This window comes from Athene noctua, chromosome 5 (assembly GCF_965140245.1).
Source record: "Athene noctua chromosome 5, bAthNoc1.hap1.1, whole genome shotgun sequence".
NCBI lineage: Eukaryota > Metazoa > Chordata > Aves > Strigiformes > Strigidae > Athene > Athene noctua.
The window spans coordinates 52,278,835-52,423,013 of record NC_134041.1 but is presented as its reverse complement, the minus strand read 5'-3'; the positions used below and the strand labels follow the sequence as shown (position 1 = coordinate 52,423,013).

Sequence of the window (144,179 nt, the reverse complement as noted above, 5' to 3'; positions counted from 1 at the left end):
ATGACACCAAAATATTTAGCACCCGATTTAATTCCCAGTGGGAGCTGGACAGAGCCCATGGGAACGCTGACCTGGAGTTTGAAATAGCAGATGAAGGTCAGCTTGGGAAAACACAGCTGATCTGCAAAGGGGAAAGTAACAGATGGGCCCTGTCAGCTTCATTCCAGCTCCCAACCCAAAATACCCAGCAGCAGCTTGGCTCATCATAGGGGGAAAGAATCCTGATCCATTTTCACCTGTTTCACTTTTCATGTAAGTTACCACCTCTTTCCTTGTGAGCTTAAAGGAACACAGGCTGGCTTTTTTCAAAGGGAATAAACAGAATGGAATTTTATCATGTTTTATTCAGTCCATGTTGGGTCAGATGGTGTTGGAGTGGCAGAACATCACACTTGGGCTCAGTCAGGAGTAGCCAGTAGAGAGGACATTGCCATGGGAAAGATGCTAATGCGATTTGGGACTGAGCACAGACACGCAGAGGAAAGGATCAGCCTGGAAACACCCTGAGCAGCTCTGCCTATGGTCCAAGTAGAGTTACAAAGGTCATTTCCAGGCCTATGACCCGAAAGCCACTGGCATGATTGGAAGACGTTCAGGAAAAGCTATGAAAACAAGCAGAGGTGCAAAGGGAAAGATTTACAAGGAAAGATTAAAGGAGCTAACTGCTAGAGCTTAGCCTAATGATGACTCACTGAGGACACGATGATAGCTTGCAAATATCTGAGGGGTATTAGCACTAGGAGCTAGTCCTGGGGTAATGAAAGGGTATAATTTAGAGGGACAGGCGGCAGGGAAGGAAGACAAAATAGAGAAGGAGCTTCAAGAAAGCTTCCAGAGAACCAGGAGCATTAGGAAATGGGATGTGCTTGTCCAGACAATGGTGGGACGCAGCCTGGGACCCATGGACAGCCTGAATGGAGCTGGGATGTGTGCTGAGATGCACACCTGGTCTGAGGGGCAAGAGTGGGGCAAGCTCACAGGTGCATTGCTGGCCCATGTGATCCCTGATGTGACGGGCTGGCACACTGCTAGGGAGCAATAGAACACTGGGCACAAGAGGCAAGCATATGTGGAAGTGCTGGGGGCCCGTGCCAGCTGGGCATGGCTGGAAGCTGGATAAATCTGTGCCTTAGCCACACTTGCACATCAGTTGGAGTGCACAGTCCAAGCCTTTGATGACCAGCCCTGTCCCTTTTTGTTTGTCTTCTGCATCTCTTCCAGAGCTCCCCAGTGCCAGATCTGCCATTACTGCTCAGGCTCAGGCACCCTTTGCTCTTGCTGTACCCCTGGGCCCTCCCTGAACACCGCCTGTCCTCCCAGGCCCTGCTAGGGGAGCTGTGCACACCCTCCACACCATGGTGGGCCTGACCTTTCCCACCTCTGCTATTCCAGCCCTGTCTTTCCAAGACAAGGATTCTCAGCCATTTGCAGTGGCGCACAGAGGGATCTTTCCATTTTTTGTGATACTGAATATCCACTGGCACCAGGCTCTGGGAAGAGCGAGCACCCTCCAACCACCTCTCTGCATGTTTCCATGCATCCTAGCAGTGCCAGATACAAGGTCACCTTCAGAGACTGGGTGCCACGTGGCGCAGAGATATGCCAGCCCTGTCAGCTGATGCAAACACCGCTCCTGCTCCCAGGGAGCAGTGCCAGGCACAGAAAAGAGAGGGGATGGGAGAACAGCGGAAGGCTGATTGCAGGGCCTGACCTTACATTTGGACCTCCCAGAAGCTCTGCCAAGTTTGACCACCATATGGTTTCCCAAGGAGGGAGGCCATCTCTCCCCTCTGCACCCCTCCCAGGGAAGGATGAGGCCCCAGAGACAGGAGCCCCTCAATCACCTCTTTCTCCCATCCACATACAGCTAGGCTAGCAGATTCTCCCCTCAGACCCTCAGCATCTCTTCAGAGAGAGACCCTTCCAGCCCTGCTGGGGCAGTAACCCCTCAGAGGTGGGGATGGGGCAGGCACAGCCTGGGGAGCAGAGCTGCGAGTGTCATGTTGCAGAGGTGGCAGGGGGAGTGTGAGGAATCACCCGGTGTCTCTGCTGCTGGACAATCAAAGAATTCCTCCAACTGGTTGGGTTTATCCAAAAGTGATGTGCATCTGGACTGGGGGTGGGGAGAGGGTGCTGGCAAAGGACTCTCCTTGTGGTAACAGCTGGGACCAGGCCTAAACATGATTAATTAACATTGTAAAAAAAAAAAAAAAGAGCAAGACAGAAAAAGAGCGAGAGAGAGAAAAAACAAAACCCCAAGTCTCAGACACAAGTAAGATTTATGGGCCCAGAAGGATGAGGAGACTGGGGATGGAGGAGAAGAAGAAGGAGGGAAGGAGAAAGAGTGCCAAGGAGGTGGATTACAATTTAATGCTTCTTCATGCTCAGAAATTACAAGAAGGGGCTGAGTGTCGGTCCCCAGGGTGGGGCCTGCTGGAGCGTGGCTGGGCAGGAGTGGGGAGGCAGTGGGGGGGTGCAGGCTAGCTGTACTTTTTTAGGGGGGAATGCATCCTGAGCGAGATGCCACTGGAGGAATGTGCAGCATGATTTACAGCCCACAGGACAGTCTGCCTGGCTGCACTGTGCCAGTGCTTGTTTGGTTTGTGAAGCCTCAACATTGTGGGACCCTGAGTGGTGTGAGGCAAGGGGGTGGCAGGCAGGCACCATCCCCCTGGCTCTGCCCACCCCATAAATGTCTTCTGGGAAGCAAGGACTCAGAAAGGCAAGGGGTCGAGATCAAAATTGGTTTTGTGCAGAACCAAAGTATTGTGGCAAGGTGCCCACCACTGCCCAAAGACTTACGCTAGAAGAAGCCAAATTTGAAAGTGAGAAGGAACAGGAGCTGGGACAGGTTTGGATGAAATAGGAACCGGCTGGGACCTCCTTCCAAAACCGCTGACCAGCTCAGCTTTGCTCTACCCCCCTCAACTCACTCGTAATTTATGGAACAGAGGGTACATGATCCCAAACAGCCCTTTCACATCTCTGTTTAAGAGCTGTCTTATACCAGCTAGAGCTGTGACATGGCATTGACATTTTCCTTCTGCCTCTCTGAGTTTGTGTGCAACTGCCAATGGCTTCACTTTTTCTCTTTTTTTCTTACAGATGAGCGGCTGGAAGCAACCCGTCCTCCCTCTCTCTCAAAATCAGCTTTCAAAGCCAGATTTTGTTAAATGTGCTGGGCTTTCCAAAAATCAGAACAAACCCCTGGTTGTCATTTTTTGTTTATTTTGCCTTGCTAAGTCCCAAATTGGACACAAGGGCTTTGCAGAATTATAAATAACAAGGGGGTTTCTACTGAAGTGAAAAGTTTCTGCAAAGGGCTTGGTTTACTTTTAGAAGTCCAAAATGTCACCCAGCTCCATCAGCATTTGCTGCAGATGTGCAGAGCTCATGAGCAGGGTTATCCTTTGCCCTTCCCTGCTAAGTCGTAAGTGTCACCAGCTCTGTGGTCTCTCATTTTACGAGGAAAATAAGGCTATGACTCCAGTGACTCCATACAAATAACACCTTGTCGTTTGCCCCAAAACCATTCATGGCATGCAAAGCACCACCCTTCCAGGATCTCTGCATGCCCTCTCACCAGCTTGGCTCTCACAGTGGGCAGCAGATGCAAGACATGGAGAGTCAAGGGGTTGAAACCTAGTAAAGTGGGGGATTGCTGTTGCCTTGTGCCCAATGATCTGTATCCCTGGGTAACTCCAGCCACACTGCAGACTAGCAAAGGAAAATTAGCTTTACACCCCAGAGCTCTGCAGACTTTTCTGATGGTGTGCAAATCACACAGTGTTTGGGGGAGATGGGGACTAGCAACCTCCTCTGTTTCCCCAAGTGTTTATATGTTCATGCCCATTTCAAGGTGCAGAAGATCAATGCAGAGGTCTTGGTGGCTGATCAGAATACACAGTGTCATAGATGGGATGGGGGAAAATACAGACTCAGAAATACCCTGTATCTGCCCTTGAGGGGACAATGTACTTGCAGGAAGGATGTTAATCCTGGCTACCTTGCTACAGCACTTCATGCCATACAGAAAGATATTGGCAAACAAGGCACCAACAGAATGGCATCAAATTGTTGTCAGAAAGTGGGAAAACTGTGGAATAAAGAAAAGTTTGGGGTGTTTGGTTTCACTACAGCAGATGGGAAAGGAAATTAATATGAGGAATTTGGGAATTTACACCGGAACCTTGACTGGACCCACCATCCATCTGGGTTGCCCTTCATCCATTCCTCCATCCATGGATCTTCCATGAACCACCCATTCATCTGTTTATCTTCCTTTTCCTGTCTGCAGTAATTGTTGGCACAAGGCATTGCACAGAGGAAACCAGCTGCAGAGCACAATGTCAATTTGTACCGGTACTAATTCCTCAGGAATGATGCTTCATGGTCTTACAGGCTTTCTAGTTGCCCTTTACATGTTAACTGTTTGCACGCAGCAGAACAACCACCTCAATATTTCCACGGTGCAGGACCTGCTCAGAGAGGAGCATTGCACCCAGGACACGGGGAAACAAGGAGGCTGATGGTGAGGTCAGCAAGACCTGGAGCAAAAGAGCAGAGAGGGAAGCAGAGATGCATGGGTTGGATGTAGGCTGATTGGAGATACCTGGTGGGGAGAGGTGAGGACGGTAGAAATAAGGGGTGTTTGTAAGGAGATGGGCAAGAGGGAGAGGAGCAAAGAGTTGGCAGCTGCATTGCTGGGAGCAGATGGGATCATGCTGTGCATGGGTGTCTTGAAGGGGTCCTCCAGGGAAAGAAGGAGCTGGGAGAGGTAATAAGAAAGGCAGCAAGACTTGGCCTCTGCATCCCATGAGGGGCACTGCTGGCTCCTCAGCCTGACAGACTGCTCTGTTCCACACTGGTCCTCAGCCCTGTCAGCATTTTTCCAGCTGTCTCTTCTCTTCAGGGCAAACCCTAGGGTTTCAGCAAGAAAACAGCAAGAGATCATGCTCCAAAGTGATGTGTCCATAGTAATTCCCCATTGCACCCCTGGAGCCACAGTGGGTGACAGTGGCTGGCATGCTGAAGGTGAGACACATGTCACTCTCATCAGGAATGAGACAGCATCCGGGCCCAGGTGTTTATCCTATCCCTGTGGCACTGGGAGGCTGCTCCTATGCCATGTCCAGTGTGGGAGGGTGGTGGAGGAGCTATGTAGGGTCTGGTGGCAGGGACCATGGCAGAGGCCAGTGAGGAGAAAGCAGATCACTCCTGTGCTGCAAGGGAAGGTTTTTATTGCATTACCCAAGTGTGTTCCTGTGTTTCTTCAGCTCCGACCAGCCTTGCAAGAAACCTGAGAGTTATGATTTATTTGAGGGAAATGTGAAACATCTCTGCCCCTTTACTGGCATCTAGCTTCAAATACCTCTTGATGCCTCTTAAATCTGATTCAAAACTCTCCACAAGCCTGGAAAAGGGACCCAGGTGCCCTGCTCTGAGCGCATGATTTGCTCTGTTTGGGCAAGTCACTCATAGACTTCTTCTAGTGCTTTGGATCAAGGTACCTTTCCCTTTGCCTCCTTCTTTCCCCTGCAACACAGGCACCATTGGAGACAGTCTGGCTGCTCCTGGCAACAGGCTACATAAGCCATAGGAGTCCTCTGCATCCCAACCACCCCAGGATCCAGGGAACACATGCTGAGATGACCTAGAGCATGGTCTACATGCTGGAGCTCACAAGCTTTTCATCCCCTTTGGGAATGTATAGGCTGGTATGTTCTTGTCTGGCATCAGCATCATCGCATGGCAGTGAGGTAGGGTCAAGATCCTTGTGTCACACCCATGTGCTCTGCTGTTCCATTCCCCTGGAGGTCCTTTGAATCCTGTGTTGCAGTGCTGGGAGAATACATGTCAGATCCCTCTGCTATTCACAGAATCACAGAATCATCTAGGTTGGAAAAGACCTTGAAAATCATCCAGTTCAACCATTAACCTAACACTGACAGTTCTCAACCACACCATATCCCTCAGCGCTATTGTCAACTCTACTCTTAAACACCTCCAGGGTTTGGGACTCTCCCACCTCCCTCGGCAGCCTATTCCAACACCCAACAACCCGTTCTGGAAAGAAATGCTTCCTAATATCCAGTCTAAACCTTCCCTGGCGCAACTTGAGGCCATTACCTCTTGTCCTATCGCTTATTACTTGGTTAAAGAGGCTCATCCCCAGCTCTCTGCAACCTCCTCTCAGGTAGCTGTAGAGGGCGATGAGGTCTCCCCTCAGCCTCCTCTTCTCCAGACTAAACACCCCCAGTTCCCTCAGCCGCTCCTCCTATGACCTGTGCTCCAGACCCTGCACCAGCTCCGTTGCCCTTCTCTGGACACGCTCGAGTCATTCAATGTCCTTTTTGTAGTGAGGGGCCCAAAACGGAACACGGGAATCGAGGAGCAGCCTCACCAGTGCCCAGTACAGGGGTAAGATCACTTCCCTGTCCCTGCTGGCCACGCTATTGCTGACACAAGCCAGGATGCCATTGGCCTTCTTGGCCACCTGGGCACACTGCTGGCTCCTGTTCAGCCGGCTGTCAATCAACCCCCCCAGGTCCCTCTCTGACTGGCAGCTCTCCAGCCACTCCTCCCCAAGCCTCTATTCTGTAGAGTTTTCTCCTCTCCCTTCACATTCGCCCCTTCTCTGTCCTCTCCTGCCCTCCTACAAAGGAAAGTTTTTCCAGTTCCCCCATCAGCGGCTCAGCCAGACAGATCCAGGCAGGAAAAGCTTCAGTTTCAGGGTCCTTGTAGGGAAAAGAAATGGTTTAATGCTTAAATACCCTCCCTGCCATGTCGACACCTTCCTCCCCCCGACCTGGCGCGTGTTGAGCGAGCAGCAGGGTACCCCAGGGAGCTCTGCTCCAGCTGCACGCTCATCAGCCATACGGGGAGCGCGCAGCAGTGCTTTGCCACTAACGCTCACCGTGTTTAATCACACATCTGTGGGTTCAAACAGATTTAGCCAGTGCGGGAAGGGATGCACCAGGTAGCAGCAGGTGACAGAAGCTGCTGATTCTGGTTAAACTGTGAAAAACGGATAAGTTAGGGAGAGGAGAAAGGCAGTATCATGGAAAGAGGGGAGCCACGGGCATCCTGGCCCAGGCATCTGTGGTAAGAAAAAGTCTGTGTATCTGTGTGTGTGTGCTAACACCCATGTGAATATGGGAATATCCAGACCTTTATATCTCTTTGATCACCGTAGGGTGCACAGCCTGGGTCTGCCATGCTCCCACTACCCAGTTCACACATGGGTCGGCAGTGTCTGGGTATGTGGGTGCTGTCTCCGTACACAGAGCGAGCCCCGCGTAGGTTTGGGCTGAAATGTTTGTGTAGCAGTCAGCACAGACTGTAGTGATCCCACGTGGGTGTGTTTGGACGACAGTGTGTTCCTGTGTGTGTCAGAGGCCTGTGCGGGTGTTTGGAAGGAGGAAACCTCGAGTTTCATGTAGGTGTTTGCTGAGGTCTGTGTGAGATGTTTTTATTATTTGTTTGCATGCATCAGCAACAGAGATGAGCAGGGATGCTGTGTCTTAAGCACTGGGTGAAGTAGAGGCTGGGAAATGAGGTTTCTGGAGCTTGGGCTCCTTCCTCTTGCATGCACGTGTGCATGCTTGTTCACCCCACTGACAGGCGCATGTGTGCAAGTAGTGTGTGTGTGTCCCACAATCCATACGTGCTCTCAGCCAAATGTCTGCACAAAGGCTCCTGAGGAAGGAGGTGGGTGGGCTGTGGTCTCTGGCTGCTGGCCATGGCACAGCCTGCATGGCACAATGGCAGCTCAGAGCAGCTCCTCTCCCCTTGTGCCCCTGGCACAGCCCCCCCTATGGTTGGGGAGGGGGAGAGGGGTCAGCCTGGAGCTAGCTTCAGGCACAGCCAGCTCTCAACGGCCAGCAGGACTGCCATGCCCAGAGATGGGCAGCCGGAGCATGGGGGCCTCATGCTGCAGCTCATTTTTAGGCAGTTCCCACTAGCTGTCAGCATGGGCAGTCACAAGGTCCCTCAGGCTGCATTTTCCCCTGGGCATGCTCCTCTGCTGAGCGTGCCCATGGCCTGACCTTCACTCTGCCTCTGCTGTCCCTGTCCCCAGCTCCACAGTGTCCCGCTGCTACCTATTCTCCTGCCTTCAAGCCCAGCCAGCAGCCCTCACACTCTCCCATTTCTGAACGTATCCAAGCAGCCCCTTGCTGCCTCCTGCCCATCCCAGCTAATTGTCCTTCAGTCCCAATCTACCCCATGTCTGAAACACGGGGCATCCTGGCTGGGAGCTGTGCTATGCCGGCTGGTGGAGGGGACAGGTGGGGTCGGAGGCATTTTTTGCTCTGCAGCATGGCACAGTTTGGAGCCACATTTGACTTCCTCAGCGGGAGGGAGGCAGGTGAGGTAATGGCTGCTCTTTTGGGAACATAAGCATCCATCTGGTGCGCTGAGGGCACAGGGGGTTTGGCACCCAGGAGCTGGCTCTGCCACTACGTGTCCTTGGAAGGGCCAAGGCTGAGCTCTGCCTGGAAAGGGAAACTTGTCCTTCCCTCTGACCTTGGAACTGAGCAGTCCCTGTGGATCACACTGCATCCCTCTGTCCCTCTGCTCTGCAGCAGCTCTCCACACAGGCTGGGCACAGTCTGGCCTCTGCCTGTCTCTTCCCAGGCTGTGTCTTGCCCCCAGCTGTGAGAGTAAATTTGGGGGACTCTGGTCTGGGCCCTGCACCTTGTGTCATTACTTGTATCAGTGCAAAATGTGGGTGTCACAGCATCACCTCAGAAGAGCATTTCATACACCTGAGGTATGTTTGCAAATGACTGTACATCACACTGAAGGGTGAGGAGTCTGGAGATGCACAAGAAATTCCCACCACAGCGCTGCAGGGCCTCATGGGGGCTTGAAAGGGAAATGCAACAGCAAGATGGGAGACACGTGGCCAAACAAACTAAGGAGAATCCTCCCCAGTGGGAGTGGAGCACATTTAGTGGCTTACTATGAACCCTATTGAAACTCAGCAAAGAAAGGAGAGGTTTTAGCTTATTCATCTGCTCTTTCCATTTCTCCAATATCTGCCTCCCTTTCCTTCTGCAGCACTGGTTATTTTTATTTCCCTCTTCTGTGGTTTAATAACTAGCCCTCTGTTTCCCTCAAACTTGGATTTCTGTTATTCTCTCAGCTGAACCCCAGAAACAGAAGGTAAATGCACCCCTTGGATGACAACACATCTCTGCAGACACAGGAGCCTGCTGGAAGGTGTGTCCTTGGGAGGAGATGGCAGGGATGCCCGGATGCCGGTATAACCTCAGCGTTACTGCTGACAGATGCACAGTTAATGGTCTGTCTTTTTAATGTGTGTCACTTTGGGATCTAAAAACCCAGTCTGGTGAATGGAAGTCCCCTTGTGCTGCAGCATCAGATCACTTGCTTGAGTCCCAAGCAGATCAGTGACTTTCTACCCCTGAATCTCCTCTGTTCAAGTGCCTGGGGGAGCTGATGGCCATGGTATGTCCTCATCCCACAGGACAGCATTTTCCAAGTGCTGCTGTGTGAGGGATAGCATCTCCAGGACTGCAGTGAGCTCCTGGGTTTACAGGCTCTCTGGGGTGCCGAGGCAGGGTGGGAGACAGGGTCTACAGCAGCCAGACATGGGTGCCAGGGCTGGCAAAGGATGAGTGTGTCAAGGAGATTTAAGAGCTCCTTGAACATCGTCCTTTTCTGTGGGTGGATTTATGCTGTAAGGATTTACCTGTGTCTCTACTACCTTCTGCTGCACAGAAACCCAGCACCCCCCCAGGTGCAGCAGCAGAGGGTGAATTTTGAAGCTGGAGGGTCTAAGGCTGCTCTTCCCCAAAAAAAGTCTTTGGGGGCAGAGGGGGAAAGTTGGATGACAGACAGGACATGCAGGATCCACAGGTTGTCACACTGACTCTCCATCTCACAGAAAATACCAGCAGGCATCATTAACTCATGTCCCCAAAGCCCTGTGCAGCCCACTGCAGCCTGCAAACAGCACTGTGACATTCACAATGCTCCTCTCCTCTTGCTGCTCTGCACCCGCCATCATGCTGTACCCCCAAAACTGGAACCGTGGCTCAGTTTCCACCAAAATCACCAGCAACCAGGGCTGTGAGACTGACTCATACACAGACACACCCGGGTGCTCACACCCACTGCCCCTGACCCCGCTCACGCCCATTGCCCCCCACGCCGCTCACAGCACAGTGGCAGCCCTGTGCCACAGCCCAGTGGGCAGCATGAACCATCTCTGCCTGTGGCCCTGCGCTCCAGGAGCCCCCACGCCTGCTCAACCGCCCCGGCTGCTCTTAGTTTCTCCCTACTGAAGAATTATGTAGCATGAAGAAGCAGGCTCCACCATCTTGAACTGGCAGTGAACTTTGCTTTCTACATATAAATACAGATAGCAATCACACCCCAATCAGCACACAAGCTTCAGGGCATCATCACGGCAACTCTAACTTTCCCATTACGATAATGTGATTTTCACTCAGTCTATAATATCACCAGCCATGAATAAAACAACTGGCTTTTTCTCTCTTTCTCTCTCTCTTCCCTGTCTCCCCCCTCCCTCCCTCTCTCTTTCTCTCTCCCCCTTCTCTCGGATCACAGTCTTTGCATACTAATGATGGCTGAATATGGCTTCCAGGGTGCAATCTCTGATGGAGGGGGGAGGTCAGGCTCTGGGTGGATCCTCGGTGGTCTGTGGTCCTCACATGCATGCCTTCATCTCTCTGTTACCCTCCTGGATATGTGGAACATGGCTGGACAGAGAGACCTGGCTGGACAGACAGGCAGTTGCTGGCTTCTCGCCCTGTCTGCGTCAGGCACCTGGAGCAGGGCAAGGGACACACTGTGGCTTGTGTGGCCAGGTGAAGGGAGCTTTAGGTCCCCCAAGCCCCTGCCTGGCTCCCTGGAGCATCCCCATCTCTGCTCAGAGGCTCTGGTGTGTGGGAGATGTGTCAAACCGGGATTAATCTTGCCCCGGGGCACCCTTGGCAGCTCACCCCTGCCACTTAACCAAGCTGTTTGTCTAACCCCATTCAGGTTTGCTGTCCCGGAGGACACACGGAGGCCAGATCAGGGAAGCAATCCGGCTAAAAACAACCTTACCACAAAAAGAAATTAATAATTCCCAGGGTGAATCAGGTCCATGATCCAACCCGCTACTCAGAGCAGGGCTGTCCCAGGGAATTGCTCAGATTTTCCCTCTCAAAAGCAACTTACGGATCAGACCCATCCTCTTCTGGATCTCAGCACTGCCAATGTCATTAAGGGCTACTGCAGAGGAGAAACCCCTTTTGCAGCTTTTTAGGGTATAACCCTGACCAGGGATTTCTGCTCGTTTCAGTAGCTCCAGAACTGCATCCTGATGAGCTTAAACCAGCCAGAAAGGGCTCCTGACTGATTTTGGTGATTTTCAGCAGACTGAGCATTACCAGGCATGTTCTGGTGTAATCAAGGCACCACTGTGCCCAGTACTACATGTCCCACTCTGCGTCCAGCCACAGCAAATGTCCCCTGCCTGCTCTGCACACCTCTGGCTGGAGCTGGTACCCAGCTGGCATGGCAATGGCACAGAGGGGAGCACTCCTATATGCAGGAATTTTACAAGATGTATCAGTTAGATTTTGTTTCCCATTCTTCCTCCAGAAATTGCCATGCTAAGGCACAATGAACAGGAGCAGCTTTGCCCTTTTCAGGCCATGCTGATCCAACACGAAAAGCCACATCTCAATTCATTCACATCCTCTTCTCTTTTGTTCTCTGCCACCAAAGTTTTCAGTAGAAATCTTTTGTTTGGGGACAGCAGTAGCTTGAAGCACTGTGAGGCTCTCTAACCCCAAACTCTATACCAGAACCTCCTCCCCACCTAGAGCTTTGCTTAGGGGTATTACCTCAGGGTGGGTAATTAATTCTCTTGAACATAAGCAACTGGCCCTGAGTGGGAGCTGTGCTAGGGAGGGTGATGCAAAGTCACCTGTTTGTACCTCATTTTCTCTTTAAAATCTGTAAAGTGGGAGAGGGAAGGAGGTAGCATTCTTGCCTGCTCTGCTCCAAAAAAGTCCCTGTGGGCAAGCTGCAATGTGGAAGGGACTGGCTCTCCTTTTTGCAAGGTAAAGGGATGCATCAAGCACTAATTGCTCAAGCAGCTGTTGAGATGTTGTGCTCCTGACCAGTGCTCCTTGCTGTGTCAGGAGAGCTGCAAGGTGAGTGTTGAGTTACTGGGGTACTCCAAAGGGTGTCTGAAGTAGCAATAAAAGGAATTAGAAGAAGAAATGGGGCAGGATGGCATCTAGACTTTGCAGAGAGCAGATGTGGATGTTGTGAATGAAATTATGGGCATCAGGTGAGTTGTCTTGCTCACAAGTTTTGAGTGCCCTAGGGGAAAAAAAAAAACAGACAGGAAAACAGAAAGAAGCAGCAACATCCTAATTTGTGCTACAGGTCTCTTGCCGTGAGTGAGGAGTAACAGACTGCAGCGGGAAGACTCTGCTGTGTGCTAGTGCTTTACTGCCATGGGCTGGGGTCATGGCTGACCTGGCAGGATGGGTGCATGCAAAGCCAGCCCTGAGCACCCTCAGCCTGAAAGCTAGGGGTTACCACATTCACAGAGCCACTGTGCAGAGTTGCCACAGCTCTTCACTGCTTTGCTGGAGAGCCACACAGGGAGATGGGGGACTCTGTCCATGTGGTCTTTCTTTGGGACAGGATGAGCTGGGAAGCTGCATATTACAGACACTTGCGACAAAAGCTGGCACTGAACACCCCTGGTTAGGATATACTATGGGATGGCACACAGGACATCTCTCAAAATGAAAGATTGGGATAGGCTGCCTGCTCACTCTCATCTGCAAGCATTCATGGCTTGTTAGTGTCCTCATATAAATCAAGCTTCTTCCCCAGCTGGTGGCTGTCCTTGCAGTCTGGGTGACTTTGGGGGTGGCTCTATCTTCATGGTCTCTCAGGTGTGAGATGGGTTTATCCAGAAACTACAAGGGGCTCTGCTACAAGCAGCCTAGAAAATGCTCTCCACAGATGAGTGAAGTGTGCTGGGCTGGTGTACTTCAGAAATCTGTGCTGGGTACGGACCATTGCTTGTCCTTTTCCCATCTTGGTCCTGGGATGTTGAATGCTGTGGGGTTTCAGAACCAGGCAGGGCTGAGTCCTGAGCATTGCAGTTGCTTCTGCTTCCTCTTGAGCTGGCAATGGCTCCCTCACCTTTCCTTGCCATAAAGAGATGAACAGAAGTGCTTCAAAAACTGGCAGGCACCTCTGCCCACTGATCTCCTCATGGGGCTCAACCCCACACAGCAGGGGACGTGTCCCCTGGTGGGTGACAGAGCTGACTGAAATGGATGGGGCTGTAATGGAGGCACCTGCCGGCAGGGCTACCTGGGAGACGCTCTTATCTGTCATCTGATTTATCCAGGTTAAAAGGCTGCAATCAGTCACCAAGGTAGATTCATTCCCCAGTAAATAGTGCCCGAGGGCTTCCAGGACCTATTTTACTGCTAAGCACTCTCTTTCCAATGCTTGAATACCTTTGTTCCCGATGGAGCCGTTGCTGGCTGATATATATATGATATGGGGAGTCCCAGTGACTTTTTTATTTTTGCTCTGCACAGCTCCTGGCCTTGTCTTGGCTGCATTGGGCCGCGTGATGATCTGTCCAAGGCTTCCTCGTGTCTGGGGGCAAATCCAACCAAGACTGCTCTTGGCTGCTGGGACACCTGCCTCTGTGGAACAGGCTCTACCCAAAGCCCAGGCAACTGGGACAGCAAAAGAGGGGTTTGGAGGAAGTGATGCTCGGTGTGTTGGTGGGGCTGGCTCAGGTCTTAGGCTGGGAGCTGGGTGTGAAGCAGCTCTACTGCCCTCGATGCTGTTGCACTTTGGGAGGAGGGGGTGACAGAACTGGGATGAGGGAGAGACATGTGTTGTGGGTGTCCAGTTTCTTTCTCCAGTGACTCATTCCTGCTGGACACATCTAGAGCCTGTCCCCTGTTATAGGTGAGTCCCTTCCAGGTTTGGGTAACTCCAGGTTCAGGGAGGACTCCCAAGCTAGGAAGAGCAGTGACTGACATTGCTTTGGCAGTGGTGCTTGGACCCCAGTGATCCTCAGAAAAAGCGCCAGCTCTTTGTGGGAGTGTTTGTGTTTGACTTGGTGGTGGAAAGGAGGAAATCTCTGGCAAGAAAGCTATGGACACATGGATACAGTATCAGTTTTGAGCCTCACTTTATTTTATTTTCTTTTCATGCCAGTTGAAACCAACAAAGCACACCCCTAGAACTGCCAGTGGGCAGCTGACCTCATCCAAACTCTGGGTGCTGCCTGCCTCCCCACCCCAAAGGTCAAGGGAAAAGCTGCATCTTACCCCCTCCTTGGGGGAGAACTCAGGAGCCCTTTTCTTCTACACTCTGTTCCTATGTATCTTTCAGGTACTTGACCTGCAAACATCTGAGATTTAACTGCTTTTATTGTTTTTCCTGTCTTTGTCAAATCTCTTATGTAGTTCATCATCCCAAATCAGTTTGTTAACTTACTCCCCCTCTTCCCCATCCCCTCCCACTCCTCCTCCCCCTAATTAGATTTAGAGTGAAGGACTAATGAAGTATTACTGAGGGACCAGGCAAGCTTCTCAAAGTGCTTACCTAAGGGGAGAGCACTTTGACTAATAGATGTGCATTAAGCCTATGCATCCTTGTTGTCCTGAGAGCAGGAGAAGGGTGCTAAGAGCCCAGAGCAGAGCTCCATCTATCAGTATCACCAGCTCTCTCCAGGTTTCCAGACAGCTGTATAGTTGGACTCCTACCGCTCTCAGATGCACCCTTAGGGATAGGTTTCAAATCTAACTTGCCCTTCGGTAACACTCCAGGCAGGTGGATTTGACTCCCAGTAGGTGCAGCATGGACCGTTGCCAGCTAAAGATATGAGCTTTCCTGCTTGGGGGAAGAAGGGCTTTTTCCCCATGCTATGTTTGTACAGCACCTGTTGCAGGATGGCTCCTTTAGTCCCCTGGGGGATGTTCTGAAGTGAAGAGCCTGCACTGGTGCTGTGAGCATTGAATCACCCAGAACTGCCCTGGCACAAAACACTGGGACAGCTAGAAGGAGAGCAGGGGGGTCTGTCTTGTGGTACAGAGCACTTCAGCAGCTGCGGTATAACTAGACCTTCCTCCTAGGAATATCATGAGAGGTTGTTGTTTTTTTTTTTTCTGCTGGTGCTTTGGCTTTAAAGTCTGGTTATTTTCCACCCAGCACTGGAGGGTTGGAGGCTGGAGCCATGCAGAACCACACAGCCTGAGCTCTGGGGACACACTGAGATATTAGGCAGTGATGATCAATTTGTCTCTATCCCTGCTCCTGCAGTTTTGTTTCTGAATCTGTGCTAGATTACAGAACTGGTTGGATCAGCCTAGCAGCCATCACCAACGTCATCTGCCACCTTCAAGTGTTTTGCAGCTCAGTCCTCTGGACCCCTGGAGGGCATCACACTGACATTTTAAACCCTGTAAATGGCAGCAGGGTGGGGAGGCATCAGGGGAGAAGTCAAGTGCTTTAGTAATACATGGGCAGGTGTGGGTTTGCATGTGTGTGTTTGCTGGTTAAGTGGATTGGGACAACTAAATTTGGGAGAGAGATAGCAGAGGAAGCTTGGTGGGGGTGGGCAGAGGGGATGGGAGAGGACATAAAAATGGAGAGGAGTGAACAGGGGCTGTTGTGACCACAGCACAAAGCCCGAGGGAGAAAGTCTTTCCAGAAGCTAGGTTTGGAGAAGCAAAGTCATGGTGTCTGTGAAATGAGGTGGCCAGGTTCACGGGACCCCTGATGGCTGGGTCTGGAGGTGGCATCAGGTGACAGCTTATGGCATGTTTCGGAGACCCCTTGTTTTAACAGGGACAGAGCAACTTGCTAAGTGAACACAACTTGTGCATGTAGCCAGCCCCACATTTGTGTTTCACTTGGGCTCTCCAGGTGTTCCTGGATTTCTCTCTGCCACTTCTAGTTTGGAGTCACCCTTTTGGTGTCTAACCTTTCAGCAATCTCACTTTAAGTAAGTTCTGGCTGTGAGGTTTTTTTGTGTGTTCCTGGCTTTGCTCCCTGATTAGCAGTAGCTCTATAACAGGACAGATGTAGGGATAGGCACAGGATGGGTTCAACTCATCCAGCTTCACTCACTAAAGTCAACACCTGCTCTGAGTCACTCAAACTCCTGGTATTCCCCATGATGATGATTCAGGGGGCAGCTCAGCCAAACCGAGCCTAAGAGCAGTGATGGAAACATGGCTCTGTGCATCTCCTTCATCTTCTCTTGCACTTGCCAAGGGCATGAAACACCCCAAGTGCAGACAGTGATGTAAAGACTGAATTTGGTCCACCTTGGCCAGCATGGCTCACAGCCTGTGTCCCTTGCTCTCAGGTTCCAGGCTTCAGGCTTCTGAGTGCTGGTACCTGCTGTGGTGTGTGCTGGGGGAAGGGAGGAATCCACTGTAGCAAGAAGAGCATCCCCAGGATAACTGTCCATGTGTGTGTAAAGTTGAGGCACAGGGGTGTAACACCCTCCTGTTACAGGAAGGGGGACTACCACCATCCTGGACACCCATCCGTGCAAGGGGCTCCTTCAGTCTTATTTATTATTCTAGCACTGGGAAGGAAGAATATCAGAGATCCCCACAAGCTGGACACTGCTCTCTCCTTGCCTTGGCAAAGCTGTGATGTGCAGCCATGGAGCGGGGTCACTCTGTAGTGCTCCCATCAGGGAGGAAGTCTTCCCGCACCCCAGCAAACCCCTAGTGAAAGACAATCAGGCTCGCTGTCACCAAGCTAATTCCAACGGCATAAAAGCAGTAATGAAATTCACGGCAGGATTAGCCTCTCCATCCAATGGGCCGGCGCCACAGTGACATATCGTGCTTCTTGCCCGAATGTAACACACCATCTAATTTACGTCGTGTAGCGAGTGGGAATGAAATGTTCATAAAGAATTGCTGAATCTTGTCACCTTAACTGCGGCCCCGGGCTCTGAGGCATCTGTCAGGGAGAGGAGAGAGAAGAAGGAGGCTCCTGTGTTGCAAAGCTGCGACCAGGGCTTTGGGAAAGGGGAGATGGCTGCATTAATCTTCTGGGTCTGTGCAGTGGAGATGCAGTGCGTGGGGATGAGGACTCCAGGCTGGAGGAGGGGGGCTGTACAGCTCCCTTGCATGTGCAGACTGTATTGAGCAGTGCCCGTGTTAGGGAAGGGGCTGTTAGATCTTCCCCACCCCCAGAACTGCATGCCTGGAATGCCATGAGAAGGGACCTGTGGTGGTGTGAAAATAAGGGGCAGCATCCCTGAAGATCCACATGCTCACAGCAGACCACAAGTTCCCAATTTCCATGTTGCGTCCCATGTGCAGCTGCACACTGGTCAGCAACTGTGGGTGTTTGCCTGTCAGGAAGTGCGTGCATGTATGCATAACCCTTCTGCTGTGGCTCGGCAGCCCCGTTCCCCCCCTCCCTTCCCCTCCCCAAATGTTTATTTGCAGTTAATTTTCATGGATCCTAATGGCTCTGATCCTGCTAGGGGGGATCATGCTTGCCTCTTCAGTCAGAAAGTTTGCAGGAAAAAATAGCCCTTTCCTGTTGTGTTTGGAGTAATAGCGTCTTGGTGTCCGGAGGGGAGTTGGCAAGGAAACAGGGAAGTTTATTAAGAGCAAGAGATTGAATTCCACCGGGTTTAATTGGAAGTGCTTGAGCAAGCAGGGGAGGGAGCCGTCCGGTCCAGCCCCCTGAAAACCACAGTGCTCTCCCCAGGGTCCATGCCCATGGGGCTGGCTACTCCCTAGGCACCCTCATCCCCTTGTCTGTTGGGGAAGCTGCAGGGTCTGGCTTGTTTGCTTCCTTGGGGTCATCCATCCACCTCAACCTTGGTTTCCTACTACATTATTAGGTAGGATCCCATGTGGGCTCTGGAAATGCTGGGTCAGGAGGGATGCAACTCTGAAGTGGCTGGGAAAAGGCAGTATTTGGGTTCATGTTTTACTTTGGAAGTTGGTTCAGGGCACAAAGTGCTCAAGTGAGACAAGGGTCCTGTCCCTCCTGTGCTGACCCAGTCCCCTCCCATGAAAATCTGCAGGGTTTTCTCTCTGAGCAGGGACAACACAGCTCCAGGCTGGGGCTCCACAGTGGCTGGATGGGGTTCAGGTATCAGGTATATAATTTGCAACTTGGATATATTTTGGGAGAGCAACCTAAACTTGAGATTCCTGCTCTACTTTCCCATTTTAAAGCAAACAGGGAATGAATCCACGTTTGGGTCCCAGTCCCCACACTGTCCTTCAGGGCACAGAAAAGTCTCAAGGTTGGATTCCCATGGATGAAACCATCTGCCCACCTTGGGCTGGGCACTGTCTGTAGAATGAGCTGCAGAACCTTTTGCCTTCACAGCACCGATACTGTATGCAAAGCAATATGGAAATGTGCCTTCCTGGCTGCAAAAGAAACTGAGTGCCAAAAGCCTGATGCCCTCTTAGAAAAGCTTCTCCTGTCCCACACTGAGTTTAAAGAGGCATCAAATACTTTCTTTGCTGGTGAAAGTAAATGGGGGCTCAGACATTTGTTTCACCTTGAATTCAGCTGCTCACTCTGTTGAATAATTCCAAATTAAAGAACAATAAATAATTTATTACTTTATTTACTTTAATTCAAAAAATTGCTTCCCCACAAATTAAGATATATTGCTTCAAATTAAATGTTTCATTAAATCTGAGATTAAACTTTTGGGGGCTGGGGAAAGGAAGACTTTTTAATTTGGCTGAAAACCTGAAAACTGCTGCTTCCCATTGCTTTAATTGCAAACTCTGGAACAAAAGTGACAGAATTTTTACAAAGAGCAGTTGTGCTGGTTTGGTGTCTGCTCCCACCCCTCTAGGAGACCAGTGGGTTTCTCTTTCAGACTCTCCCAGGGTGGCACATGGCTGCAGACTTTCAGCTGCAAACCCAAAGGGAGCACATCTCTAATCCCAACCAAACCTCCCAGGAACGTGCTTTAATTGAAGCACTTTGTGGCTCTTAGGCTTTGTAAAGCCTTGTTTCTCCACAGCCTTACTTCATGGGTGAAATTGCCATAGTGGCTGGCTGTGCTCCAGCTTTCACCTCTGAGATGAAAACTGGGAGTTTCCAAGGCACGACTCTTCCCAACCTTGTCCTACTTTGTCTATAACACACTGTATGCTCTTTGGTTTATATATATATCTTTAACTGCCTCTTGGTTGATGCCCTGTTGTGGCACTCTTGAAGGTGGGATTTCAGCCATATGCTATGCCCCAGTCTCCAGATGTGAGCTTCACTTCTGATGAACATGAGGTGTACCCTCATGTCTCTGCTTTCTTGTGGTCTTTTCTGTTTGGGGCTTTTCTGCAGGTTTTTACTAGTATGGCCAAGTCACAGAGGTGAATGGGATGGACAGCCTCGCACAGGTAGAAATCTATGTAGACTGAAATGAATGAGTTTGCTAGTTCTCTGGGCAGTGATCTGTTTTGCATTGCATCTTGTATGATTGAATCTGCTGCAGGGTGGGATCTCTGGGGCATGTCTGCCTGCTGCATGTAAATACCAGTTTTTGTAATTTATCAGGGATTGCTGGAGTGGCTTCCAGTTCAGCACATGCCTCCCTAGGTACTTATGCACCAATGTAGTCACTGCAGAGCACCTTAGAGCCTTGTGTCCTTAAGAAGCAGTGAAAAAGTCTGTGCTGCTCTATTTAGGAACAACCTACACAGACACAACTGCAGGACCAAATAATTACTAAGGGATCCTATTCTTTCCCCTTGGACTCTGCAGAAAAATTCAAGCTCTAGGCTGAGGACAAGCAGAACTGTAGGACCTATGAAATGGTGCTGGAGGAATACTCTCTCCCTTGTCAGAAGCAGCCCTGGCCAGCAGGCTTTGAATGGCAGAAGTGCACAAACTAGTTGGTCATGACTGCACCCTTCCTGGTGCCCTCTTCTGTGCCTGTAGGCTCACTCCTATTAGTATGTCCTTCACTTGTGATGGTATTTGCCCCAGGTTTGCAAAGCTGGGACCATACTTGCCTTTCACAGAAGTGTTAGAGCAGCAAGAGGAGTGTGTTTGGGACATTGCATGGTATCTGAGGGAGGAAGAAGGCCTTGTGATGCCTACCCTGGGCTGCTCTGAACTGGGCTGGTAGGAGCCTGGGCAGAGGAAAGGCTGTGTGCTCCATTTCCCTATGGATTTAAAATTTCCCTAGAGGGAAACCTCTCCTGTGAGAGTCTTTTTGCTTTCAGAAGAGGTTTCCCTCTAGGGAACCTTTTAAAGGGCTCAGAAAATTTTCTTTTCTGAGTTGTTCTTTAGGCACCAAATGGCAGGGCCATGCCCCATGCGGAAGAGAGCACACAGGGTATGAGGGTTGGAGCTGTAGGTGGGATTTCAACCTCCTTCCCTGAGCAGGTGAATGATGCTGGAGAAGCGACTGTTGAACTGCATGTGTGTCAGCACCTGGAACTCAGATTGCTCTTGGATTCACTGGGTCCATGGCAGAGAGCAATTTTTTTGGACATATGAATTGTAATATCCCTCCAAGACATGGGGAAAGCTGTAATCGCTGCAGCAAGTGGGCTTTCACCAGGCAAACTCTCTTATGTACTTACTATGTAAGTCAAGAGTATTTACAGGAGATCTTGCTGCCTGTAACTTAAAGCTTTAGCGAAACAAATTGGAATTGCCTTCTGGAGGCCATTGTTATAAATTACAGCCCCAACATCTGTCCACATCTGCAATGTCTAGACAACCCGTCTCAGCTAGGAGAGTGAGTGTGGGGGAGGCTGTGATCGCAGCAGGGAGGGGAAGCAAAGGGCTTATGCTGGGGCTGTGCTGAGCACCCCAGCTTGTGCTACCCTTTTGCTTTTGAGCATGATGTTCAAAGTGGGGTCCACCTCAGCCCAGCCATGAGGGATTTCCAGGGGCATCCAAGCCAGAAGGAGCCACATCTGCCTTCCCCCATTGCAGCCTGCAGATTGACACCAGCAACAAATTTGGCCCTTGGAAGCCTTGACTGCCGTTGCCTTATTTATTGCATGTTGGAAGATGTGAGGGAAGGCAGCGCCTTCAGGCAGGCTTGTTCTCGTCTTTCCCTGGCCCCTGTGCAGCGCTTGCGATAAAGAGGCCGGGCCCGTCAGCTGAACGATTGTATTTTTTTTACAGTTCCTAGCGCAAACCTTCTCATTTATATGTAAAGTAGCCATTAGTCATAGCTCTGTTCCCTCACACTGCCTGATGTACAATCACATTTTGCAGTGGATGAATCTTTCCACACAGCTGCTCTGCTATGAATAATCCGTTGCTGGGCCCATAAATCAGAAAAAAATCATGCACCTCCTTTCCCTGATCCTTACACAAAGTCATATATTTTACATGAGGACAAGCTAAATATTCATGAGGCTTTAAAAGGCTGTTCTGACTACGAGGTACTTGTTGGGGCTGTTTTTGTTCTGTCGGGTCAGGTTTGGTGGTTTGGGTTTGTTTTTCATCCTCATAAGAAGGAATCTTTCTTCCCCCTTTGCTACCCTCCAGGCAGCAAAGCTGAGCTTCCAGTGATGCTCCTCTGGGCTCTTGCATTTGTTGAAGGACCGATGGATTCGTCATCGCTGCCATCTCAAGGACAGGCTGACAGAAAGGGCTGCAAACACCAGAGGACACATCACAGAATTGTAGGGGGTGTTGGGAGGTGGCCAGGCCTCAAATTGTGAAAGAGCTGCTTTTGGGAGTAAAGAAGCGCTTCCAGATCTGTACTGGGGGCACATGGTTGGCTGTGAGGTGGAGTGCATGTTTCTGTATGTGCACAGCCTTGCAGAGCAGCCCAGTGCTTGAGACCAGGGTCTACGGCAAATTTGTGGGGGAAACTGGGAAGGCTGCTGAAAATGGATATAGCCCCTGTTGAAGAATGTTGCTTTCACCCTGACTTTTTTTAATCCATATTTTAAACAAAGTACCTACAGAATCTATGGAGAGGACTGGGACCAGGGCTTCAGCTTCAGCATCTCCTCCTTCCCAGTGGTCAAGCGAATCTGGGGACACCAGCGCCATGCAGTTCCAGTGGTAAGATGGGAAACTGGGAAATGAGCTCAGAATCCCTGTGAGGATCCCAGACTCCCAGGATTGGGCCTTTCTGAGACATTTCCTCCCTCTCTGCCTTGGCCATCCAGAGCCTCCATTGGCCGTGATGATGCTGTGTGAGCCAGGAGGGCTCTCAACTCCCAGGAGGGTCAAGAGATCCTGACAGTGTAAAGATGAGGTTTTTCACCTGGTATCTGCTAAATTAGCAGCTCCCCATCACTGAGAGGGACCAGTCTCATCATTCCCTCTGCTGCCCTGGAGTTCAGTCCCACCTGCCCTCACAGTAGCTGTCATTTGTCTGAACACAAAAAAAGCCAGTTTGTCTCACCAACAAAGTGTTTAGTTTGTATTTCCTGATTATAATTTTTCTGTCACTAAAGCAAATTAACACAGTTCACTGTGCCAGCACCAGAGCTGGTACAAGGTGAGAGGAGAAAGCATGTGACTGGCAGAGACAGGACAGGGAATGAAGCTCCCCTTTCCAGCAGCACAGGGGACACATTCAGCTCAACCTGTAATGTCAATCCATAGCCTGACTGTTCTTGTTTCTCTGCAAAAAAGCCTTTCTGGTCATCCCCTCCACATGTGCAGCCTTGCACATCTCCTTTGTACCAGGTAATGGGTACTGTCCTGCACCAGCCATACAGTGAACATAATTCCTACTATGTGGTCTTGGACTCTCTTCTTTTGCTCTTGCAGGACTGAGTGTCAATGTCCCTTTGTCCTAAAAAAGCCCCTTTGCCTACAGGCTGCAAGGAGCCATCCTGCCCCAGATCCCCCAGGTCACTGCACACCAAGCACTTTAGTGGAGATGCCCGTGCCCTGTGCGAAACACACCGCTGTCACGGATGAGCTGCAATGGGGAATTGAACCACTGGGACATTTCTGGGTGCAGGGGTCCCTGTCTCCCTCTCATGAGCTTTTATGCTATCAGATGCTGTCTGTGTGCTCAGCACTGTGAAACACACCCGCAGTAAAGGCTCATGCTGCTGCTGCCAGGATCTTGCAGGACAAAGGCAATAACAAAAGGTTCCTCCACTGGTGCTTTCCCCTCTTTTTCTCTTTCCTTCCTTTTTGCTGCAACTTGGAAAGAACGAAGTCAAGGGACTGCCAAAGCAGAGGAAAACAAGGCCAAGCACACACAGATGGTGAGCCCACAAATTTAATTTAAAATCATCCTTTATTATTCAAAATATTAAAATTCAGGCAATAATGCCCAAAGGAACTGCACTGATTAAAGCTCCCTAATGTTTCATGGCCAAATCTTGCTGCTTCCTCCAAGGGTCACTGGGACAAGAAGTGAAACCCCTCTGGAGTTTCCCCCTGCAGAGAGAGGTAGGGCTGTACCTGCTGTAGATCGCCTAACCAAACAGTTACTTACTGACCCAATCAGCTTCACTTAAAGCAAAGCACCAGCTGTTCCTTACCCAATTAATGATTGCCACAGCAAATTAACATGGCGTTACACCAGGCGTGGATGTGGTCCGCAGAGTCCAGAATGCACAGAGCAATATGCTATTGCAAAAATAATCACGGTAATATCTTTACTGTTAGGTAGCATCCTTCATCTGGAAGGATGGTGAGCTCCCTGTGCGCTCTGTGGCTTGCTTCATGCAACATGCTCTGCAGTGACAGTGTGGAGGGCGGGAAGGGGGGTATATGACTGCTGTTTCAAGTGGAAAGTAAAGAGGAGCTGGTCAGGGCACCTCCACTGTGGCAGAGACAGCACTGACCATACGTCTGGTTCCTGCAATTCAAACAAATCATTATTTAATTGGTTGTAAATCTGCTGAACTCAAAGGGTGCCTTCCCCCTGTCTTATAGATCACAGACCTCTCCAGTGCCTCTCCTCCTGCTGTATGATGTGACATCTCAATGGCATAGGGCTGTAGCAGGGGTCTGGTGGGGGTCACAGCTCAGCGTGCTGGCCATTCTCCTCCTCTGGGCCACAGGGAACACAGCAAGCTGGTGGGTGCAGAGCTGGCCATCCAGCTGCAGCGAGCATCCTGCAGTGGGAAGAGGCCACAAGGCTAGGCTGCAGATGCAGGAATCCAGATGAGGTTCATGTGCCTGGCAAGGCATTACCTCCATGCTCAGTGCTGACAGGCCAAGTGCTGCCTCTGAGTCCTTCCTTGGTCCCTCTGTGCTGTGGTGGAGACTCCTGCTTTGTCCTTCTGCAGTTGTCCTGCATCGTGTAGTCCAGATGGCAGTATAGCAGAAAAACTGAGCCACTCTCTTCTTCCACCAAGCACCTAAACACTCATTAGATTTGGCTCCACTTTATTCATGCTTGTTATGACCTAGAGATGTTAATCCCCTATAAATTACCGTCCAGACAGATCAATCAGCCTAGAGGGCTTTGGGACAGTGGTGTCTCATGCTGAAGCATTACACTTTTCAATTTTCCTACAGTTAGGCCGGTATCAGATATTATTGACAAATAAACTATGCAATCAAAGCCTTGAGCCTGTCACTCTGCTGTGAAGAGGATCCATTTACATCTCAGCCAACTGCAGGATGCCCCGAGGAAGGAGACAGAGGAGAACCATGCCTCAAGTGCCGGTGGCCCGCAGTTGCCTGCAGTACTGCTACAGGAGCCATCCCTTTGTAATTATAAGACTCCCTCATTATAATTACTGTTATTTATATAATTGTGGTAAGTGTTTTCAGTGCTGTCAGCAGACTAGAAAATTCCCAGCCCCATTGCAGCCAAGCATTTCAGGCGTTTCACTAAGAGTCTGGGCTTAAAGTATGATGACCAAGAGCACGGCTGGGCCAGTCCAAGAATATCAGCCCATATCCCAGTGACCTGAAAGCCTTCTTTGGAAGATTTCTATGCCTTGGGATTGTAGAGGGAGGACATAAGGTTATCCATCCCTGCCTCCTTCTCTCAAGCTACTGCTCTGGGATTGTGGCTCATCCCAACATCACACCCTGCATGGGCTGACATTCCCTGTCACCTCTGCTGGGTCATTGGCTGGAGGAGACTCTCCTGGCACTGGGTCATGAGGCACCACCTAGATCATATGTCCCTGCAAGGAATCCAGTAATGGGCATATTCTCTGCATTGTTTTATCTCTGATTATCTTGTTTTAAAATGAGGGAAGGGGCTGGTGCACAGGAAATGCTCGTTTCATACCTGTGTCTGGAAGCTTCACTTTATAGGTCAAACACAGGAACAAAAAGAAGGGGTTTAAGCTGCATGTTGGCAAGCAAGTGATGATGTATGTGTCTGGCTCCTTTGCATTTAAATAGGAAGAAATTCAGAGTATCTCACTTAATATAGAGTGTCAAATATATAAATGCAGCAAGGAAAAGTATGAGTGTTTTACTGGATGACAAACTGTACAGCAATCAGTGTCATGTTTACTACAGAGAAAGGAAAAACTTACCAAGGTCTTATAATTATCACTAAAGACACAGGAGGTAATTCCTCTCTGCTGCTCTATGTGAGGTGACTTCAACTTTTGGGCACACTGTGTAAAATGTAGGAACACTGGAAAGAGATTAGACAAATTCAGCAAACCTGAGAGGATTAGAAGCAATGGCTGCCAAAGAGTGAGCTGGTCTTTTTTCACAAGCAACAGAGGGATGGGGAGAATATAGTAAATACCCTTGAGTCTATGTGCTGTTGCTATTAAAGGGTTGCTGATGAATTTTTTTTTTTTTTTTTTTTTTTGGTACAGCAAAGAGAACTTGGTGCAATTTTCAGGGAAAGTTGATTTAGAAACATGATTAGGAAAAAAGCTAAGGGCAGGAACACCAAAGCATCATGGGAAGCTGTTTACATGAGGTGTTTTCTTTACGGGATGGATTTGAACAAACATCTCTCAAAAATGATGTAAGCTTGCTTGATCCATTCCAGTGATGCAAGTTTCTACATTTCATATCCCTTGCCAAGGAGCAGCAATGGCCCCTTTGGACTGACTTTCTCTCTGGATGAAAGTCACCAGATTCTTTTTGGTACTCCTACGCATGCAGGGCTACGACATGCATGAGATTAATTTTACATAGTGTACTGGTAACAGTTGACTTGAAAATCGACAGTGCACAAGCACGGAGTGCAATTGGAGAAAAACAAGGGAGCTGCTAAACTCTCGCGGGTGCCGTGGGCTGCGGGTGAGGCGCCCTGCGTGGGGAACCCGCTGCCGGCTGCCCCGGCGCCCCGCCATTAGCCACACGTGCGATGCTAACGGAGGAGAGCGCAGGGCTGTGACCTAGGAGCCGGCCTTACACCTCACCGGGGTAGATGTGGGGCTGCAAGTGGCCCACACGGCCCCTGCGGAGAGGAGCTTCCCTCCCTCCCCAGCCCCTGACCTCAACTTACACCGTCACAGCCGCACACTACTACAGCTCCCGTCGGCCCCCTCTCCCGCGGACAGCGCATGCGCCAGCCGGCTCCCGGCGTGCCCCCAGACCCGCGGCCTTTCGGGATTTGTAGTTCTCAGGCGCCGCTCAGGCCCTGGCCCGTGGGGCGGCCGGGGACTCCATTTCCCGTGGGCCTGCGCGCGGCGCATGCGCCGTGCGGGCAGCAGGGCGAGGGGGGGGGCGGGCCGCGGGGCAGCGCAGGTTCCTGTCTGCGCTGGCTGCGGCCTGGCACTGAGAGGAGGGGCGGCCCCGGCCCTGGCCCCAGCCCTGGCGGCGGCGCAGGACTATGGACCCGGCCGAAGCCGTGCTGCAGGAGAAGGCTCTCAAGTTCATGGTGAGGGGGCGCGGCTGGGATGGGCACGGGCACCTGTGTGTATGTGGAGGGGCAGGCGGGGGGAGGGGCGACGGATGAGATGGGCTGTGGAGAAGGGGAGGGAGATGGGGCTGGGGGCAACGGGGAAGGAGGGAGGCCGACCCTCAGAGGTCTGCTGGGCCGGGGGGCGCCGGGTTGGCGGGGGGCCGGGCATCCTACGGGCGGGGGAGGGCGATGAGTGGGGCCCTAGAGCTGCCGTGGGGTGTGGGGAGGGGGCTGCCGGCCAGGGAGGGCTGCGTGTCAGAAGCGGGGCCCCCAAAACCGTGGAAAAATACAGCTGTGTCGGAGAGGGGCTAGAGGGCTGCAGGTGTCACCTGGGAGCGGGAGAAGTTAAACTCAAGTGAGACAGGAGCTGGCAGAGGGGCCCACAGGCACCGGGAGGGGCTGTGCATGTAATTCTTGGGTTTTTCTCTTTACTTAGATATCTTAGACTAATCTTCTGTACTGCACACCATCTCTCTGCAATTTTATTTTGCTTTTCCTTCCCTTCTGATATGAGAGCTGTAAATACTTCGATAGTTAAATCTTTCACCTTCTGCAGCAGTGTATCATTGATAGTGAATGAAGAGTACTTATACTGTGTAGGCTTGCAGGTTGGCCTTTGACATGGGTTGGCCTTGGGGGTACTTGCATTCAAAATGCTCTTCATATGTGGCTGGTTTACTTAGATTTGAGGCATTGATGCACAACTGTAGTTTCATTCTCTCTTCATTTGTTGATATTTCTAAGTGTTTTGGACAGAGTATAAGATGTAGAAATGAAAACAAAGTGTTGCCAACTGAATTGAATGTAAATTCCGGGTGCCCGAAACTGTTCTTTCCCTAAGGGTATCATTTAAATGACTGGCAACACTTGCTGAAAGTTTGTTTTGGATTAGTGCTTCCAGTGGTACAGAATTAAGTTTAAGCTCATCAAGAAGAAGCAGTTCTATTAAACCTTCAGAACATATGCCCAAAATGAAATTGAGGAAATGCTAGTTGCAAATTTCAATTTTTAATTGAGCTTCAAAACACTTGTTGGGCTTCTTGTTTTTTTTAATCTTATAGAACTTGTTTCTCTTGAGACTTTTTGACCCTTTTGCTAGTAGTCTCCAAGTTTGTCAGATGTGTAGAGTCTCAGCTCAGTGAAGTGAGAAAATGCTATGGATACCTAAATAGGCAAGGTAGCAATTAGTAATAATAAACTACTCTCTTTGGTGTGTGATTGGCCAAAGGAGTGTCCCAGATCCTGTTGCACTTGTGTTTGGCCAAGCTTGGTAATTATAACCTGCCTCTAGATAGTGAGTTTCATATCCTGAAAAGTTTCTGCTGAAACATTTTTGTTTTCTGCCAGGTAGCACTGTGAACATGCTATGCTGAATTCTCATATGCTGCTTTTTTCACCCACTGTGCTAAGATTCCCATCCAAGGGCTTAGTCCAGGCGTTTGAGATCTTCAGTAAGATTGAGTCTGGAACTTGAGGGAATCCCTGTCCATCTTGCAGCTGGCTGTTTCACTTGAACAATAAAGCTCCCTGACACTAGACTGGAGCGTGAGAGAGCTGCTCTTACAGGAGATGCATCTGTTAAGAGCACCAGATAAAGGGAGGATTTATCAAGATCAGGCTGTGCTGAGAACTAAAAGCTAAACCAAGTTCCTCAATGTTTTATTAAAATGCCTCTTGTGTACAAAATGGTTGTGAAAACCATCATGAAAGATGTGGCTTCTCTCTGTCCACTCTAAATTTTTTAGGGTATTTTTGCTTACAGGTTGAGAGTGAGAACAACTTTTGTCTAACACATCTCAAGCATTTACTTTAGCACATGCCTGTCTAGAACATGACTCTTACTTTAAAAAAACTTCACCAGCATAATTAGACTTGGTGGGGCCTTTTGGTGTTTGTGGAGGTGTGGCAACATTGTTTTGATACATGAGGGATCATTTGCAAATATCAGCTTGGCCCTCCTAGCTCCTTGTTTCTGCCTTTGTAGCACTCAGAAGGTGTACTGCAGTAATGGCATTGGTACAGTTATCTACCTAGAGGTAGTAGATGAGCTCGTGCATCCTCTCAGCTAATGCTGAATCATTCACAATGAATTATCTTGTTCATCCAAGCATGTGATACACTTCAGGTACATCTTCCTTATTAGGTGGCTCACAGTTTGGGTTGAGGTGGGCTTTGCTATTAATTATTGATTTTCCCTGAGAGTTTCCCAAGTGCATTGTAGGTAAATACCCAAATTATTTGTTGGAAGCATGAGACCTATTATCTCTCCAGCTTTTGATAGTTTTGTTTTTGATATGGATTTGTGGTAGGTTTCATTTCATGTTGAAAAGCAGCCCTATAGGTGGTAGTATTCTTGTGTTTCTCTAGAAAATAATACTTTTTCCACTTAAAAATGTCAGTACCTAATTTTTGGCATTGACTTTAGCATCTCTCTTGAGTCACAACGTACCAAGCAAGATAGACCTGGCGATTTGTTTTTTATTTTAATGTCCAACTCTAATAGCAAAATGTCAGGTGGAGGCTTTATCCAATGCTAATATGAACAGAATTATCTTGCTTTAAAGTATCTATATTCGATTCTTTGAAAGGCATACTGGACTCTGTTTTTTAATGTGTGCTTATGTCTGTGCAACGTTTTGATGTGAGTAAAATAAGGTCGCCTTCTTACTGACTGGTATTGGCTTGATGCCTTGCCAATGAAACAGTATTATGTTTAGCTGATATCTGCTACCAGTTTACTAATTATCTGTGGTCAGCTACAATATGTATAATCTAATGCTTTAAGGTTTAAGTAATTTATTTAACTTAATTTGCCTACTCAATTTACATCTACATTTTAAGAAGGCCTAATTTATTTCTGATATTAAATTGCTGTGTATTAGCATTATGCAATACTAAGCAACTGCTTACCAGGGAAGACTCTTTTTGCAGGTGAATGAGTGTTTTCTATCATGTATTCTACATGTCATCTTTCAAAGTTTTTTTTTGAATGAAATCCAGTTCATAGATTTAAAATATGATCCTGTAAATTATATAGTCCAGTGTTCTGCAGCTACATCAAGGTTTTTAGCAGAGTGGAACCTGTCTCAATTCATCTCAGCCCTTTTTCATGTTTCTACAATACTACAGATAAAACGACACTCTTCATAAAGTACAATGTGTAAGAGACTGATGCACAAACTAAAAGGACAGGCAAATGTGTACATTAGCTTAAAAAAAAAATCCACAGAAAAATCTCTCCCAAAAGCCCTTGCCTTACTGAGCTCTGGTTTTATGCCTTCAAGAATATGGGATTTCTGTTGTCAATAACCATTTACAAAAGTACTAGAAATGAGGTGCTCAATAAGTAACTTCCATATTTGTATAAAGTGTTTAAAACTGTAGATACAATATTTAAAGTAGGAGTGCAATAGGCTCGACTGAGACTTTGATTAAATGTCATATAAAGTAAACTACATATGCCTGCATAGAATAGTAGGTATTTTTTCAAAGTAGCTTCAAATGGTTCTGTTAAGTATACGAATGTTCTGATGATTATCTTTTTAATTAAAATGAGAAATCTTTGTTTAAAGTGGCATTCTTTTTTACGGCCTGTTACAGTCTCTGTAACAATCATTTCTTAAGTCTGAACGTTTTTAATTCCAGGAATCCATTTATATAAAACTATGTTTAGACTTAATTAAGGAATGATTCTTACAAAGCTTGTAAATAGCCAGGAAAAAAGGGACAGAAAATAAAACTGACATTCACACTTAACAGAATGATTGTTACAAGGTATGTAATATGCTATAAAAATACAATAAAGCCCTTTTTATAAGAGTTCATATTTTTTGTTCCTCATTTTGAAAGGTATTTAAGAAAAATATCAAAGCTCTCTGAAGCAACATCTGTTTTCTTGAATGGACTAGTGACAACTTCAGTTGTGTTTAATTAACAGTGCTTGGGGCTGTACCTGACCAGTTTGGGATCCTATCTAGGATGGCTTGGGAGGCAAGAGCTTGATATTTAGTAAAGTTTCTCAGTTTTTCTGAGTGAATAAGTTTGCAGAACTTAATTTCATTTCTTGGCTTGTGAATAGGAAAATGTTGAGACTAGCATTCTTCATGAGTGTCTTTTTTCTGTTTCACCCCTGAATTAATGTTTTAATGATTCTTGGAGGTCCTGATGGCCTTTCAGTTTCACAGGAGAACCAAAACCTTTTGGTTGCTTTTAAGATGCATCTGTAGGGTTTTTTATTTGGTGTTTTTTTTGTTTCTTTGTTTGTTGTACTGAGAGGAAACACTGAAGTTCCTTAATTTTTATGTTCTCATGTTTGTAGGAGCTTCCACATAACTGACAGGTAATATAGTAAAGAATAGTCAGTGTAATTGGAGGCAAGATGGTAGTAGACTTGGAATGTATCTTCCCCCCCCCCCCCCCCTCTATTTGTGTGTGTGTTTATATGGAACAGATGGACAAAGGCTTATACTTTATAAGAGGTTCTGTTTACACTGAACCTCTGTGATTTATGGTGTCAGTAGGACTGGGATTTTTAAGATGTAGGACTGGTTAGCTATTGTTTTAAAACTCTGCTTTGAGAACCTTAGAGTCTTCCTAATAACATAGTTATGAGTTGTGGTCATTGTGGCAGAGAATCCTGGATATCCAAAGCAAGGGTGGCATGAAAGCAATGAGAATAATTTTGTAAAACAGCTAGGATAGAGAGTTGCCTCCTAAATGTGGGGTTGAAAATTGTGCTCGAATATTAAACATATGTTTAGTATTTTTTTTCCAGTAGAACTAAAATAATGTCCCCTTAGTTTGAGGATTTGTTGGGACTAGTATATTGTAAAGAAAATGATGATTTATTCTGCTACAAACTTTTCTGCACTTGATGCAGGCCTTTGGTACTTCAGTAGCTTCACCCTTGCTTCTTTGGTAATGTTTCATTTCAGCCACTTTGCTCCATTAAATGTATGCAATTAGAAAAGCAAATGGCAAATTTGCTATCGCATCATTGAAGTATTTAGTTTCATAGACTTAAAAAGCAGAATTTGTTGCACCATGCTCTCCACACTGTAATATATACTATAAACATCAGAGAGAATAGGCTGACCTTAATATTTGCTTCCCAGACTAAATCGCCGCCTTGCAGCAGTTATTTCCCACTGAATAAAAAGTTTAATTTCACGCCCTGATTAGTGCTAGTATGTGCAGGTGGATATTTATTTTATGCAGCTAAACTAATCTGCCTTGGCAAATTATTTGCCAGTCAGCAGAGCTATAATTCCTCATGAGTATTTGGTACTAAATTATCATTCTCATTAGTAAGATAAAGCAGACTGCTCTAACCACAAAGTTTGGTTAGGTGAAGGGCTTCCTAAATAATCCTTGGATACAAGACATGGAGAGCAGCCTCAACATGACCAGTACTCTAGTGGTTTGTGATATGGAAAGAGGTAGTGAAGGTTTCATAGGAAGAAAACAAAATTCCGTAGCTGTTTATTATCTACAGAGGTAAGGTAGGAATGTACAGTGTTTGGAGATTTCCTGTTTGAGATGTGCCTAATGAAGAAGAAATGAAATGGTTATCTTTGGAGTATTTCCAGTGGCCAACCAAGCTCTGATCTCTAGGCCATAAATGAGATGGAAATATAAAAATACAGTTTTATTGTTTATTTTCAGTGTTAGCAGCAGAAAGAATGACTTGAGACTGGAAATTAAGTAGCAGAGGAAACTTCATGGTCTGGTCTCATTTAAAATTCACTTCATGCTCTAAAACATTTGAAGTTGGGATCAGGAAGTATTTCCTGACATACGAATGTTGACTGCTTATACTTGTCAAGTGAATATGTTCATCTGCTGTGTTGACCTCTTTGGATTTTACTGCACTGTTAGTTTGTATCCTAGAACTTGTCAATGCAAAGTACTTATTTTCTATTAAAAGTAGAGTCATTTATACGTGGAAATGATGAGCTCTCATTAAGAGTTGAGTGAAGGCATTCCACTGACTTTTTTCCATCTGTATAGATGCATTTCTTGTCATATTAATTTTCTCAGCGATTGCTGCAACAGTATTTGCAGTATAAATTATTGCATCACATGTAAGACCAGCAAAACCAGCAAGCTGAGCAACTTCAAAATCAAGTATTAAAATTTTCATGCTAAATTCAACAAAGCAGACGGAATAAGCTGTTTTCTCACTTCCTTGTCTGCTTGCATTGTGTTATCTCTAACCTCCACATGTGCTGGTGAGATTTGTGTAATATTTAATCATTCTCAGTGGCAAACTTAACTAGTGTTTCTCATACTCAATATTTTCTTCAGTTTTCCTCATTTCCTCCTTTCTACAATTCAGGAGATGCTCAGCAAGGTGTATTTCTTATGTATTTTAAGTGATTTTGCACAGAAGGGCTGAATGCAGTGTGTGTATAACTGTGGAAACTGAAAATGAGTTGCAGCATAGCAGAGTCCAGTGGCTACAGCTAATAGTAAGTGCTCAAAGTACAATAAGCAATCAGACATGAAGCTATTTTCTTGACAGGATGCTAATTAGTGCTGGGAAAAACTTAACTTCTTGATACCACAGAAACTGTTGAAAATAAATGTCCTAGGAGTTGCATTAAATATGTTCTCTTTATTAAACAATGATGCTTTCTAATGTCTCTGTATCTGAGGTCTCGAGGAACTCTGGTGTTGGACAAGTACTACCCCTGCTTTGCAGAAAGAGAAAGCTGAAGCTCAGAAATTTGCCTGGGGTCATGGATGTGAGGAATCTGTGTTAGGGTCTATGGTACACTGATAACAGAAGACAGAATAAAAAGAAACCAGTTCTTCCAATAGCTAGCCTTGTGCTTCTGACCACGTTTTGGTTAATTTTACAATTGGTTAGCCACCTGTTAAGATAACACATTTTATCATTAAACAAAATTAATTTTAAAAATGGCTTGAAACTGTCTGATTTTAATGGGATCTGAATATTCTTAGTTTTAATCTGCCTCATGAGGCTTGTCTTTCTTCTGGAAAGTACATTGTTACATCATTAAAATATCATCCCCTACTGAGAGAGAAATCGGTCCCATTCACTAAATGGCAATGCTGAAACAATGACAAGTATTTCTAAAAACTGCATTAAAATTCATTTTTTCTCTTTCATCTGTAAGTTCATGGTTCTATTAACCAATGGGTGCTCAGCCTGCTTGTAGCTGTGTGTGCACAGCCAAATTTGTTAGCTGGGATGGCAGAATGTTTGAGAAGCAGCAATGAAGGCTTTCAGTTTTAAATTATTTCACTTTTCCACAGTGATTTAGCTTGGAAACAAATGATTGATCATAATTTTGTGCTCTCTAGCTGCTTCTAGTCCTCCTCTGTACTAAGAATTGAGAAACATCCGATTTGATTTTCCCTTCCCCCCTTCACTGCTGAAACCACATCTGCAAGTTCATCTTGATGAGAGCAGCAGGAAGGAGAGAATGAGGAAGAATGGGAAAGCTCGGCAAGGGGTCTTTCCAGTCTTCTTGAGGGAAGGACAGAAGTGTTTACTGTCTGTGAGCAGGAGCCATGCAACCTCTTGGCAGAATCCACTGGAGCAACCAGTTTGGACTAGCAGAAGCAAAGAGCCTTAGTGCTGGTTTATTTTCCTTAATCCCATTTTAAGAAGGGAAAAGTTGCTGGGACATGCTATGAAGAAATGAATTAGTAGTTCTTAAGTGCAGTTGTATGTTATCAGGACAATAATAAGTGTACTTCTAACTGTAGTCTAGATGGCCCATCTTCTTCAGAAGTGCCTGGAGCAAAACAGATCAGAAGATTGTAGAAAGGAAGTTTGGGAGATACCAGCCAGTACAGAACTCTGGTGTGGTTTTTCCATCAGTTGGCTTTGTGCCTATATGTAGATTCTCTCAGATTGTTTGTAGGAGTCCTCTCTCTTGATGCTTCTGGCTAAGGACATAGTTATTCTTACAGATTATGAGGGTTTTTTTCAAATGTAGGAGGATGGATTAAATACTCAGGAGAAAGGTGATGGCTGTTTTTGCTTGGATACAAAGCAGGGCTATACTGTATTCCGACTAGACAAAAAAAATCTTAATTTTTCTAGGTTTGTCCATATAGCAACCAAAACAGTCTCAAGTTGTTTCAGAGAAAAATAGTCTAGTGTGAAAGTCCATCATATGATATAGTCACTCTCCATCTCTACACAATTTATTGTGAGAGCAATGCAGAATGGAGCAGTGTTTATGTGGGAGTTGCTTTTAGTTTATGGATAGTTGGCCTCGCATTCTGTCTGTTAAGAAGGTGCTGGCGGTTCTCCAGGAGGGTGGTTCATTGGGTCTGTTCAATGCCCTTCTTATATGCCAAAACTCAACCAGCATGGAGAAATGCAGCCAGCTATCATTCATTTCCTGCAAATTAGAACAATGAGAAGTGGGTGTAGTATTAAACAATGGATCAATCTTGTTTTAGAAGATGAGTCTTGGAAGTGTCTCAGCAGTTTTCTGAAGAAATCCAAACAATCTTATCACCCTCTTCAAATATGACAGAAGGTGTTTTCTGTTGCTAATAGGTTCAAAAAACCAAAAACCTACATTCCCTGTTAATTTTCTTTTTGTAACTTTTTTTTTGTTTTTTTCTCCTTTTGACTGGGATGTCTCTAGCGAAGTGTGTGGCTTTTGTACTTTGTCTCAGCTGTTGTTTATAAACAAGCATAAATAACCTGAAAATTTTTTAACTGACAAAGATACTCTTATATATCCGTATCTCACTGACTTTAAAATAAGACTTTATGCAAAGACTAAAGAGTTTGGAGCCCATCATGAGAAGAAACATTTCTGCATGGGATTGGAACAGGTCTTGTGGAGCATGTGTTTGAGTCTCTTTTGCAAGCTACTCAAAACAGTTCTTAAGTGAATGGACTTTGCTATGCCATTGTTGAGCTATTCTAAATTTTAGTACTTTGGAAGCTAGAATTCTTGTTCTTATTTTCCAGTTTAACTTAATTTGTGGCTAATACATTCTCATTTGTTCTTGTGCCAATGTTGTCCTTGAGTTTAAACAGCTCTTCTTGCTCCCCTGTGTTCATCTGCTTATTTTTGGAGAGCAATGGTATTCTCCTCTGAGCTGGATCTGGTCAGGCTAAACCAGCATGTTTTTTTTTTTTTTCCATAAGATGTTTCCTATAACTCTTGGTAATCTTAGCAGACCTTCTTAAACAGCTGCAGAATTTTATTAGTCTCTCTGGAACATGAGTGACTAGAGCTATACAGAATATTCCAGGAAAAATTTTATTGATTTCTCGTATAAAGGCAGTAATCCTAATTTCTCTCTTCTGGGAATTTTTCACTTTATACAATATCCTACAGTAGCATTTGCCATCTTCATGGCTACATCTTATTGCTGAACCAACATTACCTGATGAGTAACATGTCATAGGGCCTCTTCCCCTCTTTTCAGTTACTGAGTCCCTAGTTTATAAGGGGAATAATGTTACTTTTTAATTTATGTACACCTTGTGTTGGTTCTGTTACCCAGATCTTCAAAATGCTGTGTCCTATGTATTTATGATGTGTCTTAACTTTGTCTTCAGACAATTTCACTAGCACACTGGTAATTCTTGGGTTTTTTAGCCATTGGTGAGAATGTTTTGACATTAATTTCAAGATTAATAATGGATTTCAAAAGGGATCAATCTCTGTACAGCCTGATGGTTCCTTTTTCAAAATAACCTGTGATCCTCTACCCTTTTTAGTTTCTTATCCTCCTTACAACTCTGGTATTAATCCTAATCCTCTCCATTTTAACTGGTAACTTCCTACATGTTGTCTATCAAATGCTTAACTACTTCTAATTTGTCTGGACTTCAGTGATCTTCTTAAAGAAGAAGATTGGGTTAGTCTAGCACTAATTCTAATTTGTTCTAAATTGGGAGCAGATTTACTTACGCCTCCCATGGTGACTGCTTCATTCTGGCAATAGTTATCAGTACTCAGTAGATTTCCTTTCTTGGGAGACAGGACATATTGTTTTTGTTGTTTGTTTTGTTTTTCTGCTTTAAGGGTTGGCCAGTCTTTTCTGCAACATTTTAGACTCATTCTGGTTAATCTTCTTACAGATACTTATTTTGCATGGGGATGCTACCAGAGGCTGCTCGTTAGGTATCTTCAGCTGTTTCTGTTTCCCCTGCTTTATTCTTTCATCATAGTCCTCTAAGACAGCAGGCTTCTTTGGTACTTCTTGTTTTAATGATGAGTTTCTTCTAGTTAAGCCAAGCAGACAAGTATTTACACCGTATGTCAGTCTAAAGGTGTTGAGAACTGTCATAGAGCTGAGCTCAGTACAGGGCATTTAGATCAGGAAAGGAAATTTAATATATCTTGGTAACTACTTGGGACAGTTAGTTTTGGATTCAAATTTACTTGTGATTGGTGAATAGGTTCTCCACTGTAATTTGTGCTTTGTGAGGGAAATGGGATAGAGTGGCCATTCTTGCAAAAAGGAAGTTTTTTGGTTAGTTTATTGAATAGGAAAATGTTCGGCTTGAGTGCTGGAGTCTGCTCAGAAGATGAGAGTTTATTAGCTAAGCAGAAAATGTGGTTGAGTGCTGGAGTCTGCTCTTGAAAGCATTGCCATTTCTTTAGAAAAAAGAACCTCAGCGATATTCCTCTTACAAATTTGTCTGCTTAATGTGTGAACTGCACATTTCCTTACAGGGTATTTGGTACAGACCTGCAACCCATCTCTTCTGCATACTTTTTTGTCTGCTACCTAAAATTCAGCAGGAGGTCAGGAAGGTGAAAGTTAGCACTGTAGGTCTTTTGCTGATTATGGAGACTGTAATTTTCTAGATTTCTTAATTTTGTTCACCTTGGCTGTATTTTTTTCTCAAGTACAGAATTTTTTATTCCTGATGCTCTGAATCTCACTGAAAAATCAGAATCCAGGTGAGCTTTCTGACTTTTCTACAGACATAAGAAAAAGAGACAAGATACTTAAAAGGTATCAGCTTAATTTTATTGATCTCTAGACAAGCTTCCAGCTTCTCCTATACATAATGCTTGCACTGTTAATGCCACTGTTCTTGCTGGATACTTACGTGGCACAAGTTCAGACAGTATCATGAGAAATGTAGCTTCTCTTCACCATAGATCTTGCAGTCTTGAAGGAGGCTGAATATAGGACTTGAATTTCAGATGTAAAATGTCAAGTAAAAACTTGCTTGATTTCACCACCACTTATGGGCAGAAAGAGGATCTCTTTACACCGCTATAGTAAGCGTGTTTCCAGAGCTTGATGTTACGTTGTCCAGAGATTAATAGAGTGCTCTCACAGGTCTCCATTTTGTTTTGAATACTGTAGCTTGGTATTCTTGTGAGCCCTTAAGAAGCTAACCAGGTGTTTCATGTTACAAAAGTAGTTTTCCTGGTAGCTACTGCTCTTGCAGGAATTAAAAACTTGTGTCTTTTTATCTGTCAAGGAATATAAATAGACATTCTCCAGTGGGATTTGGTTTTGAGCAGGTCTTGGTCAACATACTCCAAACAGATTCACTGAAGAACTAGTGTAGCCATGTTCACCATGTGCGGTGAATTCATTAAGTTTGCGGGCAGGCAGAGCTTACTGCTTGGGAGTGCTGTGTCCTTCTGAAGGAGTTTGTATCAAACTGAGATCTGACAGTCAACTGGCTCAGTGTTTCTCATAAAGGGAACACTTAAATATTGGCAGCTTATGGTTTTAGAATCAGAGCGCTCATGGTTTCCTCTCCTAACAATAATGAAAGACTTTGAACTCCTTCGTTTTTGTTGAATTAGAGGCCACAGATCTAACTGTGCCTTTTTTTGAGTACTGCTTTGGGCAGTAGACTAAGGTATCTGTTTGGGCCATGAAGCTGTATATTGTGTAGTGGGAATTTAATTTATTGCTGTAATGCATACAAACTCATTAACAGGTTCTAAGCCACAGGGGATATTTTCCTTTGCTGTGGAAGTCATCTCAACTGGACAATCTTCAGTGCAACTGGCCATGCCCTCCCGTGTCAGTGACTGACAGATCTAATTCTTTGTAGCCAAGAGCCTGTTAGTTAATGGAATTGTGAATATTGTAACTCAGAGGCAACCTTTGGAGTATTAAAATGCATTATTCCTGTTCTTCACTTTTCATTAGATATAACACCTTGTTTGATAAATATATACAATGTTATCATCAAATAAATACTGTGTGTAGATCATAACTTAAAAGGAATGAAAATATAAGTAGCTTCACTATTGTTTTGCAGTGACAGAGATGGGTTTAGCTTGCCTCTTTAAATCGTACGTGATAGAAACCCAGAGTGAATGTCCTCTCTCAAGGAAAAGGAGGTGTTATGGGTTATATGATCAGATTAATAAGATCCTTAGTACATATATATTTCATACAGGTCTCAGCTCCCCCCCCCCCCCCCCCCCCCCATTTCTTCTTATATGGAAGCAGATGAAATGGAGAAGCAGCGGTACTGCCTTGCAAGTACCATAGTAGGTTTCCTTTTATAATTATCATTCTTGACATATCCTTTCTTATGGAAGTGAAGATGCAGATATTTAAGAACCCTTCTTGCACAAAAAAGCCCAATTTCCGCTCAGTACTTAATTAGCACTTGTTTATGACACGGCATCTGATTTGATTTTCAAAACAAATTGCACAGTAAAGAGGCTGATATTTAAACTGTATAGTAACCACAGCTCCAGCTGTGACTCAAATATTGTAAGCCTTCAGGGGTTGTGTTTAGGCTTAGAAAATAGGAACTCAGGCCTGTAATTAAATGTCCTCTAAAAATCAGCCTTTGTATAGAAGGGAAGAGGGTACCACTGAATTTTAAATTACTGACTTGTTCTCAGAAATCATTCTGTTTTTCTGGGTCTTGCTAGGGACTGCAAAAATCAAATGGATTAAAAATGGAAGAGAGATTACTAAAGGAAAAAAGTCAGGGGATGAGCAAAGTAAGGTATTCTGGCTCACGGGTTTATAGACAATTGCAATATATATAATAATTTTAATGTATGAGTAATATATAGATGACAAGTTCTGTGGCCACCAAGAAGACTAAAGAGAAAGTAGGCACTTCATATAGAGTAAAATTGCATTTCAGAACTGTGAATAAGTTGCTGATGGTTGTGAAATAAGCCATCTGTGATGATGGAAGGCTCATTTTTAAAGCAAGTCCTTAATAATAAACGTGAATGTCTTGGAAAAGGAAGTAGACAGGGTTATATTACAAATTAGTCACTCACCTAGATACAAATGTTGAAATAATCACAAAATAGCATGATAGAAATTAGCAGTTGGAGTGCTTTCAGAGTAACTTTTTGACAGTTGTGGCTATTGAAAAAGAGACAAAAATTACCCTAGCAGGCAGACTGCTCGTCATGGAAAAGGCTAAGAGATGCTAAGAGAAAATACTGTGCTTATGAATGATATTGAACCATAAGCATAAATGGTGCGTGCTCATGAAATACGAAAGTAAGTAGGTCTTGCTGGGCAATCAATTGTATGGCCGATAGAATTGCCTTGAATGGATCATATTTGTGGAAGATTTTAGTGTTGATTGATAAAATAGCACAGCTTTCAAATAAGGCAGTTGTCTGTCTCCCACATCTTTGAAAGGCCGGGGGAAGAGGGGCAATTTTGTTTTATTTTTTAGATTGTCAAGCATATATGGGTTCCTCTTCTATCATTTTGTAGTTGTGTCTGCTGTCATTTGGATACTGAAATTCAGACCATTTTAACCAGATGTACTTATTTAATTGCCTGTCTGTGCTGAAGAATGCATTCCTAGAGGTCATTCTCAACGTGCCTAGGAGAACCACAGAAGTTCAGAATTTAGGAGATTGGTTGTAAAAGTTTAGCCAGTGGTGAATCTATGAGATTTTAATTAAGTTACACTTTTCTATCAGTGCTTGTGTTTGATGTGAATGGGGGCTTATTTGTGCAAATATCCCTCTTTAATGGCACAAGCTGCAGTATGTGGGAAGTGATACAGCTCATGCTGGTAAAATTTACTTCTATATAGTTTATTTTTTTCTTAGGTGAGCATAGATTTATCAAATGTAGAGGTGACATATCTCACTGAGAGGATTTTGCACATACCGTGTTAAGGGATGAATGATGGGTCTTATTTTCTCCTATTTGTATATTTGTCAGCATTGAAAAATTGAGTTTACAGTAGCTGCTAGTCCGCTGATTACTTTTATTGGTAATAATCAAGCAACTTTTATGTTGAAGTCACAAAGAACTGGTGTTTGTAAGAGTCTAAATAGAAATACAGTGTTATCTTTGATATTGGAGACACGCATGAGAGTAATCTTGTTGATTGCAGTAGATCTGTTGTAACACTATATTTGCAGGACCAGGGTCTTCAAATTAAATGGTTTAAATCAATGTCTTATATCAGTTACTCAAACTACTCTGGACTAATGGGCTTTACAAATGTTAAGTAGCCTCCCGATTCTAAGAGAAAACTTGCTGTTATCCTTTAATTTGTAGGTTAGGTGACAGAAACAGAAAAAAATGATGTAATTTTTCATAATTTATGTGAACCTGGACAGATCTGAGACTGGTATTCAGGTCAGTTTACTCTTGACACTGTGATTTCAAAAGATCATTATTTCTGCTTGTTTGTGAAGGCTTTTTTTTTTCCTTGATAGGTTTACTGTGCTGTGCTACTTTGAAAAAGCAAATGAAGCACTTGAGCCAGAAGTAAAATGTGGGTTTTCTGTAGTGTTCTTGCTAGATATGTAGCACTTCATATTTTCAAAGCATGTAGAAATGTCAGCATTTCCTCTCAGCAAACCTGTGAGGTGGGTTAAATGCGTGTTGTCCTCATTTTACAGTAGTAGAGAGACTAACCACCCATGAAGTTAGTGCTGAAGTAAGGATTAGGTCTCAGAGCATGATGCTTCTAGCTGTGTGTGCAAGTCCCCTTAAACATAGTTTGTTAATGTGTTAAGCATTGCAAGTCCAAGTTCAGCAGGTGAATGCAGTAACCAGATATACTTGACTTTATCAGCATAATGATGGTTATTACAATTAATGTTTAACTGAGATTACTGGCTAGGACACCAGGACGTAATCTTACTACTGCTTTGAAAGATTTACGAGGATTTAAATTCAAACTGGAGAGAAGCAAATATAACTAATGTTCAAAGTATATTATAAAATCCTGTATGTGTACTTTTCTTTAGAGGCAAGATTTTAGTCTGTCCTAGTAGTTATTTTAATTTCACATTCTAAGGCTGGACTGCCTCCCCACCATGGCTGTGAAGGTTTGTCATTCAGTGGTCACACATTTTTCTTCTCCAATCAGTTGTATTTTTTAGTGTTACAAGTACTGGGGTGGACACAGTTTGTACAGACTAAATATTGTGTTGACACAAGAACAAATACTGTGTTGACACAAGAACAAACCTTGAATAGAGCTATTCTGAAAATGAGAAGGTTTTTTTTTTTCCAGCCTTCCAGAAGGAGTGGTAAGGGCACAAGTCTGCTGGTTTGGAAGAGAAGTACAGTGAATTAAGAAATGGACTGTGAAGTAGTTTCCGGGAGTATGATAGATCTCTAGACTTGGTGTCTGTGGATGTCCTGTCTGGTCCTGTTGCTTACATGTGATTTTAATTTCTAAGCATCTCCTTTTGTGGGAGGGGAGGGGAAACAGCTTGAATCCACTTGATTGTGAGAGTATCTTCAAACTGCAAGTGAATGTCATGACAAGCAGTGTTTCTTTTTTCTTTTTTCTTTTTTTTTTTTTGTTGCATACTTCTTTCTGGCTGTGAGTTGTGCTGTATACGTTCTGTGCTTCCAGAGCTATTGGATGTCTTGCCTTTTCCTCAACTTGATAAAGCATTAAAATGATAAATGGGGAGGAGGTTATATTTGTCTATCAGTTTGAGGCATAATTTATGGCTGTGTGTGAGTATAGTTTCCTATTACCCCAATATTAAGGCTGCATCTCTTCAGGAATTTTCCTTAATCTTACCTTGTCCAATGTCTGGTTGGACCGTGTTGAGGATGGTAACTGTAAAAACACTCTCATAGCTTGACTACTGCTGTTTTGACACCCTTTAGCTTTATGTAGTGGCAAAAGCATTAATGACCACTAGACTCTGCTACTGCACTCACCACAGAGGCTGTGCTTTTTCAAGCATTTGTGTGAAAATTTTAAAGAAATACCTATATATACTGAGTTGAAATGTAAAATGATGGAAATCATAAAAATGGTGCTAACTTTATTAAAAAAGCAGCTGATATCAGAGGAGTAAACAAGAACTAATCTGGGGACTAAACCTTCATACGTGGCTTTAAAAAATCTGCATTGTTTAAAGTGCTCCAGAATTTAGACTTAGGTTAGCTAGGTCCCAGTGTAAAAGGAGGTCTCTCTTTATGTCTATTCTCTCCTAGCCCCGAATACACATGCCAAAAGATGGATTCCAACTTATATCTTCTGGATACCAAGCATGGCTAAAGCAGGTTGGACTGTATTATTGTTATTCATCTCATGTGAGGGACCGTGTTGGACACCTGTGCTTGTCTCATTAGTGAAGTACATAAATGAGGGTGTAATGAAGTTACAGTGCCATGTTAGCTGATACCCCTCATAGCCATCATTGTTCTGTGTTTATGCATGCTGTGTTTGTATAACATTTTCTCACCAGTCTTATGAATGTGCACTTCCTGTAAATAAAAGTTCAAAATGCAGTCACCTGGAAGCAAAAAGGGTCAGAGTCTGAAAAGAAATCTGCAACGACAGCTCGAATTACAGAATTAAAATGGGCCTTCAAACACAAAGCTGCATGGTAGTGGTGCTGGTAATAATGGGGAGGCCACTGGGTTAAAACTCAAGAGAATTGCATCTAGCGTCTAATTCAGATCTGCTTGGGTGAAACAAGTATGGACACTTACTCACATCACATAACAATTGTGCAGTTTGACACAATCTGACACTGTGGGGAGTCCCCACTCGGAAGTGGCCTAGCGCTATATTACTCTGGCTATTATTAAAGGCCAGGCTTTAGATGTCTCAGCAGTCTGCCTCTAGCAATTGCTGTCAGCTTTTCACTTTTGTGAGTGAAAAATCCCCCTTTGGAAAAAAATAGCTTAATTTACAAATTGCCTGTACAAACCTCTTCTTTCATGAAGATACATTTATGATGGATCTTGCGTCCTTGAGAATATGTGGCTTAAAGTTGCTGTTTTTATAGAAAGCCAGAATGATTATGTTGTTATGGCAACAAAAACTGGAAATATGAAAACAGCACAGATAAGCTGCATCCTGTTGTCGTGGCAACTGGAGTTGTGAAATGATGAAACATGGTGGTGAAGGGATCTGTGGTACCGTGAGCCCAACACAAAGAGCCGAGTGGAGTGGGAGAGAATGAAAAACTATAGCAAACACCTTAAACACGAGAGTTTCATTGCAGGTACTAACAGGATGGCTTTGATTTTCTCTAGTCTTGTCTCAATAGTACAAGTAGTAAGGAGTAACTTGTTTGTGCAAGTTGCTTACAGCTGTCAACTTACATTGACTTCTGTGAAGAGCTTGAACACCTGTAAGAAGATGGGCATCAAGTCCTGTATTATCCAAAGAAATGGTTTGCAAATATGAGTGATGTGTTGCAAAGGTTTAAGCATGCTTTGGAGCTTCTTTCCGAGAGACCATTCTTCTCTCTCTCTCTCCAAGTCCACACTAGTGAAGGTCAGCTGGGACATTGAAGTTGATGTTTTCATGTTTTCTTGATTTAAACTTTGCTAGGCTGGAGGCAAGGTGTCTCGGAGGAATCTCAACTCTGCAATTATCGTCTTGCAGAGCTCAAGTTTGTTGACCTCTGGGGCATGGCATCAGTTTCTGTTTCTCATGTGGTAGATTGGGGAAACAATAGGAAGAGGGTTGTGTGGCTCTTCTGTTTTTTATGTCTGAGATAAACAGAGCTGCATCTGTTCTGGCTATGGTATATTGTCAGTGTTCTGATGCAGGTGGGATATATGCTTTTTTGACTCTGAGAAATACTGAGGGGAGGGAAAAACCCCAAAACGTGCAGTTAATGAATTTTCCAAGGAGACTTTCACATATAGGCAACCCCAAATAATAGAAGAACTTACACTGTTTAAAAAATATTTTTCCATGTGGCTGCTTTCCTTTTGGTTTTTACTGTTATTGGTTCTAAAGTCTTTATCTTAAATCTTCTTATGCCTCCTTGATCCAAGAAAGAGTTACAAACCTGAACTTGTGTCATTAGCAGATGCTGTCATGAAAATAGCTTTGCTATTCCAATTTCAGTGCTGGGATTTCACCCCAGGAAGTATATGGGTAAGGGAGTTGATAGAAAGGGTGGAAACTTTTGATCAAAAGGAAGAGCTCTCATGAGAAGCAGAGAGGTTAGGTTTTTTGTGGTGAGACTGATTTGGTGTAGAATATATACCAAAGGTTCTACCCGTAGTATTCTTTAAAACCTCACATTGACAAGAAAGCCACGTCTGATGTATTTAAAAACAGTAATCTACATATGCGTCCAGATGGAATGGTGTCTATGCATCAGGTTTATCCTCCTGGTGTCTGTGTTTTTAACAGGATCCTAATGTAATGATTTTTTTTTTTTCCCCCTCAGCACAGCTGAGTATTGATCTGCTGCCTGGTTTATACAGAATGTGAGAAGTATCCCAGTAACACATTGTATTAATGTGGGCTAAAAGCAGTTTATATTACAGATGAGGTGGAGGAAGATGGAGTTCTGCAAGACTGGACACATACTATAAATATCCATAAAACTGACAATTTTATCTAAAATCAGTGCTGGCTGGATTTGCGTATTTTCAGCCTACTTAAACTGGAGATAATCGTTGAACACTACCTGAGCATGGGTCGCCCACACTGATGCCATTACCCTCTGCCCTTTAATGGCAGGTTTTTATATTTAATGTTGCTGTGCTGTAGTGGAGAGCTGCATTGTGTTCCTATGTGGGCTAGAGGAAATACAATACCAATGGCCATAAATACATGTTGCTTTAAGAATAGCATTTTAAGTAACCTGCAAAGCTCTTTTTACTCAGTTTCCTGTGAGATTATCTTTTACAAAAAGGCAAACACCTACAAATTTATTCAGCCTTGATCTTTGTTTAAGCCTTTCTTTGAATGGCAGCCTTGTGCTGCTAGCAGTCTGTAACATCCCATTGCCTAGATGCTGACCCTTTGAAGACAAGCTGCAATTGACTTCTGAGGAGAAGGGGGGGGAATGTTTGTGTATAAATACGATCAATAGAGATGACTTGCCAATTCCTTTATTATATTGACACCTGCTATGATTTAAGCCAAACTGTGAAATTGGGCAAATTATGCTCTTAATTAGCTGAAACACTTACAAAACATTATTTTGATTACATAAATGGGGAAGTTAAAAGTGTCATTTTAGGTGGCTTGTGAAACATGGTAATTCAGAGTTAAAGCTAATCCCTCCCCTTCACATACAGTTGTGTAAGTATGCATCACATAGGATATGTAATATAATGCACTCATCTGAGCCTTTCTGCCTCCCACTGTCTTTTGGAGTAGAATTTTTAGAGCCAAGTTATAAACCTGTAAATGTGTTTTATGCTGGAAATTCTTGGTGCTACCTTAACTAGATTGGTACCAGCAAAGGCCAGTATAATCAAAACAAGACACTTCAGATATTAATGGTCTGCACTTCAGTCAAGTCAGCTGGAAAAGAGAGTGTAAAAACCAGGAATGTTGTGAAAACACGATTCTTCCACTAGAATTACACCTTCCTAGGAGAAAAATGCAATGATTCTGGAAATATCTTGGGTTTGTAATTTTGTCATTTAACTTCTAAAATATATATTCTATTTTCAGTGGATCCATATGCTTTTTAAAATTCAGATACTAATTCTTTGAGTGGGAAGTAGAAATAAGCTTTCTTTCTGCAGTTCATTATTAATACTTGGCACTCAGATAGTACTTGGAGAGTGCAAAGTGCTATGCAGACCTATCAGTTATCCTTGAAACACTTTTGTGTGGTAGGTGCATAACATAACAATAATCTTGAGAGATTTTTATGGAATTAAATAAAACTAGAGATGAGGGAAAACCTAATGAAACCTCCATTTCATCTCTCCACCAGTGTAGGTTTGTTCTGTGCAGTTTTTGTGATAGAAATCTGGACCAAAGATGCAGAAGTTCCCAAGCTGAAGAGGCTTCAACCCATTTCTTAGAGTAGGGTTGGGTATTTTTTTTTAAGCCTCCTGGTTGTTCAGGTTCAGTGATGGTTAGGCAGTCGGTACATTGCTCTTTCTGATTTTTATTGTAAAGGTGATGATTCACTGTTCTCTTCTTGGCTCCCTATCGTTTCAGTTTTTGGTGTTTATATGTCACAGCTTCATAATTAAGGATACACTCAATCTCCGATACCTCTTTCAGGCAGGGTAGTTCTATTGTCCTTGCTGTGCAGGTGCAGAACTGAGATGCGGTGTTATTCTGCCCAAACTCATGCAGAATGCCTGTGTCAAAGAATTAGTTTTATCTCTTATGGCATAATAAGATTTGAAATTGTTCGAAATTGCTGCAAAATCAGGCTTTGGACGTGATGGAGATTAATAGCAACTATTTTTTTTTTTTTTTAATATGGAAGAGCCTAATGCTTTTGGTCTTGTAAGATCTCTATTTTAATCCTTCAGGTAGTTTAATGCTTTAGACCTTAGCGACATTGCTTTTAGTGAGTTTGGGTAGGTCTTGCTTTTAACACCACCATCATTGGTGTTGCTTAAAGAAGTGCACACAAGTCTCTGCATGTTGTACTCTTTAAAGAAGGTATGACATCTGAATCTTAAAGCTCTGCAGGTGTACTGGTTTAGATATATCAGCTTCATGGATTAAAGAGCTATAATTATGAAAACATTAGTATTGTCTAGTTCAGATAAGATCTACACTAGTTCCCTCAAGCACTTGGCAACTGAGGATCTTGTACACCTTATAGATGAGAAGTTGGCTCCTTTTTGGGGTGTATAATTTCTATTGATCTGGAGGTTGAACTCCAATAACCACTCTTTGGGGAAAACATTTCTTCACAAACATTTACGTAAAAGCTGTGATTTGATCCTCCTGGATCCCACTCAGGTAGGAAATTATTTGGATAATCTGAATATGTAAACCCTATGTCCCTTATCTTTGATATTTAAGGGTAGCTAGTGAACTGGAATGTCGTGTAAAAAGTTACTGTAAGCTAGGGAGTTACCAGAAAATTAGAGAAGAATTTGCATAATATGTATGTTAAAGAAAATTTACTGAGCAATTACATGAAAAGTGGGAGGCTGAAGGAAAAGGAATCATTTATAGCAGTTTGAGCTCTGTGTGCACAGTAAAGCTTGCCTGCTGAATGTAGTAGCCAGAGGGTGAAGGGGACAACCACTGCACTGAAGTCAGTGATCAGTACTGGGGTAAGAAGTCCAGTATTTCCTATGTTTGGAATCTAGGAAGAGTGCTATAATTTGAACCCTGGTAGCATGTTTCAGCCTCTGATTTGTGAGACTTAATTGTTTTGAAGACAGATCCTACAGTTGTCACAGGAACATATTCTCAGCTTTCTTGAAGTGAAGTGAGGTATTGGGTTGCTTGATTTGCAGTTCTTGAAAATGCTTCAAGGGTCTTTAATACGATAGCTCAATTACTTTTATTATAGCAAAACAGGAGTGCAAACCACGTTTAATTGTCCTCATACATGCTTGTGGAAATGTGACCAAAATGTCTGAGCATAATAGAAGTTGAGAAATTCTGAAGAGCACTGATTATGACAGCAACTGTGTTGCCCTTCACAATTCTGGTGCACTATGTGCCAGCCAGAAGAGCTGATGGTTTGTGGGCTAGTTCAACCCTGAGAGATTCTTCTCGTGGTCATACTCCAAGGAGTGCTGTAGTTGCCTCTTTATTTTATAAATTAATTTTCTTACAATGGAAGGACTTTCAAGAAAAATTGCCAGTGACAACAAAGGTCAGAATTACCTTAAGTGCAGGGAACTGTGGTCTGGGGTGTAAGGATGCGTAAATTTTTTCTGTATGGGTTTTGGCCATTGTTTTTGGCTTAATTAAGACTTACAGCTTTTAACATTTTTCTTACTTTCAAATGAAAACAGACAAAAAACTTTTGGAGAAAGTTATAAAAGTATTAATTTGCTCTGAGCCGTGCTAGTCTCTTTGGTAAGTTCATAATTATGCAGGATTTTTTTTTTTAAATGGGTATTCTTGTCTCCCAGGTATATAACTGCACCATAACTGGTAAATCTGTATTCATGTGTTAGGGTTTTTAAAGGCATATTATTTACACAATTCACTGGAACGGCTCCTTTGGAAGCTGGGTGGCTCTCTCGTGTAATTACATATTTAGTATGCTTCGTATCCACTGTTGGGATAGGGGGGAAGAGGAAAAAAAAAAAAAAAAAGGCTCCACAAAAAATACTAAACCCCCCAGAATATTCTCATTCCATTCTTTCAGGTTTTTTAATGAAGTTACCATGTATCTTTTTCTCCGATAAGAACCTTATATGATCAAGCGCTACCCAAGCTAAAAAATGAAATATGTATGGCAGGCTTTTTAATTGTGAAAGTACACAAGGTGCACTGGGAATTTATTTTCTGTTTTTATACCTATATCATGTATATTTAATCAAAGAGAACACCTCTCTGAACAGTAGAGGGAAAAGTAGGAGATACCTTTTCATTTTTATGTATGTGAGAGGTTGAAAGGATGAAAAGCGGACCAAAGAAAGGAACCAAAATCACTTTCTAGCCAGAAGTAAATTTCTGGAATTGTTATTAAGTTTCATGAGAGGAGCTTTTGTAATGTAAATAGCAGCTGCTTTATCTGATATATTTCATACAATGTATTGTATTCTGTGGTGACAGGAACAGTGCACATTGGGTGCAGTGTGAAAGTGATGTGTGTTATATTTTTGGCATTGGCTTAGTTAAATATGTGGCCAAAGAAAGAGGAACTGAGTGGGACTGAAAAGGATTTGGGTTTGTTCTCCCATTTGTTGTGTTATACTATGAAAATAATTGTGAATATTGGAAATCCTCGTAACACCTGAGCACGTGTTTGATGAAGCATTGTAAAGGATCAAAATTCCTAAGGCATATTTCCTTACTGCAAAAGAGACTTTCAGGGAGAATTGTACTTTCCAGCAATCCCGTATTTGCTTTCTAAAGCGATGGGAAAAAAAAAAAGAGGTGGGAAGAGATCTGTCTCCTCATATCAAGCTCAGGTCTGGTGTATATAGTTTATAGAGCATCCCTTACATTTTATTTGCTCCAGTTTGGGTGATGGGATTTCTAGAATTTCTTTGCCTCTCTTGTCCTGGTTTTTGTAATAGTTACAACTTGTGTTTCTGTTTTTCTTTGTACAACCTTATCCAGTTCCCTGGCTTATGATCAGCTGGACCAACCAGAAAAAGCCCCGTTTCTCTCAGTCTTCAAATTCTTCAGCTCTTGTCAACATGTGTCATGTTCTATTTATGATCTTTAATGAAAATATTGGGTGAAGAGGATCTTAATTCCCATCTCCCAAGAGAACTAGAAATTGTTATTGGCTTATCTTTAGAGTTCAGCTGCATAAAGCACTGGACACTACTAGAAGGGAAGTCATTCTGAACTAGTAAAGGACTGAAATAGATGTGGTTGGCAGCTGAAATTAGTATTATGTACAACTGACCAAAAGCAATCCCTTGGAAAAAAATCGGGTTTCCTTTTTGGCTTTGCCACTAGCTTGTGAACATGTGCAAATATATGTTAGGCTGCCTGTAAATCAAAGGTGTTTTAGGCACACAGGTTGTCATAAAGTTGACTGCAGTGTTCAGACAGGGATAATAGATTATTACAATTTATTATGTTAAAAGCACCACAATTAAAGACAGTCATTCTGTAGTACTGTCTTAATTATTTTCTCCAAAATGTTTATAAAGACAATATCCATAAACTATTGTTTGACTTTTTTTTTGTTCTTGTTGTTTTACAGTGAGTTTGTGTTTTCACACCTGTGCTCTATAGTTGTAAACTGTAGTAGTCCAAGAACTTTTGTTTTTTCCCCATGTAGACCCACTTAGTTTTACAGGACAAGGTGATATATTTCTGACCTGTAACACAATTTACTAAAACTGTGTTAGTTACCCCTAGTATATTCTATTTGCTGAAGGACTAGAAGAGAACAAATTTGATAAAAAAAACAAAAAACAAAACAAAACAAAACAAAAAAAAAACCCCAACAGTCTGAAATGGTAATGTATAATCTTGTAATGCAATAGCAAGTAAAGTAAATAACCAATTTTTAGCACTGGCAAAAACTTAGCCATTGAGTAGGTATTGAGATTTGTATTTAGGACATCAAATAATTGGAAGAGAGGGTAGGCTATTAGAGGCAGAACATCTGATGTAGTCAAAAATGTTCTTGCAAAATAGTTACAAGAATAATTGAATAGGTTAAAATACAGCTTCCCTTCAGCTCATGGTTACTGCCCACTCAGCTCACCCAGTGCCTGTGAATGCTTCTAGCCTATTTTAATTCAAAATAAAGCAAGCCCATTTTAATCACCGGGGGAGCAGCTGATATCAGCCTCTGTCAGAAGGAGGATGCTGGTCTTGTTTGAAACTGTATTCCCTGTATTTCTTTAGTGGGGAAAACATGCTTCAGGGTTCAAGGAATGGGACTTAAGAATCAGCTGGAAAAAGAAATTGTGTTTTTTTGTCAAATAATCCCCTGTCTTATGCCACTCAATGTATTAAAGATGCTTAGCTTTTATAAATAAAAAGCTTTGTGTCTCTGGGTCTGAAGTTTGTGCAGAAGTCCAAAGTATTAATGCAGTTGGTAGTCAGGAAGGTAGGCAGACTGCTGCATCCTGGCCCAGCACTTAGCAAGCAATATCAGCATCCCCATTTGGCTGTATTCCAAACGCTGTGCCTCTGTATCTTTGTTTTGAAGAATCAATGTAGATTGACTTGAGTTCAGGAGAGGATTTCGTCAGTCAGCTTTCAAGTAGTGAATGTTGGGGCCAGTCCCTTGTTTGTGGAGCTGACAGTACAAAAGTGAGTGTTTGACACGTGGCTTGCTCAGTGGATGGGGATAGAAGCTGTTGAGATTTTTTCAGAGATCAAGCTGTAAATGAAGTTGTTCTGTTGGGTCACTCATCTGATTTACACACAAGCTGTTTCTATTGAAGCACCTGGGGCCTTTTGTTCATGCTTGTGAATAAGCCTCTTTCAGTCACCAGCAGTAATTTAGCGTCTCTGCTTCCTTCAATAGGTGAAAGGCAAGTACAGGAATGACATTTTCTCCCACACTGTGTGCAACTACACACTTATTTTTTAAGATAGATAAAAGAACTGTACCAGTAATATAAATTTTACTATATGCTGGAGCAGATTCAGAAGTCATCTAAGGTGTTGGTAATTATTACCGTATACTTCCTAATTCTGGAATAATAGTAAGCAGCAGGAGTGCATGGATGAGTAATGATGTCCTCTGTAGGTAGAGGGTTCTGCAGAATAGACTCCAATGTTTTCCATTGTTACTGTGGCAATTTTAGAGGAAGACATTTCATTATCTTGTCAGTGCCCTGGCACAATGGAGTACCCTACCTGCAGCTTGTTGTGACTGATTTGAGCCATAATCTTCCATAAACTTTGAGGCAACATAAACTTGCCTTTCTACTGACAGAGTGGTCTGCATGCCTCTGTGTCTTTTCATGCTCCAGTCAATATAAATACTTAAAGTAACTTATTTTAACTTGTCAATTTTAATGGCAGTCAGCTCTTTGAGTTCATTATCACAGCATGAATACTTGAACCAGCACAAGATATAGGAAAGTTTGAGAAGAGGGAATAAATTACTGGGGCAAGACTTTGATAAGTCTGAATGAAAAAAAAACAAAACCAAAACCCAACAAAAAACCAACCAAACAACCCGTATTTATTTTGTGTTATGTTATGAATCCTAGGATGGGTATTGGTGAGCAGCTGATGCTTACCTATTGCATTTGGTGTGCATCATCAGAGGTACCATGTTGTAGTATCTTCTGTTTTACTGTGACATTCTTGGAGAGTAATATTAAACAACTTTAAATGTATTATTAAATTGGTGAAATGCTTAACCATAGAGGTCCACTTTATCTGTCGGTTTTTGTTTTGTTTTTTTTTAAGGCTGATTGTCACAACAGCTTTTAATAGCTGTCATGACACATTACAAACAAAAGATGCTGGCATTTGGAAATTTTTTGTATGTGGAAGTATTTTGGGGGGGAGGTTAGGATGGCAGACAAGGAAGTATGACTCAGATTTTAATACTGTGGCTGTAATTTTTTTGTCTTCAGGAGGGGCATTATCTACAAATTCATGTGATGTGTAATACTATGAAGTTTGCAAGTTCTCGAGTTTCAGTAACTGTAAAGTGAAGAGGTTTTTTTAAAACAAAAATAAAGTGAATTTATTTTAAGCTATCATAAACTTCTAATAAGCACATTCATATAGATTATGTTCCCCAGCAGTCTTTTAATACTATTTCTGGAACAGCAGTGTAAATTGCAACAAAGTACAGCAAAGAACATGGTGATAGACAGGGTTAATCTCTCTGGCTGTCAGCACAGTACCGGATTATTAATGCTGGTGATCACCTTTCTGCTCTTTCAAGGATGGGTTACGTTGCTCTTACGTACTAATTTAGTGCAAGATTGTGCAAGGTTTTCTAGCCCTCAAGAGCAGCGAGAAACGGTGGCTCAAAAGGCAGCTGTCATTTCATACCCATTCCAGCTGCCCTTTCCACTCAGATTTCCTCCCAACCCCCCTTTAAAAAAAAACAAAAACGGGGGTGGGGTGGGTGGGGGGAAGGATTTCAAAAAAGAAGAGTATGAGGGTTTGAAATCTCTAGCATCGACTCTATCACATCCTACAGTTTTCATAGCTATCTGCCAATTTAAAATATACTTGTTTTTTCCTGCCTTGCCAGTAATTAGACAAATGCAGCAGTGTTTATGGCATCAAAAACTCTGTGGCTGGTAAAAGCAATTGCTATCATAATGCATCCCTAAATTTAATAGTAGTGGTGTAAAATGAACAAGCAGCTCTCTATATTTCAGGGGGTAATGGCTTTAACTATCAAAATGGCTAGTATTTTCCTTGATTGGCTGCTTTGGTTCCTTTTTTGTATTTGTGTTTGGAGGAACAGAATCAATTTATTATAATAATTGTATTTAACGAATAACAAGGCAAGCAGAAACATGAAACTCTTATAAAAGTGTCACCAAGTTCCTATTAACCTTGGATTGCAGGTTTTTACTTTTATTCCCTTCACAGACAAAACACAAACCTTTTCTTTCCCTGCCAGTATTACACTTAAAGTTGTCATTTCCTTTTCTGCTTCCCTTGCAAAATTGCTTGCTTTGTGTTGTGCCTGGAGCATAGCTGTGCATGGAGAAGAGGTCTGATTAATTGGAAAGAAACTTTTTGTACTGGGAAAGCTCACACACTGGTGTAGAAAATTGATCAAAAATTTACTTTCTTGATCCATAGTGCCTTTTTCTTGCTACTTACTATGACATCTGTAAAGCTTCTCTCAAGGGAGACTCATCAGCAGTTTGTGTTCTGTTTAAGATGTCTCGGTCTTTAAGGCCAGGTGCAGTTGTGTTGATGCCATTTGGCTAAACCTTGAAAGTTCCTATAATGTGTCATCCTGTTTCATACAGTCCCATCTCATAGTTGTCCTTTCTCTGCAGTGCTCTATGCCCAGATCTCTGTGGCTGGGCTGCTCCAGCCTGGCGGACAGCATGCCCTCGCTGCGATGCCTGTATAACCCAGGGACTGGCGCACTCCCAGCTTTCCAGGTACTTTCTGTCTCTCCCCACTCCTTTTCTCTCCATCTGTGTATGTGTGCATCTCCTTCTTTACTTGCTTGCTTTATCTCCATTTATTCTGCTTCGTACTGTATGCCTCTCCTGTGTCATTCAGATCTCCGGTATTTAAACCCACATTGTGTAGACTCAGGGCAGCTCAGTGCTGGGGCGTTTCCATACTTCAATATAATATAATCTAATTATTTTCTCTAAATTGGCTTGGTACCATCATCTCTTCCATTGGCTTTCAATTGTGTCAAAAATATACCACTTAATTATATTTGGCAAACAGTATCTATCACACAGTCTCCAATCTGGCTATTCATGCAGTGATTCCTCTCCTATCTAAATTTTCTGTATGCCACTTAGAGGGCTGAGGGGGTGGGTTCATTGCCATAGTGATAATTGATGCCAGTATTTGTTTATTTTAGGTTTGTTAGTGGTAGTCTGGACATCTTGACTACAGAAAATTATTGTACAATAAGTAAGCTGTCAATCAAAAGGCAAATAAAGGAAACCTGTTTTTTTTAATGTGGTCTCTGAATTTGTTAGATTCAAGCTTTTCTCTGTCATGAGACAGCTTTCTGCCAAAGAGGTTCGTTCAGACACTTTGGGTGACCAGCGAATCTTACAAAATGCAGACACTCTCCTGTAGGTAGAGAGTGAGACAGCTATTGGGTGAGCATATAGAAACCTAGACAAGGCCATTAGGATCATTGCAAGCATTTTATGATGACATGGATATATACAGCAGAGACTGGGCAGCAGAGATGTTATGTTAATGTTGGATACTCTGTCTCTGAGATGTGTGAACTGCAGTGACTGAGGGACCTTAGGAGTATCTCTGTAGAGAGTCTGTTTATTGGAGCTCGTGGTAGCATGAACATTTACTTCGAGGTTTATGCTGCTAGATTATGCTACTGCTGACCTAACCTGTGGCAGGGAGTTTTATTCATCAGCATCTTGCAAAACTAGACATAATGAATAAGCTAGAATCTTCCTGAAATTTTCAGTTATTTTGGTGAAAGTTTATTATCTGCCTCTAAAGGACAGCATGCGAAGATTATTTTGAATTTGACTTCTTGCTCCCAGGGCTAGGAGAGTACTGTGGAAATAATCCTCTCGGTCTCTGGGGAGGTTTAAGTATCTTGCATCATTTTGCTGCAACTCTTTTTGCTGACCCAGCAGTAGCACTGATGGACTCTGAAAGGTGTCCTGCTAGGCCTCCTTTGCTGAAGCAAGCTTTTAGCAGAGCTTTTCATGGGGGAGGGGAAAGATGACTTTTTATTAGTTTAAGATGACTCTGGAGACAACAGGCAGAGTTTAGACTCCTACTTCTAATCCTGATTTGCATAATTTGACTAAATTGGATGGGCCTCATTTTTAGGATTTCTGCTGCTGAATAAATCTCAGATCTCTTTAAGATCAGGTTTTGGAGAACCTTAGCAGTATTTTTATAAACTCAAATTGGGACTCCTTTCTACTTTTAAATTATTTTTGATTACTTGGAATAAGTGTATATTATGAAGGGGAATGGAAATTAGCCTCTTTTAGCTCAAGATATTCTTGCTAATGATAGATATGAATAATAACTTTCCTGCTAATGCAGCGCATTGATATTTGGGGTCAAATGAGTCAGCTGCACAACTGTTCACTGTGTTACTGCCTTCTTGAGAGAGTAGTAGGACTTTGACATTTTCATTCTTGCAGATTTTGAGAGACATTTCCATGTGTACTTAGTGACTGTGGGAACTGAAGAAGTCTGCCCCACTTGCCATCTAAAATGGTATACTGATACTCTTCACAGCACTCCAACTGCTATGTTGAGGAGCACATTTAGTGCCAATTGAGAGAAACTACATTTCCAGCAACAGCTTCTGCAGCAACGAGTCATCCATATTTCAGTCCATTTTTTTTCAGTGGGCTTTCATCCCCATTAACTTGCATGGTTTGAAGAAAACTCCCCTCTATGAGGCATGGCTTCTGCATTTTCTAGTGCAGAAGTCTATCTACATGGGAGTGTTTCGGAGCGTGCTTGAAGCTGTGATGTTGCAATATTTCATCGTTCTTTAATGCTTTTTTGGGTATTGAATCTTTAGGAAAGCATTGCTTGTAGCCCAGCAAATTTTCTCATATTAAGTTATTTTCTTTTTTCTGTAGCAAGCTTGAAGTAACTGGAGAAGCATATCAATGTTCTTTGCTTGTGGCAAAAGAGAAGATGCCATCTGGAAGGCTACTTAGTCACTGCTGAATTTGTCTAGTTATTTACATGCTTACCTTCAGATGCTCAGACAGAAATGTGGAAAGAGGCTCTTTTTGAGTAGCTCAGTTAAAGCCCTGCTGACTCCTCTTGGTCTCATTGGCATTGGCAGATAGTCGATTTACAGATGATTCTGTTAATATGTCAGATAACTTCATTTTTCTTCTTTCTGTGTTTTTATTATTGGAGACACTTGTGTGAAAACAGGTTCTTGTGGTTCCTTAGATCTGTTTGGCAATTCTCTCACAGTGGAAAAGGCTAAACCCATGAGTGGGAGAATAGGGAACAGTTCTTTTTAACATCTTTTATCTCAAAGGGCTTTGCAACTGATATTTTATTGTGTAACTAAATTTCATAGAGATCATAGTGGAAGATGGCAGCAAATTGGAACATGAACTTCTGAAAGACACTGTGGGAAGGGGTCAAAGAGGATATTTTAACAAGAGAAAAAGGCCAGACATTCCATTTTCAGTGTCTTGGATGTGAAATTTTACTGTACTGTTATTCTGCAAAGCAACTGAAAACTAGGTTGTATGTAGATTCTCTTAATAATAATAAAAAATAAATTTATGCAAAGTATATTCTTTTTCAGAGAAATCCATGCTTTGGAAGTTTCCAGATGTGCCAACAGGTGTCTGTTTCAATGACATTTTTCATTTGAAGATAATTACTTTCCCTTTTAAAATATTTTCCATGTATGCTCACAAGGCTACATTGCTCTTGATAGTCGCAGTTCTTTGAAAATTTTAATATACAGTTACACCCATCAAGTATGCCAAGGAAATGATTGTATTAATCCTTCCAGGTCTGCAGAAGACCATAGTATTTCCTTGAACTTACTTCTGTAAGCTATTGTATAAATGAGGAGACTTAAGGAGCAATTTAAAACTCTTGACAAAGGTTATATATCAGGGTAGTCACAGAGAACAGTTCAGCTCTTCCTTTTTACCTAATTGACACCCATCACAAATATCAGCTCCATTTCAGATTGTAAACTTTTTGGGACAAGAGTCAGGCTTTTATTTTTCTGTCTGGACCATAGGCACAGGTGAAAAAACAAAGAGTTGTCTTGTCAGCTTTATTTTGCCAGATCTGAAATTCTATTTCTGTAACAGGCTCTAGTAGTCAAAGAGGAGGATTAACTTCTGTGGCAGAGGTAGCAGCATCTTGTTGAATGCAGAAGTGTCTCTGGAATGCCAGAAATTCACATTTTGCTTTACCCGAAGTGAAGGTCTTGATCATAAAGAACTGCATATCAGGGTTTGTCAGATGAACAGGACTACCTTCTGCTTGTTTTTGCAGAAGCAAGGTGTGTCTTCCTTGGTCTTGGCAGAAATCTGTCCTGGTTGATGAAAGCATGGATGTACTGTGCTGGGCAAATTGAAGTAAATAGGATCGCGTATGAGGTTGTGCAGCATGGACATGGTGTACGCTGCGCCTTTCTTTGGGCTGAGATCACTTTTGGAGAAAGGTGAGAGATGTAAACAGTCTGTAGTGATGGAAGCCTGTTGCACCCGTGAGGAAGAGATGAACTCATTTCTCAAATGATTTTTACATCTATTTTTTCCTAATATTTATATTTTTGTGTTAGGAAGTGGAGTATTTGTTAAAGAAGCATTGTCAGTAAATTGTTAGAAACAGTTGTCTGTAAACTTCCTTCAGCCTGTTCGTACATTTTTGCTTTAAAAGTTGACATTTTATTGCTGGGAAATACAGAGTGAACGTGAGTAGTACATTGTTTATGATTATACAGGAGGTTAAAGCTAAAGCATCAGCGTGGGCAAACTGTGCATGCTTAGAAACATGTTTGTGAGAAAAATGCATTTGAAGGAAACTTGCTTTGGAGCCAGTGTTTGCTGGTATGTGTAGTTCTGTCTCTAATTGGGAGGGAGATGGGGTGTCCAGTCAATAGACTCCATCAGCGTGGAGATGTGGCCGCCCTCGACCAAGCCTGTTTTGTATTCCCTCCTTGCGCTCTCCCAGTGGCCGTGTGAAATCCGCCCGCGGGCTGTTTATGGTGTGCCTCTAAAACAGAATCATAATTTTGGTGACTAATAGCCAGAGCATGCGGCTCCAGCACCCCCCGGCTGGCGGCAGCCTCTCCCCTGGTTATGAATGTAGTTAGGTGGCCCCCAACTGTTTACAAGACAGCAGAGGTGAGATCTTTGATTGACAAGTCAGAAATGCATTAGATCATTCCCTCTGCCAGTCTCTGGTTCATGCTGTTAAAAATGTCAGCCTCTCCAAGTTTGAATGGCAGCCTGAGGGCCTCAGAAGCTTTTTGTTTTCTGAGATGGAAACACAAATTGGATGTGTGCCTGAGCGCTTCATCCTGGGCTGTAATTTCATCTTTTAGCTAAGAACCACAAGGTACATGAGCAAAGCACCCTGTAAACAATAATACTGGGAAAAAAAATAAACAAGGTCGTGTTTCTGGTACGTTGATCCACTGGTGTCCTGACCTCTATCACGTTGAACATCTCCACTCTGATTGCTGTTCCCTTTGGCATTACAATGAGAGGAGAGAGACTGACACAGGAGGCAAAGATTTAAAGTTGCAGTGTTGTTGCACATTCCTTGTATTGGCTATGAAATATTGAACTGCCACAATGTGACACCTCGTTTTTTAAGCAAAGTTTCTTGTTGGAGGTGTTCAGCAGCAGTTTCTCCTGTTTCTCCTCATCACCTGGCAAGAGCAGCTATAAAGGCATGATAGGGATATGAGAAGGAGCAGAAATGAAGCCAAATTAAGTAATTTTTGCACTTGCCTCAGCCCCCATCTGCTGTTCAGACTTTTGGGAGCTTCACTGTAGGAGGATCAAGAGGATTATCCTAGATGGGAATTTTTTTTCATAAAGTAAATGCCCGGTGACTACAGAACAGCTTTGTTAAAGATATTTAGGGTTTATCCCCCTTTAAATCTAATGGCCTTCTCTGGCTGGTGACATAACCTTGTGCTTTAGGTGGTGATGCTGGGAAGCCCACCAAACTGTGAGAGCCCCTGGGTTGTGGCTGCAAGATCTCTGCTCTCAGGTGATAGCAACGATGAGAGATGCTTGTCTCCTTTCAGGCAGCGAAGAAGTCCTTCTCTGCAGATCAGTGGATATGGCTTGGGTGGTTTTTTTGGTAATGCATTGCAATTTAGTAATTGGAAATCTGCATTATTCTGCACCTGTATCGGTTGTCAGAAGTTGCATGTGTTTTTACGAGTTCTTCAGTCAAGGAGTGTGACAGTGTCTGTCAGTGAGAAATACCACCCCAGTATGCCCAGCATGGTGATTAATTTAACCTGTATTATAGCTAAAAGCCCTCCCCTCCTTCAGCCGCTTCATTAATGATCTTGTAACTATGTAATATGCCCTTCCTGATAAGGAGAGGGCAAGGTCTTTAGCACACCAGCACTAGTTTGGCCGAAAGAAAACTCATCTGAGTTTTCTCTCCTCCCTTGTTAGAAGTCAGAGAGGTGTATAAAGCTGTAGTGACAAATGGCATATGCAGCGCCACACTGAAGGCATACAGGTATTTTTAAAGCTAGCTCCAGTTCCTCAGGATTGCGAACATCTGCTTGGAGGTATTGTAGAGCTGCACAATGCACTAATTGAATTACTCGTTTTTTTTTCTGGAGTTGCAGACTGCACTAATTGAATTAGAATCAGGCTGTGCGTGTGCGCGCGCGCGCGCGCCCGTGCGCGCGCGTCCGGGGCCGGCGCGGGGGCCTGGCAGTGCCGCGTCCTGTGCTGCGCCCTCACGGCCCCGGCCGGTACTGCAGGGCGGGGGGGGCTCCCCCGAGCCTCCCGCTGGCCCCGCCGCCTTTCCAGAGCGGGAACGAAACTGCTGCTTCCCCTTATTTAGCGTGGGTTTCGTGTTTGGTTTTTTTTTTTTTTTTAACATTTCCGCTACTTTTCCATGCTCTTCCAATGTCGAATCTTTATCTTTCCTGCTTTATATGAAGGAAGGCGGCATTAAGCGTACCCCACTGCAGTCCGCTCACAACAATTATAAGTGTTTCTGTGTGTAGTCCACTGTAAATCCCTCGGCTCGGTTATCATTTCCCATTTGATGGCTCCATGTGCAGTGCTTCAGAGGGAGCCAGTTGGGCAAGCTCAAATTTACCTGTTTCTGCAGAACTGGCAAAGAGCTAGAACCACATTAATAATTTCAATTTAAAAATGAAAATACAGAATTTTACCACAAATTTGGAGATGTCATGAAGCAATTTATCATCCAGCATTTAAGCCAATGCTAGAATTCAGTGACTCTTGGGAAATATCTACAACGTGCAGAGGTAGTTCTGAATAACTTTAAATGTATGCGTGTATAGAGGGAACAAAATTAAATATTTTTTCTTTGAAATCAGGTATTTATGTGGCCACATGCAGATTTCAGGGCGACAAATACAAACACTCAGAGTACAAATGCACTTCATAATTTTAAAATTCATAGTTTGAAGAGATAGTTACTTTGCTACGCTGTTGGCTGGGTTTCTTTTTATTTTTTCCGCTTTCTGTTAGCTACCACTTATGTGGTGCATAAAAACAGTCAGATACTCTTTCCTGTATTCTTTCTTCTATAGACAACCAGATGACTCAGTTTTCCATAAAATTTCAGCCATTTCCATTCAGATTTCTGTATGCTTGGGAGATTATTCTCATAAACCATATCAGAGAGAAGATGATATTTATTTCGCTTCAGTGGTTGTTCCTTAGATTTTGTTACTTTTCAAATAGAAGAAAATAATTTACTAGAATGCTCTGCAAACTAAGTAAAATTAAACTATGCTTGTCAAAATACATAAACAATACTCTCTGATGTGCATGATTCTTTTTTATTATGTTTGTATACTTGCCCTGTGTCTGGTGATGTTGAACAAGGCTTCTAATTACCACTGAGAATGAGCAAAAGTGCTGCTATATACAGAACTTGGGAATTTTCAGTTTTATTGAAATTTGGTTTTGCTGCCCCCCAAAATGGAAAGCAGATAAAAAAAAAAAAGTTTTGTGTTGCTTTTGGAGAAGAATTCCCGAACAAATTTAAATTGGTTTTGATTGTATTTACATTCATAGTTGTTTCTTTTTAGCATTTTTATTTTGTATGTGTGTGTGTGTAAAAAAAAAAAAAAAAAAAATGTTGTCAGCCTTTTTGTCTGCTGTTCCAATTAGTCAGGTAGGTTGCTTCTAGTAGCCATTGCTAATGAAATATCCAAGTAACTCACTGGTCATGACCAAATTTTTTTTGGGATTCGTGTTTAGTTCTGAAATGATTGCCAAAATACTTTGTTACCATTGTGGAATCTTCTAAATTGTGTCTGTATATAGTAAGATCAACCATCCGCCTTTTGCCTACCTTCTACAAAAATCCTTCAGATTTATTCTCTCAAAATATAACCATATATCCAGCAAACAAAGGAAGCAACTCTTCATTCAGCCAATAAACCTGCATAAATTTCTACTCTTTCAGGAATATGCCTTGCTCTTCTATCCCATTTTCAGAGTAATAAACTGTGCAGCAACCCTTTGATGTAGGTAATAACATTTGACCTTGCAACAGAGTATGTTCCCTTATCAAAATGAAGACAACTAAGACGTTGATGTTTTGGGTTGTTCTTCGTTTTTAGAAAAAAAAATTAAATGGTGTGTAGCATAAGATGTGTACATACAGTGCCTTCTTTTGGTGGCAGTCAGAAGTGAAGATGGTCATGTTGGGATTGGGGTTGTCACCTTTAAAATAATGTGGGAGTGAGTTTGGCGCTGCCTTAAGAGGCTGTAAGTGGGAAAGAATCCATTCCATCCAGTGTATAAAGTGCTTTTAAAAACAATCTATTTCTGGAACCTAAATTGTCCTGGGACCAGCTCTTGATATAAAAATTCATAGAAACCTGTTTTTCCGAATGTGGTAACTTCTTGCCATAGTGCTGTAGTGTTAGAATTCACATTGGCCAGGTTGTTCTGTAAATTAAACAGTGACAGCTTCCCTCGGGGGAACAGCCAATGTATTTATGATGATGTGCTGATTACACAAAATACACTGCAAGCAGAAAACAGCTGCAGAGAACAAACCTCTTAAAAGAATACAATTACAAATAGCACCCTCAGTATTTCTAGTGGTGAGAGTAAAATACAGCATGCTAATGCAGCCTTCTAGTTTGCTTCCAAAGAAGAAAAGAGATCTACGAAGAAGAGGCTGAAGTATGGTTGGATGCGCACGCAGTGCCAGTATGGAGTGGCATATAATCCCTTTCTGAAGGGGAAGGGCAAGAACATACCTCAGGCCTGCTTTTTAGCTGTCCTTGGTTCCCAAAATTTCTCTGACTGCAGCTCCAGCAGCATGGGCCAGTGGGGCACTGGGGCTCTCCAGCTTGTCAGTGTTTTGACCACTGTGGTTCATACCCTCTGTCCTGGTTAAAAAATAAGATGTGATGAAGTGACTAATAAATACCTTGCGCTACCAGTCTGACCATTACGAAACAGATTTTAGGAGATGTTATGGGGGAAGAAAAAAGTCCATGGTTTAAAGCCAATCTTCTGCTGCTGATTGTTTGCTTAGAGGAAACTTTTTAGAAATAAATTTAAATTTTTTTTTGACTGCAGTTTTATTTTTAAAAGGTCCCTGGTTTGTATGTGTAAGGCAAGGTGTTGTACAGGCCAGTTTAGGATCCAGTTTAGGACATCACAATAAAACTTGAAACAAAATATTACTTGGAAGATAGAGGTAGGACTGTGCTCACAAGCTCAGGACACAAACGGAAGATGCAGAGGTCCTTTGAACCTTTCTTCACTGGAAACAAAAAATCAGAAGCAACTGGAATTGCTTTGTGTACTGTAGCTGTATGCAAGAGGGAAGTTGCAGTAAGGATTACTGTGGCATGATTTTGTGTGAGGGCTTGTTGGAAATCAGAATGTGTCAGTGGCAGCTCCCACAGCTACTGATTTCTCCGAAGTGAGACATTACAAAAGAAAACAAAAAACCCTCCAGAACTCCAAAGCAGAATCTTTTTATGTCTGAGATGAGCTGTTGTACTTTTAGTTGTTAAAATACAACATTTTACTTATGGGTGTCGTGTGTATGTGGGAGAGTTCAAGTACTGAGAATGCCCTTTTCATCCACTGTTTGGGAGGCTTTGGTAGGTAAGTATGATGCCTTTTAAAAGTCTGGGATTTCTTGTGTTTGGTGTCTTTGTTATGTTCCAAGACCAGTATCAATAAAACATGTTTCAAATACTGGGCAAGAAATCCTCAGCTTAAAATGAAGAAACGTTGCCCTTTCAAGATATAGATCTGATTTTAAAGCAAATGAGGTAACAACATTGGCACTCTAATTTGGAAGGACTTTAACTCACTTCTTTAAAAAGAAGAAACAGGCTGTGTATCTATGGATTGCTGGCATGTACTAATAGACTGTTATTCATCTGTCTGTATTTTCTTTAAATCGTTTTTGAGCCTCCCTGTGTTGTCCTGCTCTGCTGACATGTATCCCATGTGGCAAGAGGGAGTTTTGTATAATCACCCTGCTTTAATCAATAGAATAATTGATAAACCAGATAAGATTTAAACTGATTACCTCCCCGAGTAGAACTCCCTGAGGGCCTTGGACTCTCTTAATTTTGACATGTATGTTGTGTACCCCGTGGATGAAGTGCAGTTTGAATTATCTGTTTTTATTTGCTTAATGACAGGGAGGGTGTTAAAGTCAAATGTTTAATTAACCCAGCAATGGGCTGCGCTGTCACTTACACACACATCCAGCTGATTGAGATATCTCACCGAGAATACTGAATAGGAATGATAATGCGGCACTGAGACGGAAGATTGCTTTTTCAATCCATTTGCTGGGTCACTGCTTTGAATGTCTTATTGGATGAAAGGCATTCAGCCTGGAAAAAAACCTCAGCATTTAAGTACATTTTGTTTTCCTGGCCCCTCTCCACCAAGAAGTTAACTAAAACAGATATGTTGTAGGTTTAATAAGCCATTCATGTTGTAGCAAAAAGCTGTGAATAGTGGATCTCAATAGGCAGTGATCTAGAGCTGTGTAATTTCCTATAGGAACAAAATGTTTGCTAGCCCCAAGGTATCTGAAAGTGAGATGCTATATACACCTTTATCTTTCCTTCTTTGATTGCTTGACTACCCCCACCCCATTTGATGGTCTCCATAGCAGGTCTAACTCTTCCTCCTTACTCAGCAGAGTAAGATTTGCAATAACATTTTGTAACTCCTTGCTCTAGTTCAAGAAAATGGCATTTTGGAGTTGGAATTATTTTGTAATAGCAGAACCTAATAGTGAGCTTTTAAACTGAAAGGTTACAGTCGGGGCTGCTGTGTTACCACTTCCAAGCTTGGTCTAGCCAAATCAGGAGGACCCAGGGATTTGTTTCTTGAGGGACAGCTGTTAAAAGGCCGTGATGTTTGCTAGCCACATGTTATAATGTGTGGTACCTAATCTATATTTTTCCATTCTTTTATTAGGAGATTACAAAATTTTTTTTGCTTGATGTGGTGGAAGGCTGGACCTGTTTAGACTCACACCTTTTTTGTATCAGCAATAAGGTTTTTTGAACAGCATTGTGTGGAAGTAAACACACTATGTATTGGAAGTTAACTGAATTTGCCATGTAGTCCAGTGGTGGATGGTGCTTCCTGTAATAAATGTAGCTTTGGAAGCTGGAAAAAGCACTGAGGCTTGCCTCTATGGAGAAATTACTACTGAGGCACATATGGGAGGTAGAGTGATGTCACCTGAACTGCTCCATGGTGACTCTGTAGGTACTTTGATCCTGTTCTGGATTGAAAACCAAGTTGCTTTGACTGCAGGGTCACCTGGCTCACTTTGTCTAAGACGTAAAGGTATGGGTTGCCTCTACATACTGTGGTGTAGACAATATGCTGTGAATTTACATCAGTCTAACACTCCAGTGAGATCACTTGAGTAGCCATTTCTTTAAACAAGTGAGCTGCTTTCATTCACTATTTTGGGGAGGAACTGTGCCTAGAAAGTTAACACAGTGTGGGACACAGAATTTGGGTTTTTTTCCCCCATGCTGTCATTTTGACTTTGGGCAGACAACTTCTGCTTCATACCTTTGTTTTGCATCTCCTTTTCCCCTTTCCTGTAATGAAAAATAGGAAAGAAAAAGCAGGAAAAGCATAAAACAGTACAGTGAGATGAGGACAGTGTGGTTGAATTAGATGTTTGGGAGTGAGAAAGCTCTACAGAAAGGGTGTGATGAGAAGTGGAGGGAAAGCTCAGAATTAGAGGTTTTGAAATAAAAATCAAAATAATAATGTAGATGATGACCAGGGATGGGAGGGGAGGTGAAGGGTTTTTATAGTGAGACCAGTGAGATGACACTGGTCCTTTGAGGGAAGTAGTTATATAAAAAGTTAGAAAATAATGCTTCAAGGACATGAAATCTACAGCAAAACTAGCCAATTTTACAACCCATTTGTGAGAGCGCTTGCAGCTTCTATGCAGATGAAGCTATAATAAATATCATAGGAAGAAAGTTAATCTGTATCTAGAGAATTTTAATAAATAAAAAGTTTTTAAAAACTCTCCCTGGATCCGTTGGCTCTTGCTAAGTCTTGTTAGTACTGGAAATATGTTTCTGACATCTTTTTTGGATGTTGGCTTATGTTCAGATCCTGTAAAAGCTGAGTTTGTGCTCTCTGCCTTCCCTCCCCCCCCTTACATGTAGGGTTAAAATTCAAGCAAACATCTTCCAGCATACAGAAGCAGTGGTAAAAGCTATGTATGATTTGTGGGCGGGGGAGGGAAGAATCTTGAGGACTGAGAATGAAAGTGTATTATTTCAAACTTTAGTACTGTAACACCCTGGGAAGAGTGTTGAAAATGAATTTTTGTGAAAGGAATGTAGCAAAATGAAGGCAACAAAGAAGTGAGAGCCAAGCCCTGATTGATTCAGTTCTTCTCTAAAAGGCTTCTGTTGCACGTGAAATCCTGAAGTATGTGTGGCATGATTCTGCAGTCTGAGAGAGAAATTTAGCCTCAGCTGAAACTGTTTAAAGAAGAATTTGAGCACAAATTTGAAAGAGTAGAGAAGTCATTAAGGTTGTCCTGAAGAATAGAAAGGGAAGAATACTGGTTTTTATATGTGGTGAACCTATATATACAGGTTAAGTAGCTAGTAAGAGACAAACCAAAGCACAGTGATAATAAGATTCAGAACAAGTCCTGACACCAGTCTAACATAAGTGGCCTGGTTGGATATTTGGAAGTATACCCATATTATGTGTATCATAAGGTTAATTGGATGTTTTTGTCCATGCTTTTTGGGAATATGTGCTTTCTGTTCCTTAAAAAGATGTAGATAGCTTTGAACTACTATAAAATCTTGGAGTACAAGATGTATGCTATAAAACCGTGCATAGGAAATGGTAGCTATAAAAGCATACGTATACCTGTGAAGGTGCTGATCAATTTGTGCTATTTAAAAGAAATTTTGAAACAGACCTGGCTGTGAGAAAATGCAAATAATAAAATTCAGCTAGAGATCCTTGAGGCTTCTTAAGCTCTAACCTTGTTATGAGGAATGGGGAAGTCAAACTGCCTAATGCAGATGTCTGTGAGTTACAAAAATAACCAGATGTCCTGATTAGCAGAAGCAAATGTTCTTCCCTTAATCCACGTGAAATTATATTCAAAGGCTCTCTGGATGTAATGCTTGTGTAAATAAGGCACCAACAAACATTGGAATAGAAAGGGCCATTGGCCAACTAGCTTGCAAGGCTTGAAAGCTTGAATATTAAAAACAAATTTACCACTGCTGACTCTCTTAAATTCACAGAACAGAAATGTTAAGCAGGGCTGCTTCCCGGGGAACGTGGAAAGACTGTTCTCATTAGCCATATTTTCTCTCTCTCTCTTTCTCTGTCTTTCTCGCTCTCATTTGAGAAATGTGTATGAAGTGAATCTAGCTTTTTAAAATATCCCTAAATGGCTTGTTCCCAGCATCTGGATTTCTGTTTATTTTTTAACTACAACTAGATTCGTGCTCTTCAAAATGTGTCTGTTCATCAGATCTTTGATATTTGCACTGGCTTTTGGTATTTTAACACTAAACTGCATTTACTGTTATTCTAGTAATGCTAAGACTCCCCACACTCTTAAATAACCCTTTATAACCAACCAATAATTAATAAGTTATATAACTTGTTAAGAAACTCGATGTCATGAAGTTACATTATCAAGTCTCATTGCTTTGAAAATGTGTATTTTCTTAATTATTGATTTGTATGAAAAAACAAGGAAAAATACAAAGAATCCATTCTACAGATGTAAAAAACAGAATCTTGTCCTGGTTTTCAACTGCAAAAAAGGTTTTTGAAACTTTTGTTATTGTGGGCAGCGTTAACATAGATGCAGACTGAACTAGGGCTTGTGTGAACATGTGTGTATGTGTCTGGTTGGAGGGGCAGTGTTGTACTTTTCCATTTTCACTGTTGTCAGAGCTTCAGTTTTAAGAATTTAGGTTATTATAACAGGTACCTGAGCTGCTCAGGCATGAATTTGAACTTCATTTCTTTAGAAATTCTTGGTTGGGGCGGAGAAGTCCCTGTCGTGGGGAATCATAAACAGAGGAAAAAAAGCCAGGATTCTGTGCAGCTAACAAGGTAATGGATATATAAACATGATACACATGTGCATACCAGTCTGCAAAGCAAGCACTGAGCTGGAAGGCCAGTTTAGCTTACTCCCTTTCCTTTTCTGACATCAGTCGCTGCAGTTTCTCTGCCCTCTCCTTCCGTCATTCTAATGCTTAGCCATAAACCCCTTGCAAAAGTACCATTTAACTTTAAACTTGTAAGAGCTGGGAAACTTGTCTGTGCCTTCATTCTGGGCTGAAGTCACCCCCTTGTGCCTACACATTGCAATTTATGGTGTTCTCTAAAAGGATCTAATCTTGGTGAATGTTCAGAGCAGCAAATGCCAAGGAGGAATGGGGTCTGATACTTATCTCTGCAGTTTCATTGCTGTGGATCTCCCTGTGTGTTACAGCTGTCATTTTTGTTTTATCTACCGAACAGGCAGAGAATTGCCTTCAAACTTGTGGCTTTCATACTTGTTTTTCTCAAAGAACATTACCAGTGTTAAGGACCATTTTTATATACTGTAGTGACTAGCCAAATAAGCATGAATTTGAATGTTTCAGGCCTCATGATAGGAGAAAAAGGAGAAGCTATTGTTAAATGTGTTCAGTGGATGTTAGACCCATATTTTTTTTTTAACGGTAATACAGCTTTTAGGCTGACATTGGCTATGCCAGGATTCATCCTAGCACTGTTTGAAATGGCTGAGATATTTATAAACTGACAGACAGCATTTATAAAATCAGGATGCTGACAGTCCCTTAACGATAACAATGGGCTTGGACTCATCTATCACTTACAAAGGTTATTGGAAAGGGAACATAAGGCTTATATGTGCCTCTGGTCTTAGACTGGCACTTATTTCCACACATGTCTGTGTCTCTCTTTTTCTTTCCTCCTTCCATCCCCCTCCACTTTTCAGTCCACTCTGGCTGATGTGGGCATCGGGCAATTGCAGCTAATTTCTTCATACCTTTACCCAATGATTCCTTGTCCTGTCTTCTGCAAGAAATGACAAGTAACTTCATAGCATCTTTAGGGTAAATACCCCTCACCCTCCATCATGCCCCACGCCCCAAGAGAAACATCCTGACTGCTGGCAGGCTGCTGGCTTGAATTGGGAAGGAAGAACAGTATGCATTGACTGACAGACTTAACCTGGGGTGGGCAGGGGTTAAACAGGCCTTCTGCTTCCTTTTCCTTTTATATAGCACCAGTCTGCAGGCAGAATGCTGATGTACCTACTTTATTCAGTGGCTCCCTCTTGGCTGAGACAGTACCCCTCTGTCCTTGGTGAGGAGGACCAAGTGCAGCACAGGGACACTTCCAAGAAACATGAAAGAGGATGTCAGTTATTTTCAAGCTCAGATAAAATGCTCCATTCACTAAATCCACCTAGGAACTTGAGGGTCAGGCTGTATCAACAGTTTGCACTAGAAAAGTGGAAATGCAGTATTTCAGTGACGTGTGTTAAAGCATCTATTTTAATACGGCAACAGAAATACGGAGACAGCTACGTCTGGCATCCAGTTTGCCCTTGAAACATTTACTCTACTGTAACTGTTTGGACACTGTGTTCCCACTGTATTATTTGCTTAGAGACCTGAAATACCCAAGTAGATTTCCTGCATGGGGTTGGATCTGCTGATACCACTAAAAACACACCCTGCCCAGGCTTCTGTTCATACTGATGTGTACACACGCAATGGCTAGAGTGAGACTTGATTGGCTTGAGGGGGTCTATTTATCAGGGAACTCGATTAAAATACAGACTGCACATGACATCAAATTTGTAATCATTTTTCCACAGCAAGCAAGCATTTTCTGTATTGGATGCAGGTGTTTAAAGCAATAGTGTGTTTTAAGGGCCAGTGCAGCACAAATTCTGGCCTTTGGGATAATGACAAGTGTTTTGCCTGCATAAACAATATATTATTTTCCCCCCCTCCCCCTGAGGTCCACACACACCTAGTTTCCCTCAAGCTCATCATCTCTGTCAGGTTAATCAATAGGCACCGTATGGCAGAGGGTCAGTAATCAGTGTCATCGTGCCTTTAAATCGTGTTGAAAATTTGCTTAAAGCCTGGGCCAATTAACATCGAGATGATGAATGGATGGGTAGATGGGAAGAGCCTGGCGCTCAGGGGCTTTGTGAGAAGGAGATGCTCAGCTGTTGAGCAGCAGACACCAGCGAATAAAATCAGCCATTCATGTGAGCTCAGTCCACCCACTCTTAATGATAATGTCAATCTAGCAAAATATATACACATTGGAGTTGTCATGAGTTCATAAATCAAAGGAGTTTGTCAAAGGCATTCAGATTAACGAGGCAGCAGCAATAACAAGTCAAATTTGCATAGAGAATTGCCCGAATCTCAGTAAATTATGATCCTGTTTTTCATTTGATTATTTGCTAATGTCTCAAGAGGGAGAATGATTATATTAGCATGCAAAATCTACTCCAGAAGTAGAAATCCGAGGTATAGCAGACCAGCACACGATGACAATTAATCAGTTTCTGCATACTAGCATAAATGCGCAAGGCCCAGAAATGAACTCCTTTTTTTATTATTATTTCTCCTTGCTACTGATCCAAATGGTTCAGCTTGACAGAGACTTTATATTGCTTTAACAGTGTTCTGAATTGTGCCTGCAGGCAAGACATAGTTATGCAGCTATAACCAACCTATCCATCTGCCAACCAGATTGGAATTCTCCTATCCAAGGCTTCCATTAACCCCCACTGACAGCTCCAAACAGGATTAAGAATTTGAAAGCATAAAAAATAGTTGTGCTCTTCGCATAGACGCACGCTTCTCCCCCACCCCCACCTCCCCACACTTGGAAAAAGGCTGCGTCTGTACTCTTTTATAATTAGTGCAGGGCAGAACAGCACCAAAGAAAGCCTCCCCCAGTTGGCAGGGGTTTCATTTCCACCACGATGAGTGAGGCGGTACTAAAGGTAGCTCTGCCCAATTGGTAGTCCCTGGGAGTGCATTTCTCCATGTATTATATCTTGTTCCCAGCAGTGTTTTGCTGGGCTGTGTACACAAAATACTGCATGTCATCTCCCATCAAACGCTTCAGTCTAGGGATTTCGTATGCATTGTAGCATGTTGTGTTTAGTGGTGGAGGAGGCTTCATGGAGAGAGTTAAATAGTAATAATTTCGTAGTGGTCTTTAAGACAACCTGCCATGGAGTTATATTCTGTTAATTACAGGCTGAAGTTTTAAATGCAAATCAGATTTAAAAGGATCTCATTACAGACAGTAGCCATTTTAGAAAAAATGAGCTTTGGAGGGCAGAGCCCCTTTACAGGAACCTCCTACTAGAGAGAAATTGTGAAGGTTACAAGAACTATGAGCTTGGGTTTCCTAGCTTCTCTCAGCGCTTCCACTGTCATTGTGTGACCTTGGGCAAATAAAAAAATTTATTAAAAATTTATTTTACTTGTCTGTGGAAAGGGGGGGGTGGTTATTTATCTTACCAAGATTGATCAATTTGTGCTTTGGAGACTTTAGCACTTCTCATGTTCTCTTGCTTGTACTTGTTCAAAAAGAGAGACACCTGCACACAAGCACAAACACTTTTGGCCAGTCTGGCTTTAGTCGATGAAGGAAAGACTTGCCTGCGGGATTTAAAAATTTTCCCTGGTGGAAGGGAGTTTGTATGGCTTTTCAGCTTTCTGTATACTCTGTTTTTCTTCTTCTTTCACCCTAACAAATTCCATCATTTCTCTCCTACAAATCGAGTACAGTCGCTGCAGATCTTTAATATTCCCAGTGAGTACACCCAACTTACCGTCTGGATACCAAATGCTTCTTTCCAGGTCTGTGCCTGAGACATGCATTTCAGTAACCACGAGAGGGTGCTCAGAGCGGTTCATCCCTTTGTCTGCCTCTCTTGTGGCCAGGAGCATCACTGAAGTCCTGCTGAATCAAATCTTATTCTGACCTCACATGTTTATCCCTCCTCCCACCTTGTTCAGCAAGGAGAAATATATAGATGTACCGTTTCAGTCAATTACGTTATGCTCTTCCCGTGGCCATGGCTAAGTGTGGCCCTATCAAGTGAAATTCACTTCCACGCAGCTACAGTTAGTTCTGAAATATGCAGGGTCTCGTACCTCCACCTGGATTGATGGGTCTCCTGTTCCTGAGAAATGAGCGGGAGTTATAAACATCTGTGCTTTTTCTTAAGTGTAGTACTTTCCAGTCATTCTGTCTTCACCAAGCGTAACTTACTTGCCGACAAAAGTGCATGAGCAGCGCTCCTCTTTAATAGTCTGCTATCGGAGCTGCTGTGTTGGTGCTGTAGAATGGTGAGACGCCAAGCTGTGAACCACCATATGCACTTGGCAGTCTTTGTCTGGTCTTTGTTCAGCCAACCTCTTAGCCTTGCCACCTATAAAGATAATGAATGCAAAATGGTCCTCTGCTTGCTCTTAAAATTAGCTTAAAGAAAAAGTAGATAACTTGATGTTTTGCAGTAACTAGAAATTTCAAAATAAAGGCTGACGGTTCACCAGCAGCACTGATTTTCCTGATTTTTGATGGTTTTTTTGAGGGAGGATCCTTAATGGCTTTAAAAAGCTAGAAGAATGCAAGATTTCACTGTTGTAGAGAGATTATTTGGAAGAGGAAATTGTTTTGGCACTTACTGTAGGGAAAGGGGTGGATGTTAAAAAAGCATCCAGAAATAGTAAACAGCCCCCTCACCCCTCCAACAAAATGCATTTCCTGGAAATGTGTAGCAACTCATCTCAGATTCTTCCGTTTCTCACACTTTTTTTTTTTCTCTAAATCGCAAAAATTAAATTCCTTACTTGAATTAACCACTTACTAAACTGTATTTCATGAGCAGAAAAGAGCAGCTTTAATGTCTGACCTTCTTTTTTGGAGATATGTGATTCTAGCTTGTATGTTTTTACGATCACAGTCCTTTCTGAGCTGGATTTAATGTAATAACTTGGTCCTGGCTGAGAGCTCATATGAAAACTTTTAAAAGATGGCCTCTTACAGCAATTTATCAGGCCTGTTTAGGATTGATTTCCATTATAAAACCCTTTTTACAGCATCCCAGATGTCATGGTGCCTTGTGAGTTCTATATCTTTTTTTAAAAAAAAAAATTAAAAAACTCCAAAATCACTAGTTGGTCTGCAAGCCTTGATTTACACAGCATCCTCCTGATGAGTTTATGACATTCCAAATGTGGTGGGTTTTTGTTGTGTTCCCTCCTCCTTGCCCCTTATCTGTTGTTTGCCAGCAAACAGCTTCTACCCCTGCCGTACCTTCTGGTTGTATCTTTTCTTCCCCTTCACCAGACCAGCAAACCTGAGCTGCCTAGATGGTGTCTGATCACGCAGCCCTGCAGTGGGCACAGGAGCACACCGCTCTTCTGATGGCTTTCTGCTAGCCCTGCTCTGCCACGCTGGCTGTTTGCAGGGCCCAGCTCCTCCCTTGCCAACAGATGCCACTTCTGTCTCCTGAGGTGTTGAGCTGGAAGCTGGCTCTGCAAGAAGCCGGGCAGAGCCATGCTCAGCAAAGGACAGGCTATTTGTGGGATGAGAGGTACAGAATGGAAACTTCTGCCTTAAAATACGCATTCCTGAGCTTGTTTGCAAGTAACTGGAAAACCACGCTTTTCCTGGCAGAGCTCTCCCTAAGCAGTTTCTCTGTCTCTCTTTAAAACCTGTTTAGTTGCTCGCTACTGAATGCGTGGGAATGTGGCCTAAGGCTATGAATACTGTGGTGATCAAACTGATTTTAGATGTGTGTGTGGGATTCCCCCAAAGCTGGCTGTCATTACTCTGTCAATGTGGCTGAAACCGTGCAAAGGAGCTCTCTCTTCCAGAGTAGCTGATTTTGGCAGTGTGGACAGGATTCCCACCATGTACCTAACAGTTTTTAACCAAATGTTTGCTACAGACTGAGCCTGTCTTTACTCTAAAGCAAGTAATAATTGATTTTAATCATGAAATTAACAGGACAAAAGTCTCCAGTTGGTCTTTCGTACTCATGCTGGAAAAGCCCTCATATTTCTTGTCCACCTTCTCTTGTCTTACTGATGCTCTTTTTTTTTTGGACGTGGCAGCTTAAGTTTTGGAGCATCAGTCTTTCTAGAAGTTGTACATCTATGTAGAGTCAGGGCAGGAGTGAAAAACATAACCATGCTATCAAATGCTACCCACACAATTATTTTTCTATGAAGGATCTCCTGGCAACCTCTTTCACCAGAATTTAGCTCTATCGTCATTTTTCTATGATTTTTGGCAGCCAAGCAGACTCAGCGCAATTAATAATTGTTAGGCAGATTAAAAGCATAGGGGGACAGAGAACAACAGTTGTACCCACTAACAACCTTTTGTTTTCAACAGGTTCCACTGTTTTAAATAGTTATTCTGGGGTGTTTGGGAGCGCTGATGTTGCCATGCTGATCCAGCTAGCATTTCAACTTTTCAAAGTGGCCATTATTGGTAGTTTCAGAATAAATCCCCAAAGCACAGGCTTCTTCAATAGATACCTGCACAGTGGTGCATTGTTGTGTTGAGGAGGAGAATTCTTACCCTGTTACGGTAACAAGCTGTTTGGCTTAAAAGTACAAGCTAGCCTCCAGTACATGTACATGTAAAATGCTACCGCCTGTGTAATACAAATATTCCGTTTCCTTTCTCCTCACAGAGTAATGTTAGGGATAAGAACCGAATTAAAGCTTACTTTCTTTCACAGAATTCCTCTGAGAGAGAAGACTGTAATAATGATGAGCCCCCTAGGAAGATCATTCCCGAGAAGAATTCACTTAGACAGGTATGTGATCAGTCTCTTTAAAAATGCAATAAAACTTTCTAGCTGTTTGAATCCTTAAATGCTTCTGGAAGCTGAAGTCTGACTTGTGCTCATGGAAGTCCTTTCTTTTCTCCTTTGAAATCTGAACAAGTCACATTGTACCCGGGAAAATCAGACACAGAGATTTAACTTTCAGGAGAGTTTGATGGCTCTTTCTAAAGAAATCTAGACTTCTATATAATACAGTCAGCTGTGACTCTCTAGTTTTATCTTTCTCCATTTGGTGTTCATCAAGACCTCTTCAGACTTTTCTTCTGTAATTGTTCCTGTCTTGTTTGTAGCATATTTTGCCTTGCTTCAGATCAAGAGTCTCAAAGTATTCTACAACAATTAGGCTTTTCATTGCCCTTGAAGGTAAATTTTCTTGGAGGTGATGTTCCAGTTAATAACCTAAAAAATGACCTGTTCTTGTTTCTTCTACACTTGTATAAATTACTAATGAGTAGAAAGGAGAAAGGATGGTCTGATAAAATATAATCTCTTTGCCTTTTATATATAGTAAAGCAAATTTCTTACAAATTCAAAATGGGTTTTTTTTAGTCCTCATGGTCAACAGAGGGAGTCTGGCTTGTGATTTCTGCGGGATTTAGGTTGGATTTAGTGATTTCAGATCCTTTTTTCACCTTGCTTTTTCTCCCTACTGCAGTCTTCAGGCAGAAGAAGCAAAAATACATCTGCGCCTCAGCTGCCCACGGTTGCTGCCTGATGACTTAAGTGAATACCCCAGGCCACACATTGCAACAGCTGACAAATTGTCACATTTCTTTTGCATCTCAGCCACAGGAGCAGCAGTCTCAGACAGAGGAGTAGGGTGGTACTACACTGCCCCACTGCTGCTATTTCCAAGAGAAATTGTGGTTCAGAACCATCGTAAAGGAAGAAATATCTTTTCGATATAGTGTGCTTGTGCTCAGAGTTGTTGTTTTGGGGGTGTGTGTTGTTTGTTTTTAATAATGTATTGTTAGGAGTGTTTGATTTTGTGGGAGTAGGTGTCGTGAAGGACTACATGTGGCTATGACAGGACTATCTTAACAGATGTAGTCCATGTAAGTCTTTTAGACAGGAGGCAATATGCTTCGATAACGACGTCCCCGATATTGTTGAGAAGGATTAGCTTGTAGAATTGATTAAATATGTTACACCAAACTTAAAATGTTTCTGGCATTCAGCAACAAACAATGGGAGTTAGGGGAAGAGGTCAAAGTTACTAGGTCCCTACTGGGTATCCCCAGGATAGCCATCAAAGTCCCCAGCACACCAGAAAACTGTTTTTTTTTTCATCTTAGAGTTATCTTATTGATAGCAAGTCTTGTGGTTCAACAAGAAAAGGTGTATGTCTCTTCTCTGAGAAAAGGTTCATAGTAAGAGATGTTAAAGTCAAAAGGAACATGAGTTTTGTGTGCCTTCTCATTGCACTGATTCCTTCCTCATGATTACTAATTAAGGAGGAGACAAATATTCGTGAGCAGTATTGTACAGATTAAGAAGGTACAATTTCTTGAGTTGGATTTCTCTTCCTTTACATTTCAATCTGCGGAAGTATTCTTAGTGTTCAGGGAAACCTGTCCTTCCCACAGGCCTAAAATTCATCATAACCAAGGTGACTAGATATCAAGAATACACCTAAAAAACCACTTGTACAGTCCAAATATTTCATATTGGAAATAATTCACATGGGCATTGTTTACATTGAAGATAGTTAGCTGTGTTTCAGGATAGTGTTGAGATGCGTCAATCTCCATCTTTGGGTCCAGTCTTCACAGTGACAGATGCAGGACAAAATCCTTGGGTCTTCTGATTGCTGTCTGGAGCCTTTTGCGTTGAGAACAGTCTTTGAGGACAAGTTCAAGATGTAGTCTTAGTCTTAAAGGAAGTGTCCTCTTCTCTAGATCACAGGAGGTGTTTGACCACCGTGTTGTGCTTGTTGTAGAAGGAATTTTCGTTCTTTCCATAGCCATAAATAAAGCTGTCCAAGCAGTTTGGAAGCTTAGGATTGCTCCTCTTCTCTATTAGTGATGGACAAGATGCAGTGGGGAGTTTTTCAACTCTTGTTGCAGAAGTCAGACACATATGTAGCCATGTGCCCATATACTCATCATCAATGAGTAGAGTGATACTTACTGGAAAGTTTTGCATCTCCTACAGGAAGGTATGCAGAGTGGCTACACTGCCTTACCTCCATCCATACTTTCTTAAACCAAAAAGATCTGACCTGCAAATGCTGTCAAAGCAGTAATACACAAAAAATGCTCTTCACCTTAGTGGAAAGATACTAACATGGTAAATATTGAGTGTACAGTTTAATATTTTCTGTCCCTCCCTTAACACACCACTGTTAAAATTTCATTATTGGGGAACATGGACTTACATACACAGAGGAATTAAATGTATGTGGGTAGAGGAGAAGTCTGTTTACTTAAATGGTCTTTCCAGTGAAAGTGTCCACGTATTTTTGGTTAGTTTTAGAAAACTAATGAGATTCATCAGACTGCTTCAGGGGAAGTATGATGTATTGACATGTTCAGCTGCTGGCAAGTTTAAGTTAAAGGTGTGTTACCTTTTCTTGCCTTGTTTGCCTTGCCGGTTTGCAGCCTTAGCTAGAAATGTTTCCTCAGGTGGGTTTGTGGAACAGACATACCAGAAGGCAAAAGTAGTAAGGAGGTGTAATGGTTACTTAAGCATCTGAAGTTGTAAGCAGGGACTGAAGACACCCATTGCTCAGTGCCGTGGACCTCTTACTAGGAGAAATATCATTCTTCTGTTGATTAAAATGGTTTCTGGAGAAGGATGTCTTCAGATGTCTCAACAAGTGGTGCTGTGTCCTTGGTGTGCTGGAAGTGGAAGGCACAGCCACTCTTAGGTGCATGAGGGGCAGCAAGGCAGAAGAGACATGGATGTTAGCAGTGGGAAAGGGAACAGAAAAAGGTAATGAACTTGACACTGTTAGCTGCAACAGTGAAAAGGTCTAAGCTATGACAGACTTTGAAGTAAGGATGCAAACGTTCAGTTCTTATTGAGTGCTTGATCTGACAAAATTAAATTTTGAAGGGGTAAACTGAAAATCATAGTATGAAAACAGACTTCAGAAAAAACAATGACAAGTGGCAAAAGTTTTTGGCAACTTTATTTAAGCTAACAAACGAATTTTCACACTGCAAAGTTATAAATTAATTTTAATAGGCTGATCCAGATGGTCCATTTGGAAAATGGATAGCTTGATCTGTTGAAAATTAAACTAAATTTATCTCTCTCATACTTCAAACTGAAGTAAGCGTGAGAAGAGTGCCCATTAAGTCCAGCTCATACAGATGGACCGGCAGGTCACACATGGGACTAATCTGATTCATTTTAAAAATAAATGCATGAGTTATTGAATCAGGTTCCTGTTTCAAGCCCTGCATGTGAGCGTGTGTGTGTGTGTGCCGCCCTTTCAAAGGGACTCGCAAATGCTTCAGTGCCTTTTTAACCTGTGTGTTTCCATTTTAATTCAACTTCCTTGCCAAAAAACATAATTAGTTTTCAGTGCCTATCATTTAGCGTTAGACCCAAACACTAGATTGATTAGGTCAGACATTTGTTATTTTAAGGGCTATGTCTCCATTCTTCATTTATGAAGAACATGAGCTCAATAGTCTTGGGGAGAGAGCCGGCCTTTAGAAATGGGGAAGGGGAAGCTCTCTGGGGGCCCCTCCAGCCTTTTAGCTTCTGGGTGTCTTTAACAGAGCCATGAATGCAGATTTGTAAATTTATTGCAGGGCCATCTGTTTTTTTTTGCAGGAACCGTATTATTGTTGGCTCGTATCTGTCTATTGTGGTGGTCACTCCCCGGGAGCTTGCCCTCATAGTCCTAAGGAAAGTGATGAATAGTGGGGGTCAACATGAATAGGTCACAGGGCAGCTGTCCAGGGCTGCCCTGAACTTGATTACCCTGCTGTTTTTTAAAGAAGACGGGCACAATGCAGGTTGTTTAAAACCCTCCCTCCCTTCTCTTCGGTGCAGCAATAATGAAGTGCCTTTTGCTGCTGTGGTTTGTCTGTGGGCGAAGGTGCCTTGTGGGGAAATGCTGGCAGCAGCGAGGCTGCCGCGCTGTACCTCCTGGAAACCTCATATTGGACTCTGCTGTCTTTCTGTAAGCTTCCAGATGGAAGACCGGGGGAAAAAATCCCTGTCTGTTACCCCATTCAAACAGGCCCCTTAGCATTTTCAAGAATTTTCCCTGTTACCATTTTGGCACAGAATATTACCTCAATTCACTCTTACAAATAATTTTGTAAAATGACATATAACACCTAAAACATGCTCTAGGCACTATGTCAAAGTTAAAATAGGTAGAGTCTGATCTTAAGAGTTTAAAGCTAATACTCAAGCAAACCGTAAGAAACAAAAAGTAGTTAAAGAAGGTAGAGCAAAGGAAACACAAAAAGTAGCAACCATCAACCATTTACTTCTAGCTGGTAGCCTCACCCCGGTGCTTAGGGCTCCTCTCAGGCTTATTTCTCCTCTCCAAAAGGATTTCTGCTGTGCAAAGTTGAAGCCCTCTTTTCAGCTGAGGAAGGTTAAACAGTGGGGAGGGAGTGAGGGTCTTCCAACTCCCTCCCTCCAAGGAGGATGCTGCAGTTCAAATTTGCCTTCTGTTGGAGAGCTGGCCAAGGCAGGACGTACCTGGTCTGTAAAGTTATCCTTGTTAACCTCACCTTTTATGCTATTAACACTTGCTAGTAAGGAGTTGCTGGTTGAAAAGTCTCCTGAAATTGCTAGGAGTACGTCCCTAGTCTTTTAAGATGATTCTTTCTGTTTGTTTTTTGTTTTTGGGTTTGTTTTTTTTTGTTGTTGTTGTTGTTCTCTAACAACAACAATAAAATAATATCCATTCCTTTGTGACAATTCATGTTAAAAAACTAGCCAAGGCAGGTTGTGCTGGAGTCTAAGTTACAATGGGAATGCTGCCTTGTGGCAGAAAGGCCACTGGGCTCTTTCAGTATTAGTGCTAATAGGAATCTGTCACCCCGCCGCATTGCTGCATTCCTCTGTAATTGAGTAAATTGCAAGTGTTGTCTGCTCCCCCCTGCCCTTTGTGTCCATGTCCACTTACCATCCGAAGAACGTGGACAGTGATAAATAAAGAACTGAACAGGGCTCTCAACTCTTTGAAAGCAGCATGTTGCCAGCCCCCTAGTTATATTTCTTTAAGTGTTTATGTTTTTCTGTATTCTTTCTCTTGTGTAGCTGGAACCCTGGGGATCCAAAGCCATGAGAGAGGCCAAGAAGCTAACAAAGTAGCTGTCCCCTTGTTAGCTTGTTCCTTTCTTCTTTAAAAAACAAGATGAAAACCATCTGGCTCTGGGCCTTACATTTTCCTCCCCCATGCACCTCTATAGTTGAAGAGTTTCACCTGCAGTGAGGGTTTACATTGATTAGGGAGGGAGCAGTAATTCAAGCCTTCATCCACTTCAGTGGTACTTTGCAGTCTTTAAAGGTGCTGACCCATTGAGTTAAACTGTCAAGGGAGGATAAAAAAGGAGCTTCATCCCGGGAGGTAACAGCTGCCAGGTTTTCAACACCTTGCAAGCTGCTGGAAAAATGTCACAAATTGTCAATGGAAAGAAAAATCACTTGGCTGCCATCTTCCCTTAATGACGTGCCTTATAAAATGAAAGATTTAAGGGTTTTAAAATCAGCAGGTAGCTGTCAGGAAGAAAAAAATCCTGAGGGATTTTGAACAATGGGCCCATCAAGATGTATCCTGAAAGACTGCGAATAACACATCCAGGTTGGAATAACCAGATCTGGTTGGGATGACCATGTTTATCTTTGCACAGTGGGACAAGAGGGAAGTGAAAGCATCAGCGGCACTGAAGTCTAACATTACCATGTATGTATTTAAAAAAAAAAAAAGTAAAAAAGTCTGATTCATAAGCCAGTGAACTGAGAGAAGACATACTGTATTTCTGCTCTTTTGAGGACAATTTGTTTTCAAGCAGCTACCAGATGGCTAAATACCACGACATTTCCTTTTTCTCTTTTTTTTTTCTTCTTTTCTTTAACAAGAGATCTAGTTCTCCTTGCTCTTTGTTTTTGTTTGTTTTAATGCTTTCACGTTGCTGAACAACCCCGTGGTGTTTGGGCATTGTGGCATACTCTTTTTTTTGTTTTCCCCCCCTGTGCATTGATGGATGAGGAAAAAAGATCTTCAGCTTTAATGTAATTTCAGATAACAGACAGATCGGAGTAAGGCTTTTTGTTTGTATTGTCTTGAGTTTTTTTGTTTTGGGGCCTTTTTTTTTTTTCCTGTTTGTTTTAGGTAAGTCATTTTAATTGTACTGAGTAATTAGAAGGTACACACAGCCAAGGGAGCTTTGTTATGGTAATTGCTCAAGAAAACCCACTCCCCATCTACCATTGCCGTGTATTGAGACACGTCTTCCCTCTAGTGGCAATATTAAGGACTCTGGCTTTCGCAGTCGGCAAGGTGTAATTGCAATATGACAAACTGTGCTTTAGGGAAAATCCTGTAAATGATATAGTTTTTTGTTTGGCTAGTCTTTATTTTGTCTTACGACTTTCCGTGGAGACTACCCTTCCCTAAGCTGGGCTAGGGATAACAAAAATTTCATCTTAAGAAAATAATCGCAGTGAATCCTGGGTAATGTCTTACAGCTTGACTTAATTCTAGTCGTCTTTTTAATTACCTGTTTATAAAAACGTTTTTAAATTTGTTGAGATTACTTAATTCTTTCAGAAGAAGCACCTCATTTGAAATAAATAAATAAATTGCGTTTATTTTAAATAGTCCATGTGAAAGACCTTTAAAGGGTAATTAATGCAAGTCTCCTAAGACTCTAAGTAAGATGAAAGCGATCTTTCCAAATCTGCTGGAGTGATTTGTTTATATAACTTCCCACTTCTGCTGAATTCTTCTGAGTCTAATAACTTTTTTTCTAACCGTTTGGCAATTTGTGCTTAGCTACAAAAGGCCTTGTTCAAAAAGAACAGTTTAATAATCTTTTCCCTGAAAATGACTTGAAGGGAGGGTATGAGTTTTATCTTTTTGCTGTGTTTTTATTAGTGTTATCTTTCTCTGATAAATCATGTAATTATTAACTATTGGGGGGGGAAATCTTATTGAACTCCTGGGTTGCAGCTTCTATTAAAAAGTGGAGTTTTGTTCAGGGACTGGGGATTCTCGGAATAAATGGTCAAAGAAATGGATTTCAGTTGGTGGAAAAGCTGCACACGCACACACAGAGTTCTGCCTGGGGTTTGAGGCTTCAGGTTGGCATTCGGTGTTTGCCCAGAGCTACGTGGGCCCTTTGACACAAAAACACACGTTTATGTGTTTGTGTCAAAGAGCAGGATTGTACTTTCTTTAAAAAGAAAAATGTAACCAAAGACACTTAAGGAATGCGATCAGATACAGCTCTATCTTTAGTGAACGATAGTCTAGCGTCTCTGTGGCATTTTAAGCTTTTGGCTGAGAGTGAATACAGTTTTGTGGTTCCCCTGCTTCTGACGTGATTTGGTGCTCCCATATATTTGTAGGTTTGTTGTGTTTTTTGTTTTTTTTTTTCATTAGGTTTTGTTTTGCTATTGGGCTGCTTAACACTGTTCTCAAACGGCTTTTGCAAGGTTAAAGGAATGCAGCTTGGTAACAAGTTTGTGTCATTTTAAATATATACCTCCCAGTAAATAAGGAGGAGCCTTACAATCAATCCCTTTTAGTGTGTTATATGTTTCACCTGACAACTAAACCCTCTATTGATTAACCATTACTTTGTTAGATAATCTCGTGTCATTGAAGCCACTGTAAAAATTAAACTCTTTAAAATGTTTTACCCTAGCAGCAGTGTGAAAATTGAAAACTTGTTCAGAATTACAGCCAGTTTCCACAAAGAGGGTAGTTTTCAACAAACTGGTTTATGTTTGCATGCTTTATATGCAGTATAAAAGCATATTAAAGCACTCCAACGCAAAGCTATCTCCTTGTGGCATTGAACCAGGCTACCATTTCAGGCTGCTTTTCGTTGGTGAAGAAACCTCTTATCTTGATGAAAGGTGAGGAGAAACTTGACAGTCTTGGTGAAAATTAGATGAGATTCATAAAGGGGTTGAGCTTTAAGGGTGAACTTGAGACATTTGCTTTTCTGTGGCTTGGTTTTGATTTTGATTTTCTTGGTTTTCTTCCAGGTTAGTCAACATTCTCATAGATACTGGAATGAATGGAAGGAGGAACTCTGATGTTGCAGCGTAGCATGAGACACCATCAGATGTTTCACCTAAAATGCAGGGCTCTGCATCATTACTTGATGATATGACATTCATTCTGCTTTCAGTTAGATCTATTCATTAGTAACTGTTAGTGTACAAACACAAATATACCAATATCAGATGAAATCAGATCTTCATGTCTAGCAGTAATCTTGTGCCTCAGAGTAGCCAGTAACTGCTGCCTACAGAGAAATGTTAGAAGGCAACCATAGAGTACTGCCTTCACAATATATTCTCCCAGCTTCTTATGACTTGACTTCATGAGCCAGATACAGCTTCTTTGACTCTACTTGTTGAATGACATTACCTATTTTTCCCCTTGGACTTTAAGGGAGAACTAGGCTTTCTTCTGCATTTTTGCTTTAAACCTTTTAAAACATATTGTAGAACATGCACATGAATCTTCTTTACCCTTTTTATTTATCCCACAAGGCTAATAATGCATTCTTCTGAGAGAATGTGAAAATAAGAACAACTTCGTAACTTTGCAAACATAGTAATGGATGTTGAACTGAAGATCACTGTATGTTTTATTCTCAAATCTGCATCCTGATGGATTGAATCCATTATACATTCTCCTTTTAATTTTCTTTTTTTCCTCACTTCTTTTATTGAGAAACAAAGAGCTGCTGAAAGACTAAATGGTCATCTGGTAATTTGGCACTTAAATAGATTTTTATGTAATAAAATTACTGTGTGAAAGTTGTTTCTCACAGTGAAAGCATGTTCTTCTCTCCTTTCTGAGGCTGAAAAGGTTGGGAAGGAGGAATTTAAGTATCATTGGCATGTTATCAAAGGGCAGAGAGGTATTGATAGCATGGGAATGACCAGGTCAGTGAGACCCAGAGTCTGCTCATCCAGTGCTGACTCCAGCACTGTAAGTGGAAGATGCTGTTGAATGAGAGCAAATGGGTCTGGCTGCTTTCTGTGCTCCATTCCTCTCCTACTTCTGTAGCATCTACCACTGTTGCACTATGGCTGTCCGGGGGATATCTCTGCTGATTACTCCGTGGACCTGCTGCCCATCAGTTTGTTTAATCCCTTTTTCCATTTGCTGGTGCTGTGTCTTTCCACGGTGTCCTAGGGCAGCTTCAGAAGTCCACTGCCTGCTGTGTGAAGAAGTGTTTTATTTTATCTGCTTTAAATTTATATTATACTAGTTTCATCAAGTGTCACTAGTACTGGTACTGTGGAATTTGATGAACAAGTTATGCTGGAAGTTCAGTTGGTGCTGTTCACACTGTGATGTAATGTGTGGATGAAAGTAACAAAAATCAAGCAATACATTTGAATAATTAGTTGTATTTATATTCTGACATGCATACAACTTTTGAATAGTGGTGTAGTGAGCTTCCTTCCTTCTCAGAAAGTTCTAGGGTTTTTAGAATTAGCATTTAGTATTTCACATTGTGTATTTGGATTGTCTGCTCTTTCCTATTTGTAAATGTGAGTGAAAGCCTGTTGTAAGTCTGGCTTTTAAAAAGCTGGCTTGGTACCAAGGTTTGTGCATACCTGTCTTCGAAAGAAAAAGACTGACAAGATCTGAGTTTGGTTCATGGTTCAGTTAATGGAGCCACAGGCTTCCTTGTTGCTTTCAGTAAATGATTTTGTGGCTGATCTTTTCATCTGCAAAGTGGAGTTAGTAGTAGTTTTCTTTGAGTCAGGGCTCCTCATAAAATTTACAGTATGTAGCAGATAAGTTGTGCAAAAATACTGCTACTGGAATTTTAGGAATTAAATTACAAATGAAAGAAATCACAGCTTAAATTGGGTTAAATTACACAAATGTGTATACTGAACAAAGACTCTTACCAACTCTTCATGGGTTTACACCTTCATAATCTGGTTGAATTTAACTAACATGATGCTTATAAAATGAAGTTTGCATGGTAGTGTCTGAACGTCAGTGCACAGCATATGGTATCAACTTTCTGTCCACCAGTTGGGCCACTACATCTAAGCCACAATTTATAATCATTTATGCCATTCTGATCTTTCTTCTGAGGAGAAAGTTCTGTGCATACCAGAGTGATGGTTTTATGATGTTGGCAAATATTTGCAAGAGGCTAAACTGAGTCCATCAGATTTCTGTTTGCTTGTGGCCTAATCCCAGTTTGAATCTGAACCTCCCCTGCTGAAAGATGCACTCTGTTCATCTTCACGGCATTTTGAAAGGATTTGTGTGTTTTAATTTCTCAGTTTCTCCTTCTAGATCCAGAGTCAGAAGTTGCTAGCTGGCTGCTAGTCACAGCAGATATCAATGTTATGACTTGTAAGGAGATCTGCTGGAGCCAGGATATTCTGCATTCCTGTCTGTCACTGGTTGTTTTCTGGTTAGAAAGCTTACTGAGAAATAAAACATGAACTGCTAAAGGAATGGAGAAGATAGGGCTTCTCTGCTCTTTTTTGTTTCAGTTTCATGGTGAACTTTCAAGGGGTCTGTAAAGAAGTAAGGTGGGAAGACTGTGATTTCCTAAATTTCCTCAAGAGTGTCTGTACTGTGCTGGACCAGTACAAATCCACCTGCGCCACTATACTGATTTCCCATGGTGGGCAGTAAGGAGTGTTTAATGTGGATTATAAGAATTTAGGTGAATAATGTTATAAACTGATTGTGGGTGAATAATGTTATAAATTGATTGTGTACACTCAGTTCCTATCAGTTGGTGCTTACCCTCCTCCTGAGATGGAGACTGTTAGGAACACAGGGGTTTGTGGACGTTTCCCCTTTCCCTTAGTGTAACTCCATTTTAATCTCTTTGTATTCTTACCTCTTATGTCTTTTTACAGTCTGCTCCTCTGCTGGTTTGTGTGTTGCCACTGACTACGTCTTGCACAGTCAGGCCTGTGTCAGAGGGGCAAAAAGGGGAGATCGTTTGTTGGTGCTTGGTGCTGAGGGAATTTGGCTCTGACAATGAAGCTTTGGGGTAGAGGGAGAGGTTTAGGAGCCCTTAGCATGCCAGTGTTGCCCACAGGTTTTGTAACCTGTGGCAAGTTTGGGGTTGAATTAGTTTCAAATCGAACAACTATAAATATGTAGCAAGCCTTGAAAGAAGGATCTTCAGAAATTGACAGTGAATATTACAGGGAGAGAACTGACAGGCAGTTCACTACAGATCTTTGTGCATCCTCACCTTAAGGCAATCTTAAAAGTATAATGAATGTTAGTATGTTTTACTTAGTGCTTCTGGAAATGTCTTTGTAGCAAGTTTAATTTCATTCTCTTTCAACATGGTTCTTGGGTTTTCCCCACACAACTGTTTGAGGTAGCAACGTCTTCTCTGTGGTCCACTTAACTACTTCTGCAACAAAGCAAGTTTGTGCTTGCTTTTGGGCTGCCGCTTTTGCTTGGGAGCAGTTTTCTGTAAATGGTGACAGACACTGGGGTATTAATCCAATACTGGAGCTCTTAGGTGCTACTATACTCCTACTCTGACTAGAAAATGTGAGCTTAATCAAGTAGTAATTAAAAAGGTGTTGGAAGTCAGGGCCGGGGGGGGGGGGAAGCTTTCATAAGAAACTCCTGAGTTCTTCAGACATCTTAGTTTAAATAGCCAAATCAACCAAAGTATAATTTTAATCGCACTTCATAAGTACTCTTCATATGCTGCCCTTAAAAAAGAGAGAGACTATGAGTAATGTGTTCTGCAAAGACTCCAAAGTCTGCAGCCACATCTGAAGGTCCCCTGGGCCGGACAGCATATGTGTTAAAGAAAAAGACATTCTACTTTAAAAGAGAAAGCTTTCCAAAATCGAGAAGATTAAGTACAAGTGAGATGTGGTCTGCATTTGCTCCCTTCTGATTATTACCCTTGTACTGTCCCCATGTATTTTTACCTGATAAAGACAGGGAATGTTTTAATAAGTATTTGACATACCCTGTCCTAACTAGTGTGTAGTAATCACCTTGTTTCAGTTGTTCAGTTATGCTGCATTTTGTGAAAGAGCAAATAACTGAGTATTTTTTTTTCCTTTTTCAAAGGAAAAGAGGAGAGAAATCTTTTTTTTCTTTGAGTCTCAGAACTATAAAATTGTACATAGCTTCTCAGAGGACATCCATGCCCGGAACATAGGCTTTTGCTGTAACTAGGTTTTTTTTGGTTCGAAACGTTTACACCTTAGGAAAAAGGAAATGTAGTAGAGTTGTTGTGGGTTCCTGTGCCAGAAATGTGGTGCCTGAAAGAAAATTGTGTTCTTCTATTCATAACCGTTTTAATCTTTCTGCAGACCTACAACAGCTGTGCCAGACTGTGCTTAAACCAGGAAACAGTATGTCTAGGAAGCACTGCTATGAAGACTGAAAATTGTGTGGCCAAAGTAAGTAAGAGAATGGCTTTGGTTTTGAGGGTTTTTTAGCAGATTGCTCATTGTTAATCAAAGAAAAGTTTTTGTTAAAAATTACAATTAGGAAAAAATATTTAAACAGAAAGCAAGTATTTTGGGTAGGCTTTCTGTCCTTCAGTGTAGAGATTTCAGTCTTGCTGTTTTTCTCTGCTGGAAATGATTACTCAAGTCCTGAGTTATCTAGGATTGAAGGGTTCATTCTGCTATACAAGTAATAGGCTTTTCCAGGGGGATGACCTATACCTGCCATGTGATTAGCTGTGGCAACCTCAAATGATAAATGTCCGGATATATGCTAAAAATATTGCATGAGAGCTCTTTGTATCATGGTTTCCTTTCTTAACTACCAGAGGGGAGGTGCAAAAAAGAAAGACCTTTCAATTAAAATCCAGTGAATGCTGTATTTAAGGCAAAGGGAGGAGGGAGACATGGCAGTCTGAATGGTAAGAAAATGGATATATTAGCCCATCAGAGAAAAGTCATTCCTTGAGAATTGTAGTAGATGTGATTGGAAAAGATGGGGTGCCATTAGCCACCCTCTTTTCTTAAAATTCAGTGTAACTAGAGTAAACCAATGTACATGTAGGGCTGTTTGTGAATGGAAAACCTTTGAACCGTGATGCAATCTGTATAGAAAGACCGTACCAAGGATGCGTTTAGCCTTGCATAGCCTTCGTATTTCCGCTGAAAGGAAGTTTAGAATGGGCATGCAGGACAGATCAGTGCATCCAGCCATCTGTTACCGAAACCAGCTGGCATTTTGTTGCTCCTTTGTCACCACAAACCTGACCACTCGAAAACCTGCTTTCTCTTCTGGTTATTTATTCTTTGATCTTCTTGAAGTCCTTTTTTTCATACTTTGGATGGTTGTTAAAGGTGCCTTGTCCCTTTGGGGACCACTTTTGTATTGATCTTTAAAATAATTTCCCAGCTAAATCTTTGCTGGAATTTTGCTGGTGAAATTTGGATGTCCCATTACTTTTGATTCCTGACAGGGAATTGGCCATCATAAAAGTTTGTCATGGTGCTTGCAGGTGGCTTAGCACTCATAAACTGTGCCTGTACATAAATTGACATGCCAGGTTGCCTTCCACTGAAGAAGCACTTCTGAGAGAAGCTACCAATCTTGGTACATGTTGGTAATATTTAATGCCAACACCTCCATTCTTAACTTAAGATGACTGGTATTGCACACTGCTTCCTAAGGTGCTTTATGATACAAAGTAGGTGAAACTTTAAGTAAGGCACCAGAGTTGCTCTGACTGAATTATATTATTGTACAGCATCATTCTGATGCCATGAACCAGCTCACAGCAAGCTAACTAGAGTAAACCCATTCAACCCCATCTGCTTTATAGCATCTTGTTTGACCTCATCATCTTACTAAGGAGCAAGGATGTGCAGGAACTACAGCTAATTTAAGTGATGCCTCTTTAAAATAAAATTACATACCTTTAACATCTAATGCCCTAGATAATAAACTCCTAAAATTACATTTTCAGTGGGATCATGGTAAGAGGTGTGAGTAGAGCTCAAGGTGGGAACAGCAAGACTTGTTTCGTTGAGGATGAATGTGAACCATCACCCTTCAGAGGAAAAAACTTATGTTTTTAAGTATTGTGTCTCTATATTCTGTAGGACAATCTGTCATCACATATGTATGAAAAAACATACGTGTATACATGTGTATATATACACACATACATATATATGTATTTTTATATATGTATATATGTATGAAGAAACATATGGACCTTTCTGGGGATATATTTCCTCTAGTACTAGCTTGCCTGGCTATTGTAATCGTTTCCTTTGCCTTCTCAGCTACAAACCAAAATGAAATAGGTTCTAAGAAAGCTTGTCTTTCGAATTCCAGAAGCGCTGAAGCATTTATAAATCCAGTTAGCTAAATGCAGATGGCTCAGTGGTGATGGCATGGGCAAATGGTACAACTGTTAAATGTTCCATAGGTGAAGGACATAAGGACAGGAACCTGATGGAGTGAGTCCAGAGGAGGACCATGTTTCAGAGGGTTGGAGCACCTCCCCTATGAGGCCAGGCTGAGACAGCTGGGATTGTTCAGCCTGGAGAAGGCTTCAGGGAGACCATATAGTGGCTTCTAGTACCTAAAGGGGGCCTATTCAAAAGATGGGGAGGGACTTTTTGTTGTGGAGTGTAGCGTAGGACAAGGAGTAATGGCTTTAAACTGAAAGAGGGTAGATTTAGATTAGGTGTCAGGGAGAGGTTCTTCACTATGAAGGTGGTGAGACACTGGCACAGGTTGCCCAGAGAGGCTGTGGCTGCCCCCTCCCTGGCAGTGTTCAAGGCCAGGTTGGACGGGGCTTTGGGCAACCTGGTCTAGTGGAAGGTGTCCCTGCCCGTGGCAGGGGGGCTGGAACGAGGTGATCTTTAAAGTCCCTTCCAACCCAACCCATTCTCTGATTCTTTGAGTTCAGAGGCCTTCTCCTAGCCTTATGCACCTGGCAGGTTTTATCCTCCATGCCCTATAGCCTATAGACTTTAACATGTTTTGTCAAGTGGGTGAATTCTGGAAAGTATAACTGCAGGTTTCTTTATCTGCAGCACTTTTCTAAAAGTATTGTAGGGTTTTAAATTGATTTTTTTTTTTTAAAGTGGTAGTGAAAGACAAAAAGGATAACTTTGGAAATCATGATTTACCTTTTCTGATTCTCCAGTGCAGTATCAGCCCTGACTGGGAGCAACCTTCAGCGTTATCACATGCTTGTCAGATGTGTCAGTCAATCTGCAAGAGACAATGTTTTTTCTGAAAACAGAGTTTCTGATTCTGCGTCTACTTGCAAAAAAAGAAAATTGTGCTCTGTTAAGACTGTATTAATGCCATTTACTGATCGTGTGCTTGATGTTTCTGAAGTTTGTTCAAGGAATGAAATGCAGTTTCCCTTGAGGCCACACACATCAATACTAAGGTATCTTTTTTCATGCTGAAGCACTGTCCATCCATCAAGCTTTCTTGTGAACGAGTGCTTCTGTACAGGACATCCAGATATAAATTATCAACCTAACAATTGGCATTCTTTCTAAAATGGAGGGAAAATAAGTTTATAATAAATAGATACGCATTTTCAAGTACAGAAATTAGCATAGGACCACTGTCTTTTTGACCACTCAAGGAAGTCTGTGTTTGTTAAGAAACCTTGTCTGCCTGGTTATGATGTCATGCTGCCTCTGCATGCAAAAGCTCAGCAGCTTTTGCAAATCTATGGATTATATAGTTTTATTCAAACATTTAAAAATAGAACTAGAATATCATGTTCTGATGAATCTTTGTGTATTGTTCTTAGCCCTGCTTTTCTGGTATTTGTCCTCTGAAACTCCATTGATGGGACTTGGGCATATTTGGGTAGAAGCAAATAAGGAGCAGTAGAAGTTGTTTCAAGTGTGTGCATGTTTTGACTAAAGAGGTGGGATCTTAAATTAGAAATTATGTATTGTGATGCACAGATGTCACCTGTGTGATCTGTAACATCAGTTCTTTTCCATTCTCAGGAGTTTTTTTGTTTTAATCTTTTGGCATCTTTTTGCTCATTGCCTTTGAGTGATCAGCAGGTCTGATGTATATTTAACCTGATGTCTTTAAAAAGGAAATAACTGTCTCTAATTGTGTTTTTATATATGTGTACACACACATATACATATAAACTCCTCCTGTTTTTCTCTTTAGAAACCAAAAAATGTCTGCAAGAGGATTTCTTTTTATGGTACTACTGGTGTGCAACTGCAAGTGGACAACTTTCTCAGGAATTGGTACTAGGTGCTTAAATAAGGTAGAAATTTAGCATGAACCTGAGCTCCAAGGACAGGGTGTTTGATTTTAATGAGGCTTATTGAAATCTGGCCAAATGAGCATCTGTTCCTATTGTTTGTTCCATATTTTGTAAGCCAGTATCTTCAGGCCAGATAATGGTGTTGGTGTGTGCTTCATCCTCAATTAGAGAGGGACACAGTTAAAAATCCCTTGGCATCTGGTATGTCGCTAGGATTCTTGTGATGCTCCTGGGTGTGCAGAGAAGTTTCTGTTCTGAACCTGGGACCACTTATTTTCTGTGGTGCCCTTCACACTTTCTATTTGTTGTGTGGTGAGGGATGCTCTGGTGTGTCTGCAGACTCCTTAGCCAGGTCTTTGCTTGGATGGGTTATATATATTCCTGTTTTCAAACAGAGGCCTTACCTTTTCACCCTTTCTTAATATGGGCTGTATTAGGTTGGAGTTTTGCAAAATCTAACAGACTTCAAGCAAACAGCATTTCCTTGGCTCTTGGAAATATCCTTTTCATTCAAAGTGCTCTTTTCTTTCCCCAGCAAGAGACTGGTGTACAGCTGATCTCACAGTTCTACAGTCAATACGCATTTCCTGCATTCATTAGATAGGTCTTTACTGTTTATTAACTCCTGCAGTCAGTTCCAGTTCGTCTGTATCTGCTATATAAAGAAGTCTTCTTGGATTCATTTTGCACATTGAATTCTTTTCTACATGTGCCAGAGACAGGCACCCTATGGCATACCTGCCAGAGACAGCACAAAGACACCTTCTAAATGGCATACAGCATCCCCAGGTTTCTACTTAGTTCTGAGCTCAGCAGCAGCTGGGAGAGGTTCTCTGCCTCTATCTAAGTGAAACTGGAAGAAGAAAACTATGGTCATGCACACTGCCCTTGAAAAATTAGTCTTCTGTTTCAGGCCGCTCCTTGCTACCCACATGTGATAACTGGCTCCTGCTTTTTAAGGTCCTGGCAAACCAAGGGACTTCTCGGGGTCTTTTAAGCATGTTGTGTCTTCTAGCGAATCTTTGATTGCTGTTCATCATACTTTTAAACGTGCACGCTGCAGGGGTTACAGTATTAAACTAGGAATCTAGAAGGGGTTATTCCCTTTATTTTTAGTACTGTGATTTTATTCTCTATGGCCATGATGGCTTTTCTTGCTCCTTGTCAAAAAGGGAATTGAATAATACTTTCCTTGGAGAAATGTTGTGAAATTTAGCTGTATGATACTTTTTTGACCCTTGGATGAAAAGTCCTGCTTAAGCATGTAATGATGATGTTCTGCCTACTTGGCAAGCTGTTTGTAGTGTATGGGGGGATAGAGCTACATTCCACTTAATTCTGGAGACACAGAACAGGGCCTGACACTTTAACTATGCTATGTGAAATTTTCTTTCAAGATGCATAGTATTGTTTACTGTAGAGCTACACATTCTACATTCAGGAATGATTCAGCTACAGCAAGGAGTGATGGAAGTAGCTGGTAATTGAAATCTACCTTCCTTTGTCAGTTCTTTCTGCATTACTACTTCCAAATTTTTAGAATAAAAATAGACGGTACAGTAATAACATTGAGCTCAAAATTTTTATACAAATTCAAAGGAAAAAACATGAGTACTCTTTAATAAACAAACATTTAGGGTTCCAGGCTGGATGCTCCAGTTGGCAGTAGGACAAATTGATCTGAAGAGTGTCCCTCTTGTACTCTAAAGTCCCTTTATGTCACAGATTGATGGCTCCTCTTTCCTGAGAGTGTCCCTACATTTACTTTGCGTGAACAACACAACCAGCTCAGCATTCTGCTGTGATATACCACTGAGTTGGTATATCTTCAGATAATGCATAGTTTTCCAGTTGTTAAGATTGAAATTAGAGCAATTTAATAATGAACAAATATTGTTTGACTAGCTACATTCATTTTCCTGATACTCCTCCTACTGTTTTAATGAGAAAGTATGTTCCTCCATACCTTAATTTTTAGTATTAAACTTCTGTGTAATGATGCAGAGGGGCTGTCAGTGGATATGCTTCCAGCTACAAACCCCTCAGTAGCAGTGTCCCCTTTTGTGGCTTGGATATACCTTTCTCTGGGATGACAGTTTTTGAGGCTGTTGCAGACGGGATAAATGCTGCCTCAGCCACTGACTAATACAGATTTAAGCATGTTATTTTACTCTTCCGTTGTAGGTATAGTTTCTGTAAAAAGAGGCATGTGTAAATGGTGGGTATTGCAGGGACATTGCTGGGATTATTTAATGTTCAAAGGTGCTTTGAAACTGAATTCTCAGTATTTAGACAGCACAAGTAGAAAACTGCATCAGAGGTTTATCTAAAAGCTTTGACCTAATGCTGAGTTTCCTTAGTAATATGTCTACTTTTATCTTAATTGCAAGTTTCTCATTTTTAATTTTTTTTTTTTTTTTAGGTCAAGACAATCTTTATACTTTAGCTTCCCCTTGGTCTAATAACCTCTTTGCAAATGACTGAGAAAGAAATGTGATATTCCTTCTCCCCCCACCCCACCATACACATTCTCCAGATTTTGATAGACTTGTTTTATTTATTTCCAAAATTATATCCGCAGGAAACAAGCTGTTTAAATTCAGATTATGCTGAAGCAAAATGGTCCTGGTATGAGAAGCAACGTGCTGTTTTATGAGCGCAGAGTCCCTTTTCTCATAACTGATTGATAGTAAATATTTTCCTGAAGAATTATTGCCAACCATGAACAGTGCAACTGTTTCACTTTTTTTTCCTTGCTACTTGCTGTACCAGCCATTGTCTGTAATTAAGATCTACAATTCACAATGCAGACGTTTGCACTTCCTCTGGGTCTGAGCTATTTATAAGGCATTTCAGCTGTTCAGAGTTTCTTTTGAGTGTTAAACTACATGTAAACAGGCTTCTTTAGTCTTCAGTTACACAAACACTATGGAGTGCTTGTCATTTCTGCTTCTCTTACCACCCAAAATGACTTTGCATGTCAATGAAGCCACAAATTAAAAAAGAATTACACTTGGGTTTTTTTAAATGCAAAAGAGACTTTGAAGAAATAGTAATGTAATAGTTAACTTATAATTGCTTTACAGCTGAGTGTATTCTGGAGATCAGTTCTCAAACCTCTGCAGTAAGGAAGGTCTGTTAGGTGATATGCAAAATTTTAATATGAAGAACAATTTCCAAATTTTGGTCAATTCTGCTGTTTGGAGGTCTGGGTTTGGAATCTCAAGAAAGTAAATTGTGTTACCTGTGATGTTGAGTTCAGTAAATACTGGAAGGGCTCCCACACAGGTCTTAAAAACTATTCCTTCGGTTTGATTGTACAGAAAAACTTTTTCGTGGTGATGACAATCAACTGGAAGAGGTTGTTTGTGGAGGCTCTTCAGCCTCCATCCATGGAGGTTTTTAAGACCAGACTAGATGAAGTCCTGAGCTACTTGGTCTGATCTCATAACTCACCCTGCTTTGAGCAGGAGTTTGGTCTGGAGAACTCCCGAGGTCCCTTCTAAACTGAATCATCCTGGGATCTTCTTAGTATACAGGTAGTGAAAGTGTAATAGAAATCTTTTAAAATTTAGAACCTGACCTGGCATCCTTGATCAAAATTCCCCTGCACCTGTACTCTGTGTAGTGTCACATGGTGTAGTTCCACTTCAAGTGTTTGCTGGTTTGGTGATTTATTCTCTGCATAAAGAATTACAGCGTTGAGGTCTTCATCAAATCCTATCATGTTAAGCTTATAAGGAGTATTCACCAGGATAAGAGTTGTGAAACAAACTGGACTTGCACTTACAAAGTACTTTTGGATCTTTTGTGCTGGAAATGTGAAACGGTTCGAAGTCCAAATCATTGGTGGCTTTAGTGGTAAATCGGGGCAGACATGAAGAAAAGCACCGTTTCTTAAGTAGTCACCTGCAGTGGCAGCACCCTCAGGTGGTAGAGAATACAAATACCATTAACATGACATTAACTAGATATGTTTTCAGTATTTTTCAAATGCAAGAATTGAAAAAGTTGTTTGAAAAATTTGTCCAGTTCTTGCGCTCAAGCTTGTGGTGTGAAATGCTGGAGTAGTGTATCCTGCAGCAGAGGAGCCATTGGTGTGGCCAAGTGTCACATTGCAGAAGGCAGAGTGAGTTCCGAGTTTAGCCTAGCAAGAGAGCTGCTGAAAATGAGCCCGTTTTTGTAGACCAGTGGGGGTTAATGTGGGGTAAGCACCAGCATCTTTGCTGTTAGGAGCGGACAGGGGAGGGGAAATAGTGTGGAGCGAGTTCATCGTCAGGCGTGTACTGCAGCATTGCCCACTGATGCATGCCGGATCACCCGCACGCAGAGATCACATGGCTCCTCCAAAAGTCAAACGATCAATTCGCCTCGTTTTGGCTCTGTACTTAATGCACAAACAGTGCGATCTGCAGGGCTGTAATTGCATTGTTAGGGCCAAGGAACAAGCCTGTGCCTTTTCAGCAGACAGCTGGCAGGGAAAGAGGCATGTTGTTAGGAAAGAGAGAGGCAAGGCAAATAAAATTACTGCTAACGCTCAGAGATCGGCAGGAGTCCTACTTGCCTAATCTTACCGGTGGGAGCAAGCGGCTGTTGTAATCCAATTATAGCAGCATAAGCAATTTGTTAGACACTCCGCATAATGTAACAATTTCCCAATAAACTCTGACTTGTAATAACGTCGGCAAGAGCCCACATAAATCTGCCCGAATGGTGGGGGCTGGAGTGTTCGGCTGGGGGCTTGTAATTTGTGCCATCAGCGCGTTTTGTGGAGTGTGGTGTGGTGCAGTCTTTCAGTGCAGGAATTTTAAGGAGAAAAGCATGGCACGCCCCTCCAAGAGAAAACCATTAGCAAGGGTCAAAAGAGATACCAAACAAAGCTGGGAGGTGGCTTTTCTAGGAGGGAGGAAAAATCAACCCCCAAACATAGGGCTCTAGCTGATGGGGATTTAAAAATATTAAAAAGCAGTAATGAAAATTGTAGCATTTTAAATTACAGCAGGGGGAGGAGGGGGAACTAGAATTACATCTGTTTTGGGGGGGGAGGGAGGAGAATACCCTTCTTTATATTTAAGCCGTTTAAATATTAAAAAAGAAGCTCAAGTATTGAAAGGGATGCTCTGTGCTTACAAGACAGAGAAGCCACGGGTCCTGTCCCAAGCAATTCATAATCTACAAAGGGAAAAATTAAACCTTTTCTGGTATCCAGTTACTCTCCCGTTGTCTTTCTTGCAGCTCCTAGCTGGCTTCATGCATATTGGCACAGCATCTTGATGATGTGTCTGAGAGATAAAACGTAGGTCTAGAACCATTCACTTTGAGAGTACCCCAGTGAATTTAACTTTTTTGGCACAATGATGAATGTCCCCTCTGGTTCATGCAGATCTACACAAAGAACTAATCTAATTTAGATATTATTTAAAAGTAAAATCAGTCTGCTGCGCTCTGCCTGTCACTCTTGGAGCACATTGCAAGTTACAGCATCGCAGACACCAGTTTAAGGTTTATGTTTAGCAAGATTTAAGGTATCATATTTCTGTTAATCCCTCTATTTAGCATTTCCCTTTGCTAAGATGCAGCTAGGCAGCAGGCAGAATAATGTAGGTCCCTTTATATACAGCACAGAGACTGTCAGAGGTCCAGGATTTTGAATGTAGTTCTTAGCACTGCTGCGGTGTAAAAATGCCTGACTTCATGCTGCTAACAATACTTTATTCATTTCTTAGCTATGGGATCCTGTGAGGCTTCAGTGTGGAGTGACATTTCTGCTCTGACTCATTCCCAAGTTGTGGCAGCACAATACCTTTTCGTAGGGGTAAAAATACTTCCCAGCTGTACCAAACAGTTTCACTTATCATTTGGAGCTCCTGCTCTCCGTCCTGTGTTTTGATGCTGGGCTATGCAGGTTCCTTTGCTTAGCAAAAAAACCCAAGCCCCAAACTAAATTGTTGACCTTGTACATACAGCTCACACAACTATGCCCATACTGTGCTTGCCTTTACGGTAGTACCATATTTCATGCAATTTTGGGGTGTATTTAGATATTCACCTGTCGTGTTAGTACTGAGATGATTTTTATTTAAACTGTAAAATAGTATCTGAGATGTGCTGGCAGGCACATAATATAATGCTGCATATTTTGCCCTTCTTTATGTGGAAGTCAAGCCTCCATTGTTCTTAATCTTTGTTGTCTGCCAGCGTATCAAGATAACAGGCTGAGACAGCGAGCATTTCCAAAAGTATCCTAATAAATATTTTCTTTCAACATAAATACGCCTTAAAAAGTGTGTTTAAAGAGGGCAGGTATTATCTTAGTTTACTGAAGCTGCATCAATAAACTGCAGTGTTTCTAATAAAGCCACTCAGTGTCTGGGTTTAACTAATGGCTGATTTTCATGGCTTTGACAGTGAGCTGTGTGCGTTATTTTCTCCTGATATTGTAAAAATAATGAGAGCAAATTAGAACAATCAGTTTACCCAGATAGCTGCTGATTGGAGGTGATGGGCAATATGGCAGCGGGTAATCCATCTTCGGGCTCCTGTCACATTAACTTCAGCAGTGTGGAAAAGATCAGGCGGAGCGAGCGGGAATCCTGCCCAATCAGAAAGCCGAAATTAATGAGAAGAGCATTGTTCTGTGATCAACCTTTTAATTAGCAAGAGTGGAGATGGAGGGAGTGATGAAGCTGGCAGCACAGCTGCACAATGCTGGGCATGTTTTCGGTGAGGGGGAGGAAAAACATGGGTTTTAAATTACCCCTTCTGTGCTCCCTGTACACCGGCAGTGTGTCTTCATTCTAATCCCCTTAAAAGATCTTAATAAACAGCCTCATCCAGGTTAATATTGCAAACGTGGCTGTTACTGATGAGTAGTTTTGAAGTAGGTCCTTTCGGGGGTCATTTAGGAAAATGTTGATCACTGTTTACAAAAAAAAGAGAGAGAGACACAAGGTTTGGTGTTGGATTTAAAGTTTCACTGCATCAAGGAAAGAAGAGGAGGGAGACGGATAAAATTAGAGTAAGGGACTGCCTGTTTTATTACTCCCCTCCTTATTTAGTATATGTTTGAAATAAGATTCCTCGGCATATATTTGAAATGAGACTCCTCAGTTAAAAATACTATGCATGCCATGTGGCTTTCAGCAGCAAAAAAAGAGGAGAGATCAAATACTGCATTGATTTTTTAATGCTCCTTTTTGTTGCTTTTTTTGTTGTTTTTTTTTTTTTGTTGTTGTTGTTGATGGGTTTTTTTCACCGATATTTTTCAGTTTATTCACTTACCAACAACAAATTATAATTTGAAAGATTTGGCTGCTGTAATTGCTAAGAAGATTGACTTGATTTTTTTTTTTCCTAGTGGTTTGATAAAATCACAATTTTCTCAAGTACATTCTAAAAATAGACATTGGAATTAATGACTGTTAGATCTGAATATCAGGAAAATGGTATTTTTGTAAAGAGAAAAAAATATTGTGGGGAAAGGAGTGATATTAGGGTATGATTTCTGGGAAGGAAAAGAAGAAATACTACAATATAGTATTATTGTTTGCGGTGCAGGAGAATTCAGCTACTTCTGATTAACACTGTTCCTGTTCTGGCTTCCTTGCTCTCTGCATTGTATTTTTCAGGCATTTCTTTTCTCCTTCCCAAAAATTCCCAAAGAAGTTGTAACAGTTGAAGAGTGGGGCTCTGTCATTCTGTGCACAGTGTTCGTGCTGCTTTTCTTTCATTTTTCTAATCGGGACACAGGCTCCCTTCACTTCTAGGTATTCCACTTTCTGATACTGAAAGGCAGGTGAAATCTTAACCAGTTTGCAAGAGAAGCCAAAAATGAGTGCACTGCACCCAGCAAACTGTACAGGCTGTTTGTGTGGCTCCGCTGGAAGCTCACATCCAGCCCTCAGCTTTGCATTGCTTACTTTTAGGTAGGTAGCAGTAAACAGATGTGCTAGAAAGGAAAGCCTGTGTGGGTGAGGTTGGTTCCCTTGGTTTTTAGTTCTAGGCAGATCTTACCATCTTTGCTTACTGTAGTATTTTGAACTTTCTTACTTTGTAACAGTGATGTAACCTCTTCCCTCCTGCTCTGTTAAAAAAGAGAGGGCTTTGTATGAGTTTGGTGATATCGACACCAAACATTAAATATGTTTTTATAGCTTGAAAGACATCGTGTCTCTGCAAAGAAGTTAACCTGTTAAATCACAGACCTTTTGTACTATTTAAACCAGTTGTATTTCTAATATAATAATGAGTGGGACTTGCAGTTCTGCCTGTAAAGGTTTTCTGATATTTTCCTCTATAAGCTACTATTTAACCCTTTGAAGTAAAATTTTATTTGGGCCTCAGTCTGATTCCCTTCCACTCCCAGCAGCCTGAGGCAGAAATAAAGTTGTGTGGGATGAACAGTATTCACTTAACAAACAGCTGTTCAATATTTTTTTTATTTGTATGGTTTGTTCTGTGCCCCGGGCTGTATTTATTGCATGCCTTTCAAGCCCAGGACAGAATATGGAAATACAAACTTCCTCCTGGGGTTTTCCCCTGTAGTTTGAGTGCTTCACAAACCTTAATTAATCCAGTGTTTCTTGAGGTGAAGGCTGGACTCAGTGTACTTTTTTTGCAGAGAAGTTCAAAAGTTACTTTTAGAACTGAAATCTAGGGCAGAAATAGTTTATTAATTTATATTATTATTATTAAGCAATGAGTCCTCACAGGAGGAATATTAGATTAGGAATTATGGCTCCAGTTTTTGAGACATCTTTTGTCAAAAAATTCTGCTTTTCCATTTCAGTTCTTCCATCTGTAAAAGGGGATAATGCTGCTTAATATTTCCTTATTAGACATTTGGGGATCTGGAAACATGGTATCAGTTGAAGCAGGTTTTGTACTTAAGCATTATTTTTGTTTATATACATGTAATGTTTTGGGCTCTGTTCCTCTGGCACTTTCTCTCTCCCCAGGTCTGTCTGTATTTTTAAAAGGCTGTGTTAGACATGTATCTTGGGAAAGATGCCTTTGCCAATGGTTGCAGTCAAATTTCCAATCAAATATGATCCTTATGGGAGGCAAGGGGAAAGTCTAAGAAAAAGTGGACACTTTCTAAGCCAAACATTCTTGTTGCATAGAACACCAAAAGCTCTCAAAGCCTTTTGTTCTCCTTTAATAAAACACAAAACCCGGTAAATTATTCCACAGCTGCTTGAATCAGTTTGTCAGTTCCCAAAGAAATTCCCTGTGGGCTGAAACCAAATGGTAAATTCTTACCCAAAAGTAGTCTTACTGGAAGAATAACAGGAAAGAGGCAATGTGTTGCAGAATTCACCCTAAGTATGGAGCCACTACCGTGACTCTGTAATGGGATGTCCCAGCATGGGGTATAATATCATAAATAGTGTAAATATGCCACATGTGAATTAATAGGCAGCTTAAGGTTTGTTAATGTTAACATACATGTCAAAATGAACATATACAGCTAATCTTAATCATTTTTTAACTTAATAAATCTTTTTTTTTCTAGCTCCTGGTTGGGTTTTGTAACTGGATGATTTTATCAGTGCTTGAAGTTCTTTGTTTTTTGGATCCTTTTTTCTGTTAAATATGTGAAACATTTTAAATTTCCACATTTAACTGTCTGTATTTTGTGTTTTCTCTGTGCAGTTTTCCTGCCTCTCTCTTCCCACCCCCATGTGCAGCTCTCTCTGTTCTGGCCCCTTCAGTTTGAATGCTGCTTTGAGAGACTGAGGGATATTTGCTCCCCAGAAAACTGGGGGAAAAGTCATTCTCTGGGGTGTTTTTCTTCACCTTTCTTTTTCCTGATCTCTCTGAAGTTTTTCTTTACTATCTTTCATGATCAGAGCTGCGTGTAGAGTGTTACTACTTAGTGTCTTCTCCCTGAGGCTTAGTGAACTTAGGGAACATTAATGTAACTCTGCAACACCCCACAAAATAGCTGCGTAGTATCTCTGGAGAAGAGTTGTGTCTTAGCCAGTCTTAGATGGAAGCCTGCGGAGAACCAGGAGTAGAAATTGTCCTCTAACTCTACTGACAGTCTAGTCTTCTGCTTTAGCTGCAAGTTTATCTTTCCTTTCAGAGGTATGTCCTCACTTTCTGGACTCTCACCAATTTTGATCACAAGTTCAGTAATCATCACTTCTTCATTAAACTTGCTCTAAAATACTTCTCATATGAATGTAACATTTTGAACATCAGGACTGACATAAAAGGGAACCCCATAGAGCAGTATACCCACAACTGTAAAACTAGTGATGACCTGAGGCTACCACAAAGGCTTTGATGTACAGCCAGGTTCTCAGACAATGTTGTATGTGCTCTGAAGAGTTTACAGCCATATCGGCTTCTGCAATCTAAAGAGATCCTCACCCAGCCAGGACCCCTTTGTATAGAAGCAGCTTTCATCTTTGAGTAAGCTACCCAGAATCCCTGTACAAACTGCTGCAGGGCATACTGCTGCAGGGCAAGTCATATGAACAAGCCAGCCTAGTTTGGATCTAATAAGGAAAATCATTAAGTAACTAGAGCCCATACAGGAAGAAATTTTCCCAGAACCCTTCCCTCTCTCTCACCCTGCCCTGTAGCTTTCAAAGAGCTCCCACAACCTCAATAAACAGATTGCTGGAAACAAACATTCAGGCAACCAAGCACACACCAGACCATGTTTAAGTGACGAAAGTTCCCAAAGCGTTTCCCTGGTAATGGCCCCAAGCAGAATGCTAGACTCCATGGATCATATACCTGTGCACTTCCTAGAATATGTATGCTTTGCCCAGCACACCAAGAGCCTTCCTGAATACTGTTGGTGAAGCCAAAACCAAGCCTGTTTGTACCATGTGTTAGAATTTTCCTATCTCTAGGTAAAGTCTCGATATTTTACTTATTCTAGTTATCAATTTCTTTCTTTGATCTGTGAGGACTAGCAAACTGCTAGCTGTTGACAGAACACCAGCAGCATTATCTTTACAATGTCTCTTATTTTTTTGTTTTTTAAAAAAAACCAAAACTGGGCTAAATTGACTCATAATTTTCATACTCAGTTTAATTTAGAAGATTTTTGTGTATTTGAAGAAGTGATAGCAAGTCTCATACATCTAAAGGTTTTTGTATGTTATTTCCAGCTCTGTAATCAATATTACTATTCCCCAGAAATCCTTCCTTGCTTAAAAATTGCAGTAGTATTTTTTTATAGGTTAAACACTTTAAAATTTGTAAGATTCAAAGTTTTCACTTGATTTTAACTGTCCCCTTTTCATATACACAGTATGAGTCAACATGTGATTCATGGTAACTTTGTTTCTCAAGTAATGAAACGTGGTATCTGATCTATAAAATCTAAGAATCTAAGTACATTAAACTTTTTGTGAGTAATATAAAAACACAAGGAGAGCATTTATTTAAAGACAAATAATTCTGTAAGTTTACCTGTTAAGGTTTTAATAGCTAAATCAGTAATTTATGAATTATTACAGAATGTAATTAGTCTTTAAAGAGATTATAAATCCTTAGCGGTACTCATGAAATCAATACATATATTAAAGTACTAGTTCCTAAAATATATCTTTGTAGTTTCCATGAAGGTGGGGTCAGAGAAACATGATTTTATAGGTTGCATAGGTAAGTTATCAGTTGGGAAACAGCAGCAGCGCTGTTGAGTCTGCAGTCTCATCTCCTACAGTAATGTTTAACAGGATAGAACAGTTCTCATTGGAGAACTTGATGTCTTACCCTTGGTTTACTTCCAAATATGTAGTTGTCTTTACTTTCATTTCTGACCATTTGTCACTGTAGTAACGTCTTTGGATCAAGTGCTGACACTTAGGATCCCTTCTAATATGAAAGACCAGATCAAAGGGCTGACCAGATACTGATCTAAAGAACTCTTCATCTTATGTGGGACCTCAAGCGACACAACATAAATTGTCTGGAGGTCAGACACTTGCCACCATCATTCTGTCTCTTGAAGTAGATCACCATCAACTGGCAGGACATGTTTTGATCCTGCTGGTGATAAGAATTGATTTGGAGTCATGCTGGGCTCCAGCTGGTACCTGTCCTGAGTTTTTGCTCTTTGCGGTCCCAAGAATGGCAGATACCCATCACAAACTATACCCAGATAACTGGTCAGTTAGGGATGGAAGCTAGCAGAAGACAGCAACGATGTTGAAATCAGCCATGTATCTTTTCTTCTAATTATGGTGACAGTAGACGATTGTCCCTGGAAACAATAGAGTTCATAGTTACAACAGCTGACTGCCCAGCAGGTCACAGCATAATCTTCTCAGTCAGTGGTAAGTGACTTGAAGGTAACTCCTCCAGCAAAAGTATCAGGGTCTTTAAGGTCACTTGCATTACTAACATCTAGATTTGATCTTCATCTAACATCCAAACATCACGTGAACAAACAGCTTGAAGGTTTGCCCCTTCACATATGAGAATTTACCTGGAGGCAATGAAGGTATGAAAAGAGATATTCTCTGTTCCCATGTAATACATTTGTTAGAAATGCATCAGAGACCATGAGGGGTATCCCTTTGAATCAACAATAGACACAGTGAATATAGCTTCAGGGCAGTCTGGAGTTACCTATGAGTCTCTTGGAGCTGAGACAGATGGTAACAGATGATAAAACCTTACCAGAATAAATAGTGTTCCTGTGTGTCTTGTGCAACGCAGCAGTTCAGCACCTAGTGGAAAGGTGTAGGTTGTACATATTATAAATCTCAGGTATGCTCAAGCTCACTGGGCAGATGCAGACTGAAAATTGACAGCTCTTTTCCTGGGTGAAGCTGTCAGTCACCTGTCATCCATGATAGAGGGATGAAGTCCTACCTTTGTATATTTTACAGAGAGCAGGCCACAGTCCCACCAGTGTTCTCTACTCATTGAAAGTCAGTTTGCTCGATTACCAGTCAAGTGTGCATCTGTGCCCTCTCAGGTATACTCTGAGCTATAAGGTGATGAATGTCCTCTTGCAGAGCAGGATATCGCCTGGTTTGTGTCATTCTACCTCTGGGACCTCGCAGGTCACTGGTTCCAGCCTTTTGTCTTGCAGATACTACTTTGTCCCTGTAGCGAACTTACTTTCATCTTACAACCACTTGAAGATTGGTCTGAGGTCTTTTTTCCATTCTGTTTCCATCAGAAGATGATTCTAGAATCCAATTGTTCTAGTGACTGGAAATCCTCTGCTAGTTGCCAAGTTAGCTTATTCATGGAGAGATTGTGCCACTGGTTGGTTCTTCAGCTTGTTTCTTCCTTTTGTTTTAATAGTTCCTCTTCCCTTTTTGGAGTTTATCCCCATATATTTTTAGAGAGCAGTCATATTCTCTTTGTTTTACTAAGATAAATTGAATGGTCCTTGGGAAGTGGATTAATTTAAGAAATGAGGGAAGAGAAACATGGAAGATGTTTGAGCATTTGTGGCTGAGTTGTTTGTTTTCTAGGAAGGATTTATTTATGTTTACTTTTCTTATTTCTCTCTTACACGGAAATTATCAAATTATTGCCCTAAACTGTACTGCAGCTATTACTAGTCTTGTCTACATGTAAAGATCTAATTCTTCTGGCTGATGCAAGCTGTCACATTAAGGCAGAGACACAACCTGCATTTCTTCTGAAAGGAGAAGGAAGCTTGGGCGAACGACTGCATGCTCCTCCTTGTTACTGTCAGGTATCCTTGTCTTTGTTCTCTTGGAACATTACTCTGCCCTTAGCACTACTCAGCAAGTACCACTTCTTGACTGGATTAGGTCTCACCAGCAGTCGCTGCCCCTAATTGCTAGGTTTGAAAATTTAGGGTTTTCTCAGAGGCAATCTAGGGTGAGAAATAACTCATGTTGTGCAGTAATAGAAGCTGTTCCATATTTTTCTTCATATTTAACACAATCTGTAATTTACCAAACCAGATTTGAATTAGTTTGCTTGTGGAAGCTTGTATCTAAGATAACTTTAACAAGGCAGGCAGTCCCTTGTTGCATGTGACTGATGGCTTTGTTGAGGCTGCAGTTTGGAGACAGACAGCCGTACTCACTGTATATGTAGCTGAACCTTATTGTTGAGGAAAATTAAAAATGAGCAACCAAGCAGTTGCTCTCACAGACCTGAAAATAGTATTCAAAGTAGCTGCAATAGTGAATCTTGACAGTTAAGTTAATACTTACCTGCTCAGCTCATGAAGTAGTTTGAAATTAAGGAATGAAAAGAGTTCTGTATGTAGCCAGGCAGTTTGGGTCCTGTGTCCAACAGGTGAACTTGCCGTCTTAATGCCCTAAATTTGTGAAATCCTAATTGTGTGCACAGGTCCAGGTTTAAGTGTCTTCTCTTATGGATAAAGTCTGAGATCCTCCTGTTCCTTCTCAACACGAAATGAAACCTTTCTAACAGTGACCACAAAATGAGGATTTAGTTAAAATACATGATGATTAAAATATTTCAGTGTTGTTTTTTCTGACCCCACTTCTGTCAATTTAAACAGTAGCTTTTGTGCTTAGACTAACATTCATTTAGAAGAAAATAAAAGTGAAAAATACTTCAGTTAACAGCTATACTACAAAAAAATTAGATTGTTAATTAAGTAAGACTTGTAATTTCTTAGCAAAGAAAGCCCTCTTTCTTCCATATAAGTCTTTGATTGTAGGTAATAAAAATGTTGCTTAATTAATGCATGTGTTGTTTTCTTTCAAGTCACTGGATTTTACAAAATTGTGTGAACTACAGAGTTGAATCAGGTTTTTCTCCTGACATGTTAATTTAGATCTGTAAACCCTGTTCTGGATCATAATTTGTAATCCCAGACAGTTCTGAGGTGGATTGTAATGGGATTATTTTGACATTTGATTTGGAAGATTGCAGATGATTAGGCATCACCGTCAATTAATTTGTTGTTTGAGACCTGAATTTTGAAATTGGTTCAGGTCGTAAGGGAAGGTAAGTTTGGAATTTAATAATTTGTGGAGAGAATCAGCCGCAGTTCTTAGAGAACACATGCGTCATAACAAAACCAGCAGGTTTTGAAAAATATTGAATAGTTGGAGGGATGGAATTGAAAGTCAAAATTGGATATCCAAACAAGTCCCTTGAACACTGCATGCTCTCAACTTGCAAAGCCAGAGAGCGGGGATATCTGCAATACTCTTTAAGAACCTGGTTTTTTGTTGCTACAGAGAATGAATGATACAATAGCAAAGGTTTGTGAAGCCCAGAATTGGAAAGCCTTCAAAAAAAAATTTCTCTATACAGCATCTTCTAAAAAAGAATTTCAGATTTTTGCTTATGATAAATGAAATACATCGACATCAGACAACTATAACTTGGCTTCAGTCAAAACCTAAATTGCTTTTCTCTCCAAAAGCCTGCGAAGTGTAGATGAACTTTGACAATGAGTTCAGAAACACAGCAAGTCACTTAGGTTGCAAGGGACCTCCAGAGGTTCCAACTTTCTGCTCAGAGCAGGGTCAATATTGAATTAATCAGTCCCAGTTAACCTCCACTGCTAGGTACCTGCTTCTCCCAGGTTTTACATATACAGAACATCTACCATACAGTTCTGGGTTCAGTCTCCCACTACAACCAGAAATGAAGCCAGCACTCGGAGTACATAATGTGTTTAAGTGAGAAGGGCTACATTTGGCACTAGCTACTGCCTCCCTTTATCTCCTAAGATAGCACCAAGGACCTCATTAAGGTACGCCGTCTGGAAGTAACAGGCACAAAAACCACGGCTGCAAACTGTTTCCTAAATGAAGATGGGAGATATATTGCTTCTAATATACAGCAGTGATCAGAGATCTCGAAAGCTTCAGTGCTTGGGCATGCATGTGTGGAGAAGTGCTGTTGATGCCATGTCTTACTGCACAACCTCTCTCTTGCCTGTCTCTGGTTTGGATCCAAGCCACAACTATGTGGAGATGCAGGGGAGAACAGGTGGACTGCAGTGTCAGCCCAAAGAGGCACACAGCTGAGGGTTGCCAGCATCACTAACAGATCTGCAACTGCAGAGGCCTTGCTTTCACTTCAGATGTCCTTTCACTCCTGCTGGACAGGTCAGATATCAGACTGTAATCCTCTCCTGCCACATGTGAGAGGTGAGGGGAGAGAGAAGTTGTTGCCAGCACTTTTCTCCAAGTCCTCTTAAGGGGATAAAAGGAACGGCCTTGGATGCCATCTGTACTGCGGGAGGGAAGGTCTGTGTGACAGGATTTGGGTGCAGCAGTAAGACTGTGTACAGAGTTCGGGCCCAGAATGGCAAGGACAGCTGTTGGCTGGGACTGAGGGACACCGACGGGCGATGCTGGGAAGTTTCTGTCAGGTGTTTCTGTCATGTACTCGGGTCTAGTTACTTCTAGTCTTTCTTACTGGACTTGTCAGAGACATAAAAACGTATCTGTGGATAGCCTAACACATCCTATTGTATTTCCTCATCTCTGTCATGTACTAATATTAAAATTGCGAACTTCTACACCCAAGCAATGTTCAGAAGTCCCCTGGTGGTTAAATACTGAAATTGCTGTGATGAGTAAAGGAACTTAACTAAAGCACACCCTCCCTGTGGTGCTTACCTTTAGGGGTGAGTTGTTTCCACGTTCATAGTGATTTTAGGAGTGGTATCTGGTTGCAGTGTCTCAGTTTGAGAAAACTCGAGGTGAAATTTTTTCTTAACACACTCATCTTTTGATTCTGCTTTGGCAGTCTGCTGAAACGGTTAGTATAGCTGTATTTTTTCTAATTGGTGAAGTCAAGGCCATGCCTTTTCTAACAAGTCTCTTTTCGTTATGTTTTAAGTGACAAATTTGTTTGGTGGCACTTGAAGGGAAGTTTGCACTTGTGTGGTGTGGTGTCACCTGATGACACTGCTGTTGCTGAGCACCTTTTGTGCAGAGGCCTCCAAATAGGTTCCCAGCATTAAGCTGTGAAGTGTGTTAGGATACATCTATTTAACTGGTAGACTTGTGAAATGGAGTGACTTGCCTATGGCAGCGCACGAAGGTAGTAGGAAAGTTAGGAGTAAAACTTGAAAGGCTTGGCTTGTGTTTTCCTTTCTCATTTTTACTTTGTACTGGCAGCTTTCAGTTTACCAAGAATTAGTAAGTAATAACCTATGACTGAAAAGGGCTGGCACTCTTTCTGTCATGAGATGTTTTTCTGTCTTCAGCATTGTGCAGAACTCAGCAGAGTTACACCTTTTGAGGTTTACTTAAGTGGCATTACAAAGTATTTAATGCTGAAATAGAAACATGTAATTCACAACTGCAGGTGACCTGTCAGCTGCATTGGGATGTTTGTCAGCTGCAAGGGAGGGTGAGGTAGCAAGACTTTTTGTGCTGTGAAGATTGAAAATTTTCAGTAACTTTTTCATTTAACTTCTTGCTACGTTTCACATTGTACACACAGCTGACATGATAATCTTTCAGCTGGTCCTAAATTACATTTTAAAATAGAGATCAGTTAATTATAGCAATCTGAGTATTTTTAATCAGTTATAGAGGGAATTTCTCCTGACACTTGTTTCTTCTGAATTTCAGATAAACTAGCGGATGTATTCTTAATTATTCATGTGACAGCAAAAAGTAAATCAAATAAAAATTATGGACAGCCCTACTCAAGACTGCTTTGGATGAGACAGTTTAGCATCTATGGCTCTTCTGTTTCAAGAGTGCTAGAGGGAGCTCTAACCCCTCAATCAAAGGAACAGGCCATAAATGATGCATCTGATCATTTGGTCTGTGATAAAAAATGTTAAATTCTCTTGATGTTTAATTTTAGTTTGTATCAGAAGGTTGCATATGTTTTTTCTAGGCATGATCCCAAATTGCTCTTCCTAGATGAGAAGATGCAAACACTGTTTTCAAGTATATTGAAACAGGTTATTGTGATCTGATGGAAAATGCAGAAAACAAGTGAAGAGGTATCACAGAGGCATTTAATGAATAGCATACAGTGCTAAAGCCTAACATTCCCTTCCTTTCACAAAGGAGGACAATTCTCACAATAGAAGACCTAATGATATTTAAAAGAGAATCTCTTTAAAACTGTTGGAAGGAAAAGCTACTTTACTCAGCATGTAATTGGTTCTTAGATGTTTAGCCAGTTATTATAGTAGTTAAAGAAAGGATTGTTGATTGTTAGATAAATTTACAATGGGATGCATAAGTGCATGAGGATGGAAGAAATTTTTCACGTGATATGCTCCACACTGGTTATATTCTTGATATGACAGGAAAGTAACTTTCAGAAATGAGATGGAAAGAGGAAAAGGAAACTTGGCCTGTATTTGTAGAAAGGAAAATGCAGGTAGATCAATACTATTTTCACTGTTTATTTATCTCATTAAAAGGAATAGTAGAATCATGCCTTTGAGTGAAAGAACATTATGTGGAAAATACAGTATGTTGAAGGACCAAGTGAGGCTAGCAATCCTGTTCTGCCACAATTTACTGGGGTTTTTGTATTGCTTATGTGTTATATTCAAACAGTTCCACTTTGTGTCTACTATAGGGAGTGGAATACTGGAAGGCTCCCTCCCTCCTTTAGTCTGAGGGGCTTTTCTGAAAGATTGTTGGCAGCTAAGCACTGAGCCAAGGCAGAAACCATAGTGTGATAGTCTGTGACTTGAGCTTCTGAGTTGCGCAATTTGAGTATCAGCTGATAGGGACAAAGTCTGCTCAGCTGAGAAACTGAATATGCCTTCCTGAAACACTATTATGGTCAGAGCTGGGCGCTTGTTGTTGCAGAGGTTACTATTTCTTGCCTTTCTTCTGTCATGTACTTTCACATATCAACAGTGTTTGGCCTAACCCAACCTAACGCAATTTCTGAAGATCAGAAGATTCACTAGAGAATGTCCTTAGCTTGTGGTTTTGGAGTCTTTTCCTCAGGTCGTGAATCTCTTGCCAGGTACCGATGAAAGAATGGATCAATACAGTCTTAAGTCATAGAAAACTTTAAGTTAGGATGGACCTTTGGAGGTCTCCAGTCCAGCTGCCTATTCAGAAGAAGATTACCTTCACAGCCAGCTCATTTTGCTTGGGAACTTGACCACTCTTATTCTGAAATATCTTAATGTCGAGTTTCACTTGCTACAGCTTGTGCCTATGGCCCCTCTTCCTGTCATGCACTTCTGAAAAACCTCTGTCTCACTTTCCTCTGTAACCTTCCTTTAGGTAGTGAAAGACTAGTAGATAGCCCCCAGTCTTCTCCAGACCAAACGTATCCAGCTCCTTTGACAATCTTAGTGGTCCTTTGGGGGAGCTGCTGCAGTTTACCAGCAAGGTAACATTTGACTGCAAGGTCACCTAGAGAAGACAATGCTCATTAGTGAGTGAGAGTTGTGGAATGATCTTGTAGAGGTTATAAGAGGCTACAAGGCAAAATCTGATAAGATTTGGGTGGCAGCCTACTGACCATCTTTGACCTGACACTATGCAGAAGTATTTAATGGACTTTTCCTCATACAGCTGTCTCTGTGGTGGCTGCTAACAGCAGTAGTATTGGTATCAGCCAGCATGAGCTGACGAGATGTGCTCTTCTAGATCTAGCTGTACTGGTGGAAAAGAATACCACTCAGCCTTTGTTTAGCTGCTGCAGGTTGCTGCCCTCCAGGATCTGTCAGCAAAACTGCAAACCTGCTTTCAGTTAAGATGAGGTGTTTTAGCTTAGACAGTTTAAATAGCAGGTCTTTGCTAACAAGCTTATTTTGACTGAAATAGGTTAGGAAGTGCTCATGTAGCCAACTCTGCCAGAAGATCTAAGGAGTATGTTTGCAGTGGGAGCAAAGCACGTATGTGAGTCTTGCAGTTCTTCAGAGCATTGCTGCATTTTTGTTCATTGCATCTCTTCAGTGCGCTTGATAATATGTAGTATTCCAGTAGCTGGAAAATTTTATATGATATTGAGCATGAATATTAATGACTTCCAGTTCTGAATCACTTGCTTTTCCTTGGCCAGGTAGTTTGGTGTGCCTGTGCCCTCTTCATTGTTTGTAGCAAAATACATCTCCAAGGAGGAAACATGGAAAATAATACTGGGTAAACTGTCTTTGGCAGGCCTGTGTTTCTTGATGATAAAAGCTTTACATAGACAGAACCACAGTGTTATGAAAATCTCAATAATGATACTGAGAGCAAGTAACAAGCCTTTTGGGTCATTCTTCCCCTCTACTTGTGTGTTGTTCCTGGTGGTGTAGTCTTCATTGTTCAGCCATGTTTTGAATCACGAGTCCACCTACCTTTTCTTGGCTGCTTTTCTCTTTGAGTTAAGGGAATACTTGGAACAAAAAGAAAATCAACAATAACACACTTAAAGAGTAACTTCACTCAGGCAGTAGATCATGCTTGGGTGTTTTAAAAACAGAAGCAACTGTTACAGAAAACTCTGAAACTGCTGCTTAGAGCATAGCTTATGCTTTTCCCTGCCATAAATGAGCCCTTTGCTGCTATTGGTCATTACCCGATGACTTTAGTAGACTGGTTCTCCAAGTGATAATGTGCATATTCCTTCTCTCCGTTAACAGTAATAACATGTAATGGTCCCAGCAGTTCAACTCTGGTTCTGGTAGCCATGCTGAGGAAGAAAGCATTGCATTTGGTGACTTTCATGGGAAGTGTTTAGTTGTTACTGGAGGATCTACTAGGAAATTTTTGTATGATTGCTTTACAACTAATAAAAAATGTACTCTGAAATCTAGCTCTTTAAGAGTGATGGTGTCTGCCCTACCCCCATATGTCTAGATATGCATTTGGTCAGGGATCATAGTTTGGGAAGGCAACATATGCCAGTGCTGTGCTGATGCAAGCATATTTCTCATCAGTGCTTGTTATTGCAAAGACAACTTGGAGATAAGGGAGGAGAAGGAGAGGGACTCCCAATTCACATCCATTGCTGGCATCAGAGAAATTTTATTTTAGAGGTTTTTGCCAACATTTAAAATCTAGATGGGAGACTGATATCAAAGGAAAGTTTACAGTAAGAGCTATGAGATTCCAGACAATTAAACTTTATTAGTCTGTCTGAAACATTAAGTATTAGCTTAAAATAATAGTTTTTTGATCTCCTCTCCCTGTTGCTGTTTACTCTGTGCAGTGTGGGAGGGGAGCAGCTTCTCCAGCAAGGTATTATTGCTGCTCTTTGTATAGCTGATGTGCAAGTGCCTACAGCTCAGTCCTGCCTCCCCAGTCCCTGGAGAGACTCAGCATGTTGTTTCTCTAGTGTCTGTAGCTTTCTGTGGCCCTAAACCAAAACAGTCTTCTCCCTTTCTTCTGTGTCTGAGGTAATATCCTTAGCTAGGTGTCCTGGAGGCTGACACCATATCATAGGTACTTAGATGGTACCTCTGAAAACTATTGGCCCCCCAAGATTTCAGAAAGGATTTTCAGAAAGTTTTTCTGCTGTGTGATTAGAAACCAGATGTGGACAAGCAACGAAAAGCCCCAGACAGGCAAAACTGCTAGTTCCTTGGGTATCCAGGGGACTGTTTATTTCAGTGTGAGGACCTATTTTGAATTTTATCTTGAAAATAAATAGTAAGCATGCTGTGGTTTCTTTCATGGTGCTCTCTTTTTGACTCTCAGATGTGATTGATGATGATCTACTTTGGGTTATGTTCTTTTTTCAGAATGTTCAGTGAGCTTTGCAGCGTGGAAACTAATTCAGTACTGAGCCAGTAAGTCCGTATATGTGCTAAACCCATGGTTAACCTCATAGAGACTGTTATGTGAGATGGAGGCCGACAGAAATGTGTAGATTCTAAACTGAGCTTTTAAAATAAAAGTAAATGGAGTGAGTTATTTAATGACCTAGCATTGTAGCCTTGCTGTCAAGTCAAACACTGGAAAAGCAGGTTCATCCTGCAAAGGAGAAGAATGAGGAGCTGGCTACCCTACTCATGTTTTTCAGGTGCTGTGGCTCATGAGATGCTGCTCTTTATGGTGAGACACCCCTTCACCACACCCTAATTCTCAAAGCAAAGGAGCTCTTTTAATAGGAAGCTGCCAATAAGGAGCTGCAAAGGACTTCTTCCTTCTTTGCCTTAGCAGTCTGGGAATCAGTTCTGCAGCATTTGGTAATTACAAGCCTAAAAAAGAAGAAGCCAGGCATAGAAATGGAACCTGTATCCTCTTAATTATGCTGTTACTGCCTTTAGGCCATGCAAACAACACCCTTTCAACAGGATTCTCAAATAACTAGCTCTGCCCCTTATAGAAGGAAGGCTGGGCATATGTTCTCAGCTTCCTTTCACCATTTTTGTTACATTGCTACATTGAAGTGGTTTTGAGTGGTGCTTCATAATGGGTGGTAGCAAGCAGTCTCATGGCCACACAAGTATATAGCTTTGGAGAAACCAACTGTGCTGAGGTTCTCTGGCTACGAGCAGCTTCACAGGCATCAAACCGAATCATCTTGCTGCCACACTGGTACTTTTTAATCCCTCTGCTTTTCCCACACACTTTCTAACATGCTCCAAAATTCCTGAGTTTTGTGCCTCTGCTGAATCATGTCTGTATTCACTGTTGTGGGTATTTTTAACATGGTTAATCTTGAAGAGTATTCAGGATATATAGACAAGTGTGGCTTTGCTTTCATTCCCATCTTTCCCCCCGCATTCTGAACGTACACTTCCATGGTTGCTTTCTTTGTCATCCCATTGCTTGGGTTTTTTTCCCCAGTGTCTTTTATCTTGTGAGTAAAGTTTGAACAGTACGCAGAAAGTTAACTGCCTGGAGTCTTTTAAATATAAGTAACACGCACCCAGTAATAAGCTGTCGGTTGTTTTTTTGCTGCCTGCAAAGAAACATAAACACAGTGCTCATTTCTGGCAGGTTTTTACTGTCAGAGTTTCTCCTATTATATTTATCTTACAATTTGCCAGGGGGTGAAGTTATTAAGTTTTAGCAGCAGCCATCGATCAAGTTCACAAGTTAACACGATAAAGGCTCTGTGCCGCTCCGATCCGGGAAAATGATGATCCTCACTCGGTAATTAACTAAATGAGAAAGTTAAATCTTACTTGAGAGCTGGGAGAGATGAAAGAGAGGTGTTTGTCAGTTTCTCAGTGGAAATTAGAAGCAGTTTTCTGCAATTCCCTAAGCTGCTGCTCTGTCATATTTTACATAAGCACTGGGAAAACGTCTTGTAATTAGTGCTGTCATGGAGGATTTTTTTTGCTGAAGGATGTTGGAATAATTCATTAGATTATCAAGAAAGGCTTGTGTCCTGAAATGATTAGCACAGTGAAATTTAAACCATTAACGATAACAAGTTTAGAGCTTGCTGCAGTGCAGAGGCACCCGGGGTATGTCTGTGCCTATTTCAATCATTTCTTATAATTAAACATTATGTCCTCTTTTTTCCTCCCCTTCACTAAGACCCATCCAAAATTCCTGTTAAGGTGGCTCTGTCTAGATCAGTCACTGGCGATGCAAGCAGTTGGAGGTGAAATGCTGCGGTTGCAGATACACAGTAGAAGACATCTATCTCTGTCAGAGCCTGTAGTCCCAGGGACTCAAGGAAGGAGAGGAGAAGCCCAGCTATGACCTGTTGGAACTGGCATGTCAAAGGGAAGTCCCTGCCTTTTGTTTGGAGAGAAACTCTGAGAAATTTGCAGTGGTGGTCTAAGGTCTCAGTCTTTTCAGAGCTCCCAGCATGAAGATGTCTTGCAGGTTCAGAAGGTCCAAAACCTTGCTGGAATCATTTAAACCATTCTTGATATTCTAGGAAGCAGCTTCTCTTTTTCTTTGACTTTAAGATTATCTCTTCTTACCTTAAGTAAGATACAGTCTTAATTCATCCACCCTGTAGAAAGTGTCTTAACAAAGTCTTCTGCAATGATTAGAGGTCATGGTATTTTTTTAGAAAAATATATGGAAGTTGTGACCGCTCATGTGAGTGGGGAAACACTATACGTATACTAGAATCAGAGAACTGTACTTGTGGGTTTTTCTGTGCTTTAGGAGGCTCCTTGGTCCCTTGTACTGAACAAAACCAAAAGTAACCTTGGTTGTCATATATGGGTTACAGCAGTGATATGCCATGGCTGTTTTGTTTTATATGCAGAGCAGTAGATTTATCCAGGCTTTATTTATCTGTGTTGAAATATTGTACCTTCCTATAGTTGCAAGCCGTTATTTAGATTAAAGTCCTTTCATATATTAGTCCTCTTCTACTTCACTGGGCATACAAATGTGCCTTGTGTTAAATGTAGCCATTTGGAGAAATGGTCTTGTAATTATGGGCTGCAATGGAGCATAGTACGTAGATCCCTGAGCTAGTACCAACCTGAGGCACTCAATCCCCTGGGTTTGCTGGCACAGCTTACTAGCTCAGGCGCACTGTTGAGGGAGGACACCTTTACTGTTCCTACAAATGAGCAGTTGTGCTTAGAGTCAGCTGCAGCACCTCTCAGCCCTCACTTACAAGGGTTTGTGAAAAGGGAGTCAGAAAAGCTTTATCTGTTCCAAGTTATAATAGTAGTTTGCTCTGTTAAACTTCCTCCCAGGTAATGGACTACCAGGGCTTATTCTTCTTTGCCACTTTTGAAAGTGAAGCTTATAAAAAGCATGATTGTAATACAGTTCATTTGGGTGGATATTTGCCCTAGCAGTATGGATGGCATGTGGGACAGTTCTGTCTTTTTCAGGTGAGGCCTGGTTATTGTACGAGGAGAGGGAAAAGGCTGTAGACAGTTGCATGCTCCAGGAAACAGTTGCTGATATTGTTCTGAGGTAGTTTGTCATGAACTTGAGGCAGTTGATCAGAATGGTTGAGTCATCGGGGTTTCCCAGGAAGCTAAATTGATTCTCTCACTGATAGTAACAACCCTCTTCCCCCAGTGCTTTAATAATGCTTGGTTTGTTGTTGCTTTTTAAATAACAGGCCTTTTTCAATGAACACCCAGTAGATTCTCAAGAATCTTGAAATTGAAATTCTGGAATTTTGTTCCAAACTGTGACTACAGGCAGTCTGGGGGAGGCACGTGAGCATGTATTGCAATTGAGTGATTTGGGAGCCCTGTCTGTGTCTACTCTGCAGAACTGGTGTGTTCATGGTCCCCTGTCCTCCTGGTCCCCTGCTTACATAGACCACAAGACCTGCTGGGCACACCATGGCTATCTCTAGACTTGTCCTCACTCCTTTTCATGGGAAACCAAAGCAGGCAGGGGTGCAAACCAGGTCTCAAGTTGGCATTGTCAGAATGTAGCTAAATATGTGGATGAACCTGAAAAATGTAGTGTTCCCTTCTCCACTAATTTGGGCAAAACATTGTAACATCTACAGTGATTTTCTTAGCAGACCCACTATATAAACCTGGAGTTTGACTTCCAGAGCTGTTACAAGTGTTGGTCAATGAACTCTTTAATTTACTCATTATTCCCACCCAAGAGGCCTGTATTCACTTGGGATCCAGGCAGAATGGTTGTTTTGTCCCATCTAAGCCATCTGTTTGTACACACATAAGCCATTACTTGTTTTTGCAGATGTTGCAACTTCTGTTTGATACCCCAAACTGATGTTTTAGAGGTAATTGGGGAGCTGAAGTCTGCTGGGAGAAGGGTGCTCAGGAGGCAAGGAAAGGCCAGAACGTGGTGCCACCCCATGAAAGGAGTTGCCCCTTTTGTGGTCTTTGTACATCAGTTGTCTATTCCTCTCCAGTCCAGCATATTAGTCAGACTTCAGAGTCTCTCAAATTAAAAGGCAGAGGTATACGTTTTTCAAAAATGCTTTGTAAAGACAGCCTGTTGTCAGATGCAAAGCAAACAAAATGAGAAATGAAATGAGATCAAGCTTGTAGAATACAACATCTCTCCGCTCTCTTAATCCAGCATTTTTACAGGGGTGTCTGTTTTGCAGGCAGCTTAACTGCAGCAAAAATTACCAGAATCCCTTAAGACCGATGTTCAATGGTAATAATTTTTTTTGCCAGGCTGTTGCCTACTGTAGACTTTTATAGGAAAAGTCCAGCCCTTCACACCTAGAACTTCATGCCCCCAGCCCCTTTAGAGATTTCTCTATATAAAAACTTTGCCCAAGAGAGTGTTTCTTTCCTGCCGCCTAGTACTGGCTCTATGACTTGCTTGCAGTCAGTGCTGTCCATTTGCTGACTAAATGAAAGTGCAGCTCAGTCATAGCCCTTGTCTTGCATGATCTTACTGAACACACAGAGAAATTCACAGGGAGGAGTGGGGATAGAAGTAAAGTTGAAAACACCGAGCTGCAGAGTTGAGCACTGATCATTGGTGTGATCTCCATGTTCTGTGTTCTCAAAGAAACTTAAGTCAAACCATAATTCCGAAATAGAATGCTTGTTAGAAATGACAGCTAATTACTTTCTTTTTCTACCATAGGAAAAGTCTGTCCAGCTCTGCTGAGAAGAGTATTTAGGTGGATTTTCTGTAGAAAATAAAATATACATGGTGATTAGTTGAGTAGATTTTCAAATTATGAGGGTTTTGGTGTTCCAAAGTCAGGATTGCTGTCAGGGGGGATATTGAAGTACAGGAATTATTTACTCCTGAGAAATGAGAAATTCTTGCACTCCAAACACAGATTTGGTAACTAGATTTTGTGGTCTAAATAACCCACTACTTTGGCACATGTTGAAAAAAGGCTTTTTTGTTGTTTTGTGTTGTTTGGTTTTGTTTTTTTTTTTTTCCCTGCAAAATCATTTAATCCTTGCATTTCTTTTAGATCATTAGATATCTTTGAAGAGAGATTTAGATACTTGTTTTTTCCCTTAAAGTTAATAAAATCTCCTGGTGAGGTTGATGCCTGGAATTATAATCATAAAACAGAAATATGGCATCCCTATATCAATGTTTTATATATTCTGATATCTGTAATTTGGTTTTAATTATTTGATAATTAATAGAGGACCTCTAAAACCAATGTAATATTATTGACTGTTATTATAATGCTGTCTGGCTGTACAATGAAGGAGAGAAAATCACATGTTTTCAGCATTTAATACAAACTATTTAACCAGTGTGGTAAAAAAATAATTCCCCAGCAAACAGTTAATCTTACTTGGACAAAGAATATTCTTGCAATGCAAAATGTGCACTTTTCTTCCAGTTAGATCATTTAGAAAGCAGAAATTATGTCTTGCTATCAAGTAGTAAATTGAAATGTCAATGTTTTGTTTTGTCGCTGAAACTATTCTTTGAGCTGAGTCCTCCTGACATGTTATTAACAGTGCTCAGAAAGTTGAAAATCTTTTATTCTATGAAAGAAGTATGTACCAAATATCAGGGTGTGTTTCAGATGGCTTTGCTCTCAAGGTATAATTTTATACTCAAAAGAGGTACTATCAGTTTTTTCTCCTCATCCATTTCCTGTGTTCCTTATGAATTTTAGCAGCAGTCCATTCTTTAGGAAAAAAAACAAAACAAAACAAAACCAACAGAACCCAGAGGCAGATTTCTGTTGGTTCACTGGAGTAACTGGTAACTGTAGATTAGGGATCCAGATGCATTTTACTGTCTACACAGTGTAAATAAAATAAATGTTTAAGTTAAATTGCCACTCAGGGTTTCCCATCTTGTGTGCAGCTCTGGCATGAGCCAGTACATTGTCCTGCAGCGGTTACAGCTTGTGGTGGCTGCACTCCGACTGACAGCACCAAGTGGGATACGTGGTCTCAGCCAACTTTATGTAACAGAGCACTTTTTTCCCTCTATTTTCTTCCCCCTAAAAAATGATAAAACCACTTGAGCTTCTTCTCATATGTGTGATTTGGGTTGTTTCTCTCCTTCCTGTTTACAGACAAAACTTGCCAATGGCACTTCCAGTATGATTGTGCCCAAGCAGAGAAAACTGTCTGCAAGCTATGAGAAGGAGAAGGAACTCTGCGTCAAGTATTTTGAACAGTGGTCCGAGTCTGACCAGGTGGAGTTTGTGGAGCACCTCATCTCCCAGATGTGTCACTACCAGCATGGACATATAAACTCATACCTCAAACCCATGTTACAGCGGGACTTCATCACTGCACTGCCAGGTATTTCTGCAGGCAGAGGGAACTTGCTTCTCCATCTTTGTCTTTCAGGAAAATAATCCACTCTGGCCTACCCTGATGGAGAGGTCTCTTCTAGGGTCAGTTTGCAAAATAGATGATACCTTTTCAACAAAAAGCTCTATACCAGTATGAAATGTAGTAATATTTTATTTGGCGTTCCTACCATCTCTCAAGGCATGATCTAATACCACCATGGTTTGGCTTAGGAGTAAATGATAGATCATATATGTATTGTAAGGACAGCCATTGCAAGCCACAGGGCAGGTAGTTGCCCACAATGATGCATGAATAACGAAAATGTTTAAAATTAAAACTACTACTCTTTTTGGTTGCTCAGCTGAGATTTTCCCTTTTCTTAGTTAGTTTTTTTTGTCTCTCTTTCCTAGTAAAATACCTTCCTGAAGCTATCACTATGATTGTGTATTTATTGCTAATAGGGAATGGGAGTACCTAAGATCAAAGGATGGAAGTGTTCTGTTTTTCACACCTCTGTAGTGCTTTCCATTGAGAATATTATCCCAGCTGTTCTCAGATGTGGCATTGCGTGTATCTCACAGAATGCATACATAAAGTAGGGTGTGTGTAGTTTTGTATTGGCCCTGTGTTATAGATGCGAAAACTGAAGCAGCGGGAGATAAAATATGTACAGCAATAGAGTTTCAGAACCAGACAGAAATTCCTGGCTCTTTGGTCTTTTTTTCATATCATTAGATTATACCTTTGCAGATAGATAGGTAGACAGTTTATAGATTAGTATTCTCATGGCATAGGTCCTTGGTTTGAGATGGACCTGAGCAAGAAGTAGTACAGATTTTACCTCTAAATAGCTAAAGAGAGGAGTTTCTTGCCAAGAGCTTGTTCTGTGCATACCTTTGGAGAATTGCTGAACAACTATTTGTTCAATCCAGTCCTTTGATCATTCTTCAGATGAGATTTCTCAATGTGAAATTTAAGTTCTAGGGTTTTAAAAGACAGAAAAAACCATGTTTAACACTGAATTATACAAAGCATAAAGGCACTGTAGGAGTTTTGATATGAAGTTAAATACATAGACTCACTGGATTTTTAAGCTCATTGTGCCCAGTAATCAAATGGCTGTTGAGCATTAAAAAAAAAAAAAATCTTAGTTATGCTAAGTACCTGCTTATGTTAGTTTTTAGTACTCCAGTGGCAATAATCTTGTGTACTTAGAGCAGCATTATAACTTGAGGAGCTGTTCTCTTTCAGAAAAAATAGAAAGAATTTTGAAAGTGCATTGGCTTCCCCACTTTTAAAGTAGAAGTATACATATAGTTACATACACAATTTTCCCAGGTCTTTCTCCACAAAACTCCATCAAAGCAAGCCAACTCATCTCATTTGCACTTGCTTAATTTCATTCTACAGGCCTTTTTCTGAAAATTTTGGGCAAATATTAGAAATATTTTCAGAGGCATTCAAAATTTCTTAATCATATTGTATTTGTTAGTGGTCTTTTCACAGTTACCCAGGAAGCAGTTAATTTTACTATCTCAGACTGCAGTACAGATAGGAATCAGTCAGCTAGTATGTGAGGATTTGAATAGTTATAGGAACTGTGTGCTTAAATAGTGTATGTGCATCAATTTGCATATTTGCAAAGTGCTGATGTCCTAGTGAATATAGCTCTAAGGGAGAAAATTAATGGCAAGGCGATCCACTGGCACAGACTCCGCTGGCTGTGCAGGCTGTCCTGAGTATAGGCAAGTTTCTGAGGAGAATGGGAAAGTGGAAGGTAAGAAACTTCCTAGGAAAGGGTGATGAACCTAAAATTTTAAATTAAGTCACATAATAAAAAACCTAAACTCTTTAAGTATTGTTTAGCTTTCTGAAATTCTCAAGTGTTCAGTATTCTGGTTTCATTTTTACTCCTTCATTCTCTCTCCTGCTCTCCCCTTGAGTAAATAAAGTTACTTCAGAATCATGAGGCATCTTATCTCTGTCCTCCTAGCACTGTCCCAAAGAATGACCAGAATTAAAGGTAGCTTTAGATCATGAGCAGATTTTACTAATATAGAGTAAAATTGGCTCAGATTATTTTCCCAGTACTTTGAACAGAATTAAGGTTGTTTGAAAAATACAGCTTAACTGGGTACTTAAACTTTGTTCTGTTTCTGAAAAATAAGGTCTCTGCTTAGCATTTCCAAGCTGTTTAACATTTTTTATGAGGAAAGTCATTTTTATAAGGGTTTCATGTGTGAAATAACCAAAACATTCTTGTTGGTATGGAGGGCTGAAGGGCTAATCGTGTTTCACATCGATTTAGTAGAAACTTTTGTGAGCAGAGATTTCTCTTTTTTAAGGAAGCAGTGCTTTCTTGATATATGTTTCAGTGAGGTTTGCTGTTCCTAAGAAACAAAATAATAAAATTGAGTTTACAGCCAGGCCAAAATAGCTCTGCCCATTCACTTATCATAAATGTGAGGAGGAGAGGCCAAAACATTCTTTGCGAAGGGTCTAGGATCAATGGCAAAGGATGACTTACAGCCCTGGAAGCAGTTACACCACCTCATTGCAGCAAGATCTAAAGTGTTACTATTGATGGTCCAGAAAGGGCAGGTGTGTCAGAGGCAGACTTGTGGGTGAAGATTACTGTGCCCAGTTTATGCAGTGTAGCCCTGCTTCCTAAAGCCACCAACTGTTCTCTGTATAAAATAATTTTTTGCTGTGATGCTGCTGACGTAAAGCCGCCAGTATGGATACTACACAGACAAGTATTTGTAAATGGCCAGGTGGGTCTGTAAATGCCTGTGGGCTCATTGGAAGCAACACAGACTGGGGAAGAAAATATGGCATTTCTACCCATTGGAGAGAGATCAGGGCTGCAAGTGTTAGGGTAGAGAAGCAAGGGGACACAATGTCTATATCTGCCCTACCAAGTTGTGGAATACCTGCCAATTCCAGTTCACATCCACTAAAACATTGTCTCTCTATTTTCTCAAATTGCTGTAGAGTCAATCTAAATTTACAAACACTCTTTTTTTTTCTTCTTTTTTTTTAAAGAATTTTATATAGTGACTGTATATATCTTTTCAGATTAAATACATAATAAAGGCTGCTGATGCTTTTATTTTACAAGGTGACATCTAATTTTGCATCTATAAAGATAAGAAATGTCAGACCTCTTTCTGCACTCTCTGGTTGTGCATGGTATCATTCACGTGCTTTTTCTATGTGTAAATGGAAGCATAAAGTGCTGGGCAGAATGTCTCACACAAAGTGTATTATAAATTTAGGATGTTTGAAAGGAGGGAGAGGAGGCATGCTGAATTTTCTCGCTTTCATGCACTGGGAGATAATTTTGAGATCTTCTGTTAATGAAAACTAAGGTTGGGCCTTTTGTGTCTCATGCACTCTAATCAGAAGCAGCTGATTACACCCAATCTGGGCTTGCGGAAGTACGGACATGTGACTGTAAAAATGCACTTGCTGCTTTTTTTTTTTTTCTCTGTCACAAGCAGGACCTGGTCTTTGAGACTGTTGTTTTAAAAGCAGGAAGATATGTATTTAACTCTGTCCCAAATGTGAACCAGAGGGAAGATGCATGTAATACCGATCTGCCATGCTTCCTATTTGGTTGGTCTGAATGTTATGCCTGAGGGATGATGGGGTCTCTGAAATTTGACCTGTGAAGTGAGATAATCTCTTGATGGCATGTCTCACTTGTGAATTAAACAGCTTGCAAGAGAAGTTGTATTTATGCAGCATATAATTTAAAAGGCATCTTATTTTCCTGAAGTCTTGCTGGTGATTAAATTTGTGTGGGTAAGGGCACGTTTTACTGCATACATCCATCCAGTTAAGAAACATAGCATAACTTTCCCTGGCCCCTAGCTACGCAGACGTTACACTGGGCTGCTTGGTGCTAACCAGGCAATTGCTTTACATTTCACTCCAGCCATGTTGAAACAAAGCCAGTCCTGGTATTCATGCTGGAAAATATTTGCAAATTATACCGTTTTGGTGTGCATATTTTTCCTCCACCCACTAAAATAAAATGGAACTAGCAAACCTGCTTCACTTTCTTCTTACACAGCCTCTCCTTCCCTCTCGACTTCCCTGTACATCTGCATATCTTTCCCTCCCCCATGTCTAAAGGTACCACTACCCTTCAGGGCACACATTGGGAATATATATTTTTTTCTTCATTACGTTTAAAAGCTACTGCTTTAGCAAAAACAGCTTTTGAGCCGTTGGAACATGAGAACAGCTGTAGCAGTGAGATGAGAAATGGTCCTAATATAGAGAGATTTTGGGGGCTGCGTCGCTGAGTTGGAAATGCCATCCATAGAATATCCCCCTAGTGCTAAAACCCATCGAAATAGATTGGAATGACTTCTTGGATTCTTTATTATTTTTAATGACTTCTTGTGTTATATCCAAAGGAAGTTGGAGAATGCTGTTCACTCCTGAACTTAACCACAAATGCTCTTCTGTGCATTTGGTCCAGCTCTGCATGCAGAAGAGGAGATGGAAAGAGAGGATATCTTTGTGCTAGCAAGAGGAGTTGTTTTAAACTCCATGTCTCCCCAGCAAATAATCTTTTTTTTTCCCTCCCCCAGCTCGGGGATTGGATCACATTGCTGAGAACATTCTGTCATACCTGGATGCCAAATCATTGTGTGCTGCTGAGCTGGTGTGCAAGGAGTGGTACCGAGTGACGTCGGATGGCATGCTGTGGAAGAAGCTCATCGAGAGAATGGTCAGGACAGACTCCCTGTGGAGGGGGTTGTCAGAGAGGAGAGGATGGTGAGGAAACTGCATCTTCACCTCTTTTTACCCCATTTAGGACTGTAGGTGCTATGTGTTTCAAACCACGTTTGAAGAGGGTTATTTAGCACCCTGAAATACCATGTTGGTTCCAAACCTGACAGTTGCTTAAATCAAAATTTGGGGGTTGATAAGTTAGGACATTATTTGGCTATGCAGGCAATGTGGGGGCTTTTTCCTCACCTTCCTCATCCGATCATGCTCTTATCCCATTGTGACAAGTGAGATATACAGACTGAGATTTTTACGCCCAGCTGTCATTTGGTTCAAATTAAGAAGCTGTGTATGCCCCAGGGGAACACTAAACTAGTCAGCAGTTCAGAGCAGAAGAGCTTTTTTAGGGGTGGCAGTGGGGCAGCATGTGCTATGAATTAGTTGTTTCCTGATAGGTCTGTTTGTTTTCCTCAGCAGATTTTCACTATTAGATATCTGTTTAATTTTCAAACTGGAAGCTGAGGGTAGGTACCACGGAGAATATGGGACTTTAGAAATGCAGATAGATTAGTTAATAATCATCTGGAATAGCCTTACTACAATGTGGGTCTCACTCAAGTTTGAAGCTGCTCTGTTAACATTTCATTAGAACTTTCCCTCTCAGGGGTATGTCCTTTAATACATAATTTTCTTTTCCAAGGGTGTCCCTAGGATGTTGGCAGAAAGGAAGCTGGGTATGAATATTTCATAAACAAGATAAAAGTGACAGCTCAGGCTTTTTGGTTGCTATTAAAAAGAAAAAGATACGGAGTTGCAAACAAAGACTCCTGGTTTATGGTTAATTTTGTTATACTGTTTGTCTCAGGAAGTAAAGGCGAGTAAATCAGGATTATGAAACATCCTTTAAAAATAAATACCATTTTGATCTGCCTCCAGTAGTGTAATGTTTATAAAGAGTGTAAAATAAACACAAGCATAGCAGTGGTAACTTTTGCATTCCTTTTAGTGCCTTGTTCTCTCCAGGCTATTTTTGTTCTGTATTGTTGAGGTCACAGTAGGTCGGAAGAGGACCTTAAGAGGTTATTTAGTCCCTCCTTTTCCCCAGAGGCAAAGCCAGGTTTCTCTTCAGTCATCCCAGGTGTTTGTCTAATTTGTTCTTAAAAAACCTTCACTGTTGGAGATTCCCTAGGTCTTGCCTGGGCAAGGAGTTTTACTGTTTCACTAACTTTAGTGTTAGAAAGATTTTCCTAAAATCTAGGCTGTCTTCCTAGCTACAGTTTGGCATGTTATATTTATTCTACACAGACACAGAGGACAGTTTCTCATTCTCCTTTTTGCAGTTATCTGTTCTATGTTGGAATATGATCATGTTTCCTACATTTTGGATGCATAACCTGCCTTAGTTCTGTGTTGTCTTGTCCTCTTGTCATTCTTGTTTTTTCCTCCAATTACTCTACTCCATTGTTAGAGCGTGGTGTAATCAGCTGGGTGTGTTACTTCTGCCGAGGCATCACCAGAGTGTGGTGGTGTGTGAAGCATTATTTTGCATGTTGTATGGAGGACACTTCGTTTTATGCTTTCCAGTAGAACATGTGCTTTTTTTTTTTCAACAGGGGTATAATAATGTTATAAAATTAATTACCCTTTTTATGAAAGTTCTACTTAGCCATTATTCCTCATCTTGCATGTTTATGTGAACTTAGCACTTGCCCTTATTAGAATAGAATTAGATTCTATTTATTGTTTGATATTTCTCCATTTTGTCAAGAGCATTATGAGTTTAATCTTGTCCTCCAAAGTGCTTGTAGCTTCTCCCAGTTTTAGTATCACTGGCCAGGTAATAAATGCTCTCCCTGTTCCATTTCTTGTCATTAATGAAGATGCTCAGTAATGACACATCTAGGACAAGATCCCAGTTGCCATCCTGTTTGACAGTGCACCATTGGTAAACTCTGCTTTCCAGTCATTTGTGTGTCTACCCTTGAGCTCTTCCAAGATTATACTTCTCCTGCTAAGTCATGAGAAGAAGGTCAGATTGACACAGCGTATTCTGGATTGGTCAGTGTTGCCTGTTGTCACCTTGTCATCTTCTAGGCGCTCATCTGATTTTGTGCTCTAGAACTGCTAAGCGGTCAAAAGTTGAGTTGGTCAGTCCACCATTTTCCCCTTTTTTTAAAATGCAAGAGCTCTATTTGTCTTTTTCCTGTTCTGTGGAACTTTACCTATTCTTTACATCTTGTCAGAGATCATAGCTTATAGTTCTCAAGTTACCCCTTCCAGATTTTAGAAATAACTTTAGCACCAAGTACTAGTCGTACAGACACGTGACATTTCTAAAAAACAGTTGCAAAATCCTGCTTCTCATCTTGGAGGACAGTCACACCCTTCGTACTGCACCTCTTCTTCAGGTTTACACTGTGTCCTGGAGGTTGCTTTGATAGAGCAGGAGCAAGTTGTGCCTTGTCTTTCAGATTGCCCTCTGATGAGCTCTAGAAGACAAAACTGCAGGCATGGCGGGGTGGTTAAGAGAGGCAGACAAGAAATGTCCAGTGTAATTGCATCTCTGACATATAGAGCTTTATAGCTTGTAATCAATGCTAACGCTGTACATGGCACAAGGAGGTGACTAACTGGACATTTCAGAATGATAAATGACTGTTGTTATTTGCTTACAGCTCCTCACTTTGCACATGGGCTGCCTGATTTCAGCATTTGCAGCTCATAGTTTACAACAGAAACACCCAGTTCTGCAGCACGGTAGCCTTCACTAACAGTTTGTCTGTGAGTAGTTAGGGTTACACAGATTTAGAGAAATATAAAACAGAAGCCCAAAGTCTGGGCATGATTGTGTCCATCTGAATACTTGATAGAATTGGCTGGTCATCAAAACCTGCAAACAATAATTCCTTTTATCCTAGAGCCACAACACAACATCCACTGGGATGCTGTGGGAATTCCAAGCAATCCTTTAGCTGAACTGTAAAGAACTGACTCTATATGCAGCAAGGCAGGTGTTACAGGTAGCAACAAGACCTTGTATCAGATCAGCTAGTAAAGCTGGAAAGAATAGGCAGGTTTTCAGGCTTGTGTACAGACTGTCATAGACCTACCCCAAGTCTTCCAGGATGTGTCTTAGGTATTCTATGTATCTCCAAGTGGTTTTTTGTCTCCCTGGCCCAATAATTTTTATTTTCTTGTATGCACTTCTAGACTGGATCACAGTAAATAGGCTGCCATCTAGTTAGAGGTTTGCCTGCATTCATGTGTCCCTTCTTCACATGTGTTTGTCCCCATATGAGTGGCTGCTGGTCACTGTATTTGAAGACTCAGGTGATTGCTCTGTCCAAAGTGGAAAGCACCTTTCTCTCAAGTTGTACTTAAAATACTTTATTTAAAGAATTATCAAAAGGCCTTTTCTTGAGCATTTGTTATTTTGTTTGTTCAGTCCTCTAGTTCACTACCGCTGTATTACCTAAAAATTTCAGTTCATTGTTGTGATTTCCCTAGTTCATGTACATCAGGGCAGCTGATGTACAATCTCAAATGAGTTTCAAGGTATACTGTATGGAAAGGACAAGAAAGAAATGTGCAAGGAAGTATTGAACAATTAATTATGCCATAATGGAGCAAGGGAGGGAGAAGTGGAGAGCTGGCCCAGTGTAAACTCTGTGCCTCTGATGCCAGGATTACACTCGGAGGCATTTGTGCCTCTCTCCATTTTGTGAGGCATGTTGCCAGGCAGAACAGCAGTTAGTACGCCCATGGTGGGGTTTACTAGCTTCCACACCGTGTTTGGTGGCTTCTTAACTTCAGGATGAGGAATTAAAGTTTTTTACACAGCAGGTAGTGATTGCCGTTTACAGATTTTTTTTGTAGCAAAAATCTAGCTTGGGATATGAGTATTCCAAATCAGTGTTGAAATGAGTGAGGCACCACAGATGAAGTGTTGCTTACCAAAATATAGTAGTAGAAGTAAAATGTCCATGTACCAAAACTGATACTGTTCCTGCTAATGCAGATAAAATCTAACCTTGAATGTATAGTGACTTTGAGGGTTCCTTGGCTTTTCATGTTCTTTATACACTTTATTTTAAAGGTGACCTATGATATGGGTATGTGTATTGCAAGCATGAGCCACTCTCACCTCCTATTGAGTTGAGTGGGCTCACATCCATAATAGATAATATATTTCCCTCCCCTGAGTGACTAGGCACATATTTTTCATCTGTATTTCAGTGTCAAAATGCAATCAAACAAACAAGGAACCACCTCATCTTACTGAGTAAATTAAGTCTGAATATGAATCTGTCTGTGCTTTTCAACAGTGGTTCCCCATTTGTAAAATGCCAGGAGGCTCTTTCTCCAAAATGCTGAAACATGATTTACGTTCAATGGGACTGTTTTTTGTCTTCCAGGGGACAATATCTATTTAAAAATAAACCTCCTGATGGGACTGCACCACCCAACTCCTTCTACAGAGCACTTTACCCTAAAATTATACAGGACATAGAGGTAAGAAACAGCTTTCAGATGTGGTGATGTTTGGTTGCAGTTTTTTTAAATCTCCCTGATTTATCCAGGGTGTTGAAATTCTGACAATATTTTGGTCTAATTAAATATTTCATTAGATCTGATGTGTCTGTATTTGTCTGGAGTTAATAGATCTGGGATAGTTATGTAAGGTCCAAAGCTTCACTGCTCCTTTAGGCAGAAGATGAGTTGGATTGTTCAGTGAGCTGTTCACAGATGGAGTCTCTCTACACCTTGCATGTCAGATGTCACAGCAGCACCATTTGCTCCACCCAGTGCAGATGAGACCTAATAAGATGTTATGGGGACATAAGAACTGAGCCAGGGAGAAAAGGGCATTGTTAAAGATATCCTAAGACCCAGGGAAACAGGAAGCAGCTGAGCATGGTTGTCTTGTATGTAGTGTGAGCAAAATGCCATGTTCTGGTAGTTTCCTAATGGGAAAAGCAGTGCTCAGACACTGTTGTGACAAGTTTATACAAGCACTTAGCTAGAGCTCAGCTGAGACTTTCTCTTCAGTCTAGTTGTTGAGTCACAATGGGTTAAAAGTTTGCAATAGAGAAAAGCTTTTAGGTCACTTCTCCTTCACCATTCCAGATAACACAGACAAGTTTAGCCACAATATATTTTACAGGCTTTTGTCTGTTTAATTGGTTTTATTATGTGTGTTACTTCTGCTAGAAGGCAGTAATATCATTATATGGGCCTGATGCAGGACAAAGTGTGAAGAAAAGTATCTGCTGTCTTAGACAAACAAAAAAAAAGGGGAGATATTTCTATATTTCTGGTCTTTATTTTTACTTCTCTTTTGTCTCCTGTTTCTCCTCAAGACAATAGAGTCAAACTGGAGGTGTGGAAGACACAGTTTACAGAGGATCCACTGCCGAAGTGAGACAAGCAAAGGGGTTTATTGTTTACAGTATGATGATCAGAAGATAGTAAGTGGCCTACGAGACAATACTATTAAGGTGAGAATGCTCCAAAATGACATACTAATGGCATGCAGTGTCTGTGCCATAAATAAGTGTCCTAATTTCAGTGACACCTAGCCTTCTCCTTCCCTTATCTCACACCTGCACAGCATGTATGCCTCTTTTGTCTGGCAAGAGAGACCCTGTTTCCTTACAAACCGTTCACTAGCAGAGTTTTTATCCATCAGTAATTACAGACTACGTAATTACTGTACCTGGTGAGAAGGGTAAAACCAGTGTTCATAGTAAAGCCAGTAATATCAAAGATGTTAATGTATTGCACCGAAGAGCCTGTAGAAGACTCTACAGATGCCACTAAAGATGTTCTAACTGCACTGTGGATTGTGTGTTTATAGTAAAAAACAGACCAGTAAGTAATGAAAGATGAAAACCTTACTGAGCTGTCTGGTTTTGAATGTTTGCTCTCAGATCTGGGATAAGAATACATTGGAATGCAAGCGCATTCTCACCGGACACACGGGTTCTGTCCTGTGCCTCCAGTATGATGAACGGGTGATCATTACTGGATCTTCGGACTCAACAGTCAGGTGTGTGCTCATGATTTGGAGCTTTCTGTTTGCCTCTAAGATTTTAGCCTTGCAAGCTGCTGAAATGGTAATTTCTTAAATATGTGCTGTTCTGTTGGTTCTGTGAAGTAGTTCAGCATATTTGTTCAGGAGTGTACTCTCCTTGTTTATCAGATGTCCATGCAAATGGCTGTCAAGGAGAAATGAGAACCTAAGCAAAGGCCAGTCAAGATCAGGATGACTTAGGAAGGCCATGTGGCATTTCACTGAGGTTTTGCATGTTTTGACAGACCTTGAGAATGTTTTAAATTCTCCCTGAGAATAACTTTTTAAAAGTTGAAGTTTTCAAAGCAAGTTTGAAGGTTTAGTCATCTACTGTCACTTAATTTTAACAAAAAATGTATGACTACCATCTCCTGTGACTTTTAATTGAATTTCAGCATGGTGTTTCTTTTCATGCAGTCTTTCTAACTTTGCGTTCCTTCCAGTCCCCAGCAAAAGGCTGGACACCTCAAGTCAGCACTTGTGGTGCATGTTGTGCGAATGTGAAGTCCACTAGACATTTTACAGGATGCCACAAAGTCTAAGACCTGCAGTGTAAATACACGCACATATGAGTTAATTGCAATATGAACTTGGGTGTGAAGAAGCAAGTCTGTCTTCTCCATGTTGTTATATGTTCTCTTCTTGCCAGAGTACAAACAATGGCCATGCAGTGAAGTTACAGACAACAAAAAGCTGTGTCAGTGGCCTTTTCTGCTACTAGCATGTGTTCCTATGGCTGCAGGCTCCTCATGGTTATCACCGTGCTTGCATGTAAACTACCGCTGATGGTGGCTAATAACCATTGAATTTATTCCGGACATGTGATGCATGCGGTCTTGTGGTGCTGCTAGATTTTGGGGTCCTGGCATTGGTAGGAATCTGGAATTCCAGCAACACCGCCTGCCTGGAGATGGTGTGGGAACTGCACTGTGCTAAACATATCACAAAAGGCGAGGCTGAATTCTGTAAAAAGCACTATCATCTTCCATATCAGGCCAGGCAGACTAAATTGCAGACTGGCTACTTGCCCAGAAATACTTTGTTTCCCACTGTATCTATAAATGTTTGTGCAGACCCCAGAGGCACATAGGATGCATCACTTTTATCCTTGGGTCTCCTCAGGAAGAGGGGCTTCGTCCAATAGACAGTACAGATGGGCTCTTAATGCTTCTGAGATCTCGGGGATGCGCTTGTCCAAAGAAGTCAGTAGGTCTCCAGCTCCTGTTCAGTTTGGCAACCCTATCTGAAAACTGCTCATGTGTTAATGGCTCAGGTCTTTAGTCTGTGGGTTTTTCTTCTTTGCATTTTGTATTTGGAATGTAGTTTTCTTTGTCATTTATAGGCCATAAGTTGATGCACTTGAGCCTCCATAAGTTAGGAAATAAGACATTAGAAGTCTTTCTGATGTCTTGTCTTTTCTTACTGCTCACCTCGTTGGCAGAGGAAAGTTTTAACTTCTGCAGTGTCTGATGTGCCTGATGATACAGCTGTTTTCTGCTCTCACATAGTGTATCTGGGATACAGGTGTGATAGTGCCAAAAGAAATCTCTTTATGGAGGGTAGAAGAAGTTTGCCAATGGAGTAGCCTAAAAGAAAGATTTTTAAGGCTTAAAATCTTCAAGTCCTAGAAGTTCTGTATGAAGCCTTTGTCTAACTTTCTTCTTTAATTATCTTTCAGCTGAAACAGTTGGTTCCAATAACATTAAATTGACATAAATGTTCTGTCTTAATTTGGGTATTCAGCACATTCCTGGAATGTAGCTGTGTACCAGATGCACTGCAGGGTAAATGCAATTCGTGGTGCAACTTGTGGGAATTACTTACCTTTGTTTGAAAAGCATTATCTTGTCTTCTGCTTCTGTATAAATTATCCTTTGAATTGATAGTCCTGTGAGAGAGGTCAAAATTAAACAAGTCACTGAACTTGCTTTTCCACAGGTCGTGATTAAGTACTCATTGACTGGAAGTGGAGTGTGTGGTAGACTGACAGGACCAGGAAACATCAGTCTTTAAGGCCATCAATCTCATACCTTTCCTCAGCACTAAATTCCCTTAATTAAAGGATGCTTTTTCCTGGCTGGGTTATTTTTATGGTGTTAACTGCATTGCAGAGTTTTTGACTGCTGGACTGTCTCAATGTATGCATAATCAACAGGTTTATATTATACATCTTTTAATGAATTATTTAATAGATGTAGCTATAACTTGCAATGTTTGCTTCTCTAATATTACTAGAGAGTCAATTACCTCTTCCTGTCCCCCTCTCACCCTGCAGAAAATCCACTGTGCTGTTTTTTAACTCTCTGGTTTGAAATTTGAAACTGCAGGGTGTGGGACGTGAATGCAGGTGAGATGCTGAATACACTGATTCACCACTGCGAAGCAGTACTGCACCTCCGCTTCAATAACGGCATGATGGTGACATGTTCCAAAGACCGTTCCATTGCTGTGTGGGACATGGCTTCACCAACAGACATCACCCTGAGGAGGGTACTAGTAGGACACCGAGCTGCTGTCAACGTGGTGGACTTTGATGACAAGTACATTGTATCAGCATCAGGTGACAGAACTATAAAGGTGAGGTGTTTCAGAGGCTTTTTATTTGCAGCACTGGAGTATTTAATAACCAAGAACAGTGACCAGACAGGGAAGATTATCCTTGGCAGTTATTACGCAGATCTTCCTTTAGAAGATCTTCCTGCTGCTTATTTCCATTCATCCCTCCTCTGTTGAGCTTGCACAACTTTACAGAACTGTATGGAAAATCAGATCCAGGTACAGATGCAGTTGAAAAAGGAATTTTTTCTTCTGTGTCCTTTTTCAACTTGACCATTTCCATAATCTGTTTCAACATCAGTCATTTGAACAGTTGTCAGAGGGCAGAATAGGGGCAAAAGTGAAGGTGAGTGGATAGGAGTCACTGAGGTGTTACTGCTATGATCCCAGCCTGCGGCATTAAAACTGAGGAAAATCAAGATCCTGTGTAGACTAAATCATAGCCTGAGAGTGCTAAAACTTGATTCTGGAAACTGATTCTTATGGTCTGGCAAAAATCTTGTGTGTACAGTGACCCAAGCTGCTAAAAGCTGCAGACTATAGTCACAAGTAATTTTCCCAGTCTTAATGATAGCATCTTCAATTAAGAACATTCTGGATGCACCTATATATCATACAGATACCAGCTTTTGTTAGTCTTATCTTAATAATTTTGTCTCTGTGTGGTTCCCTCCCTGCTTCCCGTCACAGGTATGGAACACTAGTACCTGCGAATTTGTGCGCACCTTAAATGGCCACAAACGAGGCATTGCATGTCTGCAGTACAGAGACAGGCTAGTAGTGAGCGGCTCTTCAGATAATACTATCAGGTGAGAGACACACTCCCCATTGCAGAGTTCTGTGCAAGCACATTGTCCAGAGGTTAGGCAACTGAACTGCTCTGTACCCTTGTCATCTTTGAAAGATGCTTTCTTTGGTAAAGAACATTGAGAACTACTGCAAAGAGATATTAGAAGCCTGTTTTACTGTGTTGTCTTTCATCCTCTGTATCTCAAGAGTCCCATACTAATCAACAAGTTGCATTGCTCTGACAACTCTGGTGTATGAAGGAGCTGGCAAGTACCGCTTTCTGTGATGTCCTCTTGTGATATTTTAATTGGGCTATGTGTCTAGTTAAAGGGGTCAGATTTGCAGTAAGAGGCATTTAATCCTCTGCAGAAATCCTCCTGGGCTCTCGCCAAACTCTTCTTGTGGTACTTGGCACCTGGTTAAGTTTGGAACAGCTGGTTTAGAGCATGAAGTTCAGTTCGATCCCTTTTGCACTTCTCCAGCTGCCCTGCTTGCAATCTGTGATTTAACTCCTTCTGGTACCATGAGCCAGGATTTCTGTATCCTGTAGCTGCTGGTAGAGGGATGTCCTACTAATCTCAAGGTGTATGGAACAAACTTGAGTGGTAGTGTGTGTGACATAGAGAAATGGCTCTGTGGTGCAAGCAGGAGTAAAAGCAACCTCCCTTTTGCCTTTGTTTTAAATATTTGTCTGCCTTCTGATAAAGCTTGAAAGCGGGACAGTGCAAGCAGAAGCCCTTCACTTTGCATGTCAGTAATAATTTCTCCTCAGTGAGAAGGGTTCACACTACTGTTTGCCTGTGGACTTTGCTTGCAACGTACTGCCTCCCTGCTTTGCATTCTGTAGGAAAATGGTGGTCCTTTGGTTGACATCACCAGGTCATTGTGCCAGATTTTGGTGTAGGACTGTCTGAGACATGACCAAGAGAGCTGGAACTTCTGCCTGTTAATCATGGGAAAAAGTATTAACAGGCATTGTAGCACCACTTACACATGGTGAGAAATCCTGCAAATAGAAAAATAGAAAAAAATAACCCTCTGCAATTGTGCTATGTAACTTGGTCTCAGAATTAGAGTAGGAAATAGTTAAATATTGCAGCAGTTAGGGAAGGATCTAAAATATGGCTTGCTAATAACAATAAATGTCAAGATAGTGATAATGCTAAAGAGGAATACAGTTACTTTTATGCTTACATTGGACAAAATCCCTAGTTGACAGATAAATTGTGATAGAATTTCAGGAATGTTGGCAGTGAATCTTAATAGAAGTCAAGTTTGCCAGCTGTGTGAGGAGAAGGCACAAGGCTTACCTGGTCACATTGTTTTCCCCCAGCCATTAGCAGAGGGCACAAATCAGTGGAAGGTGATTAAGAAAGGGCAGATTACTAAGTCATCTTTGTGGGTGGTTTAGTGCTTTATATGTTTGATTTTAATCCACTGTAAAATGCCAGATGTTGTGTGTTGGCCTTTAGTGGAGGCTGCCTCATGATACAGAATTTGAAGATTGTCATTCCTCAGTTGCAGGAAAACTTTTTTCCAAAAGATAACTCTGATTTCTAGTTCTGCAACTGCAAACGTAAGGACATGTGAAGTAGCTGAGAAATCCATATCTTTCTTCTGTAGAGAAACTCCATGTATAAAAATGATTTAGGTTTTGGTTTAGGTGAAAACTTTCACCAGTGTAAGAGAACACAGCTACACAGGCATCACTATAATTGTGCTGATTTCCATCTGGTAGAAACTGATCCATCAAGTTTAATCCAATCACTTCAGTATCTTAGCCTCTGGGGCCAAAGTTCTTAATTGCTGCAAACAAGCGTGGTAGAGAAAAAAATTTAAAAAGGGAGAATTTGGAGCAAGAAAATAGAATCAGACTACATCTTCTTGGGTTAATTTTTAAAGAGTGGTTGATTTATATGTGTGTATTTAACCTCCAGTGTGTGCACACTTGGGGATATGGTATTGGACTGTTTAGATAAACAGCATTCTCTCTAGAAGATGGGGATTCAGGCTCACCTGTCTTCTGTGCGTCTTCCAGCTCTGCCAGGACTTCATGTGAATTAAAGGCTGAGGTATTTGCAGACCTCGCTCTACCTTCAGGAGTTCTGCCAGAGCTGTAGGAGGGAAGACTGGTAGTATTTTTGACTGCGTACACTTTGTAGTGAACTTTTTAGTTAGTTCTCAAGCCTTAAGAGTAGTTCTCTTACTATTTAGTCTTTTGACCTTTTAAAGTAGAAATTTGAGAAGGCTATCAAATCTGGAAGGTACCCTTGGCACCAATTCTGCTAGGAGGTTCTGCTCTTACATAGCAGTTATTCCTTTTGTACATGAAGGCCCATTCCCCACGTGGCTAGGAACGTGACCATCTCTTCTAATCTCATTCAGATTCTGGTAAAACCTCAAACTGGGACCTGAAAATTCAGGCCTGAATTAGTGTGATGAGGCCTCCTAGGGCTGCTGGCAATCTCAGGATTGATGGCAAGGAATGGAAACACATGGCACAAAGATCCTGGCACAAGATTGTTCTTTAAACCTTTCTGCACCAGTTCATTTCTGGCATTGTCTATCCTGTTTACAGTCCCTGAGAGACTTTATGCTCTCCGACCAGCCAGAGTGCCCTTGGCTGACCTTTGCTATGAAGATGCTTGCTCTGACCTTGACTGGTGTGCTGGTACTTATGTGGAAACTATTGGGATCTTCACAGATCCCTGAAAAATCGACTTCATGGATCAGAGAATAGCCTTGTGCTCCTCATTGGCCTCAAACATGTGCATAGACAAATCCTTTCCCAGTGACGAAAGAGTTCTGTTCATTCCTCTTTTGCCCAAAGTGAGATCAGGTTGTCATAGCAGGACAGCTGCAACCATTATCCACCAACCTTGGGCAGAGATCCACTGGATTTGGATTATTCCCCAGGAGACCTCAGGAGTAAAATATGTGGAGACAGTTTCTCTCTTTCTTTGTCTGTCTCTCAAAAAAAAGTGACCTGACCCTTTAGCAGCTGTGCTGCTTCAAGATGTGTCATCCAGAGAAATTACACAAACCACCCATATTTCTCACTACTGTGAAGTTCATGTCAGTCTGAACATAAATTGAATGACCATTTAAGGACATTTGTGACTGCTACTTTGAGCTGTGTGTCACGGAGCCGCAGCAGATACTGCTATTAAAACCTTCCTCTATGAGCAGAGTGCATCTCGGCCAGAGGTGTAACACCTCTAGATAATATATGTCTATGGTAATTGGGAGTCATGTCAAAGAGCTGACAAAAGTATGGAAAGCAAATAGACTTGCTTCATAACTGTTTCAAGCATTTCTTAAATATTTTTCAAGGTAGTATGCAAGTGTACAAATTAATGTATTTTAATTTATTCTCCATGCTAAAAATCCTTCACAACCCCCAAAACTCTGGGATATTTACAGTTGAGAGAATAACACATTGCTGGGTCTCTTACTGGGATAGATGTACTGGGTTTGGTGCCAGAACTTTTTTAAAATATTGGATTATTAGAAACAGTTAGCAGAGAGCCACGGGAATTATTTGAGAGCAAGTAGAAAATGCATTACAATAAACACAGAGCGCCCATTTTACCATATGCATAAGGTGCCTAGATTACAGAGTAAACATATCTTCAGTGGGAGAAGTGACAAATAAAAAGGGTTTGTTAATTCTTGTACCTTTCACCACTGTATTGATGTCTTAATTTGTCTGATGGTAGTCTCCAAAACAGAAATAGGCATGTAGGGGTATGAAAAGGGGCACCTGCCCTTTGAAGGTGATCTTACCTTGGAACAAACTCGCAAGGGGTTTGGTAAGTCTCCCTCTCTTAACGTCTCAAAATCAAGGCAGGATACTTCTATGAAAAAACAATTTCAGTAAAAAAAAGTTATGAGGCTCACTGTGAAGATAACTGGGAAATACCCTGTGTTACTAGAGCAGTAGATACTAGACACAACTGGTCTTAAAATTTTTGGATCTCTGACTCATTTCCCATGTGATACTGTAACGTAACAGGGTCATGTTGAAAAGCATTCATCCGTTAACAGCAGGAAAAGGAGTGATTAATGTAGTTTGTTTCTTCTGTGTTGTTCCATCATAATCTTTATTTCCAAGTTCCCATTAACTACAAGCAAAGACTAAATGTTTAGTTGCAATGATCAGATATTAAAAAATTCTTAGTGCTTCTCTGTACTCTCTTCCAGACTGTGGGATATCGAGTGTGGGGCGTGTTTACGAGTACTAGAAGGCCATGAAGAGTTGGTGAGATGCATACGCTTTGATAACAAGAGGATAGTTAGTGGGGCATATGATGGGTGAGTCTGTCAGTGCAGTCAATACCTTGCATCTTCCTGTCTGTATCAGTGTCTCACATCCCACTTTGCTGTATCCTCCTTATAAATATTACTCTCCTCGTCTGTCATACCAAGAGGACATTTTCAAGGCCAGTAAATCAGGACCATGCTACAAAGTATATCTTTTTTTCTTCTTTTGAAATGTCAGTGTGATTTGATGTGTGTGGTCCAGTTCTTTAGCTTGTAGGAATGTCTGACCAACTCAACCTGAAACCTCTTCTAACTGAACCACTGGTAAGAACACTCCCATCTGTGGTTATGTCTTCTGGATATTTGCCATTACAGACTAGATGTCTGCACTCCCACATGTTTTTGATAGCTGTTACCACCTGCTTTTTATGTGTTTTTCTTTGTTGACAGCATTTTTTTTTCTCCCATTAAGCTCTGTAAACTTTACAAAGGGGAAATGCAAGAACCTGGTCTTCAGGAGCAGAAGGATTACTGTAATTTTCCTTGAACTGGTGTATTAGCTAAGCTGTACTAATAGTTAATTTTCTTCCGTGAGCCCTTGCTCTTTTGTCTTTAACAGAGCCATGGTGTTTATCTATTTTTTTGCTACTAGGAAAATTAAAGTATGGGATCTTGTGGCTGCTTTGGACCCTCGTGCTCCAGCAGGGACCCTCTGCTTGCGAACCCTTGTGGTAAGAGCTTCTGGGAGGGATGGTAGGCAGGAGACAGAAAAGTGTGCGTGATCAGGGCTATCTTGAGCCATAAAAACTGAAGCTAGCTTAGTCCCAACCTACAGGATCTAGAAATTATTTCTAGGGGTCTATCTTTTTTGAGTGTTCAACTTTTTTTTTTTAACATTGCAAGTTATAAAGCACTGGAAGTTAGAACTTGTAGAGTTTTCACTCACTTTTTTTTAACAGTTTTGTTCTGTGTTTTGAGATTAATAGCTAAATCCATTTTTGAGACTTCTTCTTCTTGGAATCCATGTGCCAGTGTGTACCTGATGATGTAGTATTAAGTTGTCTGAACTGTTGACCTGAAATTTCTTAAAGAAAAGTAGTACATTCCAAATTTGAGGAACAAGAACAAAAACACCCTTGGGATTGCTTTTAACTGGCTTTTGGATGTTTAAGAAAAAAGCAGGTAAGGACTGGAACAGACAGTGAAATTGCCTTGTCCTTAAACAGCAGCGACTACTTTCATGCCATCCATTGGTGTTTACTGCAGGTCTGATGATGGTTAAAATGTCATTGTGTGAGTGTTAACAACATTCACAGTCATGCTTAACAGTGACTCTGCACTGGTCTTATAATAATGTGTGAAAGTTGTGAGAAAAATGCTAGTACAGCCAAGGCCATGGGATGGTTCCTATAAGCATTCCTCCATCACATTCACCCCAAAAGACTTGCACTGTTGCTGGAGATAAAGGAAGATTTCAATCTAGTACCGAATTCTCACTGAAAAAGAAGTAAACATTTATTTTTTAGCTAAAAAGTGTTTGGGTTGGTATACATTAGACCATTTCCTGCTGTGACATGTGACTGTAGTCTGTTCTCTAAACCAAGATCATACCAAGGCTGTCTGATTCTCTGGAAGTGCGGTTACCTCTCACCAGCTGAGCTGTGCTAGCTGACCTTCTGCACATTCATCGACCACCTGAATTGCTATTGTTGCTCTAGATTTCACTAAAGTATTTTACTTCACATTTGGTGCAGGCTGTGAGGGTTACTGTGACTCAGTTGACAGGCAGTAGATCATTAAGCTGTGCTAACTCTTTTCCAATCATGTATTTGGACCATAAGCTGCAGAGTAAGAGTCTGTGAGAGCCTTGGATGCCTGCAGGTACTATGTTGAAAAGCCCTCTTGTTAGCCAGATAGAACTGTGAATAGTTTCATGGCTGAAATCCAGAAAAACCCTTTGTCATCAGCCACCCAGTTCCAAACTAAGGAACAACTCTGAGCCCATGAGCACATACCCTGAGAGTCTAAGACTTCAGCTTGGTATTAGTAGTGTTCCTGCTCCAGTCTGAGACAAATGTGTGCCTAGTAACCTGTAGACTTAATTTAACTGGTGTGATTTCCTCTGCATTTTCCAGCAGTGGACAGCCAAAGTGCCCCAGCTAATTATATTATAAATCAGAAGCGGTGGGATGGAAACACTGTAGGAATCTCAACACATGGATACTCATAAATCCCTGTTTGATAGCGATGGAGGGGGCCAAAAGAGGGGAGGCAGAGGAAGCTGTTGTGGTGCTTTTAGGACTTTTCATGTTTATGACAACAGGGTGTCCTTATACCCGCTTACCCGTGGTTTGTTTTTTTTTTTTTTTTCTCTTCCCTTGGCCTCCAAAATTAAACCTGGCTACACAATGAACATCGTGAGTCTCCTGCTGCTCGTGTTCAATTTTCAAACAGTAGGAGGAAAGTGCACAGATAACAAATGCTCGCTGCATGCCAGGTCCCTTCCAGTTTTGTCTTCCGTTAGCTGGAACGGCGGCCACATGGATTTGACAGAAGCTTTTCAGGCACAGAATAAGCACACAGTTCAGCTTTCCTTATGAACAAGAGTCTGGGTCCTTGTGGACTCAGCTTAGGGTGTGCATTCTGCTTATTGCAACAGCAAATGCAAGTGCTATGTGGAACTTCTAGGGCAACCTTACTTAGCCCAGAGTGACTGGGTGAAAAAAGGGAGTTTTGGAAGTACCCCTCTTTCACTGTCTCTGTGAGCTATCCCTCAGCGGATCTGACAGTTGTAGTGATATTTTTTAGCAAGAATTTCTTCTCTTCAATGCTACAGCACGGACTCTGGAAAAACATTTCTTTTGGAATAGGTGGGAAGATCAGAAACCCATAAGATGTTTTTAAGACAAATTCAGGTCATAGTTAGAAGATTGTAAAGGTTCCAATGATTAGACCTTTTTTTAAAATTTACCTTAAAAATAGAATCCAACTTTTGTGTGTGCATGTTTTTGGTTAATGTTAAAGATTCAGAGGTTCATGTGCAAGCAGCTGTTGCGCTTTACAAACCAAGCTGTATTATTTTAGTCCTGTGCTGTAAGATAGAGGCTTCCCATTTAGTAGCTAACAATACTCTTCTGTCTAAATGTTTTTTAAGATGTGCTTTTTTCATGACCCTAAGCCCCTTGTGACATGTGAGCACTAAAGAGAAATACGTATGCATGGAAGAGATAGGGCTCATCCTAGTTGCATAGTTTCTGTTCCCTTCTGACCGAGGAAGAGGCTACTGCTCACTCTTATGTCAATGTAAGCACCAAGAAAAAACAGGCAACACAAAAGGGAAAGCATAGTGGATTTGCTATGTGATATCCAGGATCTTGCCGTTACCTCCTGTTAATTACAGTCTGAACTCTTGCCAAATTGTCATGCCATTTCCACTCAGCCTCAGAGCAGAATGCAAACTGTCTATAAAGAATGCCCTTTCTGGTTCATATTTTTAGAACTGCTTAAGAGGAATTATTACTGTGTCACTGGACTTTACAACAGGCTCCTTAGAGTCCTCCAGTATTAAGCTTTTTCCTCTTCAGCAGTGTCAGTGGTGCCAAGTCTTGAATGCAGAGTTCTCATCTCTCCCCGTGTAACCTAACTGCATCTGGGAATGCTGTGATTTCAGGAAAGACTTTCGCCATAGAACAAGGAAGACAGTGCTTCTATCAGCCTTGCCAGACTGAATTGTGTGGTTGAGGGAGCTTGGTTTGTTCTACACAGTGTGTGTCCAATATTGGGATTTAAGAAGTAACAGGATAACTGTAATGTAAACTTCCTGAGAGCCAAGAACTCAGATATGACAAACCCTTTTCACTGAAAGAGGGCTTAATTTACACTATGTAATAGTGATGCACAGTGTGTCATGGGGGGTTTACTGAGAAATTAATTTAACACTAGAATCCAAGCCCAAGCTCATCTTCTCCGCTCCATCCCAGGTGCCAGCAAGTTTGTAAAGTAACATGCTATGTCTCCCACTTGAATTTAGGAGCATTCTGGAAGAGTCTTTCGACTTCAGTTTGACGAGTTCCAGATCGTCAGCAGCTCACATGATGACACCATCCTCATCTGGGATTTTCTGAATGACCCAGCCGCCCAAGCAGAATCCACTCGTTCCCCGTCCAGAACATACACCTACATCTCAAGATAAATAACACTACACTGTACCTCACACTCGCCCAGGTAAAAAAAAAAAAATAAATCAAATGAGGCTCAAACATGACACTGGATGTAGTGCAAGCATGCTGCTTGAGTAACTAGTGAGTCTGTCAGTATTTCTCACCTTGGTTGGACAGTAATTACGGTGTCTTGTAAAAGGATAGGAATGATTTTAATACCTTAGGACAGGGATTTATTTTAGGATTTGGGGCATGTGGCACTTTGTGAGTTCCTGTGAAGAGCCCCTCCTCCTCTGTCCATCATCATCATTAGTTAAATCAGCCTTCACTGCTGTCCAGAAGGAAGAAGGGTTTCTGCAGAGCGAGTAGAGCAGCTGCTGCCTAACAAGGGGATGCAGATGGCCTGACCCTGGGCAGTTGTCATCAGACAGGAGGGTTTTGCCAAGAAGCATCAGCCTTATTCCCTCCCTCTGAAGTTGTGACCATTCTTCTCACTCTGCAGCAAGCTGATTCAAGAGAACAGTTTGGCTGGGGGAGGAGACACTGAGGCACAAGCCCAGGCAAATTTAATCGAAATGCATCAATGTGCAAAATCATTTACTGATAGGGCCTAGCCCTCATTCTCTCTAGCATAGCACCGGTGTTAAATTGTTCATATCAGATCTAGGCTGGTTTGCTCATCATCTTACCCTGTTGTCTTGGCCAGCACAGCGTGGGGAGGACATAATGTTTCATGTGTTTAAGTCAGTTGTAGTTGATGTATGTGAGTGGAGCAGGATAGCGTGATTGCCCACTTTGGTGGATACATGCACAATTACTTGAGAAAAATGGCAGGAGTGCTGACAGGCTTCTGCAAGGGGGTGTCCACAGTGATATTTTCCCATGAAAATGCTCTGTCATGGGGCACATCCTGTATTCTGTCTGTTTGGTAAATGTGCAGTGATGCTCCAGAGCTGTCAGATCAGTCATCTTGATTTTCTCAAACACTCTGGTCAATCAGATATTCTTTTAAATCATTAAAAGCTTTAGTACAAATGGGGTTTGTTTGGTTTGTTCTGTTTTTTGTTCCCAGGACTCATTTCAGCTGCAGTATTTAAATTATCTGCCAATGCCAGGACAAAAGAACTATCCACGTAACCAACACTTGCTGAAGAGAGAGGCTCTCAGACTTGTTTCTGGAACAAAGTTGGCATGCGGTTGATCTCAGACAGGGTCTACTCAGCGCGGCTGACTGCTAAAGTGCTGCTATATCAGAAGATGACTTTTATCTTTCATGAACAGTTAACATTTTTAAACCTTCCCATCCCTTTCCTCCCTCATCCCCCTTTTCCTGTTCACTCCTCTTCCCTTTACCCTGTTTGGTTCCCCTCCAAACCCAGTCACAGATGTCCTATGAATATATTTAAGATGTTGCCAGAATGTGTTGCTTTGCTGTTAAGCAGAAGACTTATAGCCACAGTGCATCCTGCTGAGAGTCACTTTGGGGTGGGTGGGAAGGTGGGTGGGGAGGAGGCTGCTACTCCCAGACTGAAATCATATCCATCGCTAGGCCTTTGAAAAAGCATTCAGCTCTGAAGAGCAACAGAAACAGTTATAACAGCCAGACCAGCTCCCCCCTGACTTCCCTGCGGCTTTTGGCTGTTCTGACTGCAGACCTATTTTTTGTGGAGAGAGGACCCTTGAAATTTTACTATTATGAGCCAAATCCATCTCTTTCCTCTCCTGCCTGCTATGCTAACCCTTTGGAAGCTGGATGTGTATTATAGTCTCCCTTAACATCTGCTTGGCTGG

At 41.8% G+C, this 144,179-nt stretch overlaps 1 protein-coding gene across 6 annotated transcripts; it reads left to right on the top strand.

Annotated features, from left to right (window-relative positions):
• Window positions 1–26,661: 26,661 nt before the first annotated feature.
• On the top strand, window positions 26,662–143,807 carry BTRC (beta-transducin repeat containing E3 ubiquitin protein ligase). Of its 6 annotated transcripts, XM_074907604.1 has the most exons (18): window positions 26,662–26,803; window positions 43,229–43,297; window positions 54,569–54,676; window positions 75,282–75,359; window positions 87,891–87,980; window positions 91,236–91,255; window positions 91,690–91,813; window positions 119,576–119,807; window positions 124,406–124,592; window positions 128,963–129,059; window positions 129,908–130,045; window positions 130,478–130,596; window positions 132,948–133,197; window positions 133,867–133,985; window positions 138,169–138,279; window positions 138,881–138,959; window positions 142,259–142,452; window positions 143,461–143,807. In XM_074907604.1, exons 1-17 carry the CDS (start codon window positions 26,756–26,758, stop codon window positions 142,418–142,420), a joined length of 2,031 nt encoding a protein of 676 aa, XP_074763705.1. In that variant the 5' UTR covers window positions 26,662–26,755; the 3' UTR covers window positions 142,421–142,452; window positions 143,461–143,807. The 6 variants fall into 6 exon arrangements, with proteins under 6 accessions (XP_074763705.1, XP_074763706.1, XP_074763709.1 ...); XM_074907605.1 differs by lacking the exons at window positions 43,229–43,297; window positions 91,236–91,255; window positions 91,690–91,813; XM_074907608.1 differs by lacking the exons at window positions 54,569–54,676; window positions 91,236–91,255; window positions 91,690–91,813.
• Window positions 143,808–144,179: the final 372 nt, after the last annotated feature.

Bases quoted from the DNA above. Each gene is read 5' to 3' on its own strand.
- BTRC (XM_074907604.1), top strand. From the start codon at position 26,756: ATGGACCCGGCCGAAGCCGTGCTGCAGGAGAAGGCTCTCAAGTTCATG. The intron at 133,986-138,168 runs GTGAGAGACACA...ACTCTCTTCCAG, and splicing joins TCTTCAGATAATACTATCAG to ACTGTGGGATATCGAGTGTG. The intron at 138,280-138,880 runs GTGAGTCTGTCA...TTTTGCTACTAG, and splicing joins GTTAGTGGGGCATATGATGG to GAAAATTAAAGTATGGGATC.